Source organism: Nomascus leucogenys, chromosome 4 (genome assembly GCF_006542625.1).
Source record: "Nomascus leucogenys isolate Asia chromosome 4, Asia_NLE_v1, whole genome shotgun sequence".
Lineage (NCBI taxonomy): Eukaryota > Metazoa > Chordata > Mammalia > Primates > Hylobatidae > Nomascus > Nomascus leucogenys.
This window is the reverse complement of record NC_044384.1, coordinates 87,299,583-87,434,196: the sequence shown is the minus strand read 5'-3', so window position 1 is coordinate 87,434,196 and position 134,614 is coordinate 87,299,583. Positions and strand designations below refer to the sequence as shown.

The window sequence follows — 134,614 nt, the reverse complement described above, 5'->3', positions numbered from 1 at the left end:
ACCTCCTGGGTTCATGCCATTCTCCTGCCTCAGCCTCCCGAGTAGCTGGGACTACAGGCACCCTCCACCACGCCTGCCTAATTTTTTGTATTTTTAGTAGAGGTGGGGTTTCACCATGTTAGCCAGAATGGTCTCGATCTCCTGACCTCGTGATCTGCCTGCCTGGGTCTCCCAGAGTGCTGGGATTACAAGCGTGAGCCACCACGCCCAGCTATTCATCTTAAAACCCCTTTTAAGCAACACAGGAGCCAAAATCCAAAAGCCAAAAGGCAAGGTGATGAAACTGACTCATCTATAAATTCTATGCATTTGATCAAATGTAATTTTGTCTTGTAGCAATGAGCTATACAAAACACAAGCATTTTGTTTAGCTGTTGTGGCGTCTGTGTGTCTATCGTTGATTTGGAGGGCCTGAACTAATCTTATTTTTCAAAACTGGCCCTTATAATCTCATGCAATAGCCCCTGAGCCTGGAGAGATTAAATAGTTTCAAATTCTGGAGGTAAAACAAAACATTAAGAATTAACAATGTTTCAAGCAAAAAGGCCAGGAGGAGGAGGAGGGAAAAAAAATGTCATAAGCCCTGTATCATTTTGAGAATGACAGAAAGGAAGCTCATAGGTAGCTAAAGATTCAAATTATTTAGTATTGAGGCATAGAATTAATCATATTAAATGGATACAAGTCTGTCCCTGTGTCTCAGAAAGCAGTTTACAGCCAGGCGCAGTGGCTAATGCCTGTAATCCCAGCACTTTGGGAGGCCAAGGTGGGTGGATCACGAGGTCAGGAGTTCGAGACCAGCCTGGCCAACATGGTGAAACCCCATCTCTATTAAAAATACAAAAAAGTGGTGGGCGCCTATAATCCCAGTTACTTGGGAGGCTGAGGCAGGAGAGTTGCTTGAAATCAGAAGGCAGAGGTTGCAGTGAGCTGAGATTGTGCCACTGTACTCCAGCCTGGGCAACAAGAGTGAAACTCTGCCTCAAAAAAAAAAAAAAAAAAAAAAAAAAACAAAGAAAGCACTTTACTTTTATAGCTGACACTGAAGGCTGTGGCCTGACTGGAAACTGTAAAAAGATTTTACAATCTTGCAGTAATTAATTTTTAAAGCTTTGATAAACCCCAGCAACAGGTCAGAGTCTTATACTAGGATTTGATTCTGTCGGCATTTGTCAAAGATGTTAAAATGACTCAAAACATTTGATCAAAACAGAACCACAGATCATTGTAAAACAATAGTTGTTTGGTGATAATCAAAAGCCTTTAAGGGCAATACAGATGGTTATGTGGATGTAAAAACTTTAACCCTTTTAAATCTTCAAGCATTCAAAAGACCTAATAAAGTCAGGCATGGTGGCTCATGCCTGTAATCCCAGCACTTAAGGAGGCTGAGGTGGGTGGATCACTTGAGGTCAGGAGTTTGAGACTAGCCTGGCCAACATGGTGAAATGCCATCTCTACAAAAAAATTAGCCAGCCATGGTGACGTGCACCTGAAGTCCCAGCTACTCAGGAGGCTAAGGCAGGAGAATTGCTTGAACCTGGGAGGTGGAGGGTGCAGTGAGCTGAGATCACACCAGTGCACTCTAGCCTGGGTGAGAGAGCAGGACTCTGTCTCAAAAAAAAAAAAAAAAAAATCCTAATGAAGACAACACAGGAACTGTCTTGATGAAACATAAAATCTTGTTTCTTAAGCCAGTTACCAAAAAGGCAAAAACAAAAACAAAAAAAACTCATCTGCAATGTAACTGCTTCTCCTTGTGTGAAGCCCATTTATATAAACTGGTAGTCAAACCTGATGAAAAAAGTATTTGAATTTAATTGGACACAGGAAGAGTATGTTCAAGATTTTGAGGATGGCAGGGGAATACATGACTCTTAGTAATTGCATGAAGAATTTCCTGATTATGTTGAAAATTTAAATATATCAAGAAAGACCCAAGAGTCTAAAATCAATTTATACCGAAGGAAAATACTGCTTTTATGGACCTCTAAGATAAGATATTTCAGCATCAGGCTGTAACAGCAGTGAGAACTGAGGGAGAAAAAGTTTCTAGAGCTGGTGAAAAAGCTAAGAAAGTTATCATCTCAGGCCTTCTTAAGGGGAGAAAAAGCTGAAAGTGGCAAGACACAACAACATTTTGACTTCTGAGAAGTTTTCAAAAGAAACAGGTTATAGAATTGAAAAGCAGGCCAGGTGCAGTGGCTCACGCCTGTAATCCCAGCACTTTGGGAGGCCAAGGCAGGCAGATCACGAGGTCGGGAGATTGAGACCATCCTGGCTAACATGGTGAAACCCCGTCTCTACTAAAAAATACAAAAAATTCGCTGGGCGTGGTGGCAGGTGCCTGTATTGCCAGCTACTTGGGAGGCTGAGGCAGGAGAATGGCATGAACCTGGGAGGCGGAGCTTGCGGTGAGCTGAGATCACGCCACTGCACTCCAGCCTGGGCAATAGAGCGAGACTGTCTCAAACAAAAAATTGAAAAGCAAAATTTCTTATAATTTCATTAAGAGCAAATCAATACCTTAAGCAAACCTTCTTTTAACATAGGGGATCATTCCTCAGAAAGGAGAAATAATCTCCTTTTAATCACAGCTAACTTAATCACAAACAAAATTCCTATTTTTATAAATTCCCCTTTACAAATCTTATCACAGCTTACACAAACCATCTATATCCTGCTTGGACTTTCTGACTTGTCCTAGACTATTTCTCTCTCTCTTTTGTTTTCTCTTTCTTTTTTTTTTTTTCTTTTTTCTTTTTCTTTCTTTTTTTTTTTTTTTGAGATGGAGTTTTGCTCTTGTTGCCCAGGCTGGAGTGCAATGGTGTGATCTCGGCTCACCACAACCTCTGCCTCCCAGATTCAAGCAATTCTCCTGCTTCAGCCTCCCTAGTAGCTGGGATTACAGGCATGTGCCACCATGCCCAGCTAATTTTGTATTTTTAGTAGAGACGGGATTTCTCCATGTTGGTCAGGCTAGTCTCAAACTCCCTACCTCAGGTGATCCACCCACCTCAGCCTCCCAAAGTGCTGGGATTACAGGCATGAGCCACCGCACCCGGTCTCTCTCTCTCTCTCTCTCTTTCTTTCTTCCTTCCTTTCGTTCCTTCCTTCTCTCTCTCTCTCTCTCCCTCCCTCCCTCCGTCCTTCCCTCCTTCCTTCCTCTCTCTCTCCCTGTCTCTCCTTCCTTCCTTCCTTCTTTTCTTCCTTCTTTCTTTCCTTTTTTAAAGACAGGGTCTTGTTCTGTTGCTCAGGATGAAATGCAGTGACACAGTCTTGGCTCACTGCAGCCTGAATCTCCTGGGCTTAAGCAATCCTCCCACCTTAGCCTCCCAAGTACCTGGGACTACAGGTACATGCTGCCATGCCCAGCTAAGTTTTATATTTTTGGGGAGACAGTGTTTCACCATGTTCCCCAGGCTGGTCTCAAACTACTGAGCTCAAATGATCCCCCTGCCTCAGCCTCCCAGTGTTTTGGGATTACAGGCATGAGCCACCACATCTGGCCTTACTCTTTCTTAAATAACCAGTCATTCTACTCTAGGACAATACTTTTCCATACAAGATCCTTTCTCATATAAAGGTATTCTCTTTTCTTTATAAGCTTCTTTGCCAAAAATACATCTTTGTATCCATAATTTTTTTCACATCTCTCTCTCCCCTACTTACTGGTTTCTTTCAACCTTGTTTAAGGACCACTTTTTTTTTTTTTTGAGATGGAGTTTCACTCTTGTCGCCCAGGCTGGAGTGCAATGGCATGATCTCAGCTCACTGCAACCTCTGCCTCCCCAGTTCAAGAGATTCTTCTGCCTCAGACTCCTGAGTAGCTGGAATTACAGGCGCCCACCACCACACCCAGCTAATTTTTGTATTTTTAGTAGAGATGGGGTTTCACCATGTTGCTCAGGCTGGTCTCAAATTCCTGACCTCAGGTGATCCACCTGCCTTGGCCTCGCAAAGTGCTGGGGTTACAGGTATGAGCCACTGCGTCTGGCCAAGAACCACTTTTAACTCCATAATTTGAATTGACTTTTAGATAACTTTTTTTTTTTTGCATTTCTAGTAGAGATGTGTTTCACCATGTTGGCCAGGCTGGTCTTGAACTCTTGACCTGAAGTGATCCACCCACCTCGGCCTCCCAAAGTGCTGGGTTTACAGGCATGAGCCACTGCGTCCAGGCAGATAACTTCTGAATTAGACGAAATTCTTCTTTTTCTCAATAAGAACACATCTTTGGCACATTTTATGTAAATCTAGAAAGCAAGAAATCCTGAAATGCCCATTAAATATTAGCATTTTATGGATAAGCAGCGTTCCACAGTTCTTATTTTTTTTTTTTTGAGACGGAGTCTCGTGCTGTTATCCAGGCTGGAGTGCAGTGGCATGATCTCGGCTCACTGCAAGCTCTGCCTCCTGGGTTCACGCCATTCTCCTGCCTCAGCCTCCTGAGTTGCTGGGACTACAGGCGCCCACCATCACGCCTGGCTAATTTTTTTGTATTTTTAGTAGAGACGGGGTTTCACCGTGGTCTCAATCTCCTGACCTCGTGATCTGCCTGCCTCGGCCTCCCAAAGTGCTGGGATTACAGGCGTGAGTCACCATGCCCAGCAGGATTCCACAATTCTTTTTTTTTTTTTTTTTTTGAGATGGAGTCTCACTTTGTCACCCAGGCTGGAGTGCAGTGGCAAGATCTCGGCTCAATGTAACCTCCACCTCTGAGGTTCAAGTGATTCTGCTGCCTCGGCCTCCCGAGTAGCTGGGACTACAGGCACGTGCCACCACGCCCAGCTAATTTTTTGTATTTTTTAGTAGAGATGGGGTTTCACCATGTTGGCCAGGATGGTCTCCATCTCCTGACCTCATGAGCCACCCGCCTTGGCCTTCCAAAGTTCTGGGATTACAGGCATGAGCCATCATGCCTGGCCCAGGATTACTTATAAAAACTATGATACTAGGCTGGTCAAAGTTATATCCTGGTTAATCATTTTTAAAGTCTGAACATTAAGTGAACACCTATCTAAGAATCTTAAACACATGAGCATTTTGCCGACAACTCAGAAGATTCAGTTATTTTCATTGAACCAAGGATCTTAAATTAGTTTTACTTGCACAGTGTCATTTTATCAATAATTTCAGACATTTCTATATTTATCAATATTTTTACAACCAGTTTTATTTACCAAAGATTTATGTGAATTTGAAAAGCATTTGTACTTAATTTATAAGTACTAATTTACTTAAAATTCAATTTGGTAGCATGTTAGACACATGGTGGGGAAAGGAACGATGTGATGTGTCAGTCAGGATAGGTCAACTGCTGTAACAAACAGCCCTCAAATCTCAGTGGCTGAACACCACACAGCTCTGCTTCTGGTTCACACAAAATCCTTGCAGATGGTCTTGGTTAGGCATCTCTCCTCCTTGTGGTAACACAGGGAACCTGGCTTCCTCCTTGTGATGCTGTTATCTTCATCCTGCAGCTTCCTAGGTCACCATGAAAGCAGAGGAGAGTGTGAGGAAGGCATACCAGCTGTTTCGCCTCCTTGGCCCTAAAGGGGTGTGTATTACTTCTGTTCTTGCCTTAGTCCATTCAGGTGGTGGGCACGTAGACTTCCATGCGGTGATTCAGGGACCCAGCCTTCTTGGGACTAGTAACTCTGCCAGGTTTCTTCCCTGAGATCCTTTGCCACTAGTTAGACCTAGAGAGGGCAGAGAGGGCCTCCCAGGAGAGAGAAGTGACCTAATTAAGGAGTCACATGGTCCCAGCCACTGCAAGGGGGTGGGGGGCTAGGAAATGTGGTCTTCTGGTGTGCCTAGGAAGAAGACATGCATTCAGAGAGTGGAGGTACTGAGTCTCTGCCAGGACGGGTGGCAGCGTTCACGAGGGGATGGAATCCACACTAGGGATGGGGAGAGGTGCAGGCTGGAGGCAAGAAAGTGGCAAGGCCAGTGAATGGAAGGTTGAGAGGGGTTGGGAAATCGTAGCCAGGGAGGGTCCTGGAGGAGAGGCCTAAGCTCAAAGGCTAGGAACTGGTGGACCCAAAGTGGGATGATTAAAACACTTTTCAGAGCCAGGGCTATTTCTAGCGGTGAGAAAGTACAGGGCATGGTTGAAGGCCTATGCAGAGAAGATGTCAGTGAGGGTGGCAAGGTGACAGAGGCCAGGTGCTGCATAGGTCATGCAGGTAGAATGTCGAAGTCACAGAGAGTGATGGCAGAAGCCTGGAGAGAAATGGGTTTTTAATTTTTTTAACACTGTGGCCGTGTGTTTCTTTGAACACTCTGTTCCAGGCTCTTTGTAACTATTCACTCATTTAATCCTTTAACAACCTTATGCAGTACGTACTGGTATTGTCCTCATTTTACGGGCAAGGTACAGAGGCACAGAGAGAATAATCACCTGCCCAGGGTCAAATAGCCAACAACTGGTGGGGCTGGGATTAGAACTCAAGCAGCAGGGCCCCATTAGGCTACCTCTGGAATCTTCAGGCCATTTCTTCACAATTCATTTATTCATTCCTCCAAACAGTCATTGAGAATTTGCAACGTGCATGCTCTGAAGGAGGAGGGGGCCTGAGGGGTCCGTAGGTGCAGGAGGCAAGGACAGGAGAGGACAGCGTGAGCCCAAGGACATAGACTTTGGGAGAGGACTGGGAAGGGGTTCTTGGCCTGGCCTGGAGGCCTCGCTTGGTGGGATTAGTCAATCCTGCCTCCCGGGCGGGGGTAGGGACCACAGGCATCCTAGGCAGCAATCCAGCCAGGGAACCTTGGCCTTATCACAGGCTGCTGGTGGCCAAGGGTTTCCCTTTCCACCCACCACCCCCGTCCACGTGGCGCCGTAGCCTGGGTAGTTTATTGTTATCAGCATTGTAAATATAAATTCTAATCGCAAAAGCAGCTTCAGCACACTACGTCCTAGGAAAATTGTAATCCCCTTAATCCCGCACCAGCCCCAACTTTGCGGGGCAACTCCTCGCCAGGTCCCAAGGGGGGGGCGGGGTGGGGGCTTGCAGGGCAGGGAGGCCCGCAGTCGGTGGCGGTCAAGCTGCGCCGCTCCCCAGAGGCCCCGGAGCGGAGGGTGGAATGGGAGTCCTGGGACGCCTCGCCGCCAACCCCGCCCCTCGCGCGAGGCCCCGCCCGCTGTTCTCCTGGGAGCTCCGCCCACCCCGCGGCAACCCCCCCGCCCCCCAACCGCCCGCCCCTTCCGAGGCCCCCTCCTCCCGGCGCCGCTCTCGCCAGGAGGAGCCAGAGGGAAGCCGGAATCCTGTTGGTCCGGATTCCTTCTCAGCGGGCAGCCGTTGGCCTTGGAATTCGGCCCGGGCAGTAGCGCTGCGGGAGGAGGGTCCGGCCTTCGCCTCCCTGGACACAGCGGATCTTCCCAAGGCCGCCCCTCCTCCCTGCCGCCGCTCATCCTCCTCTGCCTCCTTAGATGGCATTCTAAGAAGCTTGGGGGCCCGGCCAAGGCCACACGGACAGGCTGCCAGTGGGGCCCCACGGATCGCTGGTAGCTTCCACAAGCTGGTGTGGGGATGGGGGCTGCCAACTCCCCTGCCTCCCTGTCAGTCACTCAAAGGGGGTGCCGACAGGACTGGTGGCCCCTTAGGGGCCTCTTGCCATTCGGGCCTGGATGGCACGTGCCCTTGGGAGGGGAGGATCGAGGATGGAGTAGGCCCACGACCGGCCATGGCATCCTACGTGAGCAGAGCCGCTGTCCTGCCTGTGCCCCTGTGCCTCTGCTGACCCATCTGTACAAGGGGTCCCCTGCAGAAGGCAGGGTCAGCCCAAAGCTACCAGGCAAAAGTCCAGCCTGCAGGGCCCAGGGCTGACTGAGGGGAGAGGGGCCCTGTGCAGCCGGCAGAGGGGGTGTAGTGCCTGAACCCAGGTTGCCCAACTCCTAGCCCAGAAGTGTTATCCCCACAGTGTAACCTGCATGATGAGTGGGGTCTTTTTACAAATTGTATTTATTTTCTATTTTGTTTGTTTGTTTTTTGAGACAGAGTTTGGCTCTTTTGCCCAGGCTGGAGTAAAGTGGCGCAATCTTGGCTCACTGCAACCTCTGCCCTCCAGGTTCAAGTGATTCTCCTGCCTCAGCCTGTTAAATAGCTGGGATTATAGACACCCACCACTATGCCCAGCTAATTTTTGTATTTTTAGTAGAGACGGGGTTTCGCCCTGTTGGCCAGGCTGGTCTCGAACTCCTGACCTCAGGTGATCCACCTGCCTCGGCCTCCCAAAGTGCTAGGATTACAGGTGTGAGTCACTGTGCCATTTTGCATTTATTGTGCCAAAAATTGCATTTATTGTGTTACAAATGTAATGCAAGCTTAAAGCACAAAACCTCAAAGCAGGTTTTCAACAGACTTGGAAAGGGAGCTTAGATTGCCTGACTTAAAACTGGGCATGGTGGGCCAGGCGCGGTGGCTCACGCTTGTAATCCCAGCACTTTGGGAGGCCGAGGTGGGCGGATCACGAGGTCGGGAGATCGAGACCACGGTGAAACCCCGTCTCTACTAAAAATACAAAAAAAAAAATTAGCCGGGCGTGGTGGCGGGCGCCTGTAGTCCCAGCTACTCGGAGATGCTGAGGCAGGAGAATGGCGTGAACCCAGGAGGCGGAGCTTGCAGTGAGCCGAGATCGCGCCACGGCACTCCAGCCTGGGCCGACAGAGCGAGACTCCGTCTCAAAACAAAAAACAAAAAACAAAAACAAACAAACAAACAAAAAAACTGGGCATGGTGGCTCATGCCTGTAATCCCAGCACTTTGGGAAACTGAGGTGGGCAGATATCGAGACTAGCCTGGCCAACATGGCAAAACCCCATCTCTACTAAAAATACAAAAATTAGCCAGGCGTTGTGGTGCACGCCTATAATCTCAGTTACTTGAGAGGCTGAGGCAGGCCAGTCGCTTGAACCCATGAGGCAGAAGTTTCAGTGAGCCGAGATTGCACCACTGCACTCCAGCCTGGGCAATGAGAGAGGCCTTGTCTTGAAAAAAAAAAAGATCACCTGACTTAAAACATAGGCTATGTGGACACAGGAAATGCATTCTGAGGGGCCCAGGGGGTCATCTCCAGTAGAGGGATAGTCACCAGGTCATTGCCAGGGTCTACTATGGCAGCCCCAGGAGGCATTCATGTGCCCCAAGGGCCTCAGATTTAGATGTATCTGAATAAGGATAATCAGATTAGTACAGAGATCTGTCATCAGGCCTGAAAGATGTTTGTCACACCATGCCACTTAAGGTGCTCTACAAACCATTATTATTATTATTATTATTATTATTGACAGTATCTCACTCTGTCACCCAGGCTGGAGTCAGTGGCTCAATCATGTCTCTACAGCCTCAATCCCCTGGGCTCAAGTGATCCTCCTGCCTCAGCTTCCCCGGTAGCTTGGACCACAGGCAGGTGTCACTATGCTTGGTTGGCTCCATTATTATTTTAAAGTAATCCCTCTATTACCTTGAGAATTGCAAAATTATCCTGAATGGGACTTTTGCATGTGTGTTAAAAGCATTGATTTGTTCAATTTAAGTATTTCAAACATGCCCCAGTTTTGGTAACCCTGTTGAGATTTTCTTTTTTTTTTTTTAGAGACGGAGTCTTGCTGCTGACCTCAGGTGATCTGCCCGCCTCAGCCTCCCAAAGTGCTGGGATTATTGGTGTGAGCTGCCTTGCCCCGCCTAGATGTTTCTTAATTTTTGAATGTGCCAGGAGTTTCAAAGAATGGAAAACTCTCCAGGCCCTGTTAGACCTGCCAGAGCTCCTGCAGGCTTTGCGCTTCCACTGGCACTTAGGATGAATGGGTGTTTGCTGCTCTCTGCCAGGCTCTGGGAATCCAGCTAACAATAAGCAGAAAAGCATAGATACCCTTTGTGGGGCTTTGGCTCTACACCCAGCTCTTTCCTTGCTGGTTTCGGTGAGTCTCCCCAACAGCCCTGTGGAGTAGGACTCCGTTTGGGGATGAGGAAAGTGGCTTAGAAAGGTAGATGTTCTGTCCAAGGTCACACAGTGGGTGGCAGCATGACCTCTAAAGAGTGTGTGTGTGTGTGTGTGTGTGTGTGTGTGTGTGTGTGTGTGTGTGTGTTACGGAGTCTTGCTTTTATTGCCCAGGCTGGAGTGCAGTGGCATGATCTCGGCTCACTGCAACCTCCACTTCCTAGGTTCAAGTGATTCTCCTTCCTTAGCCTCCCGAGTAGCTGGAACTATAGACATGTGCCACCATGCCTGGCTAATTTTTGTATTTTTAGTAGAGATGGGGTTTCACCATGTTGGCCAGGCTGGTCTCGAACTCCTGACTCAGGTGATCCACCCACCTTGGCCTCTCAAAGTGTTGGGATTATAGGTGTGAGCCACTGCACCTGGCCAGAATTTTTACCCATAATATTATACTCAAAATCCCTGCAAATGAGGACAGGAGGAATGCCTGCCCCACCCACCAGACAGATGAGTATTCTAGTCACCTGCTTTCTCTGAGCCCTCTGGGCCCTAGATTCTGGCTGCCGGTGCTGAGGCCAAATGTGTGGTAGAAGGGTCAGTCCAAGTCAGACCACACTTGTGCTCACAGACCTCCAGAAAGCTGCTGGACCTACACAGCCTTTCGTTGACAGAGCTGGGCTGGGGCCACGCTCAACACTCAGGGAAAGCCCAGCTCCATGTCACTCTGCTAGCTGGCACTGCAACCCAATCTTCAACATGGAGGATTGCAGCCGGGTGGCCTCTGTGCTCTCATCAATATTTTAAGGCTCAGAACTGGAGCAGGGGTGCTCGGTCCTGGGTGTGACCTGGGAGGAGATATGTGTGAGCACAGCCTTGCCAGGGCTCTGCTTCTCCAGTCCGTGGGGAACCCCCACTGTGCCAAATGTCTAGTGCTTCCTGGGCCAAAGGTGCTTGTGGTGCAGGACAGAAGGACAAGGCTTCCCTGGATGGGGTCCTGGGTGGAGTCTCAGGTCCTGCTGGCCTTTAACGAATGGTTTTATCCCCTGTGAAGCTCCCTTGCCACCTGAGAGATGAAGTGCTAATTACACTCACCTCACTGCTGCTTAGGGAACTAGCTGTATGCAGCATCTTTGAAAGGGCTCAAAGCCAGCTCCTACCAGGTGCTTGACAGTGGGTTCCTCCATCTTGGGGGGAGTCAGACTCACAAAGCCCTCTCTCAGAACAGGCCTTGGAGTTAGTGGCAGGGCTGAGGCCCGTGGGTGGACCCCGAGGAACCCGTCAGCAGGAAATTCAGAGAGTGGATGGGAACTTCCCAATCTTTCCTCTATCCCTCCTAAGGCCCATCACCCACCCTCTGAGTCTGCTCTCAGAATTCAGCATCAATCACAGAGCTTTTGGATAATTTTTTTATGTTACCCTAGAGGAAAAGGTTTGGTAATTGGAACAACCTCTCCTTAGGACCAGTGCCTGCCACAGCAAGTTTCTCTCAAACTCTTGTCTACTTGTGCACAGACATTGACATTTTGGTTATCAGAGTGTTTGAATTATTTTTGTTTAAAAAGGATTTTTATGTTTTTAGACAGCCTCTGTTGCCCAGGCTGGAGAGCAGGCGTGATCATGGCTCACTGCAGCCTTGAACTCCTGGGCTCAAGGGATCCTCCCACCTCAGGCTTCTAAGTAGCTGAGACTACAGGCACATGTCACTGTGCCTGGCCAATTATTTTACTTTTTGTAGAGACAGGGTCTCACTTGTTGCCCAGGCTCATCTTGAACTCCTGGCCTCAAGCAAACCTCCCACCTTGGCCTCCCAAAGTGCTGGGATTACAGCCATAAGCCACCGTGCCTGGCCTTGAGGCAACCTCTTCCTCCCACAGGGAACTGTGATCCCATAAAAATGTCTCAGGCTTTTCCTAACAAAAGCCAGCAGATGCCAGAAAGTTATTTCAAATTATAGAGGGCCACTCGTTACTTTAGTGTCCCTTCCCCCGGCCAGATTTCTGGCATTCCTTTGAGATTACCAGACTGGTGCCAGGGGACAGTGGGACAAAGGGCTTGTCACCTGGGCAGGCCATTGGCATGGCCCCACCTCCCTGTGAGCTGGTATTTTTAGAGAAAGTCCTTGGCTCCTTTATCCAAACGGCCTCCCCAGATTGAAGCCCTTGGCTTCTCAGCCTTTCAACCATCCAGTGGCCGGCCTCCGACCCAGGGGCCTTGGTCTCTCCTACCTCCCTGCAGGTCAACTTCCAGGCCTGTCGCCACAGCAGCCTTACAAAAGTCCCCTTTCATTTTTATCCTTAAATAAGACCATTTTGCGTGGAGCAAGTTCAGCCAAGTACACACTCTAAAAGAGTTTTGCGGCCAGGCGCGGTGGCTCACGCCTGTAATCCCAGCACTTCGGGAGGCCGAGGCGGGTGGATCACGAGGTCAGGAGATCGAGACCATCCTGGCTAACATGATGAAACCCCATCTCTACTAAAAATACACACACAGAAAAAATTAGCTGGGTGTCGTGGCGGGCGTCTGTAGTCCTAGCTACTCGGGAGGCTGAGGCAGGAGAATGGTGTGAACCCGGGAGGCGGAGGTTGCAGTGAGCCGAGATCGTGCCACTGCGCTCCAGCCTGGGCGACTGAGCAAGACGCCGTCTCAAAAAAAAACAACAACAACAATTTTTGCTTCTGGAAGACTGTGAACTCCCTACATAGAAGCATTTCCTGTGCATCAGGCACTGGATTTCCTAAGCCCCTGGCAGCCCAGGAAACCTCCTGTTTCAGCTCATGTCCCGTAAAATGGGTCCGTAATTTTTATATATATCAGCACCTCACTTCCAGGAAGGACGGGAGCAGTGAGGGGCATGGGGAAGTGTGTGGCAAACGGTAGCAGGGGCCCTTGCCCCCCTACCCCGGCAAAGGTGCGTTAGCCACGGTCACAAGGCTGCTTCCTGCGGGGGATGGGGAGGCAGGGGACAGCATCCACAACGCCAGTAGCCCAGTGGCACGCACCTTTGGCCTGTGCTCTGGGCAGTTGCGGCGGCCCCATGGCGGGGATGATGCCCCTCCCTCGCCGGTCCCTGGGCCTCCAGCCCTGAACTTCTAGGCCTGAGCATCCTCAGTACCACGGACAGGGAAACTGAGGCTGCCGGAGGCGTGCAGAGGGCTGAGCCCCGGTACCCGGCGTGCAGCCCGGCCCAGCCTGGCCCACCGTGTGGCCTCGAGCCCGTCACCTCTTCCCTCCTTCGGGCCTCGGTTTCTTAGTAATTCTTCGGGCTCCGCGTTGGACAGGGCGAGGACGCGCCTCTGCAGCGCTGGAAAATGTTACAAAATCACAACCACTGAGCCCCAGGAGGAGGCTGCTCGCCCAAGGTCACGCGGAGAGGGCAGTAGCCTCCAGACACGTTTCCTGCCTGCCCCTGCCAGGCCCGGCCTCTGATATCATGGGGCTTTCGAGGGGTCCAAGGAAACTTTCAGCTCCCAAAGCCAACCCCGGGGTCCTCCGAGGCTCAGGAGCCTCCCTCGCTCGGCTCAGTCTGGCTCCGTCCCACCCCGGAGCCGCTCTCCCGGCGCCCCCCGCGCCTCGCTCCCCTCTCCCCCTTTCCTGCGCCCGGGGGCGCCCCCTCGACGCCCCGCCCCCTCCGCCTGGGCCCCGCTCCCGGAGGCCGCAGCGCTCTAGGTTGGGGGCGGCGCCGCAGCCAATGGGGAGGCGGCGTGGCGAGGGCGGCGGCGGTTATGATGCGCCGGGCCGGCGGACGGCGGCCAATCAGTGGCGAGCGCGAGGGCGGGCTGTGACGCGGCCGGCGCTCCTCGTGCGGCGGCGGCAGAGGAGCCAGTGCAGCTGCCAGCAGCACATCTCCGCGCCACAGTCGCCGCAGTCGCCACAGCCACCAAAGCCGCCGCAGCCGCCGCCGCCGCCCCGCGCGCCCAACCGCCGCGGCCCCTCGCCCCGCCGGCCTGCCAGTGAGCGAGCGGCGAGCGGCCTCCCGCTCGGCCCCCTGAGGCGGGCGCCCGGCCGGACCCTGAGCCTCGTCCTCTCGCGCTGCGGCCGCCCGCGCCTCCTCGGCCGCCTGTCGGGCATGAAAACCAAGTTCTGCACCGGGGGCGAGGCGCAGCCCTCGCCGCTCGGGCTGCTGCTGAGCTGCGGTAGCGGCAGCGCGGCCCCGGCGCCCGGCGTGGGGCAGCAGCGCGACGCCGCCAGCGACCTCGAGTCCAAGCAGCTGGGCGGCCAACAGCCGCCGCTCGCGCTGCCCCCCCCGCCGCCGCTGCCGCTGCCCCAGCCCCCGCCGCCGCAGCCGCCGGCAGACGAGCAGCCCGAGCCCCGGACGCGGCGCAGGGCCTATCTGTGGTGCAAGGAGTTCCTGCCCGGCGCCTGGCGGGGCCTCCGCGAGGACGAGTTCCACATCAGTGTCATCAGGTCGGTGGCACCGGGTCTGGGGGCCGCGGGCCAGTCAGGTGACGCGGGGCGGGGCCAGGGCGGGGTCCGGGCAGGGGGCGTGGGCCGGGGCCGGGGCCGGGGACCGCAGCCGGCGAAAGCCCTCATTCTCCCAGCCCTCGGGAAATCCAAGGGAAGCGGGTTCGCGGCCGCCGCAGGCCGTCCACAGGCAGGCTTTTGTAAAAACGTCGGTTTCATGAGAAAACGGGTGTATTCTAGGAGAACAATACCGTTCCATCACTAAGTGCGTGTGGTACCGACGCTTAAGATAGGTCTAGAAAGTCTCTGCGGTTTAGGGCCTTGAATGAAGGTGTTGTGGCTGGCTTTAAAAACACAAACCACTTTTTAACTTTTTTCTGCTAGTTTCTCGAGTTCGCGATTTGATGTATGTCTCTTCCCCTCTCCAAGAGTCATTGTTAGTTGAGGAGTAGCATTTTCTCATCCCCTAAGAGACCGTTGAGACATCACTATAGCAGTGTTACTAGACAAAGGTGGGAGGCGTGGCTCCTAAAATAAGAGTAAGATAGAAATATTTTTTCCTTTTTTTTTGAGACGGAGTTTCGCTCTTGGTGCCCAGGCTGGAGTGCAGTGGCGCGATCTCAGCTCACTGCAACCACGGCCTCCCCGGTTCAAGCGATTCTCCTTGCCTCAGCCTCCCGAGTAGCTGGGATTACAGACACACGCCACCACGCCCGGCTAATTTTGTATTTTTGGTAGAGACAAGGTTTCTCCATGTTGGTTAGGCTGGTCTTGAACTCCCGACCTCAGGTGATCCACCCGCTTCGACCTCCCAAAATGTTGGGATTACAGGCGTGAGCCACCGCGCTCGGCCATTTTTTCCTTTTTTTGAACTTGAAAATACTTAATCTTAAGTTTGAATTACAGAAGTACGCGTGTAGGTATTCAGACTTAACAGAAGGCTGACCTTCTTTCACCACTCTGCTCCCAAGACATAACCATTCAACGTAGTATGTGCATCCTTCTATTTGGACCTTTAAGAATGTGTTCCCGGGCTGGGCGCAGTGGCTCACGCCTGTAATCCCAGCACTTTGGGAGGCTGAGGTGGGCGGATCACAAGGTCAGGAGATCGAGACCATCCTGGCTAACACGGTGAAACCCCGTCTCTACTAAAAATACAAAAAATTAGCCCAGCGTGGTGGCAAGGCGCCTGTAGTCCCAGCTACTCGGGAGGCTGAGGCAGGAGAATGGCGTGAACCCGGGAGGCGGAGCTTGCAGTTAGCCGAGATCCCGCCACTGCACTCCAGCCTGGGCCACAGAATGAGACTCCATCTCAAAAAAATTAAAAAAAATAATAAATAAAATGTGCTCCCGGCCAGGCGCGGTGGGTCACGCCTGTAATCCCAGCACTTTGGGAGACCGAGGCAGGAGGAACACTTGAGGCCAGGAGGTCGAGACCAGCCTGGCCAACATGGTGAAACCCCATATCTACTAAAAATACAAAAATTAGCTGGGCATCGGCCTCCCCGTCTGGGAAGTGAGGAGCGCCTCTGCCCGGCCGCCCCGTCTGGGAAGTGAGGAGCGCCTCTGCCCGGCCGCCCCGTCTGGGAGATCTACCACGGAGGCCAGACGCAGTGTGGGGGCTGGACGTGGTGGCTCACGCCTGTAGTCCCAGCACTCAGGGAGGCCGAGGCGGGTTGATCACTTGAGGCTAGGAGTTCGAGACCAGCTTGGCCAACATGGCGAAACATATGAAAAATACAACAAACAAACCAACCAACCAACCCATCAACAGCAAAACAGGTCTACCCTGGAGTCATACTCTTAATTTTTTCTATTTTCCTCCCTTTCTGATCCTTTATCCCACTTTCTTTTTCTTCCTCTTCCGTCTCCTCCTTCTTTGTCAAAGACATAGAGGATTGAGTTATTATCATTGATCCATACAACGTCCCTCTCTCATTTGTTTTCTTTCATTCCCACCCCCCATTTCTATTCCCGGTCTTCCCATGTGCAGCCTTCCTAATATGTTTGATATGCATCTTTTTGTTTGTATGTATTTTTAGAAAATGTTTATTGTTTTGTGTGCAAAAAAAGAAAAAAATTAATAAAAAAAAATTAGCTGGGCATGGTGGTGCACACCTGTAGTCCCAGCTACTTGGGAGGCTGAGGCAGGAGAATCGCTTGAACCCGGGAGGCGGAGGTTGCAGTGAGCCGAGATCACGCCACTGCACTCCAGCCTGGGTGACAGAGCGAGACTGTCTCAAAAAAACAAAAACAAAGAATGTGTTCCGTCATTTTCTGCCAATTTTCTTTTAATTGGCTGACCAGGTTGTGTGCAGTATCTACAAATTTGCTGGCTGGCTGCCCCCAGTAATCCCCAAGTCCAGTTTTGGTCATTTGATTCCTTTTCCATGCCCACTGTCTTTCACTAGAGCCACTAATGCAGCAAAATTAACTCTTTGAGCTTCACTTCCTCTTTGTGCTTCAGCCCCTCTGACTGCTTATGAGCTAAGAGTGAGAGTTAAAAGGCAGTTGGTAAGGAAGCAGAGAAAAGAAAACCGAGGCTGTTTAGATAATCCCTGAATTGCTTAATGGCACTTAAAAAAAATTCAGCTCTCTCCAAGGTTTACTTTAATCTACTTTTAGTTAGGCCTGAAAATTCTCAACTAGAAGGGCGATCATTCTAGGCCATGTACTCATCAGTCTGTGAAGTGAAAAACCTAAAGGAGAAGTGACTTGCCTGAGGTCAGTGGCTGTTTACTGCCTTCAAAGCCTGAACTGCCAGGTCTCTGGTGTCCCCCTCTCCTGCACCAGTGCTCTAGCCTGCAGCCTGTGAAAATGTTTGGACACCCTAGATCCAGCCTTAAGACATTTTCATGGCCTTCTCCAGGGAGCGTCACTCAGCAGTTAAACTTTTGCATTTTGCTCAAACCAGTTATTAGGAAAGCATTGAGGATGTCTTGTTTCTTTTCTCCAGGAGTTAGCAGTCTTGGAAAACACAGCTTTCCTTTTGGATTGGATGACCTTTTTACATAATGTTGCAAGAGTACACTCTCTCAGTCCTGTGTTCTGAAAGAGAATGTAGTTATGGAATAAGTTTAATAAGGAGAAAAAAAGGTGATTTAGGACATGGGAAAGTGGGTGATGTCTAGCTTTTAAAAAAGACCAAGGGCATTTGGAGGTGGGGAGAAGGAGAGGAATTCGCCTGGTTGAAATTCAGTGATTCTCCATAGGCAGTTGCAGTTATTATGGCTCCAGCTATCAAATTTTACTGACATTTCCCAATCTGATTCTGGTTTTTGGTTTTTTTTTTGGAGACAGGGTTTCACTCTGTTGCACAGGCTGGAGTGCAGTGGTGTGATCACAGCTCACTGCAGCCTCGACTTCCCAGGCTCTGGTGATCCTCCCACCTCAGCCTCTGAAGTAGCTGGGACTACAGGCACGCACCACCATTACTGGCTAATTTTTGTATTTTTGTAGAGATGGGGTTTCGCCATGTTGCCCAGGCTGGTCTTGAACTCCTGAGCTCAAGCAGTCCTTCCGCTTCAGCCTCTCAAAGTGCCAGGATTATAGACGTGAGCCACCACACCTGGCCCCAATCTGTTTCTGGAGCTCCATGTTTCACTGAGTGCCAGTGCATCTATCTGCGGTAGTTGATCAGACTTCACCACCTCAACTCAGTGCATTCCTATTCCAAATTTAACCCTTTGGCTCCTCCCCACCCGGGAATGTGCTTCTGCTTTCTCTCTGCGTTTGTAGCAGCAGCCTGGCCAGAGCCCCAGGATCATTTCCAACTCTGCATTCCCCCAGAAATCCCTCCTCTGCACACAGTTGTAACTCAAACCTGATGAGCTACTTTTGTATCCCCACCTTCTGTCTGGTCCCTTTGCTGTCCTTGCTTAGACACTATAACAGAAGGTGCCTTAGGATCTTCTTGCATTTTGTGTGTTCCTTCTAATCCATTCTATATCTTGTTGCTATGAATTTCTCAAATATTGGAAAATAAAATCCAAACTTGTTTACATGGTCTAAACTTGAGCCCTGGCCTACCTTTTTATTTTTTATTTTTAAATTTATTTTTTGAAACGGAGTGTTGCTCTGTCACCCAGGCTGGTGCAATCTCGGCTCATTGCAACCTCTGCCTCCTGGGTTCAAGCGATTCTTGTGCCTCAGCCTCCCAAATAGCTGGGATTACAGACGTGCCACCACATCTGGCTAATTTTTGTATTTTTGATAGAGATGGGGTTTCACCATATTGGCCAGGCTGGTCTCGAACTCCTGACCTCAGGTGTTCCACCCTCCTTGGCCTCCCAAAGTGCTAGGATTACAGGCGTTAGCCACCGCACCCTGCCTGGCCTAACTTTTTAGACTGGTTCTTTTTGTTATTACTGTTTTAAAATCACTCCTTCTCCAGAACCACAGCAACTAACATTGAGCTAGTTACACTGGAGCCTGCATTTTCTGAATGAGCTTTGTGTTTTCAGATACCAGGCCTTTCTTTGCCCCTACCCTCTGCTTGGCAGCCTTTCCCTTGGTGTGTCTGCTTTTAAAATTCCTCTTTCAAGGCTTAACTCAGAGAGAACCAGACGTACTGAATTTCTTTCCCCTCTGTGTCTCCTCCTTAGCACTTTGTACATGCAGGCACTGTTATCACAACCCTTAACACGTTTGTGTGTGTGTTTATTCATTCCATTCTCTTGTTAGATTGAATTCCTGGAGGGCATTTCATGTTCATCTTTGTATCTCCAGCACTAGGATAGTGCCTGGCACACCGGAACTGGATAAGTATAGAAATTGTCATTTTTAGCTTAAATTGGCCTCTTTGCTGTGTGATGAATGGAGGTCCTTGTCTGAGTCTCTCCAACTATGAGTGGTATAGGGAAAAATAAAAATTGTCCTAACATGAGAGTTGTTGTTAATGAGCTGACCACTTAGAAAATTTGTTCATTTCCAGACATCACAGCTTAATACTAACTTCTGTCCCTGCCTGTCAAATCAATAGTATGTTATTATCATTTTCTTTTAATTTTTTTTTTTTTTTTTTTTAAGACAGTCTTGCTCTGTAGCCTAGGCTGGAGTGCAGTGGTGTGATCTCGGCTCACTGCAACTTCTGCCTCCCAGGTTCAAGTGATTCTCATGCCTCAGCCTCCTGAGTCTCGCCCTGTTGCCCAGGCTGGAGCATAATGGCGCGATCTCGGCTCGCTGCAACCTCCGCCTCCCAGGTTCAAGCGATTCTCCTGCCTCAGCCTCCCGAGTAGCTGGGATTACAGTCGCATGCCATGTCCAGCTAATTTTTTTTTTGTATCTTTAGTAGATACAAGGTTTCACCACGTTGGCCAGGCTGGTCTTGAACTCCTGACCTCATGATCCGCCTGCTTCGGCCTCCCATAGTGCTGGGATTACAGGCATGAGCCACCACGCCTGGCTACCTGGCTACCTGGCTAATTTTTCTATTTTTTGGTAGCCACGGGGTTTTACCATGGTGCCCAGGCTGGTGTAGAACTCCTGGGCTCAGGTGATCCGCCTGCCTCCTCCCAAAGCACTGGGATTACAGGCGTAAGCCACCGTGCCCAGCTTAGAGTTTGTTATTTTTATTGCTGATTGATAAGGACACAGCAGTTGTGAAATGAAGTTTAAAATCTTGTGAAGGATACAAGATTTCATGAAGTTCAATGAATGAAATGTTGGAGACTAAGTTTCACACACATCTTTTGACATTACGTTCCACAGACCCACTAACAGTGAAAAGAAAACCATTGAGGAGGATGATACCTTGGGCCCTGCCAAATAGAATCGTATCGAAAGATGGAGAGAGTCCCATGAAAAGACTGGCCAAGTCCTCAGATACTGTAAAATTATGCAGTAAAACTCACATAGGAAGTTAATTGTGTCTTATGGTGCCATCGTAATTTTTTTGGAAAAATTGTGCCCAAACTCCCTACTTTTCATTTTAAACGTTTGCTTTTCAATTTAAACATAAATATGTAGTTGTATTATAACCTAAATTATGTTGTATATAAGAACAGAAACAATTTTCAGTTTCATTTTTCAAGATACAATTTTATTTACACTTTGTTTTTACTGGAAAGTTTTGTTCCTTGGGTGGCTGGCTTGCTGGCTTTCTTTTTCTTTCTTCCGTTTTAAACTAATACACTTTATTTTTTAGAGCAGTTTGTATTTGTTTGTTTAGAAATGGGGGATTTCACTGTGTTACCCAGGCTGGTCTTGAACTCCTGGGCTCAAGTGGTCCCTCCTGCCTCAGCCACCTGAGTAGGTGGGATTACAAGTGTGTGCCACTGTGCCCAGTTTTAGAGCAGTTATAGGTTCACAGCAAAATTGAGCAGATAGTACAGAGAGTTCCCATATAACCCCCTGCCTGCACACAGGCACTGCCTTCCCCTTTCTCAACTTCCCCCACCAGAATGGTACATTTGTTACAACTGAGGAACCTACATTGACATATTATCACTCAGAGTCCATAACACACTACATCCTATTCTTGCTGTTGTACATTCTGTGGTTTTTGGCCACCGTATAATGACATGTATCCACCATTGTATTGGTGCTGCTTTACATGATGAGGTTACTTCAACAGGGTTATGCCCTGATAAACCATCATAAATTGAAATGCATTTAATACATCGAATCTACCGAATAGCATATCTTAGCCTAGCCTACCTTTAATTTGCCCGAACACTCACACATTAGCTTACAGTTGGGCAAAATAATCTAACAGAAAGTCTGTTTTTATAATAAAGTGTTAAATATTTCATGTAATTTATTGATTACTGTACTGAAAATGAAAAATAAAATGGTTGTATGTTTACTCGAAGTATGGTTTCTTCCGAATACATATCACCTTTGTACCATTGTATAGTCGAAAACTCATAAGTTGAACCATGATAAGTTGGAGACCATCTGTAGTATCATACAGAATAGTTTCACTGCCCTAGAAATCCTCTACTTAATGTCTATTTATCCCTCTTTCCCTCCTAAGCCCAGCCAATCACTGATCTTTTTAGTCTCCGTAGGTTTGCCTTTTCCAGAATGTCATAGAATTGGAATCATACAGTATGTAGTCTTTTCAGTTTGGCTTTTTTCACTTGATAATATGCATTGAGTTTCCCTGTGTCTTGTCTTTTCTTCTTCTTTTTTTTTTTTTTCTGAGACAGAGTCTCGCTCTGTCGCCGAGGCCGGAGTGCAGTGGTGCGATCTTGGCTCACTGCAACCTCTGCCTCCCAGGTTCAAGCAATTCTCCTTCCTCAGCCTCCCAGGTAGCTGGAATTACAGGCATGTGCCACCCCGCCTGGCTAATTTTTTGTATTTTTAGTAGAGACAGGGTTTCACCATATTGGCCAGGCTGGTCTCGAACTCCTGACCTTGTCATCTGCCTGCTTTGGCCTGCCAAGATGTTGGAATTACAGGCATGAGCCACTGCGCCAGCCTCCCTGTGTCTTTTCATGGCTTGATAACTCACTTCTTTTTAATACTGAGTAGTTTTCTGTCATCTGGATATACCATAGTTTATCCATTCACCTACTGAAGGACGTCTAGGGTACTTCACGGTTTTGGCAATTATGAATAAAGCTGCTCTAAACATTCATGTGTAGGTTTTCAATTCATTTGGGTAAATACTTAGGAGCATGATTGCTGGTCATATGGTGAGAGTTACATTTAGTTTTGTAAGGAACTGCCAAACTGTCTTCCAGAGTAGCTGTAACATTTTGCGTTCCTACCAGCAGTGAATGAGATTTCCTGTTATTCCATGTCCTCACTAGCATTTGGTGGTGTCAGCATTCTGGTGTTTGGTCATTCTGGTAGGCGTATAATGGTCTCTCATTTTCTTTTTCTTTCCTTTTTTTTTTTTTTGAGACGGAGTTTCGCTCTTGTTGCCCAGGCTGGAGTGCAATGGCGCGATCTCGGCTTGCTGCAACCTCCGCTTCCTGGGTTCAAGCGATTCTCCTGTCTCTGCCTCCTGAATAATTGAGATTACAGGCACCTGCCACTACGCCTGGCTAATTTTTGGTATTTTTAAGTAGAGATGGGGTTTCACCATGTTGGCCAGGCTGGTCTTGAACTCCTGACCTCAGGTGATCCACCCTCGGCCTCCCAAAGTGCTGGGATTACAGGCATGAGCCACCGCACCTGGCTGTTTTTGTTTTTGTTTTGAGACCGTCTTGCTCTATTGCCCAGGCTGGAGTGCGGTGGTGTGATCTTGGCTCACTGCAACCTCCGCCTCCCGGGTTCAAGCAATTCTCTGCCTCAGCCTCCTGAGTAGCTGGGATTACAGGCGCCTGCCACCATGCCCGGCTAATCTTGTGTATTTTTAGTAGAGGTGGGGTTTCACTGTGTTGGCCAGGCTGGTCTCGAACTCCTGACCCAGGTGATCCGCCCACCTCGGCCTCCCAAAGTGCTGGGATTACAGGCGTGAACCACCGCACCCGGTCAGGTATCTTATTTTAATTTGCAACTTTCTAATGACATATGATGAAAATCTTTTCAGATGCTTATTTGCTATCTGTATATCTTCTTTGATGAGATGTCAGTTTCTGTCTTTTTCTTTTTCCTTTTTATTTTTTTAAGAAACTGGGTCTTGCTACATTGCTCAGGCTTGAGTGTAGTGGATATTCACAGATGCGATCCTCCTGCCTCAGCCTCCCAAGTATCTGGGACTATAGGGGCATGCCACAGAGCCTCTTGCCCATTTTTAAATTTTAATTTGTTTTTTTTTTCCTGCCACAGCTTCTTTTTTTTTTTTTTGAGACAGAGTCTCTCTGTGTTGCCCAGGCTAGAGTGCAGTGGCGCAATCTCGGGTCACTGCAAGCTCCGTCTCCCGGTTTCACACCATTCTCCTGCCTCAGCCTCTCTGAGTAGCTGGGACTACAGGCGGCCACCACCACGCCCGACTAATTTTTTGTATTTTTAGTAGAGACGGGGTTTCACCGCATTAGCCAGGATGGTCTTGATCTCCTGACATCGTGATCCGCCCGCCTCGGCCTCCCAAAGTGCTGGGATTACAGGCATGAACCAGCGTGCCAGGCACCTGCCACTCCTTCTTGAATGGGAAAGTGTTTTCCTATTCTTGAGTTTTAAGAGTTCTTTATATATTTTTGTTAACAGTCCTTTATCAAATGTGTCTTTTGCAAATATTTTTTCCTTGTTTGTGACTTTTCATTCTCTTGATAGTATCTTTTGCAAAGCAGTTTTTAATTTTAATGAAGTCTGGCCTATCAATTATTTCTTTCATGGATCATGCTTTTGATGCTGTGTCTAAAAGTAATCTGGCTGGGCGCAGTGGCTTGTGCCTGTAATTCCAGCACTTGGGAAGACAAGATGGGTGGATCACGTGAGGTCAGGAGTTCAAGACCAGCCTAGTCAACATGGTGAAACTCTGTCTCTTCTAGAAATACAAAAAAATTAGTCCAGTGTAGTCGTGGGCACCTGTAATGCCAGCTACTCGGGAGGCTGAGGCAGGAAGAATCGCTTGAACCCGGGAGGCGGAGGTTGCAGTGAGCCGGGATTGCGGCACTGTACTCCAGCCTGTGCGACAAGAGTGAGACTCCATCTCAAAAAAAGTAAATAAATAAATAAAAGCAATCACCATACCTAAGGTCATCTAGATTTTCTTCTATGTTACCATCTAGAAATTATCTAGTTTTGCTTTTTATATTTAGGTTTATGATCCATTTTTATTTAATTTTTGGGAAGTGTAATGTCGGTCTAGATTTTTTTTGCACGCGGACGTCCAGTTGTTCCAGGACTTTTTTTTTTTTTGAGATGGAGTTTTGCTGTTGTTGCCCAGGCTGGAGTGCAATGGCGCGATCTCGGCTCACCGAAACCTCCACCTCCAAGGTTCAAGCGATTCTCCTGCCTCAGCCTCCTGAGTAGCTGGGATTATAGGCATGCGTCACCACGGCTGGCTAATTTTGTATTTTTGGTAGAGACGGGGTTTCTCCATGTTGGTCAGGCTAGTCTCGAACTCCTGACCTCAGGTGATCCACCCGCCTCAGCCTCCCAAAGTGCTGGGATTACAGACGTGAGCCACCGCGCCCGGCATGTTCCAGGACCATTTGTTGAAACAACAAATGGTTTGTTGTAAAAGACATTTGTTACATTGTATTGCCTTTGCTCCTTTGTCAAAGATCTGTTGACTATGAGTGTATTTCTGTACTCTCTAGTCTGTTCCATTGATCCATTTGTCCTTTTGCCAATACCACACTGTTTTAATTAATGTAGCTTTTTTATTTTTATTTTTTATTTTTTTTATTTTTATTTTTTATTTTTTTTATTTTTTTATTTTTTTATTATACTTTAGGGTTTTAGGGTACATGTGCACAATGTGCAGGTTTGTTACATATGTATCCATGTGCCATGTTGATTTCCTGCACCCATTAACTCGTCATTTAGCATTAGGTGTATCTCCTAATGCTGTCCCTCCCCCCTCCCCCCACCCCACAACAGTCCCCGGAGTGTGATGTCCCCTTGTCCATGAGTTCTCATTGTTCAATTCCCACCTATGAGTGAGAACATGCGGTGTTTGGTTTTTTGTCCTTGCGATAGTTTACTGAGAATGATGTTTTCCAGTTTCATCCATGTCCCTACAAAGGACACGAACTCATCATTTTTTATGGCTGCATAGTATTCCATGGTGTATATGTGCCACATTTTCTTAATCCAGTCTATCGTTGTTGGACATTTGGGTTGGTTCCAAGTCTTTGCTATTGTGAATAGTGCCGCAATAAACATACGTGTGCATGTGTCTTTATAGCAGCATGATTTATAGTCCTTTGGGTATATACCCAGTAATGGGATGGCTGGGTCAAATGGTATTTCTAGTTCGAGATCCCTGAGGAATCGCCACACTGACTTCCACAATGGTTGAACTAGTTTACAGTCCCACCAACAGTGTAAAAGTGTTCCTATTTCTCCACATCCTCTCCAGCACCTGTTGTTTCCTGATTTTTTAATGATGGCCATTCTAACTGGTGTGAGATGGTATCTCACTGTGGTTTTGATTTGCATTTCTCTGATGGCCAGTGATGATGAGCATTTCTTCATGTGTTTTCTGGCTGCATAAATGTCTTCTTTTGAGAAGTGTCTGTTCATGTCCTCTGCCCACTTTTTGATGGGGTTGTTTGTTTTTTTCTTGTAAATTTGTTTGAGTTCATTATAGATTCTGGATATTAGCCCTTTGTCAGATGAGTAGGTTGCAAAAATTTTCTCCCATTCTGTAGGTTGCCTGTTCATTCTGATGATAGTTTCTTTTGCTGTGCAGAAGCTCTTTAGTTTAATGAGATCCCATTTGTCGATTTTGGCTTTTGTTGCCATTGCTTTTGGTGTTTTAGACATGAAGTCCTTGCCCACGCCTATGTCCTGAATGGTATTGCCTAGGTTTTCTTGTAGGATTTTAATGGTTTTAGGTCTAACATATAAGTCTTTAATCCATCTTGAATTAATTTTTGTATAAGGTGTAAGGAAGGGATCCAGTTGCAGCTTTCTACATATGGCTAGCCAGTTTTCCCAGCACCATTTATTAAATAGGGAATCCTTTCCCCATTTCTTGTTTTTGTCAGGTTTGTCAAAGATCAGATAGTTGTAGCTATGCGGCATCATTTCTGAGGGCTCTGTTCTGTTCCATTGATCTATGTCTCTGTTGTGGTACCAGTACCATGCTGTTTTGGTTACTGTAGCCTTGTAGTATAGTTTAAAGTCAGGTAGCGTGATGCCTCCAGCTTTGTTCTTTTGGCTTAGGATTGACTTGGCGATGCGGGCTCTTTTTTGGTTCCATATGAACTTTAGAGTAGTTTTTTCCAATTCTGTGAAGAAAGTCATTGGTAGCTTGATGGGGATGGCATTGAATCTATAAATTACCTTGGGCAGTATGGCCATTTTCACGATATTGATTCTTCCAACCCATGAGCATGGAATGTTCTTCCATTTGTTTGTATCCTCTTTTATTTCATTGAGCAGTGGTTTGTAGTTCTCCTTGAAGTATTTTTATTTTTTGAGATAGTGTCTTGGCTGGAGTACAATGGCTCACTGCAGCCTGTCTCCCGGGTTCAAGTGATTCTCATGCCTCAGCCTCCTGAGTAGCTGGGATTACAGGTGTGTACCACCACAGCTGGCTCATTTTGTATTATTATTTTTTTTTCTTGAGATGGAGTTTCACTTTTGTTGCTCAGGCTGGAGTGCAATGGCACGATCTCAGCTCACTGCAACCTCTGCCTCCCAGGTTCAAGCAATTCTCCTGCCTCAACTTCCCTAGTAGCTGGGGTTACAGGCGCCCACCACCATGCCCAGCTAATTTTTGTATTTTTAGTAGAGACAGGGTTTCACCATGTTGGCCAGGCTGGTCTCGAACTCCTGACCTCAGGTAATCTGCCCACCTCGGCCTCCCAAAGTGCTGGGATTACAGGCATGAGCCACCGCGCCTGGCCTAATTAATGTAGCTTTATAATGATTCTTGAAATTGAGTAGTCTCAGTCCTCTGACTTTATTCTTCATTGGGTATTCTAGGTCTTTTGCCTATCCTTGTAAACTTTATTATTATTATCATTTTTTTTTTTTTTTTTTTTGAGATGGAGTCTCATTCTGTTGCCCAGGCTGGAGTGCAGTGGCGCGATCCCAGCTCACTGCAACCTCCGCCTCCTGGATTCAAGCGATTCTCCTGCCTCAGCCTCCTGAGTAGCTGGGATTATAGGTGCATGCCACCAAGCCCAGCTAATTTTGTATTTTTAGTAGAGACAGGGTTTCACCGTGTTTGCCAGGCTGGTCTCGGAACTCCTGACTAAGTGATCCGCCCACCTTGGCCTCCCAAATTGCTGGGATTACAGGCGTGAGCCACTGTGCCTGGCCTCCCTGTAAATTTTAGAATCAGTTCATTGGTATTCACAAAATAACTTGCTGGGGTTTTCATTGGGATTGCATTAAATCTACAGATCAAGTTGAAAAAACAACCGACATCTTGATAATACTGAGTCTTCCTACCCAGGAACGTGGAATATCTCTCCATTTGTTTAGTTCTTCTTTGATATCTTTCATCAGAGTTTTATAGTTTTCCTCAACTAGAGCTTATACACGTTTTGTTAGATTTATATGTAAGTATTTCATTTTTGGGGGTGCTCATATAAATGGTAATGTGCTTTTAATTTCAAATTCCACTTACTTGTCACTGGTATGTAGGAAACCGGTTGACTTTTGTGTATTAACCGTGTATCTTACAGTCCTGTAATATAAGCTCTTATTCCAGGAATTTTTTTTGTCACTTCTTTCTGATTTTCTACATAGATAATCATATCATCTACAAAGTTTTATTTCTCTCTTCCTAATCTGTATACTTTTAATTTCCTTTTCTTATTAGTTAGGACTTCCTATGATGTTGAAAAAAAGTGGTGAGAGGGAACATTGTTACCTTGTTCCCGTTCTTCGTAGAAAAGCTGTGACTTTCTCATCAAGTATAATGTTAGCTGTAGGTTTTTTATAGATGTTCTTTATCAAGTTGAGGAAGTTCCTCTCCGTTCCTCATTTTCTGAGAGTTTATTATTTACCATGAGTGGGTGTTGGATTTTGTCAGATAGTTTTTCTCCATCTATCGATATGATCATGTGATTTTTCTTCTTTAGCCTGTTGATGTGGCAGATTATATTAATTGATTTTATCTTTTATTTTTTATTTTGAGACAGAGTCTCACTTTGTCACCCACGCTGGAGTGCAGTGGTGTGACCTCGGCTCACTGCAACCTCTACTCCCTAGATTCAAGCAATTCTCGTGCCTCAGCCACCCGAGTAGCTGGGATTACAGGTGTGCACCACCACATTCAGCTAATTTTTGTATTTTTAGTTGAGACAGGGTTTCACCATGTTGGCCAGGCTGGTCTCGAACTCCTGACCTCAAGTGGTCCACCTGCCTTGGCCTCCCCAGGTGCTGGGTTACAGGCACGAGCCACCACATCCAGCCTATTGTTGATTTTTGAATGTTTAACCTATAGTCCTATGGTGAGGTCTCAGTCTTTTGGTGAGCCCGTGTACCTAGACTGTGAATTTTACCCATTTTTCTTAGTTCTCCTACCCGCTTAGGTGGGACAGAATGGCCAGAGGGGGCTGGAATTGTGTATTTGCCCTCTCCCAGGAAGTTAAGCTCTGAGAAAATCCCAACAGGTTAGGTGCTGGCAAAATAATTTCTCCTGAGGGCAGACCTTGTTAAGAACAGAATGTTCTGGTGTATTTGAAAAAAAAAAAGAAAAGAGGCCGGGCGTGGTGGCTCACGCCTGTAATCCCAGCACTTTGGGAGGCCGAGGTGGGAGGATCACGAGGTCAGGAGATCGAGACCACCCTGGCTAACACGGTGAAACCCCGTCTCTACTAAAAATACAAAAATTAGCCCAGCGTGGTGGCAGGCGCCTGTAGTCCCAGCTACTCAGGAGGCTGAGGCAAGAGAATGGCGTGACCCCGGGAGGTGGAGCTTGCCGTGAGCCGAGATTGCACCACTGCACTCCAGCCTGGGGGACAGAGCAAGACTCTGTCTCAAAAAAAAAAAAAAGAAAAAGAAAAGAAAAAAAAAGGTTTCTTTGTCCCTCCCTCTGCTGGAAGCATGAAGGGATTCTTTTCCCCCCTCAGTTTTCACTGTAAGGAACTGGTAGAGTTCCTGGAGGTAAAACTTGTCAAAGAATGGGGCTCCCCAGTAATTAGGTCTTCTGGAGTTTTAAACCCTCACAGTTGTCCACACTGATCCTCCAGCAATTTGTTAGTTATAGTTAAGGTTTTCTTACCCTAGTGCTGATTTGGTGGAGGATTTTGCTCCAATAAACTGTGATTCTCTGTATCTGCCTGTCTGTCTGTCCAATTTAGGAGGCAGCAGTTTCCCTCTTAACCTCATTTCTTTTTTTTTTGAGACAGAGTCTTGCGGTCGCCCCAGCTGGAGTGCAGTGGCATGATCTTGGCTCACTGCAAGCTCCGCCTCCCAGGTTCACGCCATTCTCCTGCCTCAGCCTCCCAAGTAGCTGGGACTACAGGTGCCCGCCACCACGCCAGGCTAATTTTTTGTATTTTTAGTAGAGACGGGGTTTCACCGTGTTAGCCAGGATGGTCTCGATCTCCTCACCTCGTGATCCTCCCGCCTTGGCCTCCCAAAGTGCTGGGATTATAGGCGTGAGCCACTGTGCCCAGCCACCTTATTTCTTTAAGAGTTGATTTTTCAGTTCATTCAGCTTTTTACATGTTGTTAGGATCAGGTGGCAACTTCTAAGCTGCTTACATGCTGGACTAGAAACCAGAAGATTGAGTGGTATTTCTTTTCTTTCTTTCTTTTTTTTTTTTTTCTTTTTGAGACAGGGTCTTGCTCTGTTGCCCAGGCTGGAGTGCATTTGTGGGATCATAGCTCACTGCAGCCTGGAATTCCTGGGCTCAAGCGATCATTTCACCTCACTCTCCTCATTAGCTGGGACTACAGGCATGTGCCACTGCACCCAGCTAGGAGTAGAATTTAAATAATAATAAGAAAAGCACTTCTTCTGTTATCTATCATATATTGCTTTCAGTGACGTCCACATTCTCCTTCCTGTTTTCCCCTCCAGTGGAGCCCCGTCAGCCTGTCTAGCGTCCTTCCAGGATCTCTCCATTCTCTGTCAGTGGCAGGGAATCCCCTTGTTCTGCTGCGTGGTGGGGCACACCCCTTATCTTTAGTTTTCCACAATGAGATTGTAATTTCCATGTCTTTCATAATGTATTTACACATCTTAATGTGCCTAGTACTCTTTTTGTCGAGTATTGACTGGGAGTCAGCGTGGGCTAGAAGGGATGCAAGCACTTTATGAGAAAGTGGGAGGGGGTACTTCTTTTTTTTTTTTTTTGAGACGGAGTCTCGCTCTGTCGCCCAGGCTGGAGTGCAGTGGCGCAATCTCAGCTCACTGCAAGCTCCGCCTCCCGGGTTCACGCCATTCTCCTGCCTCAGCCTCTCCGAGTAGCTGGGACTACGGGTGCCCGCCACCACGCCCGGCTAATTTTTTGTATTTTTAGTAGAGACGGTGTTTCACCGTGGTCTCGATCTCCTGACCTCATGATCCTCCCGCCTTGGCCTCCCAAAGTGCTGGGATTACAAGCGTGAGCCACCGCGCCCGGCCGGGAGGGGGTACTTCTGACCATGCCTGGTGGAAGGACCTCCTAGGTGGGAACAGTACGCAGAGGCATGCTATGTTCCAAGGACTGTGCTAAGGACAGTGGCGGCTTGAAATTTGTATTTTAGAAACACTTTCTAAGGTGGCCTAGGGGATAGCATAGAGGAGAGAGGGATCAAGAAGCTGGGAGACCAGAGAGGAGGCTGCTGTAGTGTGGGGTTTGGGGGAGGATGTACGTTTGGGCAGGAGCGATGAGAGTGGAAAGGAGGAGAGAATTTGGGAGATAGGGAGAGGACCACCAGGCCATTGGAAACGAGGAAGATTTTGAGCCTGGGTGAGTGGGAAAAAGGCACTACTGTTAACTGAAATAGGCAAATCAGGAGGAAGAAATTATTTTGAATAGAGGAAAGAAAAGATTGTAAGTTGGGAATCAAGCTAGAGAACAAATTGGTGTTCAAATTTTGGGGAAGGAAAAATAGGTAAAAACTGCGGAAAGAATGATAAAGTAGAGGAATAGTGGGGTGATTTTGTACCCCAACCTCGCCATTTGGTAACGTTTGAACATTTTTTTTTTTTTGAGACAGAGTCTCACTCTGTTGCCCAGGCTGAAGTGCAGTGGCTCAATCTTGGCTCACTGAAACCACTGCTGCTCAGGTTCAAGTGATTCTCCTGCCTTAGCCTCCCAGGTAGCTGGGATTACAGGTGTCTGTCACTGCGCCCGGCTATTTTTTGTATTTTTAGTAGAGACGGGGTTTCACCATGTTGGCCAGGCTGGTCTTGAACTCCTGATCTCGTGATCCACCCGCCTCGGCCTCCCAAAGTGCTGGGATTACAGGTATGTCCACCGTGCCCGGCCGAACATGTTTTTTATTGTTACCATGTTTGGTGGTAGTACAGCTGGCATTTAGTGAATAGAGGGCAATGTTGCTGCTAAACATTCCTGCAGTACACAGGGCAGCTTTGCCCCTCAGCAAAGAATGACCTGGCCCCAGATATGAAGCGTCAAGGCTCAGCCATGCTGGAGTAGAATTCTTAAGACTGAGCTTTATCCTTCCTTCTGGCATCCTCTTAAATATTAACTTTTGCTTTGCAATTGGTGCCGATAAGTGAACAGCTCATGTGATCTCATGTAATTTTTGCAGAAACTTCTGTTAGATACTGCTACATTGTTTTATGGTGTGAAAACAGGCTTGGAGGCCTGCCCAAGGTCACACAGCTATTTTGTGCAGAGCCAGCACACTCCACCTGGGCTGGACTGTTCTTTTTTTTTTTTTTTTTTTTTTTTGGAGACAGGGTTTTTGTGTTGCCCAGGCTGGAGTGCAGTCCAGTGATGTGATGTGATCACAGCTCTCTGCAGCCCCAACCTTCCAGGCTCAAGCAGTCATCCCACCTCAACCTCCCAAGTACCTGGAACCACAGGCTCATGCCACCATGCCTGGCCAATTAAAAAAAAAAATTTGTAGTGATTGAGTCTTATTATGTTGCCTATGCTGGTCTCCAGCTCTTGGGCTGAAGCAGTCCTTTCACCTTGACCTCCTGAAGTGTTGAGATTGATTATAGGTGTTAGCCACTGTGCCTGGCCTAGCCTGTTCTTTTAATGGTACCTCCTGGCTTTTCTTGTGTTCAGAGAGCTGGGGGTTAAGACCGTCCTGACTACTCCGTAGAGATGCTGATGTTTTACTGCAGCACTTTTTTTTTTCACCTGAGCCATAGCTGCAATTTGAATTTTAGATGGTTAGAAGAAATTTTTCAAAAATCTGCTTTTTTTCTTATTTTCCTTGTGCTCTAAATTCAGTAGCTGTTTTGATATTATGCTATATTCTCTTTTCCATGTAGCCAGCCCTATGGCTTAAAGATCATTTTTCTGTTGAGACACTGGTTATGTCGTGATTTTTTTTTCTTTCTAGTCATTTTGACTTTTAGATGATAGTCATGGAACTGCCTGCTCTATTTTTCTCCTAGGTCCAGGCCCTCAGCCTTGGGGACTAAGCCCTGTATGTGCTGGACTGGGTGCCCTGTGACTCGTAGACAGTTTGCAGAGCTTTCAGTGGCTTTTTTGCTTTTCAGCAAAATACAGTTGGTTAGGTAACTTCTTATCTTAATTTATCAGCTGGAAATCTTTGCGTTACAGGTTGGAGCAGACAGTTCCTCAGATTTGTCATCTGCCTAAGCATTCATTCAGCTGATTCACATACGTGAATCCCAAAATATCCCCGTTGCTGAAAATGACAGGGGAAAAAACCCAAATAATTAAAAATAGATAGATGTTTGACATTAGAGATGGCATATTTCTTTCTTTTTCTTTTCTTTTTTTTTTTTTTTTTTTTTTTTGAGATGGAGTCTCACTCTGCTGCCCAGGCTGGAGTGCAGTGGCCCAATTTTGGCTCACTGCAACCTCCTCCTCCCATGTTCAAGCGATTCTCTTGCCTCAGCCTCCTGAGTAGCTGGGACTACAGGTGTCCACCACCATGCCCAGCTAATTTTTGTATTTTTAGTAGAGATAGGGTTTCACCATGTTGGCCAGGCTGGTCTTGAACTCCTGACCTCGTGATCCACCCACCTCAGCCTCCCAAAGTGCTGGGATTACAGGCGTGAGCCACCATGCCCGGCCTAGAGATGACATATTTCAAGACCTTGGGCAGCCTACTAAGTTGTTATATCACTGTAGCATGTAGCTTGGGTTTTTCTTGTTTTACATTGCTGTAGAATGTAACAGGCATTAAATAATCTCTTTTTTTTTTTTTTTTTGAGATGGAGTTTCACTCTGTCTCCCAGGCTGGAGTGCAATGGCATGATCTCAACTCACTGCAGCCTCCGTCTCCTGGGTTCAAGTGATTCTCCTGCCTCGGCCTCCTGAGTAGCTGAGATTACAGGCTTGTATCACTACGCCTGGCTAATTTTGTATTTTTAATAGAGACAGGGTTTCACCATGTTGATCAGGCTGGTCTTGAACTCCTGACCTCAGATGATCTGCCTGCCTCGGCCTGCCAAAGTGCTGGGATTCCAGGCGTGAGCCACTGTCCCTGGCCAGAATTTTATAATTTTATAACCTGTGTATTTGATGTAAGTGCTGAAGCATTGGAGCATTATTCATAATGTTTATAATTGACATGTAATAATTGTACATATTGATCGGGCGCGGTGGCTCACGCCTGTAATCCCAGCACTTTGGGAGGCCGAGGCGGTTGGATCACTTGAGGTGAGGAGTTCGAGACCAGCTGACCGACATGGTGCAACCCTGTCTCTACTAAAAATACAAAAATTATTAGCTGGGCGTGGTAGCGGGAGCCTGTAATCGTAGCTACACAGGAGACTAAGGCACGAGAACCGCTTAAACCTGGGAGGTGGAGGTTGCCGTGAGCCGAGATTGCACCACTGCACTCCAGCCTGGATGATAGTGCAAAACTCAGTTTCAAAAAATATTAATAATAGGCTGGGCGCGGTGGCTCACGCTTGTAATCCCAGCACTTTGGGAGGCCGAGGTGGGCGGATCACGAGGTCAGGAGATCGAGACCACGGTGAAACCCCGTCTCTACTAAAAACACACAAAAAATTAGCCAGGCGTGGTGGCAGGCGCCCGTAGTCCCAGCTACTCGGAGAGGCTGAGGCAGGAGAATGGCGTGAACCCGGGAGGCGGAGCTTGCAGTGAGCTGAGATCGCGCCACTGCACTCCAGCCTGGTGACAGAGCGAGACTCCGTCTCAAAAATAATAATAATAATAATAATAATAATAATAATAATTGTCCTATTTATGGGGTATAAGGTGAATTTATTCCTTCCATCTGACTATAATATCATACCAGTTGACCAACCTCTCCGTCTCCCCTCCCCTCCCCTTGCCTCTGGTAAGCACGTCTCAACTTCTATGAGATCAATTTTTTTAGATGCTACACAAGTGAGATCACGTTGTTACTGTCTTTCTGTGCCTGACTTATTTCGCTTAATATAAGTACTGTCCTCCAGGTTCATCCATATTGTCACAAATGACAGAATTTCATGCTTTTATAAGGCTTAATAGGATTCTACTGTGTATATATACCACATTTTCCTTATTCATCTGTTGATGGACACTTAACATTTATTCTATAATCAATTGATGGCTTTTGTGACTAGTGCTGCAGTATACATGAGAGTGTAGATGTCTGATGTACTGATTTCATTTCCTTTGGATGTATTACCAGTAATGGGATTGCTGGATTTTTAATTTTTTATTTTATTTAATTAGTTTATTTTTTATTTTTTTGAGACTGAGCCTTGCTCTGTCTCCCAGGCTGGAGTGCAGTTGGTGCAATCTTGGGTCACTGCAACTCTGCCTCCCGGGTTCAAGTGATTCTCATGCTTCCGCCTCACAAATAGCTGGGATTACAGATATGCACCACCATGCCTGGCTAATTTTTTTGTATTTTTAATAGAGACAGAGTTTCACCATGTTGGCCAGGCTGATCTCAAATTCCCGACCTCAGGTGATCTGCCCGCCTCAGCCTCCCAAAGTGCAGGGATTACACACATGAGCCACTGCGCCAAGCCTGGATTTTTTTTTTTTAAAACTTGCTTTGATGAGCAGGAGGTGGATCTTAATGGTAATTCTATTTTTAATTTTCTGAGGACCCTGCATACTGTTTTTCGTTTCTGTACTAACTTACATTGCCATCAACAATGTGTAAGGGTTCCCTTTTCTCCACATCCTTGTCAACGTTTGTTATCTTTTCTTATTGATAATAGACAGTCTAATAATGACTAGTGGTGTTCAGCATTTTTTCATATACCTGTTGGCCATTTATTTATTTTTTTTAATTTACTGAGACAGGGTCTTGCTCTGTCACCCAGGCTAAAGTACAGTGCAGCCTTGACTTCCTGGGCTCTAGTGATCCTCTTGCCTCAGCCTCTTGAGTAGCTGGTGTCCATTTTTTAATTGGTTTTCTTTCCTTTCTTTGTTGTGAGTTCCTTGTATATTTTCTATATTATCCCCTTAACTGATGTATAGTTTGCAAATAGATTCTTCTATTCTGAAGGTTGTTTCTTCACTCTTGTTTCCTTTGCCGTGCAGAAGCTTTTTAGTCTGATATAATCCTATTTGTTTATTTTTGTTTCTGTTGCCTGTGCTTTTGAGGTCTTTTAAAAAAAATTCCTGGCTCAGACCAAGGTCCTGAAGGTTTTCCCTGTGTTTTCTTATGGCAGTTTCATAGTTTCAGGTCTTACTTTAAGTTTTCGATCCATTTTGAGTTTATTTTTGTATATGGTGTGAGATAAGGATCTAATTTCATTCTTCTGCGTGTGATATCCAGTTTTCCCAACACTGTTTATTGAAGAGACTGTCTTTTTCCCTATTGTGTTCTTGACACTTGTTGAAAATCAGGTGGCTGTAAGTGTGGATTAATTTGTGGGCTTTTATTCTGTTATATTGGTCTCTGTCTGTTTTTATGCCAACACCATGCTGTTTTGGTTACTATGACTTTGTAGTATATGTTGAAGTTAGGTAGTGTGATTCCTCTAGCTTTGTTCTTTTTGCTCCAGATTGCTTTGGCTACTGGGGTCTTTTGTGATTTCATATAAATTTTAGGATTGTTTTCCCTATTTCTATGAAGAACGTCATTGGTATTTTGATAGGGATTGCATTGATGTATAGATTGCTTTGGGTAGTATGGACTTTTTTTTTTCTTTTTTTTTTTTTTGAGACAGAGTCTTGCTCTGTCGCCCAGGCTGGAGTGCAGTGGTGTGATCTTGGCTCACTGCCACCTCTGCCTCCTGAGTTCAAGTGATTCTCCTGCCTCAGCCTCCCGAGTAGCTGGGATTACAGGCGCCCACCACCATGCCCAGCTAATTTTTGTATCTTTAGTAGAGGCAGGGTTTCATCATGTTGGCCAGGCTGGTCTTGAACTCCTGACCTCAGGTGATCCGCCCACCTCAGCCTCCCAAAGTGTTGGGATTACAGGCGTGAGCCATGCGCTTGGCCAGTATGGACATTTTAACAATATTAATTCTTCTAATACATGAACATGGGATATTGTTCCATTTATTTGTGTCTTCAGTTTCTCTGATCAATATTTTAAAGTTTTCATTGCAGAGATCTTTCACCTCCTTGATTAAATTTCTTTCTTTTTCTTTTCTTTTTTTTTTTTTTTTTTTGGTAGCTGTTGTAAACAGGATTGTTTTCTTGATTTCCATTCCAGATAATTTGCTATTAGCTGGCATGCAGTGGCGTGATCACAAATCACTCACTTCAGCCTTGACCTCCTGGGCTCAAGTGATCTTCCCACCTGAGCCTCCCATATAGAAATAATACTGCTACTGATTTTTGTATGTTGATTTTGTATCCTGCAATCTTACTGAACTTATTAATTCTTCTCATAGTTTTTTGGTGGGGTCTTTAGGGTTTTCTATATGTAAGATCATGTTGTCTGCAAACAGGGATAATTTAACTTCATTTCCGATTTGGATGCCTTGTGTTTCTTTCTCTTGCCTAGTTCTTCTGGCTATCAAGAAAAGCTGAAATGATTCATTTCATTTTTGCTCAACAATTTATGTAAAAGAACCTCTTTGGACCAGCGCGGTGGCTCACACCTGTAATCCCAGCACTTTGGGAGGCTGAGACAGGTGGATCATGAGGTCAGGAGATGAGACCATCCTGGCTAACACAGTGAAACCCCATCTCTACTAAAAATACAAAAAAATTAGCCCGGTGTGGTGGTGGGCGCCTGTAGTCCCAACTACTTGGGAGGCTGAGGCAGGAGAATGGTATGAACCTGGGAGGTGGAGCTTGCAGTGAGCCGAGATCGCACCACTGCACTCCAGCCTGGGTGACAGAGTGAGACTCCGTCTCAAAAAAAAAAAAAAAGAACCTCTTTATACTGCTTGTTATTCCCTTAGTATTCTGTTTTAAGGAATCGTGGGTTGGCAGTTAGTGATGCGTGCACCACTGGGTCTGGAGGGCAGGGGTGAGAATTCCTGCCAGCAGGTACTTCCTGCTCTTTTCTGTTTCCTTCCTGTCATTGTGTTGAGTGTGGAATAAGTGTGTTATTGTCACTGTATTTGAGATTTTGCTTATCTTGTGCCTCTCATATATATATGTGTGTGTGCGCATATATATATATATATTTAAATTTATTTATTTATTTATTTATTTATTGGAGATGGTGTTTTGCTCTTGTCCCCCAGGCTGGAGTGCAATGGCACGATCTCAGCTCACTGCAATCTCCGCCTCTCGGGTTCAAGTAGTTCTCCTGCCTCAGCCTCCCAAGTAGCTGGGATTACAGGCACGTGCCACCATGCCCAGCTAATTTTTGTATTTTTAGTAGAGACAGGGTTTCACCATGTTGGCCAGGCTGGTCTTGAACTCCTGACCTCAAGTGATCTGCCCGCCTCAGCCTCCCAAAGTGCTAGGATTACAGGTGTGAGCCACCACATCCAGCCCATGCCTCTCATATTTAATTATGACTTATAAAGCTATTATGCCAGGTAATAAAGTTTGTGGTTTCAAAACTTCTTGCAAATCCTTGAGAGCTCCTGGGGTTTTACTTGGGAGGATATTTTTGACAAATTATATGATAAATTGGACTGTTACATTTTTGCTACCATTTCTGGCATTTCTTCCCATCACATTTTATTGTTCCTGGTCAGATTATTATTTGACTCATTGGTAGCTGGCTTTTTTTCTACGCAAATTTCTCACAGTTTGGGTTATTGGTGCCAGTCACGTTGCTTCATTTGACTGTCACTAAAAAATAATTGACAATTTATTCACTAAAGCCTATTGAACAATAGAGGCTACAGGTAATACAAAGCAGTTGAAGGGTTTCCAGGTTGTGAGCTTGTTTCTGGCCAAGCTAGTCTGCCTTCCTTCTTTAGCAGTACGGGGGTAAACTTTGAATCAGGTTACACAATTTAGAACAGTACTTCATCTGTTTGCTTTTGCATTTGACTGAGATTTCCAGAGTATGTGACCGGAAGAAAAACTAGGGCTTTTAACTCTGTTTTAATGCCCGTTCTGTTGCTTGGTAGCCAGAAACCCATGTTGGCTGTGACCAGACGTGGCAGGGGGATTCTGATAAGCCACACAGTTGAGGCGCCACCCCAAGTTTAGCAGAAAGGTTAAGGCTGCTTTTGGTTCCTTTGATCTACACACTGTCGGCCCACTTCATAGCTTGCTTTGGGAAAACAAGAACTTTGGGTTCCCTTTTATTTTTGTTCTTTTTAACTAAGGTAGACAACCTTCTGGGAAAATAGATCCTGACTCTTGCTGTCTTGTTCCTAGAGACTCATGATGGTTTTTCATTTTAAGTAACCTTTGAAAAAACCTCTTAAATATGTCTTACTTAAATCTGGGAAAAAATTGTGCTAGAAGCACATTCAAATTTTTTATTTGGTAAAAAAAAATGAAATACAGTTCACATACCATACAATTCACCCATTTAAATTGTACAGTCCAGTGGCTTTTAATGTAGTCATAGATACTTGCAGCTGTTACCACAGTCAGTTTTAGAACATTTTCATCTTTCAAGAAGAAACTTTTAGCTATCATCCCCTACCCCTAAGTACCCCTTCCCACCCCAGGTCCTGGCAACCACTAATGGACTTTATATAGAGTTCCTTGTTCTGGACAGTTTATATGAATGGAATCATATAACATGTGGTCTTCTGTGACTGTCTTCTTTCACTTAGCATAATGTTTTTAAGTTTCATATTGTAGTATATATCAGTACTTCGTCCTTTTTTATTAAAACTGTGGTAAAATAAGGTCAGGCATGGTGAGCCTGTAATTCTAGCACTTCGGGAGGCTGAGATGGGTGGATCACTGGAGGTCAGGAGTTCCAGACCAGCCTGGCCAACGTGGCAAAACTCCGTTTCTACCAAAAATACAAAAATTAGCTGAGCATGCTGGCATGCACCTGTAATCCCAGCTACTTGGGAGGCTGAGGCAGGAGAATTGCTTGAACCTGGGTGGTGGAGGTTGCAGTGAGCCGAGATTGTGCCACTGTACTCTAGCCTGGACGACAGAGCAAAACCTCTCTGAAAAAAAAAAAAAATTAAGTAAAATTGTGGTAAAATAAGCAGCATTAAAAATACCATTTTAACAATTTTAGAATTTATAGTTCAGTGGCATTAAGTACATTCACATTGTTGTGCTACCATCACCACCATCTGTCTCCAGAATGTTGTCATCTTCCCAAACTGAAACTCTGTACCCATTAAACTTAAACTAACTCCCCATTTCCACCTAGTTACCCTTATTTTTAAAAATTAATGAGCTCAATCAGAATCTGTTTTCAGTTTTAAGCCACTAAATTTGTAGTAATTTGTCATAGCAGTAATAGGACACGGAGACGTTTGTGTCGTAGAGGTTTATAGAGAGTAGTCCTGATGGAAGGTGATTTTGCAGCTTACGCAGCTCCTATGACATTTTTCTTTTATCTTTTCTTTTTTCTTTTTTGAGATGGGGTCTTACTCTGTTGCCCAGGCTGGAGAACAGTGGCGCGATAATGGCTCACTGCAAGCTCTGCCTCCCGGGTTCAAGTGATTCTCCTGCCTCAGCCTCCTGAGTAGCTGGTATTACAAGATGTGCGCCACCACACCCAGCTAATTTGTATTTTTAGTAGAGATGGGGTTTCACCATGTTGGCCAGGCTGGTGTTGAACTCTCGACCTCAGGTGATCCACCCACCTTGGCCTCCCCAAAGTGCTGGGATTACAGGCGTGAGCCACCTCGCCCGACCTCGTATGACATCTTTAATGTGGCACGTGGGTGCTCTCCAGCTTTGCCTCCTATCTCTTTGACAACTCTTCATGGTTAGTTACAAGCAGGGACTCTGGAGCCATATGCCTGGATTTGATTCCTTGCTTAGCTACTTACTTGGTGTGTGATTAGAGTATTGAGGTCTCCTGTTTCATCTGAAGGCCCTGGTAACCAGTTAATGTTGGAAGTTTTTTGAACAACCTCCTAGTCAAAATCAGTTGACAGATTTTTAGTAACACTAGCATAGAAGATCTTGGAACTATTAATACATATCAAATGGAAAGCCCTAGAGAAGAAGGTTTAAATATCGCCTCAAGATTTTTTTTTTTTTTTTTTTGAGACGGAGTCTTGCTCTGTCGCCCAGGCTGGAGTGCAGTGTCGCAGTCTCGGCTCACTGCAAGCTTCGCCTCCCAAGTTCATGCCATTCTCCTGCCTCAGCCTCCTGAGTAGCTGGGACTACAGGCGCCTGCCACCACGCTGGGCTAATTTTTTGTTCTTTTTTAGTAGAGACGGGGTTTCACCGTGTTAGCCAGGATGGTCTAGATTTCTTGACCTCGTGATCCACCCGCCTCAGCCTCCCAAAGTGCTGGGATTACAGGCGTGAGCCACCGCGCCCAGCTCACACAGGCAATTTCAAAAACGCCTCCCCACCTCTACTGCAGAAAAACAGAAAGGGAATTTGTCTGTTTTTAATGTGACTCATGGAGTTAAATTGAGAGAATAAATCGAGATGAGAACAGTTCTGTGTAACCCTGACTTTTCATCCATATTTATCCAAGAAGAGTGATTTAGTTCACCTGCAATAAAGATACTGTCCTCTTATTTCTGACAGAGGCGGCCTTAGCAACATGCTGTTCCAGTGCTCCCTACCTGACACCACAGCCACCCTTGGCGATGAGCCTCGGAAAGTGCTCCTGCGGCTGTATGGAGCGATTTTGCAGATGGTGAGTTGGTAGGCTACTTTGGGAGGGGGGGATCCTGTTAACATTTTAAATCATCTTTCCTGAGATACCTTGGAAAGAGATTTTAAATACTTTAATGGTGTTACTCAAGATATTTGAGTATATTGCTTTTACTTTTACTTTAATTGGGCTGCACAACTTGGTTTGCATTCTAAGTTAATTCGTGTTTTTTTTAGTTAGTATTTATTAGTAAACTAGTGCAAGTATTCCCAGTTTTACATCCAGAGAAGGTAGAATGTTGGTTAAATCTTTAATAGTGCTTGATGATTCTTGGTTCTACATATTGATTAAAATTTTCAGCTCAGATTTAGATTTAAAGTTCTAATGTGGAGAAGGTATTGTTTTTATAACATAATCCAAAAGATTTTAGAGGTTAGTCCCAGTTAACAAAGTATGATCTCAACGAAGCTGAATTTAATAACTGTTTCTCTGAGATTTCTTTAAAACTTTGAGTTGTTTGTTACAGTCGTAATCTTTCTAAAGTTTTATATTACTTAAATAATCTAATTCTTAATTAAAGTACCTATTGAGTTATCCAGTTATAGGATATCCCAACTTGTCTGGGTTTATTATTATTATTATTAATGTCATGAATTTACTATTTCATTGAGCACAGTAGAAATATTAGGTTGATGTATTTTTTTTTTTTTTTTGGGATGGAGTTTCACTCTTGTTGCCCAGGCTGGAGTGCAATGGCGCGGTCTCAGCTCACTGCAACCTCTGCCTCCCGGGTTCAAGTGATTCTCCTGCCTAAGCCTCCCAAGTAGCTGACGTTATGTATGCCACCATGCCTGGCTAATTTTGTATTTTTTTAGTAGAGATTGGGTTTCACCATGTTGGTCAGGCTGGTCTTGAACTCCTGACCTCAAGTGATCCACCCACCATGGCCTCCCAAAGTGCTGGGATTACAGGCATGAGCCACCGCGCCTGGCCAAGTTGATGTATTTCTGTGGTAGGATTTTTTTTTTTTTCCTGAGATGGAGTCTGGCTATGTAGCTTAGGCTGGAATGCAGTGGCACAATCTCGACTCACTGCAGCCTCCGCCTCCCGGGTTCAAGCTTTCCTTGAACCTCGGGGTTCAATTCTCCTGCCTCAGCTTCCTGAGTAGCTGGGATTATAGGTGCACCACTACGCCTGGCTAATTTTTATATTTTTAGTAGAGACAGGGTTTCACCATATTGGCCAGGCTGGTCTCAAACTCGTGACCTCAGGTAATCTGCCCGCCTCAGCCTCTCACAGTGCTGGGATTACAGGTGTGAGCCACCACGCCTGGCCTGTGGTAGGATTTTGATACCCTTTTTTTTTTTTTTTTTTTGCGACAGAGTCTTGCTCTGTCGCCCAGAGGCTTACTACAAACTCTGCCTCCTGGGTTCACGCCATTCTCCTGCCTCAGCCTCCCGAGTAGCTGGGACTACAGGCGCCTGCCACCACGCCCGGCTCACTTTTTGTATTTTTAGTAGAGATGGGGTTTCACCATGTTAGCCAGGATGGTCTCGATCTCCTGACCTCGTGATCCATCCACCTCGGCCTCCCAAAGTGTTGGGATTACAGGTGTGTGAGCCACCGTGCCCGGCTGTTTTGGCTGTTTTTTTTTTTTTTTTTTTTTTTTTTTTTTATGGAGTCTTGCTCTGTTGCCCAGGCTGGAGTGCAGTGGTGCAATCTTGGCTCACTGCAAGCTCCGCCTCCTGGGTTCACGCCATTCTGTCTCAGCCTTGCAAGTAGCTGGGACTACAGGCATGTGCCACCACGCCTGGCTAATTTTTGTATTTTTAGTAGAGATGAGGTTTCACCATGTTAGCCAGGGTGGTCGCAATCTCCTGACTTTGTGACCCGCCTGCCTTGGCCTCACAAAGTGCTGGGATTACAGGCATGAGCCACCGCGCCTGGCCCTGATAGCCATTTTAATCTTCTTTGGAAGGGCCCATTTTTATCTTAATGAAATGGAGCAGAGTAGTTTTCAAACTAAATTTTTTAAAAGACCAGCCTATTTCAGCTCAATCTAAAAAGCAGATCATATCCATATGATATTTGATTATATGTTTAGAAATATTAAAGTTCAAATTGGCAGTCTAGATGTTAATTCATTAAAAACTTGTCATAATGTGAAGAAACCTTTTATTGGATAGCTTTTCCTTGACTCTGTCAAGCTGTGGAAATGGTTAAGATCTAAAAATGCTGGGAACAAGTTAGTATGTTTGAAGGTACATAGCTCTTCCACACACGTGTGCGCTTGCTGAGGATATCTGAGGTCATTTTGTCATTAGGTGCAGATAGCTGGCATTCAGCTAGGACAACAGTTGATGCTAACTGAAAACACAGACCCCTTGCTGTTAATACACAACAGAAAAGATTCTGTGTTCACCATGCAGCTTGGGTTTTAAGTTTAATCAAGTTGCAGTTTCAAAGTATAGTTTTTGAAATCTTTCATTGTTATTTTGGCACTTTTACTGATGTGCCTTTATTTTTTGAGACAGGGTCTCACTTTGCCACCCAGGCTGTAGTGTAGTGGCACAACCATGGCTCACTGCAGCCTCGACCTCCTGGGCTCAGGTGATCCTTCCACCTCAGCCTCCTGAGTAGCTGGGACTACAGGAGTGAGCCACCACGCCCAGCTAATTTTTGTATTTTTTTGTAGAGGCAGGGTTTCACCATGTTTCCCAGGATGGTCTCAAACTCCTGGCCTTAAGTGATGCGCCCGTCTAGTCCTCTCAAAATGCTGGGATTACAGGCATGAGCCACTGCGCTTAGCCTGGTAGGTCTTGATAGTCATTTTTTCTTTGAGGACTGTTTACGTTCTGCAACAATTAAGTCCCATTTCTGCTGTTTTGTGTATTTTGCATTTATACAACACTTTTAGAATAATAAGTAGATGCTGAAATTACATGTGATTTAAAACTATTGTTTAAATCTGATTTGTGAGGCTTTCATTTCTAACTTACATAAGAAGCATTTTAAATGTGTTACAAGGTGCTCCTCTGTGGGCTAGACTAATCTGGGAGTTTAATCCTGTGCTCTAGAACAGTGCTATAGTGATGGGAGTAATGGAGGGTTCTGCATCTGTGCTGTCTGATACACTTGTCATCAGCCACATGTCACTAACGAATATGTGGAATGTGGCAAGTGTGGCTGTTGAATTGAGTTTTAAATTGTTTTTAATTTTAATTAATTTAAATTAAAATAGTCACATGTAGCTCGTGGCTACTGTATTGGACAGCCCAGCTCTAGAATGTTCTGGTTTATTATATGAGTCACTTAGTAAAAGCCAGCTGCAGCATAGCCTACTACTTGGCAATTAGCCTGCCTCTAATAAAGATTCATTGTCAATTGTTAGTCTTTTCTCCATTTTGAAATTTTAGCAGTCTGGAAGTAGTACCTGACAGTAGTTGAATACAGTAGAAATGTCTGGAAATAAAATTTGTTTGAACAGAATTCTATGTCCCAATTTGTTTCTAAGAAAAAAGACTTAAAGCCGGGCGAGGTGGCGGGCGCCTGTAGTCCCAGCTACGCGGGAGGCTGAGGCAGGAGAATGGCGTGAACCCCGGGGAGTGGAGCCTGCAGTTAGCCGAGATCGTGCCACTGCACTCCAGCCTGGGTGAAAGGGCGAGACTCCGTCTCAAAAAAAAAAAAAAAAAAGAAAAAAGACTTAAGTAACTAAGAAAAATAAAAAGAATAATTTAAGCCAGTTAAAATGTAATTAACTCTTACCAAACTAATAGAATGGAGTATGTTTTACATATAATTCCAATTTGGGGGGAGGTACCCTACATTTAGCTTCTCAGTTATATTTTTATTAGGCAAATGTTAAATGAGTTTCCATTCCTGAAGCTATATCTACTGATGTAAGGTGGAAACCATACTTGAAAGCACCTTGAATAGAAAGGGAAATTAGGGCTGGGCATGGTGGCTCACTCCTGTAATCCCAACACTTTGGGAGGCCAAGGCAGGTGGATTGCTTGAGTCCAGGAGTTTGAAACCAGCCCGGGCAACATGGCAAAACCCTGTCTCTATAAAAAAATAGCTGGGCATGGTGGCATGTGCCTGTGGTCCCAGCAACTTTGGAGGCTGAGGTGGGAAGATCTCTTAAGCCCAGGAGGTGGAGATTGCAGTGAGCCAAGATCATGCCACTGCACTGTAGCCTGGGGGACAGAGAGAGACCCCGTCTCAAAAAAAAAAAAAAAAAAAACTGGATGGGAAATTAGTAGTTTTCTACATGGATAATAAGCATACCTCTGACAATCTGACAGTTGACATAGACAACAAACTGATTTTTGTTAGAAAAAAACTATTTCTTTGCTTCTTAGGTGGGAATCTATATTTTCAATATAATTATTCAGTTGGTCAAGTCTTTAGTTCAAGCACACTTTTTTGGTTGTAGTTTAAACTTAGTAAACCATGAAGCCTAGGGTCTCAGAGTTCTAAGTATATTTGGTTTCCTAGCTCTGCGGAGTTTAGCAGTCATACTTGTTGCCAGTTAAGAGTTTCAGATATTAATGGCCATTGAGACTGTTGGTCATTGGGAGTACTGTGACAACATGAGGAGGGGAACCAAAATCAAGAACTCCAAAAGATGGCTATGGTACAAAAGAAGCGAAGTAGAGAGCAGGCTTAGAAGCTTCTAAGATGCGAGCCAGGCAACAGCTGCTGTGTGCTTTAGAAGCTGAGCTGCCACACACTGTGCCGGGGATTTTAAATTCCTTTCCAAATATTTTCAAATCAGCTTTAAAGTGTCTATTATTTATTTTTGCTGTGATCTAGGTGTGATGAAATTGCTGATGTATAGCCAACTCTTTAGAATGAATCTGGCCTATAATGGAAGGAGATATTTATGGTCTACAATGAGGGTTTTGTTCCTATCACAACGAAAAAAGCCAGAATTTATGATAAATTGTCAGGATTGATAATAAACTGTCAAGATTTGCATTAATTGAGAGATGTGGCTGAGCAAATACAGAGCCCCAAATAATAAATCACATTACTTTCATAAAATTATGGGTTAAAGAGAGAAATATAATATGACTCAAATCTTCTGCTTTCCTTCTTTTTGCTCTACCTTATAGGAAAGCATACACATAGCCTATACATGTATGTGTACTTATACAAATATAACTGGTATGTCCCAAGCCAGCTTTATAAATGCAGCTATAGCATCCTTTAAGGTGGGCTAGAATTCACTCCTTCTTTGAAAAATGTTAATTGAAGACTACTGCACAAATAATAGGCCTATGTATTTTCTCAGAGTATTTTGCATTTTTGCTTAATTATATGACAGATTTAGTTTAGTATGTCCCTTCTTTCCATTTCCCTTCCTTGTTTTTAGCTTTTGAACATTTTACCTCTGTGAGAATCAGAGGTGGTAACATTTTACACGTTCTTTGATCAGCAAATGATTTACAGGTGACTTGGTTTAAAATAACTAGATGATTCTCAACTTTCTCATTTTTCTTCATCTTGGCATTATAAGATGTCTGATTTCCTTTATTTCCATAGTGACACTGAAATGACTGCTCTTTGGTACAGTTCTCTAAGGGTTAAGTGCCAGAAAGCCAAGGTAAAACTTTCTGATTGGGTTCAGCCCCACAGCTTCTGTCCCACAAACATCTGTCTCTTCTAGCCCCTATTTCTATCTAAATTGAGACAGAAACAAACTTCCTGACTGTATCCTGGAGTTTTTGTTTAGGATTTGTGTTAGTTTTAGGGTGCTTATGAAAATTCCTGTGTTTGGCAAGGTCAAGAATGGGTCCTTTTGAAAATATGAACAAGATAGGACACACACACCTATACAATATTTGCAGGAAATTATTAAACATAAAAATATTGGTCTGATCTTAAAATAATGTGTGTGAGTATAATTTAGTGTCTGTTTTACATGGACTAATTTTAATGGAAGTGAGGTTATTTTCATTAGCTACATAGATTATGAAGACCAAACTCAACTGTAAAACCACCCTGAACTACAGGAGGATAATTTAATAGAAGTTTTGAGAAGTAATAGTTCAGCCTTTGCATTGTGGAAAGAGATAGAATTGCTAGAAGAGAGCGTAAATGTATAAAATTAGCTATAAATGTAACTTGATTTTTTTCCTTTCTGATACTGGGAAGGAACATGAGCTCTGCAACGTCCAGTAGCAGCCTTTTCAGAGAAGCAAGTTTGGCTGATTACAAATAACCAGTTTGCTTATTTATCATGAATTGTGGAAGACACAAATGTCAGTACGTATTGTTCATTCAATGTAACCTGTGCCAGTTGGCGGAAGTCTCAGAGGATTGCTTTGTCCCTTCCTCTGTCAGAACAGTGACTCTGTGTTAAGCCACTTCCTTCTGTGCATGAATGGAGAGATTTGGCCTCACCGTTATGAGCGGTCTCACAGGCATGAATGTTTATAATACACATCAAAGATCTCTCTTGAATGTTGTCTGGAAAATTGTTTTTGTTTGTTTTTTGAGTAATAGAAGGCTAATATTAGTGCTTGTTTGAGTACTAACCATAATAAAGGCATCAAGGCACAACGCAGATATGTATTAGCAACTCAAAAGAGTCAAATTTGAGACACTGTCCTTTTTGAATCTAGAAAACAAATGTCTTCCTCCCTATTTTCTCTTCGCCCCAGTTTAATTAAAAATTAAGCCACAATAAAATACGGAATAACTCATAAATAGTTAATATTAAACTACCAGCTACTGCAAAATCAGCTGCTAAAAACTATTTCTTTATGTTACTAAGGTCACACCATGCAAAGACCAGCATTGCTGGTACTCCTTGAAGGAGTCATGTCCCTGGTAACTGAATTCTGTGAATTGTCACTGTTTTCCTCATTGTGTTAGGATAATTAGGAATTTAAGTTGTTCTGTTCACTCTGCTTTAAAAAAATTCCCTTATACTTTTGAGTATGGTTTAATTCTCTGTTCCTAAGGCAGTCAAAACTTCCTTCTCAGAAGTGAAACATTTTTCTAGTGTTGTGCATTCCCATTTGGTCTAACGTAATATTTCTTTAGCTGATACTCTCCCAAGATAGTTGCCAAATTACTACCAATGGTCCTTCCATACCTGCTTTGGTGCCTTCTTTTGATAACCAAATAAACCACAGACTACTATGTCTAATTTTTACATATTCAAAGTGTCTTTGTCTTGCTGGTATTAAATGTTTGGGATTTATAGCATGAAGCCAATGCAGATTTCTGGTCCATGGAACGATGGTTTGACCGCAGCCCACCCCTCTTTGGGAAGGAATGTCTTTATGTTGGGTGGAGTGAAGGGCGTTGGGGGTAATGTACCACTTTAGCTGTATGTGCATGTGTTCTCTGCTGCAGGCTTGTCCATGCGATCGTGCCTGGAGCACTCTGGTTTCCAGGTGACAGACACGATTCACGGTATAGTATGAGACCTCTGAAGTTGGAGCATTCTCTACAGCTTTAATTTCTTTCTTTTAGTTCTTGGATTCAAGAATTGCTTTTAAAAAAGAAAGTTGTAATGCTTGTTAAGTAGCACCAGCTACAGTTTGTGCTGTGCTTAAAGAGGCACAGTGATTAAGATTTCAGAATGTTGTGTAATAAATATATCACTTTTTTTTTTTGTCCAAAGCAAATCAGATTCCTTTCTTCTGTTTCCTCAGTAGAAAATGACAAACATTTAGGAATTTTAGAAATTTATGGGCCTCAACTTGATAACTTAATTGAAGTAATCAAGTTCTTCCTTCATATCACTTCCAGCATTAAGGAAACACCATATATATTTTGATATTTTGGTCAGAATTAGAAACAAACCTTCTTCTTTGTCCTTACCAGTCAGTATACTTTCATATGTCTTAGCTGGGTACCTGAGACCTTAGGGAGCTCTGCAGTGCTGATTTGATGTAGTGAAGGCACACTTCCTGTAAAAGTGTTGCTTGCAAGTCAACCCTTGGGATACTTAGAGGGAAGGTATTTTATTTAGTCTTGGAAGTCTGAGGAGTGTTGGGTCAGCAGGTTGCCCTAGATCAGACGTAGATTTTAAGAAGGTCCTGAAATGGGCCTTTTTAAAACCTGGGCTCCCACTCACCTGTCTTTCTACTGGCTTACGTTGCCTAAAGTGTTGTAGAAGTTGTAGTTTCCTAGGGATATTCATCAAGTCATCCAATTTTGAAATTATTAATGTCCAAGAAGATCAAGTTGTTTTAGGCTGATCCTTGGGATAATTGAAGACACTCTAAAGACTACCATACAATGTTAGAAATCACTTATCTGTTTAAATTCTCTACTTCATATGTGCTCATTAAATAATCACATAAGCTATACTTTAAATCATTGCATTGAGATCTCACATTTTTAATGTGTTCTGTAAAATGTTTTCAGAAAGTGCTATTAGTGGCCGGGTGTAGTGGCTCATACCTGTAATCCCAGCACTTTGGGAGGCTGAGGCGAGTGGATCACCTGAGGTCGGGAGTTCGAGAAAGTGCTGTAAGAAACCATAAAAGAAATAAATACAGGATGATTTCATTTTTTTTTCATAGAAATCAGGAAGAAGTAAGGTTAGGGTCCATGATAACTCTGAGAAGAAAACATATTGCCAAGAAAATATACTGCAAAATGTTCATTGAAAGAGTCGCATAACTCTTTCAATTCTATAGAATTGAACACATTCTATAGAGTCGTGGTTCTCATGCTTTTTCCTGCCCCACCTCTCCTGGGATGGAACATAGCTGCATCATCAACAGGGACTCGGCAGGCCAGGGATTATAACAGATGCCACCCCCGTATTAAAAATGATTTCTCTCCTAGAAGGTTGAGTGTGGTGAGATAACCAGGGTGGGTATTAAGGGTCTCCGAAGCCACAGGCTACACAGTAAAGAATTTCATGCCACTCCAAGACCAAATGGGCATCACAGCTACTGAATTGAATCCGAATGATGCACCATATCCTCCTGTTCTCAGGGTGAATACAATGGCCTGGGAGTTGTTTCAGTACTCAGCTCAGGAAGATAATACCAGATTAGTAGAAAGATGGATTATTTTCTGAGACCAAGATTTAGATATCCTAGAAACTGAGGAAACTGAGTCTAGCTAACAGTAGGAATTTTTTTTTTTTTTTTGAGACAGCCTCCCACTGTTGCCCAAGCTGGAGTGCAATGGCGTGATCTTAGCTCGCTGCAACCTCTGCCTCTCAGGTTCAAGCGATTTTTGTGCCTCAGTCCCCTGAGTAGCTGGGATTACAGGCATGCGCCACTACACCCAAGTAATTTTTGTGTTTTAAGTAGAGACAGTGTTTCACCATGTTGGTCAGGCTGGTCTCAAATTCCCAACCTCAGGTGATCCGCCCACCTTGGCCTCCCAACATGCCAGGATTACAGGCGTGAGCCACTGCACCCAGACAGGATTATTCTTATTTATTTATAGGTCTCAAAGCATTTTTAAAAGGTCACAATCAATTTACTGTTTTATGTAAAGCCTTTTTTTTTTTTTTTTTTTTGAGACGGAGTCTCGCTCTGTCACCCAGGCTGGAGTGCAGTGGCGCAATCTCGGCTCACTGCAAGCTCCGCCTCCCGGGTTCACGCCATTCTCCTGCCTCAGCCTCTCCGAGTAGCTGGGACTACAGGCGCCTGCCATCATGCCCGGCTAATTTTTTGTATTTTTAGTAGAGATGGGGTTTCACCATGGTCTCGATCTCCTGACCTCGTGATCCGCCCACCTCGGCCTCCCAAAGTGCTGGGATTACAAGCGTGAGCCACCGCGCCCGGCCTATGTAAAGCCTTTAAAAGAGACAGTAAGCTGAACGATCCATTTAGTTATTTTTTGGTGAGAAAGGGGTGGTAGGAAGAAGAGAATGTCATCCATGTTTCTTAATTTTCTTTTTTTGTATGTATTTTTCTTTTTTTCTATTAAAAAATGGATGGCACAATTTTTTCTATAAAAAACCTGTACTCTTATTTATATATCATTTTAGTTCAGCAGCCACCATTATATTTAACATAGTACCTATTTCTATTCTATATTATGATTTTTGTGTGTGTGTGTGAGATGAAGTCTCACTCTGTTGCCCAGGCTGGAGTGCAGTGGTGCGATCTTGGCTCACTACAATCTCCGCCTCCCAGGTTCAAGCCATTCTCCCACGTCAGCCTTCCAAGTAGCTGAGATTACAGGCACCTGCCACCAGGCCCAGCTAATTTTTTTTGTATTTTTAGTAGAGACTGGGTTTCACCATGTTGGCCAGGATGGTTTTGAACTCCTGACCTCAAATGATCTGCCCCCCTCGGCCTCCCAAAGTGCTAAGGTTACAGACGTGAGCCACTGTGCCTGGTTCATATTATATTATCCATAATTGATAATGATTTGGTTTCTTAAATAGCATTTCCAATTTATTTTGCTATTGATGACATGCTATTCTTTGTAGCTGATTCATCACTTTTTAAAATCTGTCTCACAGTAGCTCATGTAGTAGTGGACCTTTAAAGATACTTTGAAGATAAGTGTTTCAGATGTTAAAGATGTTTTAAATGACTTTTCTTTTCTTTTTTTTTTTTTTTTTTTTTTGAGACGGAGTCTCGCTCTGTCGCCCAGGCTGGAGTGCAGTGGCGGGATCTCAGCTCACGGCAAGCTCTGCCTCCTGGGTTCACGCCATTCTCCTGCCTCAGCCTCCCGAGTAGCTGGGACTACAGGCGCCCGCCACCACGCCCGGCTAATTTTTTTACTTTTAGTAGAGACGGGGTTTCACTGTGTTAGCCAGGATGGGCTTGATCCCCTGACCTTGTGATCCGCCCGTCTCGGCCTCCCAAAGTGCTGGGATTACAGGCGTGAGCCACTGCGCCCAGCCAAATGACATTTAAATGATAACTATATGTGACTTAACAACACTTTCTTTATGCCGCTTTCACCCATTCTTACTATACACAGACTCTAGGGAAAACTGAGGTGCTGCTTTGTTTCATCTCCCAAATGGGGCTTTATTCGTTTAGTCTTAAACCTACTTCCCTCAGTATTAGAGAAGTCTTCCATTAAGTACTGGCCAAATAAGTTTATTCTGTCTGATGGCTTAAATAGGTTAAAAGAAATACACCTGCTATATTGTGGAACATTAGGTAACTTAAAGTAGGTTTTTGAATCCTAAAATCATACAACACAAAATACAATAAAGGGATGTCTCTTCCCCTTGGTCCTGGAGTTGTCTTACTACTTATTGATTTTTTTTTATTGTATTTTTATTTTATCTTATGAGACAGAGTCTTGCTGTCGCCAGGCTGGAGTGCAGTGGCGCGATCTTGGCTCACTGCATCCTCGGCCTCCTGGGTTCGAGTGATTCTCCTGCCTCAGCTTCCCGAGTAGCTGAGACTACAGGCGTGCATCACCACACCCAGCTAATTTTTGTATTTTTAGTAGAGAGGGGGTTTCACCATGTTGACAAGGATGGTCTCGATCTCTTGATCTCGTGATCCGCCCACCTCGGCCTCCCAGTGTGTTGGGATTACAGGCGTGAGCCACTGTGCCTGGCCCATTTTATTTTTAAAGCATGAAGTAGAACATTTTGAAAACCTGTGCTCTGTAATATGAACATTTACTGCTTTTCATAGTCTCATTTAAAATACAAAGCCTAGATAGCCGGGCGTGGTGGCACACACCTGTAATCCCAACTACTCCGGAGGCTGAGGTGGGAGAATCGCTTGAACCCACGAGGTGGAGGTTGCAGTGAGCTGAGACTGCACCACTGCACTCTAGCCTGGGTGACAGAGTGAGACGCTGTCTCAAAAACAAAACACAAAAAAACACACAAAACCCCCAAAGCCTTAAAATGCAATTTTGTTAGAAAAGTAACATTTGAAACCTTGCATCAAATGTATTTATTATAAAAATAATACATGCTTTTAAGCACTTTTTAAAGGATAGAAATAAAGTAAAAATAAAAGTACTCTATTTTCTCATTTTACTCCCTAGCTAATTCAGACTTTCAGGAATTTAGTTTTTAAATTTATAAGTTCTTGGCCAATCAAAAAATCTTTTCAGGCTGGTCATGGTGGCTCATGCCTGTAATCTCAGCCCTTTGGGAGACTGCAGCAGGAGGGTCACTTGAGCTCAGGAATTCAAGAGCAGCCTGGGTAACATAGTGAGATCTCGTCTCTACAAGAAAAAAAAAAAGGCCGGGTATGATGGCACATGCCTATGGTCCTGCTACTTGGGAGGCTAATACAGGAGGATTACTTGACCTGGGGAGGTTGAGGCTGCAGTGAGCCCTATTCCTGCCACTGCACTCCAACCTGACAGAGCGAGACCCAGTCTCCAAATTTTTTTTAAAGTTTCACCTCTTAAAAGCTAACTTTAAAATAGTAATTACGCCTCCTTTATTAATGCTGTCACTGTAGCCTCATTTATTTCCTACATCACAGGCTAATGAATATATGACTCTAACTTAAGATTCTTTTGAAAACTAAGCCCAAAATAAGAAGGAAAGAAAGAAGGTGGGAGGAAGCCAGTGGCAATATATTTTTCATTATTGTGTGCCTTTTAAGTGTAGAATTCAGTGGTTTTCAGTGTATTTATGGAGTTGGGTGTCTTAGGCATAATTGAGACATTCTGATTTCTTAGGTCTTGAAATTTCAATGTTTGTTTTTTAAAAGTTTTTATTATGGGGAATTTCAGATATACCCTAAAGTAGAAGAGTATAATGAACCCCAGTGTCCATTCATCATCTTCCCCTCACAGCCAGTCTTCTTCCATCTTTTCCCTCATTTACTCCGCCAGGGTTATTTTGAAGCAAATTCCAGATGTTATATTATTCTGTAAATATTTCAGTCTGTATCTATATAAGATGATTTTTTAAAAATGACCACAGTAATGTTCACATTAAAAAAATTAATAATTACTTAATATTAAATAACCAGTGTTCAAATTTCTAATAAATGTAAAAAGCTTAGTTTTGTTTTATAACTTATAGAGGATAATTTTTGTTAACTTGTTAAAGTTTGATGTCATACTAAATATTTATACAATGTATTTTAATATCTACTTCAAATGAATTTATGTCACTGAGGTAAAATCCCACGGATTCCTATATATATATATTTTTTTTTTTTTTTTTTTTTTTTTTTTTGAGTCAGAGTTTTGCTCTTGTCACCCAGGCTGGAGTGCGGTGGCGTGATCTTGGCTCACTACAACCTCTTCCTCCTGGGTTCAAGCGATTCTCCTGCCTCAGCCTCCTGAGTAGCTGGGATTACAGGCACGCGCCACTATGCCCGGCTAATTTTTTTGTATTTTTAGTAGAGTTGGGGTTTCACCATGTTGGCCAGACTGATCTCAAGCTCCTGACCTGAGATGATCCACCTGCCTCAGCCTCTCAAAGTGCTGGGATTACAGACGTGGGCCACCGCGCCCGGCCGCAAAATGTATTTAACTTCCTGTCTTCTGGACGAAAAAGTTATTGTCTTACCTTTCCATGAATATCCACTTGGTTTGAGATTTCCTGGTCTTACACTTCTTATTTACAGGACTTAGGGAACCTGAACATTCTGTACTGAGGAAACAGAACAGAGGGCTGGATATTGCAGAAGTCCATCTTGCCTTCATAATGGTGCTCTTATGGTATAAGTGATGAATTCGTCTGGGGGTGGAGTGAGGGAGTGGGCAGGGGAGATTATCATGGAATTTACTACCACTTATAGTGCCAATATGTTTAAAAAAAGGAAAGACTTTGGGGCCTCAGCCAATTTTTAACTTTGGATGAAGTAACTTGCTTTTGAGAGCGCCATTAGATAAGGGAAAGGGACTTCTGATGGCTAAATAACCCATTAACTGTATCTCCCTAAGAAGATACAGTTAGAGTAACAACAGCATAGGAATAACCATAGTCATTTAGAATTGTGTACAGGTCAAATCCCGTTACAACAATTTCAGAAGAGAATCTAACTTTCTTATTTGTCTTAAAGCTTATACTGCAAAGTATTAATATGTAATATATCAGATTATAGAACTTTTTTATTCTTAAGTCTCTTTGGAGAAAAAAGCACAACGACTTTTGAAGGGGCATTTCTAATTAACCCCACAGCCAGCTTCCTTGTTACCAAGACCCCGGATGGGAATTTGCTATCACTGGTTGGCTGCGTGGCACCAGGCAGCTCCTTAGGCTCACTTGCCTTGTGCTATACCACTCCGGAGTGTTCATTTATTCATGCAGCCTAAAAAGTGTAGTGGGCATCAAGATTTGCTTGGTGCTCTGGGAGAAGACTAACATCAATAAAAGACGCAGTCCCTATTCATTAGGAATTTACAGACTGCTTGGAAGAGGCGACCCGCAAAGCAGAGTCTAAAGAACGATGCAGCCATGAGAGTGTTTGGAATTAGGATGAAGGGAAGCTTTCCAGCGCCTACCACATCGCACATCAAACCATCTGCAAAGATCTGAAAGCATTTTTGTAGTATTTTGACTTTTATAGCTTTCATTGTAACGGGATTTAACCTGTAACATCTTTTCATCAGAGAACTGCAGATTACACAAATGAAAATATCGTAAATCCCCATTTGTACTTTCTGTACTTTGTACCAAATGTACTTAACCGTATGCTAAATATAGTATTGAATATGTATCAGTGCAAACGTTAAGAGCCTTTTGCAAATAGATTTATGAACATGGATACTTATTTTGTTTACTTTTATATTAAGATAGAACATGTACTGTTTATACAAAACATGCATTAAAACGTCTGGAATGTTATTTCAGTGTGTGATGGATGAGTGGTTGCTTTAAATCACTAGGTTTTTGATTGGTGCTAGAGTAGCTGGTGTTGCTTAACGTGGCATTTTTTTTCCTGTCCACACTTTCCACCCTTGGTACAGGTATTTTTGATAAAGCTGTGGAATGGAAAGGTATGTTTTTCATGGGGTGTTCAAGAATCTGTTACCTTAAATTTTTTTAAAGAGGTTTCCTTTATGGGATTCGTTTTGTGTCTGGCTTAAGCAGACTTAGTTTAATTTAACAAGTAACATTTTTAGAGGCAGTATTTGAGTATAAAAGTTTGACATGACACAAGTTTCTGACTTTACTTTTCCCCATTCCCTTATTAAAGATAGTACGAAGGATTTTAAAGCATTTGGGGTGGGGGGGTTGCTCTTAAAATATATGATCTGTACCATGAAGAAAGAATGTAGCCCAAGGGTTGTTTATGGTAGTTAGTGATCTAGTGTGTTGTTATTGCCAGAATCCTGGTTACCATAAATTTGCAATTTCATTGAGGAAAGTGATATAAGTATTTCTTAATATATTAATATATGAAATAATTTTAGAGACTTTATTAAATACACATAGTCCTCTTTATGGTGGAGGAACAGTTCAGCTTGAGCTGGTGACCGGCTGAACTAGAGGGGTTACTCTGGGAAAGTGGCGAGTCGGCAGGGCATGTCTGCACAGATTTTGTGCCAGGTTTCCTGCCTGCACAGCGCTTTCTTCTCTGTCCGAGTTCTGTGCTGACCACAGCTGTCCACAGGCATGTTTACACTCCCTGTTCTTGCAGGTTGACTTGAGAGAACCACGTAGCTAAATTGGTGAGAGACTCAGCCTGACCGCTTGTCTTTAGAAGTCCTGATTGGAAGAGTGCACTCTATTGACTTTCCTCTAACAATGAAATTGTGAAAGGTACATGGGGCGGCTGTGAGACGTGCAGCTATCGGGTCTCACCGGCACATCCCTTTTCTCGTAAAGAATGAAGCACTTTCTAAGGTGTTGGTACTAGTGCTGGAGGCTGCTGGTGCATTAGATGCTGCCCGTCACATCGGTGGGCTGAGAAACCTTCCTTAAAGACCTGTGATGTTTTGTAAACCCTGACTGTTCTGGTGGTTGCAAAGTTAGTGTCTGTTTAGTGTTCCCCATCTCACCGGAAGTGTTTCCTTTTTCTCATTCATAGAGGTCCTGTAATAAAGAGGGATCCGAACAAGCTCAGAAAGAAAATGAATTTCAAGTAAGTAATTCAGTCTTTCTGCATCTGTATGAGATGTGAACTAGTGTTAGCCACCCTTCGCTACTCCAGGGCTTGGCAGTGTCTCTTATCTACTCTTGGAAAATCCTGATCTATCTTTCTACGAGGAGGGGCTCTTGATATATCTATCAGAAGCCACCTTGCAGAAACTGAGTGAGCAGTGGGTCTTCCTCATTCCTCCTGAGAGTGTAGACTGTGGAAGTTTGGTGTCCTTATGGCAATTGAAACAGCATTGGGATGCTGGCAGATGGCAGCCAGGGGAGCATTCATGTGTGGTACCTGATGTGGAGGCCCTGGCTGCCGCTGCTGTGATGCCTCTCTCACCCCCTTTTTGGTCGTTCCCACACTTCCCATCAGGAAGCGGGTCACTGCCCAGTGGTTTTGGTGGCCACCCATTTTCCCTGTGCTAGCAGCAATGTTTTTTCCTATGCATGATACCCAAGTTGGAAAAGCTTCTTCCTAGACTTAGAGAATGTGACCCCACTCTCTGAAACACACATGTGCAGATGGCTTGAGGCCAAGAGCACTGACAGATGGAGCCTCAGAAGCAGGGGTCTGGGGTGTTGGTCTACATGCCCCAGCGTAAGCACCTTTTGAGCATCTCTGCCATTATGTGCAGGGTCACAGAGAAGGGTGCATGTGCACACATGCCCAGCATACGGGGGTCTAAGATGTAGATACACACACACATTGCCACTTCATTTTTACCAATTGTATATTGATTATTAAAATGGTCAAGAAATAGGCTGAATGTGGTGGCTCACACTTGTAATCCCAGCATTTTGGGAGGCTGAGGCAGGTGGATCGTGAGGTCAGGAGTTCGAGACCAGCTTGGCCAACAAGGTGAAACCCCATCTCTACTGAAAATAGAAAAATTAGCCGGGCATGGTGGTGGGCACCTGTAATTCCAGCTACTTGGGAGGCTGAGGCAGGAGAATTGCTTGAACCTGGGAGGCAGAGGTTGCAGTAAACCGAGATTGTGCCACTGCACTCCAGCCTGGGCGACAGAGCGAGACTCTGCCCACCATCCCCCCTCAATGCAAAAAAAAAAAAAAAAAAAAAATCAAGAAATAGACATTAAAACAGTTGAGATAAAAAAGGAATGAAAGTGATGATATTTTTTCCACATGTTTAAGCGGCTTGTTTTACATGTGTCCTGCTCTGGGGGCCCTGCTAGAGGATCTAGAACTTGTGCTCTCTGTATTGACAGTGACTGGGAAGTCCTTGGGTGGGAAGTGATTGACAATCTGTTGTTAACCATTCCAAGCCGTTTGTGCAGAGACCTTTGGACATCCTGGTAGCTGAAAATGTTGGATCACCAGGACTTCCATAATGCTAAATCCAAAGTACTTTTCAGTTCTCATTTTATTTTGACTTCTCAGTAGCATTTGACATGACCCCCACCCTTTTGAAATGTTTCCTCTCCTGAAGGCAGCCATGACACAGAGACACAAAGTACAGATCTGGCTGTCTACATGCTAGGGTGCCCCATGATTTGACCATAGGCCCTCTTCTCATGTTGTCCTCTCTCCCTCGGTCACCTGATCTGTAGGCCAAAGGGCCACTACATTCTTCCTCCAGCCCTGACCTCGACTTGGAACTAATGCCATTGGCTAGCAGTCTCTCCTCAGATGTCTCACATGCCCCTCAAACTCATCATGAAATCGCCCGGCCGATTTCAGTCTTTTTTATATGAATTTTATATGAATTTATTTTTAACTTCTTATTTCATACCAATTTTAGACTTACAGAAAAAATTTCAAGAATAGTACAGAGAGGCTGGGCGTGGTGGCTCACGCCGTAATCCTAGCACTTTGGGAGGCCAAGGTGGGTGGATCACGAGGTCAGGAGATCGAGACCATCCTGGCTAACATGGTGAAACCCCGTCTCTACTAAAAATACAAAAAAAATTAGCCGGGCGTGGTGGCGGGCGCCTGTAGTCCTAGCTACTCGGGAGGCTGAGGCAGGAGAATGGCATGAACCCAGGAGGCAGAGCTTGCAGTGAGCCGAGATCGTGCCACTGCACTCCAGCCTGGGCGACAGTGTGAGACTCCGACTCAAAAGAAAAAAAAATAGTACAGAGATTTCCCATGCACCCCTCACCCAGCTTCCCTAATGTGAACATCTTACATAACCACAGTGCAATGGTCAAAACCAGGACATTAACGTTGATGCAATAATAATAACTAAACGTGTGTAATCCCAGCACTTTGGGAGGCTGAGGTGGGCTGATCACTTGAGGTCACGAGTTTGAGACCAGCTTGGCCAACAGGGTGAAACCCTGTTTTTACTAAAAATACAAAAATAAGCTGGGCTTGGTAGCGAACGCCTATAGTCCCAGCTACTTGGGAGGCTGAGGCAGGAGAATTGCGTGAACCTGGGAGGTGGAGGCTGCAGTGAGCCGAGATTTCGCCACTGTACTCCAGCCTGGGCTATCCATCTCTAAACAAAAAAAATAATATCTCCAAAAAAAAACCAATAATAACTAAACTATGACCAGAATTGAATTTCAGAAGTTTTCCTATGCATATTTTCCTTTGTTCTGTCTCGAGATTTAGCTAGATCTCCACATTTCTTTGGCTATTTCTCTTTAGTTTTTTTCAGCCTGTAACAATTCTTTTGTCATTTGTAATCTTTATATTTGTGAAGAGTACTGATCCGTTATTTTGGAAATGTCTCCTCAATTTCAGCTTGTCTAGTGTTTTCTCACAATTGAGGTTATGCATTTTTGGCTGAAATACCACAGAAATGCTGTTATGTCTTCTCAAGAAGTTCATAACATCAATACTCTTCTTCCTGGGTTTTAAATAAATGAAACTTCATAGATAAAGTGAAAAGTCAGTTTAGACCCCTTGTTCCATTCTCAACCACTTCTTTCTCCCGTTTCTGTTCACTCTTCACATGCTCCAATATGACATCTGTCCGCCCATCACTCTGAAGCTGTTCTTGTTTTTGTCACCAACAGGTTCCATATTGCCAAATCTAATGGCCACTTAGCAGCACCGTTAGGGAATACCACTCTCCTTCCTGGCAGTGGCACCTGTCTCACCTCGCCTTCCTGCCCGGCCCCTCTTTTTGCTGCCTGAACTTAAATCCGTTTTTCAAGTTGTGGCTTGTGAACCTCTAGTGGGGCATGAAATGTTAGCGTGTTGATTGCTTTTTAAAATGAAATAGAGTGGAAAATATTAATAAGTGTTGCCCAGTTGTAAGAGTGAGTATTGCAGTGGATAGTGTTTGTTTTGGGGGTGTATGCGAGGGTGCCCTGTAGAAAGCTTTCTTACTGTGGCGACAGTCACAGTAAGAAAGGGCATTTTAAGGCCTGTGCTGGTTCCTCCTCTTCTGTCACCAGGGGATCGAACCCAGTTTGTGAGCTGTAAACATCATCAACATGTTGAGGACTTGTGAATGGGTATCTTTGGCCCAGTCGTTTCTGTGAGCCCCAGTCCACCCGGCAATCTCATGCTCTTCTCTTCCTTTTCCTTGATTGTCCTGTTCCAGTGAGACAGGCCTCTCAGTTCCTTGAAGGCATCACACTTGTTCCTCCCTCATGGCCCTGTGCTCCGGTGGGGCTGCTGTGGCTTTTCACACCTCAGATCTCAGGTCAGTTCAGTGTGGCCTCCTTAGAAATACCCACGCGACCACACCAGTCACCCTTGTTTCCCTCATGTCAGTGAGCCCAGTCCATAGCTGCGTGTACTTGCTTACTGTCCATTTCTCTCTCTCTCCCCATCCCTCCCTCTCTCTCATGTAAGCCCCGTTGTGGGCAGGGGCCTTATGTGTCTTGTTCTTTGTTGGTTCCCTGGCGCTTAGCACAGTGCCAGGACATAGTAGACACTGAGTAAGTGTGTTTTGGGCAAACGTATTAATGAGTCTTTATTTCTGAAGCCCAAGTAAATTGTTCCAAGTTGAGATATGTGAAAAAGTAGGACCAGTTTTCCCTCCACTGTCACCAGCTGTGGCTAAACCAGTGCGTGGTGCAGGAGAGAACCCAGCCATGTCTGTCCAACCTCCCTTTTTACCATGCTCACTTTCAGAAGCAATCAGGAAGGTGCCTGGAGACTTAGTGATGACAAGAAGACCACCAGTAGTTGATACACTTGTTCTAGGATTCTCTGCTGTCCTTAGCCTGTCACTTTTCTTGCTTGTGCCTAGGTGTTCTCTTTCTTTTCTTTTGAGACAGAGTCTTGCTCTGTCACCCAGGCTGGAGTGCAGTGGTGTGATCTCGGCTCACTGCAACCTCTGCCTCCCATGTTCAAGCGATTCTCCTGAGTAGCTGGGATTACAGACGCCCACCACCATGCCCAGCTAGTTTTTGTACTTTTTTGGTAAAGACAGGGTTTCACCCTGTTAGCCAGGCTGGTCTCAAACTCCTGACCTCAGGTGATCTGCCCTCCTTGGCCTCCCGAAATGCTGGGATTACAGGCGTGAGCCACCGCACCCGGCCTCATTTTCTTCCTCCAAATCCTTCTCTCCATACACCATCTCCCCCTTTCTTCCTACTGTGAATAAATATTGAACTACAGTATTACATAAGAATAAGGGTGTTTTTGTTTACAATGTTTAGGGCAGTGCTAAAGAGAAGTGGAAAGTTCTTACATCTCTTTCCCTCTTCTCTATGTCCTTTCTGGGTTGACTCAGCTCTGGAGAGGATTCTGGCTAGTGCTGGTGACATGTGTTGACGATGCCACATGTAAATAAAGTCACCTCCGAGAATCCTTCCCAGTGGACGTGATGTGCAAAATGCTGAACTTCCAAGTCCAGCACCCCCTTGTCCTGCCATGCCCAGCCCCTGTTTACTTTTGTGTTTTACACAGCATGAGAGTGGTGGTGGGGACCACAGTCTCCAGAGCACCAGGACTGTGCTGCCCCCGGGGAGCAGGGGCACATAATGTCTAAGCAGAGACTTGGAGGAGGCTTTGCAGACCTTTGCTTAAATGCCAAGGATAGTTTCTGTGACGTTGGGCTTGGAGTAAGATGGGGACTGCACCTCTGGACAACACTACCATAGGACTAAAAAGTGCTTGGAAACCTTTTGACAACTAAGTAGAGATATTAGATCTTTGTTGTCATTCTTTAAGGTTTTAAGAAATAAAGCCTGTCTGATATCAAATCCCACCCTAAAATTCATTAGCTTGATAGATAGATGTTATCAGTCTATTGTCATATACACAAAACCACAAATTAGGAAAGATTGAGCCTCACAAGATGACAAGCCATAATTGTGAGGATTATGCAAATGATGGTTGTAGATGATAATTGTGGGGGGATTACCGACAAATCCATTTACCCCCACAAAATGTAGAAGTGACCAAAATACTTTTTGCCTTAATGTGGTCTGATACCTTTGGAAGTAGCTTTTCTTTTTTTTCTTCTTACTATAGTACTGCATCATTTCCTAATAAGTTTGTCCTCTTGGTTTCTCAGTTTTTGGTAATGTGAATGTGTTTTAGAGAAGGTTTCTCTGGGATCATGTTCCTGCACAGCACATTTCTTCACAGGGGGTGAATTATAATCATATGAAAGTTTTTCAGAACAGCCCTGCTGGTGCCTCTCTTTTAATACTTGGGGTAAGACCTAGGAATCTCTTTGCAAAAGCTCTTTTTTTTTTTAAAGAGACTTTGGTGGTGGTGGGGCGTCTCACTATGTTGCCCAGGCTGGTCTCTAACTCCTGGCCTCAAGTGATCCTCCCACCTCAGCCTCCCAAAGTGTTGGGATTATAGGCGTGAGCCACCGCCGGGCCTGTAAAAGCTCTTTAAGAGATTCAGGTGGACCTCTGGGTAAGAATGACTCCTTCACTCCAACAGATGGAAACCCTTATGCTGTAATGTGCTGTTTAAGGGGGAAAAACCAAGGACTGAATTTGCTTTGAGATCAAAGCATGGATTTTGAAGGCAAAATGATGATAGATCCCACATTAATTATTAGGACGAAAATAGAACAGACAGCATCATAGAGATTTCAGCAAGACAACAAACATTCAATAACAGGAAAAGGCCGGGTGTGGCAACTGAAAATAGAAATCTAGGATGCTGCATGCTAGGCTGCTCTTTGGACTAGAAAGTCATAGACCTTGGACCTAAATCAGTAATTTTCAAGCTCGTTGGACCCATGAGCCCAATTTAGTAGGCAGAAGGTCCTTTGGATCCTTTGCTTTAACTAGACACACTCAACCAAAAGCAAATCAACCCTTACCAGAATGGATGGTGTTGTGGCCTTTGGTGAGATGCCAAGAGTGAGACGCCTATGTAGGTTGTGAAATAAATAGAAGCAATAAAAGCACTGATGGATATTTTTCTATTTTTGGATCTAGTGACCTAAATTAAACTCATATTTTAAATCTTATCAATATAGCATAGTGCTTGCAAGCATGAATCCTGCAAATGACACGATGTGTGACTTTGGAACCTCTATTTCTTCATATTTAAAATGGGGATGATGATAACAGTAGTGCCCACGTGAAAGAATACTCGGAGGATCAGATGAAACACTCCTGTGAGAGTACTTCTGATGCCTGGCACGTAGCAAACAGTAAACACCTGATTTGTTGCCATCTGTTTTAGGGGGCCGAGGCCATGGTTCTGGAGAGCGTTATGTTTGCCATTCTCGCAGAGAGGTCACTTGGGCCAAAACTCTATGGCATCTTTCCCCAAGGCCGACTGGAGCAGTTCATCCCGGTAAGATTTGTTCATAAACGCTCAGTTGACATATGCCACAGACAGAAGATGGCTTCTTTGTCTCATTGCTGCAAGAACCTGCAATGCTATGTTTTCACTGTTAACCTCACCTATGTCATTGAACTGTATCAGAAATCATGAAAAGCAACATTTATTTTGTACTTATATCAGAACCTCTTTCTTTCCTGTAAAGGTATATTCGTCCAAATTTGAAATATATATGAAACTTACCATTTCATTGTCCCCTGATGCTGTGTACCCTGAGACTTTGCCCTTTTCACCTTGTTCCTCTCAACTTCTAGGGCCCTGCTTTATAGAACTTGCTGCTAGAACACCTTGGCCTTGACTGTACCCTGCTCAGTCTCTGACTGTAGCCCTGTCGGGGCCATGCCTGTTCTTTCCCATCACCCTTACTTGGTTTGTTTTGTGCATTCCTACTGAGTCTCCCTACCTCCCATCTTCCTGTCCCCATATGCTGGTCAAATTCTTAGATTTCAAGGCCTTGCTCCAAGACCTTGCAGTCTTATTTCTAAGCAGTCAGGATTATTTTCCCTTTCTTATTGTCCCAAGGCAGTTTTAATGTTGCTATAACATTTGCCAGTATACCATGTCTTAGAGTTACACGTACATATCTAAAGCATAGTTCCTGTTCCTCTACCCACCCACCCCCGACTCCATGCCCTGCACAATGCTTCATGCCCAAGGGTTTTCATGAACCCTGTGTTGAAGTGTGGCTCTGAGCCCTGGCAATACTTCTTTGGTTGGCAATGCTGGTCTTTGTCAGCCTGTACTCTCTTCCTAGATAGAACAGATATTCCCATTTTAATTGAGCATAAGCTCCTTGGGGACTAGAGTCAAAAGCCGCTAGCTTTTCCTGCCCTGCTGCATGTCTTATCCATGAGAGGCCTGGGCATGTCCAGGGCTGCCCTGTACATCTGTGCAGATGGAGCCCAGCACTAGGATGCCTGACAGAGGGGTGCTCTGCTGCGTCTGGCTGGGGATCAGGGGCAGGGATTTCTTTGTCTAATCCCACAGCCCAGAAACAGGGAGGCTAGTTGTGCTCTGTCTCCCCAGAAGAGGTATCCTCTTCTAGTTGACAGTGGTGCTGTCCGTCTGTGCTAGCGTCGTGCTAGCTGCCAGTGCTGAGGATGTGTTTAGATGAGTGGATGGTGCCTTCACTGCGCCGGCTTTTACCTTAGTTTGCTCCCTGGCACCTGGCTATGTTTTAGTAGAGACAGGGTTTCTCCATGTTGGCCAGGCTAGTCTCGAACTCCCGACCTCAGGTGATCCACCTGCCTTGGCCTCCCAAAGTGCTGTGATTACAGGCGTGAACCACCACGCCCAGCCGAGATAATAAGTTTTTGAAAGAATTTTACAAATAATAGAACCTCATATGGTTATAAGTGGAAATATAGGTGAATCTTACAAACATAATGTTGAATGATAAAATCAAACTGCAGGAGACTATAAGTAGTATCATACCATTCTTTTTTTTTTTTTTTTTTTGAGACGGAGTCTCGCTCTGTCGCCCAGGCTGGAGTGCAGTGGCTCAATCTCGGCTCACTGCAAGCTCCACCTCCCGGGTTCACGCCATTCTCCTGCCTCAGCCTCTCCCAGTAGCTGGGACTACAGGCGCCCGCCACCACGCCCGGCTAATTTTTTGTATTTTTTAGTAGAGACGGGGTTTCACCGTGGTCTCGATCTCCTGACCTCGTGATCCGCCCGCCTCGGCCTCCCAAAGTGCTGGGATTACAAGCGTGAGCCACCGTGCCCGGCCAGTATCATACCATTCTGTGAAGCCTGATAAATTTTAAAAATTGTTTAAGAATATATGCACATGTAGTAAAAGTTCTATTTTTGGAAAAGGTAAGGGAATTGTGTTAACACAATTCAGAATAATAAAAATATCTTGGGGACAAAAAGGGCAGGCATCAGGACACATAGATTATAGTACCTGTGGAATTGATTTTGTTCTAGTTCTTAAGTTCTATCTATGCTCTTGTATATATTGTTCATTATATATTAAATTTTTTTTGAGATGGGAGTCTCACTCTCTTGCCTAGGCTGGAGTGCAGTAGCATGATCATAGCTCACTGCAGCCTCGAACTCCTGGACTCAAGTGATCTTTATGCCTTAGCCTTTCAGGTAGCTGGGAGTACAGGTGAACACCAGCACACTCAGCTTATTAAAAAAATTTTTTTGTAGAGATGGGTCTTGCTGTGTTACCCTGGCTGGTCTTGAACTCTCCTGGCTTCAAGCTCTTCTCCTGCCTTAGCCTCCTAAGTCACCAGGATTACAGTGTGAACCACTGCATCCAGCCATAGTGAAGATTTTTAAAAAATTCTACTAGGTTTGAACCATATGACGCTGCCGGTGTTTGACTGTTTTTGACCAACAAGAATGGCAGTTTCATTTGATTCAACCTAATACCATATGTTATTTCTAGATTTGCTTTTTTTTTTTTTTTAAGATAGGGTCTCTCTGTGTTGCCCAGTATAGTGAAGTATAAGTGGCCTGATCTCAGCTCACTGCAGCCTCAACCTCCCAGGCCCAAGTGATCCTCTCACCTCAGCCTCCCGAGTAGCTGGGACTACAGGCACGTGCTACCATGTTTGACTAATTTTGTTTATTTTTTTGTAGAGATGGGGTCTCCCTGTGTTGCCCAGGCTGGTCTCAAACTCCTGGGCTCAAGCAATCCTCCCGCCTTGGCCTCCCAAAGTGCTGGGATTACAGGCATGAGCCACCACACCTGGCTTAGGTTTACTCTTCACTGCTTGGGATCAGGTGATTTAGTTTCATGATTCCTGTAGCCATCTTTCAAAGGGCATGTGAGAATAGCGGGGCCACTAGGGATGGTAGGTAGTCTGTTTCTCTTTCTCTGTACTCGGGAAGGAATTTGCAATACTGAGATTTGTTCATATCTGAGCATGTTAGCTTCAGATTTTCCTTGTTGCCAAATTAATGGCAGTTTTGAAAGCTGAGTGAGCTACCTTAATAAGTCCTGTGTGTCCTACTGCTGGAAGTGGAGTCCCTGTTCTTATTGCAGCATGGTAATCTGTTGACAGTGCTGTGGTAACAGTGCTTTCTGGAGGGAGTTGAATAGAAGGTTGAGTCCAATGCTTACAGTGAGCTCTTAGCTCTCAGTAGCAGACATCTGCCACTTGCTGAGCTTGCACCCTAGGCTGGGTGCTGTCCCGGAGACCTCACCTGCATTCTGTCCTCTGGCTCTCCTGGCAACTGTGTGAGAGATTTCATGTCCTCATTCCCATTTGATAGAAATGGGAACACAGATGTATGAGGTAACTTTGATGGCCATGTAGCTTTGAAATGAGAATTAAAGCCACAATTTCAACTGAGGTTTCTCTAAGTTGGGAGCATTCATTCTTACCCCTGTGCTGTACTTCTTTGCATTTTCACAGAAACCTCTCTTTAGATTTCTGCAGGGTGGCAGGTCGCATGAGGAAGCTCTAGAGGTCTCAGTTGATTGTGAGCTCCCATGGGCCTCCTGTAAAAGGGCAGCCAAACAAGCATGGCCTCGGGCTGATTTAGGGGAAGTGCAGGATGCAGAGGCCAGGAGGAAGTCCTCTAGACACTGTCTTTGCCCAACTTTGCCCTGGACACCTGTTCTGTGCCAGGCCAGGTGCTGACACCACCACTGGGAGCAGCTGGAGATGGCCCCCCGTCTCTGTGACGCATCTCCTGGTTAGGACCTGTTCTGGACCCCACATCTCACCTGCAGCACATCAGAGTAGAATGTCCCAGCTGATGGAGGAGCTGGAAGCGGGGCCATGTGATAAACTGCTGAAGACATGGACTTCAGCATTGGGTAGTGAATAGACATTCAGTATGGTTTTAGAGGCCAGAATAATAGATGATAGCGTAGTAGTTCAATAAAATTTAAGGAAAGAGTTCTCATAGTTAAAAGGGGTTCAGAATGAAATAGATCTTTGGAGTGGCCAGCTCCTCACTGTAGAAGTGCCATAGCAATTGCTGGCTCACTGTCTGTAGGGACACAGTGTCCATTCTTAAGGGAATTTGGGGCATTGGGTGAGACTTAAATGCACTACAAAAACACTTCTCATTCCTAAGACTGTGTGATCTCGCTCTTTTTAGTTTACTTGGTAAATGTCAGTTTTTAACTCCCTTTTCTATTTCAGAGCCGGCGATTAGATACTGAAGAATTAAGTTTGCCAGATATTTCTGCAGAAATCGCTGAGAAAATGGCTACGTTTCATGGTATGAAAATGCCATTCAATAAGGAACCAAAATGGCTTTTTGGCACAATGGAAAAGTAAGTGGTCAAATCACTTGGTCCTAACGTAGTTTTACAGTGGTGGCTCCCAGAAGTACCAGAAGTGAGCATTTGTTTGCTACAGTAGTCAGAGGTCTTCCTAGTTCACTCAAGTGCAGGGTGTCAGCTGGTGATACTTGTCTCATAAGTAAGTCTTTCTTCCGTGTAAAAGTCAATTCCTAAACCAAGAAAGAAGGCTTAAGCAAAAATGCTATTGAACGGGTGAAGGGGCAGAAAGTCACCTTCCTAGAATGCCACGAACCCCCAAGGCCACTCCTCTTCCCCTCAGTCATGGCAGTCAGAGGGGTCCCACTGGCATTGTGAGTGCGCTGGGATTGAATGTTTAACCAAAGCCCCAAGAACAGCAAGCCTTGGTGAATTGATCAGTGATTCTTTGTTCTGTTCTTTTTTTAAATTTTTTTTTAATAGGTATCTAAAGGAAGTGCTGAGAATTAAATTTACTGAGGAATCCAGAATTAAAAAGCTCCACAAATTGCTCAGTTACAATCTGCCCTTGGAACTGGAAAACCTGAGGTGAGTTTTCTTTCTATTTCCTGACTTTAAATATTCTTAGTCACTAAAACTGTTGTCAGTAAACACTGATTGAGCTTGCCTTATGTCTGGCATTTTACATTGGTTTTACAGGATGAATTTAAACCGATAAGTTTTGTCATCTGGAATTATGGTTCTCTAGAGGACTAGAGATTATGGACTCTATGGACTAGAGGCCCACACGTGGCCTCTAGTCAGTTTGTGAAGGTTCCATAGAGAAGGAAAATGTCAAAGGAGTGGCTTGGTGGCCAGGGCAGTAGAGTGTCTAACGGGGTGGATTTTCTCTGGTGGGGAGAAGGGAGTAAGGGCAGGCTGGGTGGGGAGTGTGAGGAAGATCCTTCTTCCTTACAGTTCAACCTTGGCTTTTGCGAGAAACAGAATCTTCCTACTGATCTCTGAAGCAAGGCCGTCATTGTCCTCAGAGTGATGCTGGGTGCAGGCCACTCACATCTGTACACTAACAAGTATTTACACCTTTTTTTTTTTTTTTTTTTTTTTTTTTTTAATAAGACGGAGTCTCGCTTTGCTGCCAGGCTGGAGTGCAGTGGCGCGATCTTGACTCACTGCAACCTCCCCCTCCTGGGTTCAAGTGATTCTCCTGCCTCAGCCTCTCGAGTAGCTGGAACTACAGGCACACGCCCCCACACCCAGCTAATTTTTGTATTTTTGTAGAGATGGGGTTACACCATGTTGGCCAGAGTGGTCTTGATCTCTTGACCTCGTGATCTGCCCACCTTGGCCTCCCAAAGTGCTGGGATTACAGGTGTGAGCCACCACACCCAGCCACAAGTATTTACACCTTTAAGTACTCAGGTATGTGCCTCCTCTGCTAGGCTTGATTATCGCTGCTGAGGGAAAACAAGTAAACAAATAAAATAATGTCAAATTGTGATAAGTGCTGTGACAGAAACAGATCAAAGTAGGCCCTTAGTCTGCATAGGAGGACCTGCTTGGGCCACTGGTAAGAGAAGGGCTGTCTAAGGGGGTGCTATACAAGCCGAGACCAGCAGAGAAAGGGGCTCCAGGAGGGAGCGGCACATGCAGAGGTCCTCCGGGGGAAGAGCTGAGTGCAGAGGGCCTGTGGAGTTGTTGCCACATAATGACACAGTTGTCAGAATTCACATCACAGATACTACTCTGAAACTGTGTGTTGCTTTGGAGTACGAATTTGGTGCTGCCCATGTGGAGAAAGCAAGACTGTGTGCAGCTGACTGAGAAGCTTGATGGGTAACAGTGAAACCTTTCTTTTCAGATCATTGCTTGAATCTACTCCGTCTCCAGTTGTATTTTGTCATAATGACTGTCAAGAAGGTAAGAATTGCTATGTTCTTTTACAGATGAGGTTTGTGTGTATACTTACAAAATTACTGGCAGTGTGTCTGAAAAATGCAAGGTAGCATCAGGAGTATTAGGTACATTAAATTATGATACAACCAGACAATGAGGTTTTGTATTTTTTTTTAGAGTATGAGGCCAGGCACAGTGTCTCATGTCTGTAATCCCAGCACTTTGGGAGGCCAAGGTGGGAGGATTGCTTGAGCCCAAGAGTTCTAGACCAGCCTGGGCAACACAGCAAGATCCCATCTCTACAAAAAATAAAAACATTAGCCAGGCTTAGTGGTGTGCACCTGTAGTCCCAGCTACTTGGTAAGCTGAGGCAGGAGGATGGCTTGAGCCTAGGAGTTCAAGGCGATAGTATGCTATGATCGCACCACTGCACTGTAGCCTGGATGACAGAGCAAGATCCTGTAAAAAAAAAAAAAAAAAAAAAGATTACATGGAAGAAATCTGAAAGAAGACAGAGCAAGATCCTGTATTAAAAAAAAAAAAAAAAAAAAAAAATTACATGGAAGAAATCCGAAAGAATATTCACTAAACTTGGGAATTGGGATAAAGAACTTAAACTTTGTAAGTCACGTATTACTTTTTCAGTGTTTAACTCCTTACAGTAAACATGTATGATTTTTTTTTAACCTGAAAAAGCAATAAAAGAACAAGATCCACTGCCTATCCCATTCAGTCCCGGGCCCTTCCCCCTTCTGCACCACACAGCATAGTGTTGCTTATCGCAACACATGTAATCCTAACACCTTCTCTCCTAGTATCAGTGCACTGTGCTGTTAATTACTTCGGGCTTCTCTGCTTTGAAAACACGACAGTGATATGTTCCTTACTGTAACAAAACTTCATCCCACGCAATTGCACATTGAACAGTCTCATCAGAGGCCCCCCACTATGCAGCTCCCACTGGTGCTGCTGACATGGCCTCGCTCTGCCTTGACCTTGCCTCCTCTAGTCACAGTAGTTCAGGTCCCACCTTGAGCCCTTCTTTGCCAGGCTCAGCAGTTTGCTTTTAATCCTGAGAACAGTTTCTCATGAAGACCCGTCATCCATAAGCCATTCATTTGAGCCAAATTACCTTTTACTACTTAGCTGCTCATCACTGGCTAACTCAAGTCAAGGAGGGTGTAGACATTACAGCTACAGCTTTGTGTATTATCCTTGCCCTTCTGGTGGTGAGGGGGTGATAAATGGCACAGACATCACTAGAGAGAGGGGACTGGAGGAGATAGCTGTGTTGATGATGGCAAAGTGTAGGAGGGATCGAAGAGGTAACAGTTGTACATTAATTTTGTTCTGCTACTTTGTGTGTCTGCCTCCAATTTGCCTTTTTTTGAGACTGTTACTGTGTCACCCAGGCTGGTGTGCGGTAGCGCAATTTAGGCTCCACGTAACCTTAGCCTCTTGGGCTTAAGTGATCCTCCTGCCTTAGCCTCCCGAGTAGTTGGGATCGGGGCGCACACCACTACACCTGGCTAATTATTTGTGGAGATGGAGTTTCTCTGTGTTGCCCAGGCTGGTCTTAAACTCCTGGACTCAAGTGATCCTCCCACCTCCGCCTCCTAAAGTGCTGTGATTACAAGTGTGAGCCAATACACGTTTTCTGGTTTCCAGTTTACGTTGTAATTGCTACTCTAAATGGAAAAAGTATGCTGAAGAGCCTAGACAGTATACCTCCACTAGAAATCCTAAGGAGAGAGAGCGGCTGAAAACCTAGCAAAGGTTGGCTCACTGGTGCCAGCCCCAGGATGTCGGAGATGCTGAACATCATGTCGAGTGTGGGGATCTCAGGAACGCAGGCCTGCAGAGCCAGGCTGATGGCTGACCAACTCCTGACCCAGAATCCAATACTAAAGCAAATAGTGTTGTAGGAATGCTGCCTGTGGTCTCCTTGGGAAGGAAAAGCAGGCAAAAACAAAGCAGGGGATCCCCTGTGGCAGCTGAGCTCTCCCTTGCCTTTCTTACTGAGAGGGCATTCCCACAGCTCCCCAGCTGGAGTGCTGCAGCCAGCCGGCCTGCAGACAGCAAACCAAGTCCCAGGGCTGCCGAGGGTGGTGTTTGGCTAGCACGAGCTCCTGCATGCCACCATGCAGAACATTTGGGAAGTACTGTCCTGAGAGCAGAGCAAGAGGCCAGGCTTTGTTCCACAGTGAGCCTGGGGGTCTGGCGAGAACTAGGGCTGTGAGCAGAGGTTCTCATGGCCAGGTGGGTCAGGAGCCACCCTGCATAGGGGTATGCCTCCCGTGAGCACTTCTACGCTCTGTCTAGGCCCTGGTGATGTCCGCAGACAAAAAGCCACATTCAGTTAGGATTCCCTAAAGGATCAAATCCGTTCTCTCAGCTCTGCTGTTCAAGGACTTGATCCTTCTATTGTAAAACATAAACCATGTTATCCAAACCTTTTGCAGGTAATATCTTGTTGCTGGAAGGCCGAGAGAATTCTGAAAAACAGAAACTGATGCTCATTGATTTTGAATACAGCAGTTACAATTACAGGTAATATGTTACAGTCCAGTGTTTCCATCTCAATATTGTTTTATCATTATGATATGCTTAATTAACAGTTATTAGAGAAAATAAGTCAAAACGCCACTCTGAGTTGCAAGCTGCTTCACCAGGAATCAGTGGCTTCTCGTCCAGTGGCCTGTGATGGTTGTGGTGAAGCAGCACGGCCCTCTTTGTTCCTAGCAGATGGCGCTAGTTGGGGACAGCCATGCCATTCAGTCCAGACTTTGGCATTTTCTTTTGACTTCAGAGATCATTTTCTTCTCATAAATCCTGGTCTAGGAGACACAATTTTCTGGAGTCGTGGTTCAGGTGCACCTGTATAGCTTTAGTCAGCTGTGATGCTGACAACCACCTGTTGTCTCTCTCTGTCATTAAAGCAGTTACAGTCCTGCTCCCTCAGCAAGTCCGGATGGCAACAGGAGTGGCGTGCTTGGAACTCAGCCTTTCTTTCTTCTGCAGTCAAGGAGCCTCCAGGCATACGGTTTGCCTCATTCTGTGTACTGTCTTATGTCTTATTTCAGGGGATTCGACATTGGAAATCACTTCTGTGAGTGGATATATGATTATAGCTATGAAAAATACCCTTTTTTCAGAGCAAACATCCGGAAGTATCCCACCAAGAAACAACAGGTAGGAGATGAGTTTTTGTATATTTGATAGGAAAATTACATGTCAATTTCATGCAGTTAGAATTACATCTTCTTTTTTATTTTTTGAGGCAGGGTCTCACTCTGAGTGTTTCCCAGGCTGGAGTGCAGTAGTGCGATCATGGCTCACTGTACACTTGACCTTTTGTGCTCAGGTGATCCTCTCACCTCAGCCTCCCAAGTAGCTGGGACCACAGACGCATGCCACCACGCCCAGCTAATTGTTTGTATTTTTTGTAGAGATGGGATTTCACCAAGTTGCCCAGGCTAGTCTCAAAGTGATCCTGGGCTCAAGTGATCCTCCTGGGCTCAAGTGATCCTGGGCTCAAGTGATCTTCCTGCCTCAGCCTCCCAAACTGCTGGGATTGTAGTCATGAGCCACCACGCCTGGCCTATATCTTCATTTTTAAAGATAACCTTTTAAAATTTGGTTTATGTTAAAAAATGTTATTTTGTTTCTATTAAATGTAGACACAAACTTGACCTTTTAGTCCAGCTTATTAAAAATCTCTGTGCCAGAGATACTTGTATTCAGAGAAGAGCTTTGTCATCCTTTGTAATTCCTTCTAGTGTTTTCCGAAAAGCCCAGCCTTGATTCTGCTTTCTGGCCATCTTTTTGGTGATCACTGACCTTTTTCTATTCATTTCACACTATGGAGAGAGAAGTAATCTTTCGGGCACCAGGGTTTAGTAGTGGGAGGAAATGTCTTTGGTGTTAACAGTTCCCTTTCCTGTCCTGAATGATGGGAGGAGGCTGGTGATTGTGTGGAGAATCAGTTCTCATGGGAATTTCCTCCTGGGATCTTTCTCTCCCATTCCTCAGCCCAGCACTGAAGCCTTGGTAGCAGTGCTGAAGCTGAGTAGGACTGGGAGGGTGCACCAAGCCTGCCTCCAAAATAATGGTCTCCAGTTTACGTTTTAAGTGCTACTCTAAATGGAAAAAGTCTGCTGAAGAGCCTAGACACTGTATCTCCACTAGAAATCCTGGGGAGAGAGAGCAGCTGAAAACCTAGCAAAGGTTGGCTCACTGGTGCCAGCCCCAGGGTGTCGGAGATGCTGAACATCATGTCGAGTGTGTGTCTCCCAGTGTGTCACAGTAGATGCATATGCTTAGTGACAGCTATTGACATTGTCTATTTTAACCATCATTGATCCTAACACAATTACTTTTTTTTAAGCTCCATTTTATTTCCAGTTACTTGCCTGCATTCCAAAATGACTTTGAAAACCTCAGTACTGAAGAAAAATCCATTATAGAAGAAGAAATGTTGCTTGAAGTCAATAGGTAACATTTTTCCTTTTTTGATTTGTAAAGATAGCTTTCCTCTTTATAGCCTATATTTGGGATGCTGACTTGCAATTTTGAGTATTTTAGAGCTTCTTTTTTTTTTTTTTTTGAGACAGAGTCTTGCTTTGTCACCCAGGCTGGAGTGCAGTGGCGCAATCTTGGCTCACTGCAACCTCCGCCTCCCGGGTTCAGGCAATTCTCCTGTCTCAGCTTCCCAAGCAGCTGGGATTACAGGTGCCTGCCACCATGTCCAGCTAATTTTTGTATTTTTTAGTAGAGATGGGTTTTTGCCATGTTGGCCAGGCTGGTCTTGAACTCTTGATCTCCGGTGATCTACCCGCCTCGGCCTCCCCATGCTGGGATTACAGATGTGAGCCACCGTGCCTGGCCTAGGAGCTTCTTTTTAATCGTACATCTTTAGGACTTGCACTTTGTCAAAAATGGAATCTGCTACTTCTCCATTGTGGCTGAGACTATGCAGAGCTTTCATATCTGAGCATACAGCAAGCAAAGTATATTAGTCTGTTCTCACATGGCTACAAAGATATTACCTGAGACCAGGTAATTTATAAAGAAAGGAGGTTTAATTGACTCACAGTTCTGCATGGCCAGGGAGGCCTCAGGAAACTTAACAATCATAGCAGAAGGCAAAGGGGAAGCAAGGCACGTCTTACATGGCACCAGGAGAGGGAGGGGCAGAGAGACAGGGAAGAAGGTAGGACTACCAAACACTTTTAAAACCATCAGATCTTGTGAGAACTCCCTCACTATTGTGAGGACAGCATGGGGGAAACCACCCCCATGATCTAATCACCTCCTGCCAGGTCCCTCCCTCCACACATGGAGATTACAATTAAAGATGAGATTTGGGTGGGGAGACAGAGCCAAACCATATCACAAGAAGAGGTCCCATGTCCAAGAAGGGTCAGGACACTTTGTGGCATTCTGAACTGTCATCCAGACACAACAACCCAGCCATACAGGGCTGCTGCCACCCAGAGCCTATAGAATTTTTTTTTTTTGAGATGGAGTCTTGCTCTGTCACCCAGGCTGGAGTGCAGCGATGCGATCATGGCTCACTGCAGCCTCTAACTCTTAGCAAGCCTCTTGCCTCAGCCTCCCAAGTAACTGGGACTACAGGCACGTACCACCATGCCTGGCTAATTTTTGTATTTTTTTGTAGACATGGGGTCTTGCTCTGTTGCCCAGGCTGGTCATGAACTCCTGGGCTTAAGTGGTTCTCCTGCCTCAGCCTCCCAAAGTGCTAGGATTACAGATGTGGGCTACTGCACCTGGCCCTGCAAACTTGTCACTGATGGTTGTAGAGTGGTGGGCACCATATGCTGTGTTTTAACTCTTAAGTTTCTCCTAGAAAATGATTAAACTTATGTTTATCAGTTTTAAGTCTTGCTTTTAACTGTTTTCTCAACAGTTTTCAAAGCAGGGCCCTGAAACTTCCAGATTCTGCAAAGGTCTAGACCACTATTTGTCCATCTCTTTAGTCAAGAGGCCTGTGGGTTGTTCCTGTTATTTGGGGTCTCCTGTGACATTTTTTGGTAAAATGGCTGTTTAAGTCACTGTGGCCCACCTCATCTTTCCACTGCACTTAGCACAGTCATCTCGTGGCCTCCAGAGTGCTCACCCCCTACACTAAGTGTGATGTCACATCTGCCTACCTGCTGGGCTCCACCGCAGCATACATCATCTCTTTCTGTTTCTTGAACTGGTGGACATAGAAAAAAACAGATGGAGGAGAACCCAGACAGAAAGGGTCGCACACGGGACTCTTGTGGGCCGGGGACCACAGGATGAATAGAGAGTAGGGTTGGAGGATACTAGAGCAGGCACTCCTAAATTTGAGCTTTATCTTCATGTGGATGAACCCTCAGGGTATTGTTTGAGGAGGAACTTGGATTCACAGTGATTTGGGGGCTTGGTACAGCCTAGAGATGGTGACGTGGCTCACGCTCTCTCATCTGCTCTTTTCACTTCTGTGTGACAGGAGGGGATGGGACAAGGATGGGATTTGAGAAGTCTCTTGCTCAAGGAGTGAGAGCTTCATCCTGCCTCCAGCAAAAGTCTGCCTCTTGGTTGCTGATGCTGTGCACCCTCCCTTGTAGCAAGCTTGCTTTCTTTTCTGCCAGCATGGCCACCCAGGCCTTCACCTGCACCCTGTGAATGTGAATATATTCACCTTGTGAATATACTATGGCCAAGTGGCATTTACGTGTGCCATGGCCCGGCCAGCTGTGTGTGTTCACACTCACCAGTGCACCTGTCACTAGCAGATGAGGGAAGGGTGTGGGAGTGGTATTCCCATTGTTCTTAGTCCCATGGAATATAGACCCATGATTTGCCAACACTAACTAGGTTTGCATCCACACAAGTTAAAATGTCCATCTGGCATGAAATCATTTCATCAGTCCTGTAACTGATACCGTATGTCTCAGATGTGTTTCTTGCTTTTGTCATTCCAGGTTTGCCCTTGCATCTCATTTCCTCTGGGGACTTTGGTCCATTGTACAAGCCAAGATTTCATCTATTGAATTTGGGTACATGGTATGTTTTAGCAGCGTTTTTTTTTTTTCCTTCCTACTCCCAGGTAAAAATGCTATAGTATTTGTGAATGTTGGCAGCAAATGACCATTCCTTACAGAGGGTTCTCTGTCTCCCCAAGTACCCGAATGTGGTGACCTGGTGGCATCAGGACAGTGTGGCTCAGCCCAGGAAGCCGGGGGAGAAGCCGCTGTCACTGATGCTGTGGTTGCCTTTGGAGGTTGCCCTCACTTCCAGGCCAGCTGACCTTGCCTCCCCTGCTTCAGAGAAGTGCCTGCAATCCTGATGGGGAATGTAGGCATCTGCACCCTGGAAGTCCAGCTCTGACCTCAGTCCCTTCTGACACAGGGGACAGTAAGTGAAGAAGAGTCGGTGGCTCCTGCCTGTGCTGTGGAAGGTTTTATTTCTCGGTTACCACTTCATTCTCCAGCCTGTAGTGCCTGACTTTGGGTTGGAAGCTGGTAATTATTGAATTAGATCTCCTGTTTTTCACAGGCATGTTTGTAACCAAGCTAGGCTGTCATTTAATTTTAACCTTAAGAGTTGTCAGCCAGGTGTGGTGGCTCACGCCTATAATCCCAGCACTTCGGGAGGCTGAGGTGGGCAGATCACCTGAGGTCAGGAGTTCGAGACCATCCTGGCCAACGTGGAGAAACCCCATCTCTACTAAAAATACAAAAATTAGCACGCGTGGTGGCAGGTGCCTGTAATCCCAGCTACTCAGGAGGCTGAGGCAGGAGAATCGCTTGAACCCAGGAGGTGGAGGTTGCAGTGAACTGAAATCATGCCACTGCACTCCAGCCTGGGTGACAGAGCAAGATTCTGTCTCAAAAAAAAAAAAAAAAAAAAAAAAGAATGTCATTGACATAGAAATAGAAAGTATTTTTAACCTTCAGACAAACCTTTCTGTTGTTCCATAGTGAATGAATGTTGGTGAGTTGTCTTGGGGTGGGGGATAACACAAACGTCTACAGTTTAGTGAGCTGCCTTCCTTTGGGACAGGGATGGGACTAGTTTATTTTGACCTCCTCAGTCTTATACTAGAATGATTTCTACTTCTAGGCAGAAGGTTTGGTAATGCAAAGATGATATTAGGTAAAAGAAGGGGACATTGGATTTTTAAAGCAGATTTGAGTCACGGTCAAATGATACTGTAAGACAAAGGATACTTCGTAACAAGGAATATTACTAGAGATAAAGAAGGGCATTTTGTGATAATAAAGGCATCAGTACATCCAGAGGACATTAAAAACCCTTGTCTTGCTTCAAAAGACATGATATTAAAACTGACAAAAGTGAAAGAAGAGAATGGCAGATTCATGATTAAAGTTGGAGATCTCGGCCAGTTGCAGTGGCTCACGCCTGTAATCCCAGCACTTTGGGAGGCCGAGGTGGTTGAATCACTTGAAGTCAGGAGTTCGAGACCAGCCTGACCAATATGGTGAAACCCTATCTCTACTAAAAATACAAAAATTAGCCGGGCATGGTGGCATATGCCTGTAATCCCAGGTACTTAGGGAGGCTGAGGCAGGAGAATCGCTTGAACCTGGGAGGTAGAGTTTGCAGTGAGCCGAGATGGCACCATTGCACTCCAGCCTGGGCAATAAGAGCGAAACTCTGGCAGGGTGCGGTGACTCATGCCTGTAATTCCAGCACTTTGGGAGGCCGAGGCGGGCGGATCACAAGGTCAGGAGATCGAGACCATCCTGGCAAACACGGTGAAACCCCGTCTCTACTAAAAATACACAAAAAAATTAGCCGGGCCTGGTGGTGGGTGCCTGTAGTCCCAGCTAACTCGGGAGGCTGAGGCAGGAGAATGGCATGAACCCAGGAGGCGGAGCTTGCAGTGAGCCGAGATCGCGCCACTGCACTCCAGCCTGGGTGACAGAGCGAGACTCCGGGTCTCAAAAAAAAAAAAAAAAAAAAAAAAAAAGCGAAACTCTATCTCAGAAACAAAAAACAAAAAACATAGGAGATCTCACCACTCCTCTTCTGTGGTTAGAACAAGGAAGAACATGCAGAAGGAGGGAGAGGGCCTTACAACTCTCCCTGCCAGCCTGGCCTCATGCACGTTCATTAAACCCCCCCAGCAACTGCAGGGTGCACATTCTTTTCAAATGAATATGGAATATTCGTCAAGATAGACCATATGCTGGGCCATCAGACAGGTCTTGATAAATTCAAAGGGATTGAAATAATACCGGATATGTTCTCAGTGAAATTTAAGTGGAAATCAACAACAAAAGATATCTAGAAAATTCTCAATTATTTGGAAATTAAACAGTACACTTCTAAATAAACCCTGGGTCAAAGAAATTAAAAAGAAAATGAGAAAATATTTTAAACTGAATTATAATGAAAACATAGCATGTCAGTATTTGTGGGATATACATAAAGCAGTATCTAGAAACTTACAGCTTTGTAGCTTAAATGTTTATATTCCATAAGAAGAAACATTACACAAAATCCCTATCAAAACCTTGGCAAAAATTAAATCCACTAACATATGTAAAAGGATAATATATTATGGCCAAGTGGCATTTATCCTTGGAATGCACGGCTGGTTTATATTTGAAAAAATCAGTTCATATAATTCTTCATATTAACAGAATGAAGGTGAAAAACCGTATGATTATCTCAGGGACCACAGGAAAAAGCATTTGACAAGATCCAATGTGATAAAAAAAAATCTCAGCAAACTAGGACTAGAGGGGATCTTCCTCAGCCAGATAAAGGCATGTATGAAAAAACCTCAGCCAGCCAGGCGCGGTGGCTCATGCCTGTAATTCCAGCACTTTGGGAGGCTAAGGCAGGTGGATCACCTAAGGTCAGGAGTTCAAGACCAGCCTGACCAACATGGAGAAACCCCGTCTCTACTAAAAATACAGAATTAGCCAGGGGTGGTGGCACATGCCTGTAATCCCAGCTACTCGGGAAACTGAGGCAGGAGAATCGCCTGAACCCAGGAGGTGGAGGTTGCAGTAAGTCGAGATCACGCCACTGCACTCCAGCCTGGGCAACGAGTGAAACTCTGTCTCAATAAAAAAAGAAGAAGAAAAACCCACAGCCAACATTATCACTAGCGGTAACAGGGAAATGTCCCCTTTGACCCCCACCCCAAGTACAGAACACGCAAGGATGCCTGTTCTCACTGCATGTCTTCTGTGTTATACTGGAGCTCCTAGCTGGTGCAGTGAGGCAAGAAAAAGAAAGGAAATGTAGGTGCACTGGGAAGGAAGAGGAAACACTGTCTTTATTCTTTAGGTGACATGATTGTGTGCATTTAAAATAATAAAGGAATCGACAGAAAAGTTACTTAACCTAATGAATGAGTTTATCAAAGTCACAAGATACAAGGTCAGTATACAAAAATCAGTTGGATTTCTACATGGTAGAAACAATTGTACATGGAAAAATGTTTAATAGTGTAAGATATGTACATTGGAAACTATGAAAGAGTGTAAAAAATAAGTGAAATGAGAAGATACCACCTTGATGGTAAAGATGCACATTCTCCCCACACTGACCTGTACATTCCCCACAGGCCTAATCAAAACCCCCACAGGCTTCTGTGTAGAAATTGACATGCTGATCCTAAAATTTATATGAAAATGCGGAGTCTGCAATAACCAAAATAATTTTGTAAAAGAACAAAGAAGACTTCTACTACCTGGTTATAAGACTTCTCTGAAGCACAGAAGTCAAGGCAGTGTGGTGCTGGCATAAGATAACATAAATCATCCAGGTGTGGTGGCTCAAGCCAGTCATCCAGCACTTTGGGAGGCTGAGGCAGGAGAATCACTAGAGCCCAGGAGTTGGAAACCAGCCTGGGCAGCATAGCAAGACCCATCTCTACAAAAAATACAAAACAATTAGCTGGGTATCTGTAGCACATGCCTGTAGTCCCAGCTGCTCGGGAGGCTGAGCTGGGAAGATCACTTTAGCCTGGGAAGTCAGGGGAGCTGTGATCACACCACTGCATTCCAGCTTGGGCAACAGAGCAAGACCCCATCTCAAAAACAAAAAACAAATCAGATGGAACAGAATACAGTGCCCAGAAATAGATCCATGTGTATGTAATCAACTGGTACTCAACAGAAAGGCCAAGGTAATTTAAGAGGGAAAGGATTGTATTTTCAAAAAATGATGCAAGAACATTTGAAGAGTCATGAAGAAAAAACAACCTGATTCTGTGCCATAAACAAGTCAACTTGAAACATAATAGACCTAAATGTGAAGGCTAAAACTATTAAGTTTCTGTGAGAAAGCACAAGAGAAAAGCTTAGTGACCTAGGCCGGGCGCAGTGGCTCACGCCTGTAATCCCAGCACTTTGGAAGGCCGAGGCGGGCGGATCACGAGGTCAGGAGATTGAGACCATCCTGGCTAACACGGTAAAACCCCGTCTCTACTAAAAATACAAAAAATTAGCCAGGCCTGGTGGCAGGTGCCTGTCGTCCCAGCTACTCGAGAGGCTGAGGCAGGAGAATGGTGTGAACTCGGGAGGTGGAGCTTGCAGTGAGCGGAGTGTGCACTCTGGCTGGGGCGACAGAACGATACTTTGTCTCAAAAAAGAAAAAAAGAAAAGCTTACTGACCTAAGCACAGATTTCTTGGGTTACATAAAGCACTAGCCATAAAAGAGGAAAAAACAGAGTAAGTTGCTGTGAGCAGGAAACATATAAAAACCAAAGTGCTTTTTCCCATTCCTTTCATCAGCAACAATCATCACCACAGAAGACTAAAGTGACCACATCGGGGGCAGTTCTCCCCACCAACAAACAAGTAATCAGTTCTGGAGTGGACACCAGATGGGTGTCCTCCAATTCCATTACGACACTGTCTACCTGGGGACAGAGACCCCACAGATTGAGGGTTGAGACCTTAAGACTGCCCCCTACTTCCGACACCAGTTGCAAGTCCAGGCCTCTGGAATTTCTGACCAACCAGCCATATATTGGGGTTCCCACGTTCCCCTTGGGTTCAATTAATTTGCTAGAGCGGCTCACAGAACTCAGGGGAACACGTAAGTTTACCAGTGTATTACTTTTTTTTTTTTTAAGACAGGGTCTCACTGTGTTGCCCAGGCTGGTCTCCAGCTTCTGGGCTCAAGCGATCCTCTTGTCTCAACCTTCCAAGTAGCTGGAACTACAGACATTCCGCCACCATGCCTAGCTAACAAAGGGTATCTTAAGGGTGAAGAGATACATAGGTGGGGTGAGGTCTGAAAGGATTCCGAGCACAGGAGCTTCTGTCCCTGTGGGTGGGTTGGGGAACTCATTCTTGTTCACCTTCCTGTCAGCCTCCACATTCAGTTCTCTAGAAACTCCCCAAACCCTGTCCTCTTGGGCATTTTATGGAGATGTCATTGGATAGGCATGATTGAAACGTGGACAACCATGTTGAAGTGTGATTGGACAAAAAAGGTGTGATCTAAACCCAGCAAGGCCTGACCAGGTTCTTTGGGCTTCTCTGTACAGCATTCCTCATCCCAGGGTATGGGGCAGGACCCTCTCTGGAATAAGAGTCTTAGGACCCACAGTCAGATTAGAGTCTAGCTTTGGGCAGGTGAAAGGACGGCAGAAGGTCAGAGAGAGAGAGATTCTGTTTACTGTAGTAAGTGCTATGGGAGTTATGAGCCAGGGACCATGGACAAAAACACACATGTCATCACAGTTGGACTTCATCAAAATGAAAAACAACGATAGCATGGAGAAAATGAAAAGGCAAGCCACAGACTGGGAGGAAATACTACAAATGTATATTTAATGAAGGACTCATATTGAGGACATATAAAGAACTCATAACTCAGCCAGAAACCAAACAGCCTGCCTTATTATTATTATTATTATTATTATTTGGAGATGGAGTTTCGCTCTCGTTGCGCAGGCTGGAGTTCAATGGTGCGATCTTGGCTCACCACAGCCTCTGCCTCTTGGGTTCAAATGATTCTCCTGCCTCAGCCTCTTGAGTAGCTGGGATTACAGGCGCGTGCCACCGCACCCGGCTAATTTTTGTATTTTTAGTAGAGGGGGTTTTGCCATGTTGACCAGTCTGGTCTCGAACTCCTGACCTCAAGTGATCCGCCTGCCTTGGCCTTCCAAAGTGTTGGGATTACAGGTGTGAGCCACCTCGCCTGGTCTGCAGCTTCATTTGTAATTGTCCTAAACTGGAAGCTGCCTAAATGCCAGTCAGCAGGTGCGTGGATACTACAGTGCCAGATCCGTGTACTGAGAACACTCGGCAGTGCAAAGGAAGGTGGCACCAATGCATGACAGCACAGGCCACTCAGAGACATCACGCTGAGAAGCCAGACACGAGGGTGCATATTGTATAGTGGCATTTATGTGCTACTTTAGGAAAGAAAAGTCCAATCCATAGTGACAGAAATTGAGTCGGTGGCTGCCTGTGGCCAACTGCAAGAGGCCCATGGGAGCTTGTAGGGATGCTGGAAACACAGGTTTCCTTCTGACTGCGGTGGTGGGGAACTGGCTGGATGCATCTGTGAAAGCCCTCCAACTGGACACTTAAAATGGGCTTATGCTTGTAGAGTAGAAATTACACCTCAAAGTTAATTTTTCAAAAAAGTGTTATTGTAATCTTCCTGGCTTCTAGAATTGCAGACTTTCAGATTAGGAGTGGGTCTTTGAGATTGTGTTGTCCTCACTGATGGGCAGATGAGGGAAGAGACCCAGAAAAATACAGTGGCAGAAACAGAACACCAAGCCGGGTTTTCTCCCTTGCCTCTCAGTGTCCTTCTTAAAAGTCATGCTGCAGGAGATCCCGGGAAATAGGTGATGGGCATCCTCTTTTTTCTCTCCTTCTGTTCTAGACTTGCCTATGTCCCAGGGGTCTTTTGCTCTAAAAGGTGTGTTATGTCGGTTAGTCAGTGCCCACAGCACCCAAGGTTAGCAAGGTGATGAATGGTAGCAGTGCCAAGCATGTGGATGAGACATCCATCCTGAGAGGCAGGGCTGGGCTGGCCCATGCCTATAAACCAGGCCTCCTGAGAATGAAGGTGTGTGGGGTGGGCTGGGAGCTTGAGCCTGCACCTTCGGAGCAGTGAGGCCCCGAGCAGCCCTGCTGCACAGGCCAGTCCTGTGCTTTTGGTCTCATGGGTCCGTGCCCTCAGCTCTTGCCCAGGGTGGGGATTGGGAGACACATGGGCAGGGTTCAGGCCAGCAGGATTCCTTGCTGAGGCCTTCTCTTTGATGTCTCCTAGGATTACGCCCAGGCAAGGTTTGATGCCTATTTCCACCAGAAGAGGAAGCTTGGGGTGTGACTGTGGGGAGGACTCCATCCACCTCATCACTGGACTGCATGGGGAGGCAGCAGAGCGGGGTCCCCTCTGTGCTTCGACTACTGCTCCTGTGGCAGGAGGCTTTGGGTGGCTCACTACTGAACACAGATGTGTATGATACTAAAGACTGTATTAAAATGGAGTGACGTTTATTTCATATCTTGTTTACGATTTCACTAGGACTCAGAAACGAGATTGGGAAGCAGAAATATAGTGCAATAGTGCAACATCTCTGAATCCTTTTAATCTAGAGAAGGCGTTTCATATTTGGGGGCTAAGGTTTCCAGTCAGATAGGGCAAACAGCAAGAGTAAGCAGTGTTACTTGCAGGTACTTTGGTTAATGTTGATTTAAAACTTTTTTTTCATGAATGTGCTGGTGAACACTGTGACCAGGCTTTTGTAGATGGCGATGTGTTATAGACGGTGCTCACTCCCAGGGGACAGCAAGTGAGCAGAGATGTACTGCGAAGTCGCCAGTCACGGCCTCTGCCTGGGGCCCCCGGAAGCTGCTCCTCTACCCCTTGGTCCCATGGCTGAAGCTGGAGCAGCGGATTGCTCTGGAGCGGCCAAGGCCGTCTGCATGTGGAGCAGAGCTCTCCCCTCCTGCTGGGCGTGTGTGACACTGATGAGTTTCACTGTACTGCATGTGACTTCTCCCCTGCCCTTCCTCCTGATGGAGTGTGCAGACAGCCATGCGTGGCCACAGGGGCAGTGTGAGGACCTCCCTGTCTCCCGGCTCCTCTCCCAGGGGAGCCAGCTGTTTGACCTAGCTCTTTGGGCCTCTCCTGCCCTCTGCTCTGCCTGGAGTGTGGGATCCTGTGAGTGGGCTGGGCCGCCCCTGGGCAAGGTGAGGGAAACCCTGGCCTGGGCTCTCCAAGGGCCCGGTTTCCCGGCCCTTACCTTTCCCGATGTCCCTGACATCATCATTTTGTGGGAGACGGCAGCCTGTATGTTGTACAGGGTGTGGATCGAGTGTAGCTGTGAAATCCATATATATGAAATGTCCCGCGGGATACAGTCTTCGCTGACTTTTTTTTACTCTGAATCTTATTTGAATTGTTTTTTGTGCATATATTTCTGCTACCACAGAGATTGTACTATACAAATAAAAAAATAAAAACCCAACCTCAAGCTGTCACCCTTGGATGTGTCCTAAATCTCAGGGAGGGCTCCTGGTACCTGAAGGAGCCCACGGAGGCTGCACCCGTGGGCACCCCATCTGCACCCACGCAGCCCCTCAGCTTAGCAGTGCCCCGCTGCTCTCAGCTGGCATCCCAGCAGCGTGTGGCCCCATCGGCCCTCCTCCACCTCCTCCTCTTCTTCCCCACCACACTCTGGTTTCCCTGCTTCTAGCCCAGAAGTGAAGAGCCCTGGAGGACGTTGGAGACTGGGAGCAGTGCTGGTGCCTGGGGACACTGAGCGGCTGGGCAGGGGCAGGAGGGAGGCTTTTGCTGTTCACCCTTTTAGAGAGTTACAGTTTTAAGCAGGTGAAGCCAAACTGAATTAAACAGTAATGGTGTTGCACTCCTGCATAGGAGCTCCAGTGGCTTCTCACCGTCTTCCTGTGCCCAGGCCACTGCTGGCCTCACTCAGCCCTTGCCTCTGCCTGGTCCTTCACACATGAGCTCGCTTCCAGTCTCCTCGCAGAGATACATTTGGAGCCGATCTTCCAATACTGGGCTCCTTCACTTTGCCCCACTGTCAGCTCAGTCACAACCTCGGGCCTTCCTATTCTACCCAGGACACTGCCATTCCCTAAACCACCCTGGGCCCGGCCCTGGCCCATTGTTTCTCTCCATGCAGCTTAACTTTCCTGGAGCCCCTGGTGGTCTGTGCATCAGGCCAGAAGCTCGTGGACAAGGATGGGCTCAGGCCTGTGCTGTTCACTGCCCAGTCCTCCACGCAGGTGACCCACGCCATCCCTATGTCTCCCAGTGACCTCCATGCCCCAGAGGTGCCCACCCCAGTGCCTTTTTATGTGCCATTCTCTTGGCAAACTGGACTTCTGTAGCCACCACTGCCAGGTACCCCCATGTCAAAGCCAGGGCGGGGCTGACTGGTCATCTCCCTGGGATCCCACACCGCACCCTTCCTAAATCACACTGGGGCCACTCACCACGAGTGCTGCTCACATATCCCCACCTGACTGCCTGCCCCAAGTCTCTGCCCAGCTCTCTCCCCAGGAGGGAGTAAGGCGTTGGGTTCTGGATTTGGTCCAGATCCACCTGCAGCTCTCCGGAGTCCTTCATTTTGCCTCCTCTGCTCCTACCCCAGCACTGTGAGCACCGTTTCTCTAAGCTGAGTCTGCTGGGCATGTGGAATTACCTTAGAGCCCCTCATACCACCCCTGGCATCCGGAGGTCCTGAGCAGGGTAGTCCAGGAGCCAAGAGACAGGCTCCTCCCAGCAGCTGGCCACAGCACAGCTGTGCAAAGAACCACTTTGCAGCTTGTTGGCTTCTAGGAAGCACTTCCTCTGCCTCCCAGCAGGGGTGGGACCCAGGCCAGAGGGAGCTGCAGAAAGCCACCCCCATTCTGCCAGCAATGCAGGAAGGACCACCTGGGAGGGGTCAGGAAGACTGTAGCCTCAGGTGAGGGGAGGCTGGGCCTGGAGTCAGGCTCAGCCCCTGTTCTGACCCCCAGGGCCCTGGGTAATGTCTGCTGCTAGGGACAGCCTCTGCCCTTCCTGGCAGGTGTGTGGCCTTGGGCGTGTGACACACCATGGCCCTGCATGGAGCACTGGCCGGGGCTCAGGTGCCCCAGACTGCTCTGTACTTCCAGCCCCCTGAGGCCCGGCACCAGGGCATGGATATTGGCACCGCTCCCAACAGAGAGTAACCCAGACACTTGCTCACAGCCAGTTGCACACCTCCAAGGATGGGGAGCTCACTCCTCTGACCCGGCCTGGGAAGACATTTGCTCATTCCAAGTTAGAATGTGCTGGAAACATCTCTCCTTGGCCCTTTTCTGCCCCTTTCACCCCAAGAGTCTGACATTATTTCAGATCTGCTGCAGGTCCGGGCCTCGGCTTTTTGAGGTCCCAGATCCTATACCATACCTTCTACCCTGCCACCTGCCTCAGCTAAAAAGGAGGGAAGAGAGATGAGACATCACTGCCAGGGCGGACCGTCTTTATTCCTCTCCTGCCTCAGAGGTCAGGACGGGAGTCTGGCAGGACCTGCAGTGGGCCCTAGTCATCTGTGGCAGCGAAGGTGAAGGGACTCAGCTTGTAGCCTGTGCCCGAGTAGAACTTGTTCTGGAATTCCACCCTGGGGGTGAGAAGCGGAGGGGTTGGTGAGGGGAACTCCCGCCTTGAGCAGCCCAGGCCAGGGGGTGGTTGCTCACCAGTGCAGCCGCAGGGCGTGCAGGAAGGCCGAGAGCCCCTCCATCACCAGCAGGATGGCCACGGTCATCACGGCAAAGGTGGCAAAGATGGGGACCAGCACCACGGCCGCCACGCCCACCTCCCGGCCTAGGCCCAGGCCTGTGCGCATCACCATGGCCCACAGAACCTCGGACAGCTCTGCGAGCAAAGAAGGAGACAGTGGGGGCCCACGGCAAGTGGGTGCCTGCCAGCCCCTACCTACCTGCTGCAGCCTGAAGCCCTCCCTGCACAGGGGGCCGGCGAGGGACCTCCTTGGACAGTCCCACTTTACAGAGGGGAAACTGAGGCCCAGAGAGAAGCAACCCGCCCAGCCAGCAGCGGTATGTGAGAGCCGGGAGCTGGGGCCGGCCGTCGGTGGCTGGGTCACTCACGGGCGTGGGCCAGGCTGAGGGCCCACAGGCGCAGGTAGGAGGCGGTGTTGGAAACGCAGCCCAGGCAGAACTCGATGGTGTGGATGGCCTGGTGCATGAGCACCTCAGAGGGGATGAGCTGCGGGGCGCGTACAGTGAGGGCCAGCGGGGCCTCAGCCGTCCCACCCCTAGGAAGGCACCGCACCTACCTGGGCCTCCTCTTCATCATCCAGGCCCCCTGCCTTTTCCTCATCGGAGCTCCAGCCATTCACAGATGCGTCAGGCAGGTCCAGCAACCTGGCCTTGTCTTCCTCCTGGGGCATGAGCAGGCAGTGTTGGCAGCACTCCAGCCCCAGGAGGTCCCCCGCCACCCGCCAGGCCTGCTCCTGGCCACTCAGGAGTCCGTGAGGAAGCGAGGAGTCAGGGACACACCGGACAGTGGCCTCTCCTCCCAAGCAGCCCCCCACACCTTAGGCCCCGGTCCCACCTGTCGGCCAGCGGGCCTCCTCCGCAGGCGGTGGCGGTGGCGGTGGCGGCGCAGCAGGTGCAGGGGTGTGCCAAGCAGCAGGACGGGCACCATGGCCAAGGCCAGGACCACCAGCATGGCCTGGACCACCTCCTGCCAGGGAGAGGGCGAGAGTCAGGGCGCCCCTGCTGTGCACACCTGCACAGGATCTTGAGTCACAGCAGTCACAGGGCCCAGAGAGCCTGCGGTCGCTCCTCCCTCCAGGGCCCCCGGGGGCTCCGTGCCCTCACTGAGTGAGGATTTGGCTCCATAAGGACTCCTGGGGGAAGGGACCCCAGGTTCCCAGCACCACTTGTGCCACCTGCTAAAGATGCACACCATCACCTCTGACAGCCCTGTCTGCATGGCCCGGGGCCTGCATCCCCGTTTCTTGGATGAGGATCTTGCAGCTCCCAGTGGCCCAGTGGCCGCGGGGTCCCCATCAGGCCATGTGAGCCCGGCCCCCACCAGCCGCAGCCCACCTGCCGGGGGTAGAGCCGCCGGTTGGTGGGGCTGTGGGAGAAGAGGAACATGTTGATGAAGTGGATGAGGATGCTGGGGGCCGAGGCGGCGCTGGCAGCTGAGACACACAGCCACTTGTAGATGACTAGGAAGACGAGGTAACCGAAGAGTCCCAGCAGGAAGGTGAGCTCCGGCAGCGTCTCCAGCAGCAGCCGGTGCCTCTGGCCAAAGTGCCTGGTGAGCAGAAGGGAGGTGTGCTTACTGGGGCCCACTCTGGCCTGCCAGCCTCCCGTCCCCTAGGCAGCCTTGGCCCTCACATGTGGTTGAAGACTCCGAGGACCACCCCAAAGGCCATGTGCACGACACCCAGGATGACGGACATCTTCATCTTGAAGGAGTTGAGGAAGCTCAAGTGGTTGGCAGCCAGGCTCCAGACCTAGGGTGGCAGCAGGGGCTGGCTGGACTCAGGGGCTCCCTGGCCATCACTGCCAGGAAGTCCCTGGCCCGAGTCACTCTCTCACCACCCTGTTTTCCCCCTCGGAGCCTGCAGCCTCATCCATCACCCACCCACCGGGGGGCAACAGAGCGCAGATGGGCCAGCTGCCACGGTGCCAGCGTGGGTGACCTTGGGCATGGCCTCTGTGCCTCAGTCTCTTCTTTAGGTGAGGATACTGCTAACGTGAGGCCCACGGGGTCGTTACGAGGTTCAAATAGAAAATCAGGCCAGGCGTGGTGGCTCACGCCTGTAGTCCCAGCACTTCGAGAGGCTGAAGCAGGTGGATCACATGAGGTCAGGAGTTGAGACCAGCCTAGACAACATGGTGAAACCCTGTCTCTACTAAAAATACAGAAATTAGCCAGGCATGGTGGGGGGCGCCTGTAATCCCAGCTACTCAGGAGGCTGAGGCAGGGGAATCGCTTGAACCCGGGAGATGGAGGTTGCAGTGAGCCAAGATCACACCACTGCACTCCAGCCTGGGCAACAGAATGAGACTCCATATCCAAAACAAAAAAAAAGATAAGAAAGAAAATCACTTCCACAGAGCCACAGAGGGTTGGGAACAGCGCTTGGCACAGTGCAAGCTGCAGACTGGTTCCTGTCCGGTCTCGCTTTGCCTCTGCACACTCAGGAGACTGGTTCCTGGCTGGTCTCGCTTTGCCTCCGCACACTCAGGGGACTGTGATGCAGGCTCCGCAGGGCAGGAGGCTTGTCTGCCTCTTGTGCTGAGGAAAGGGCCTGGCACACAGGAGTGCTCAGCGACAGTGCTGCAGGACGGCTGAACCGAGGGGACCCCCAGCCCCCACTCCCAGCTGCCTTCACCACCCACTGACACTCCATCCAGGACTCACAGGGTCGATGCCAAAGGGGTAGGGTCCCAGGAAGACACCAGTGACGTTGGGATCCAGGGTAAGCATCGTATGCTGGGCCAGGAATGCATCACTGCAGCAACGGAGGGCAGGGTGGTAAGGGCTGCGGGTGCTGCGGGGCCCCCGGCCGGGCTGGGGCTCGGGCCTCACCTCCAGCCAGACTGGTTGGCCATGGCGGCCACACTCCAGCCCGAGGGGAAGATGCTGGTGGCGCGACTGAAGCACTCGTTGTAGATGAAGCCGGTGTAGACGGAGAACAGGCCCATGAGCAGGAGCAGGTAGCGGCCCCTGAAGAAAGTCTGCCAGATCTGGGGGGCAGAGGTGTGGTGAGGGGCTGCCTGGCCCTGCTACCCTCATCAGGACCCCAGCCCGGCCCCTCACCTCGTTCTGCGCGGCCTTCACAGCTGGCCGGTTCTCCGCAAGCACCATGGCCAGGGCGAAGAGGAACATGAGCAGCCCGTGGCCCACATCCCCAAACATCACAGCAAACAGGAAGGGGAAGGTGATGATGGTGTAGGGAGCTGTGGGCAGAGGTGGGTGAGCTGGGAACCCCCGAACACACCAGCATCTGCCTCCAGGCCCAAGATGCCACGGAGGCCCTGCTGGCCTGCAGTCAAGAACCCACCACTTAGCAGCCAGGCACGGTGGCTCATGCCTGTAATCCCAGCACTCTGGGAGGCCGAGACGGGGGGAACACCTGAGGTCAGGAGTTGGAGACCAGCCTGGCCAACACAGTGAAACCCTGTCTCTACTAAAAACATTAAAATTAGCTGGGCATGGTGGCAGGTGCCTGTAATCCCAGCTACTCAGGAGGCTGAGGCAGGAGAATCATTTGAACCTGGGAGGCGGAGGTTGCAGTGAGCCGAGCTCGAGCCACTGAACTCCAGCCTGGGCGACAGAGTGAAGATTCTGTCTCCAAAAAAAAAAAAAGAAAAGAACCCACCACTTAGGAGCTGTGTGACCTTGGCCCAGCCACTTAACCTCTCTGAGCCTCCATTTCCCCATCTGTAAAATGGAGGTAACACCAGGCCACTTCATAAGGTCTCTGCGGGCAGCACCGGCCAGCTGCTGGAGCCACAGGAAGTTAGCAGCTTCAGCTGTTGCTGTTCCCAGAGCCCTACACAGAAGCCAGAGAGGACAGGGAGCCACAGGTGGCCCCAGCTGGCACATGGCAAGTTCCAGGAGGCCGAGCTGGTCGCTTCAGCTCTGAAGTCTCGACTTCCCATCAGTAAAATGGGAACAAGTCCTCATGGGAGGCAGGAGGACCCCAACATACACACTCTGTCAGGGGCTGTATTGTGACCCCCAAAAAGATACACTGGAGTCCCAACCCCCAGGAACTCCAGATGTGACCTTCTTTGCAGACAGGGTCCTTACAGAGGTCACTGGGTTAAGATAAGGCCATTACAGTGGGCCCTAATCCAGTGTGCCCGGTGTCCTTATGAAAAGGAACATTTGGACCCACATAGAAGGAGAACAGCATGTGAAGATGAGGACGGCCGCTCCAAGCCCAGGAGAGAGGCCAGGAACAGATCTTCCTGGACAGCCTCAGAAGGAACCACTCTTGCCAACAACACCTCATCATCTTTTATTTTTTTAAGATACAGGGCTTGCTATGTTGCCCAGGCTGGTCTCGAACTCCTGGACTCCAGAGATCCTCCTCCCACCACAGCCTCCCAAAGTGCTGAGATTACAGGCATGAGCCAGTGCGCCCGGCCCCTGCTGACACCTTGGTCTTGGACTTCCAGCCTCCAGGACTGTGGGACCATGTCTGCCCCTTAAGCCACCAGCCTGTGGCGCTTTGTTACAGCTTCCCTGGCAAACACATTGCCCCGAAGGTTGGTGCTTTGAGCTGGCAGTATTCTATCTGCCGCGGGCCTCCAGGCAATGCTCTAGCTGCACCAGCCTCTGCCCACATGCAGGGGAATCCCCAGATCCAGCCCCGGGACACTGGCCCTGCAGGAGCAGCAAACCCCCCAGTGCCACCAGTGACACTGAGTGGGGGCCCAGCCCATAGCATGAGTATGACGTGGTGGAGCCCCTGTCGGGAGGGGACTTGGTCACAGGTCAAGGAGGGGCCCTGCCTCACCCAGTGGGCAAGAGTCAGGGTGCTTGGGCCCCCAAGGGGCTGTGTGGGTGGATCGTGGGTGGATCATGTGTGGTCGGGGGTTCAAGACCAGCCTGACCAACATGGTGAAACCCCATCTCTACTAAAAATATGAAATTAGCCAGGTGTGGTGGCGCATGCCTGTAATCCCAGCTACTTGGGAGGCTGAGGCAGGATAATCGCTTGAACCTGGGAGGTGGAGGTTTCAGTGAGCCGAGATCATGCCACTGCACTCCAGCCTGGGTGACAGAGCGAGACTCCATCTCAAAAAAAAAAATAAACTGTGCGACCAAACCAACCACACCACAGGCTGCCCCTGGCTCCAGCTTGCAGTCTCCAACAGTCACTAAGCTTCCCGACATTCCTCTGAGGTTTGCGCTATTATTTCCATTTTGCAGGTGAGGCAGCTGAGGCCAGAGAAGCTAACAAATGTATCAAAGTAGGCGAGATGGGTTTCCAACCTGGGCCATGCCCACCGCACAGCCTCTGTTCTTTGCACAAGCCCATGCCAGCTCCCTTGTAAACTCAACAAGGGGGAGTTGGCTGGGGGCCGACATAAAGCCTCACACTGGCTGCAGAGCCCAACAGCCCCTCGGGAGTGATGGGATGTGCGCCTCTCATCCCAGGAGGGCAGGCCAGGCCCAGGATGGAGATACCTCCCCCTCAGGCTCACACCCACCCAGTGGGGCAGCTGAGCCTCCCAGAACACGGGTAAGGGCGCCGTGGCTCTCACCGGGGTTGACCTCCTGGTAGCGGCCCACGCCGTAGGCGTCCACAATGCCCTGGAAGCTGGCCGTGAAGCGGTTGGTGCGGATGAGGGTGGGGGGCATGTCCCGGCAGGGGATGCGGTGAGCCACGGCGCTCACTCCCTCCTCCATCTGGGCACCAGGGCAGAGACAGACCAGACTGGTGGCGGGGGCCTTCAGGAACCCTGGGATCCCCAGCCAGGCCCAGCTGGAGATGCAGAGCCCTGTGGGGGCTCACTGGGCAGCCCCTTCCCCTCTTTCTGACATGAGATGATCAGCCCTGCTCTGCCCTGGTGGGGGCCCAAAGACACCACATGGATTGGCAATTGCTTGGGAAAGGCAAGCGTGCTGCCTCCTAGGGACGGCCCAGGAGAAGGAGCCCAGCCTCACCCGCAAGCACCTGCTGTGTGCAGAGGGTGACCCCGGAGGCAGGGGCATCACACCGGTTCCACAGACCATGAGCAAGCCTAAGGTCACAGGGGGGCCTGGATTGGAATGAGGCTTCTGACTTTAAAACTGTCCCATGCAGCCTCCAGGGACTCAGGAAAGTCAGGGTAGGGCTTGCTGGGCCAGGGCCATCAGGGCAGACTCCCTGGAAGAGGTGGGCCATGGAGGAGGCTGGGAGAAGAAGGAGCCCCTGGGCAAAGCCCAGGTGCAGGGAGCCAGAGGCTGGAAGTGAGGCAGAAACACCCTGGCCTGGTAGGAGGGGCGGGTGGGGAGCTGGCGAGGGCTTGGGTAGGAGGGGTGGGCGGAGAGGGGGTTAGGCCTCAGGCTGTGTGCTCACCGAGCTGTCCCGCAGGGCCTCCTGCAGGGCGGGCAGGTCTCGCACGGAGCACCAGGCCTCGGCAATGAGGCACTTGTGCGTGGTGCTCACGCTGCATTGGTTCAGGGCCAGGTACACAGCCTTCATCTTGTGGACCTGCACCTGCCCCGGCGGCAGCAGCTGCAGCACCCGGCCCAGCACCTGGCTCAGGAACCGCTCCGTCTCCCCGAGGACCTGCGCCAGAGCGGGCAGTCAGCGGGGGCTGGGCGGGCAGGTGGGGCAGCTGGGCTGGGGGCACCCACCTCCGGGAGGCCAGGCCAGGGCACCCACCTCCTGCACCCACCTCCAGGAGGCCGGGGGCACTCACCTCCTGCAGCTCCTGGCTCTGCTGCTGCAGCTGCTGCAGGGCCCCAAGGCGGGCTTCCTCCTGCTCCAGAAACGGGAAGACGTGGCAGTGGAAGCTGGAGAGAGGATGCGCTGCGTGAGGGGCCCAAAGGACACAGCTACGAGACTCTGAGTCTGAAGGGAGCTCATGGGGAGGAGTCACGATAGGGCGGGCTAGGAGGTGACAGCAGGGGCCTGGGGGGCAGGGCGGTGGGGCGGGTGTTCCCGGTGACTCACCAGTCCGTGATCTTGCGGATCTTCTGTCCGATCTGCTCGCCCCAGTAGGAGATGAGGAAGGCCATCCACGTGGCTGGCTCGCCCTGCAGAGCAGGCTCAGTTGACTCTGGGGTCCCGCTCTGCCCAGGACCCCCCAGCCCAGCGCCAGCTGCTCACCGTCACGGGGTGCTCCAGCGGCTGCTCCAGCTCCCTGAAGCTGGCGATGAGGAAGCCGCGGCAGGCCCTCCAGAGCAGGCGCTCTAGGGCAGGGGCCTTGTGGGGCTCCACGGCACCTGCCACAAAGCTGGCGGCCACAGGGCTGGGCAGGGCTGCTCCAACCTCCCGCCCTGCCTCCCCCACCAGGCCCCCCAGGCAGGACCCTGCCCAGCACGGGCAATCAGGCAATTGGGCACACTGGCCCTGCCCACAGGGGAAGGCAGGAGGCCTCCCGGGCAGGGCCAGAAGAGGAAAACCCCCCAAGGCCAGGGCTTGGGACTGTGGGAAGTTCCGGGCCTGAAGGAGGAGACAGGGGCAGCCTGGGAGAGCACTGGACAAGGAGTCGGAGCTCAGCCTGGCCCAGCCCAGCGACTGGCCAGGGGTTCTGGGCTGGCCAGAAAGGGCATGAGGTCATCCCTCACTCACTTGACCCTCAGGTCCTGGTGCGGCCCCCCGGGGGCCTGGAGCAGGGGCGTCCTCTCTGAGGCCCTATCGGTGTGGGCGGCTGCCAGCTAGGAACCCAGGAGCACCATGAGCCCTGGGCAGGACAGCCCCTCCCCAGCCCCCCAGTCTCCTGCCTGGGCTGGAGCTGACCTGAGGTTCATGGCCCTGGCCCAGCACAGCGGCGTGGAGCTGCAGCTGGTGCAGCTGGGCCCGCAGGGCCTGCTGGTTGCCCCGCACATCCCGCAGCTCCTGGGCCAGGCGCTCCGTCTCCTCCTGGATGCGCAGCAGGTCCCGGGGTGGGGGTGCTGGCAGCCTCCCCTCAGGCGGGGGCAGAACCAGCCCAGCCCGCCGCACCTCCTCCTGCAGGAAGGCTGGGCGCAGAGGAACGGGAGTGGGGTGTAGTCGAGGTTGTCTCAACAGCTGAGGACCCCACCTGCTGCCCTAAACTCCATCGGCCACCAGCTGCTGGATTCACCAGGCGGAGGCGGCTGGAAAATCCTGGCCAAACTTCCATCCAGAAGCTGTGCTCCCCTCCCTCTGAGCTCAGGTCTGGGCTGGCTCTCCCTCCCCAGTCCCTTGGCCACCACTCAGAAGAGGGCCTGAGGTCTCCCCACAGGCTGGCCCTCGCGCTGCAGGGCTTGGGACCGGAGCTGGCGTGAGTCCTGTGTCTGCCTGATCGTTGAAAAGCTGTAAACTGCACCAGCAAACACAAAACCCAGCCTGCCCCATGCCCCTGCCTTGGTGCCCCACAGGCTCCTCCTGAGAGGAGTTGCCCAGGGCAGGGGTCCCTTTTGCCTGCTCCGTGGGGCTACCCAACCCTAGACCCTGGGCCCCACCTACCCCAGCCCAGCTGTAGAGGAGAAAGCTCGGTCTGTGCCTCTTCCCTGCTTAGAAACCCCTGTGGCTTCCTGGCGCCCACAGGATGAAGTCCTGGGCTCTTATGCTGTATTCGAGGCCTCCCCAGCCAGCTCTGCCCTAGGCCCTCTGCTCAGCCCACACAAGGCAGCCACCTTCGCAAGCACACTTCACAGATCCCAGCTGCTCTGTCTTGGCCCTGCAGGGCCCTGCATGTACCTCCCTTCTCTGCCTTCCACCTGGCAAACCCAGACTCTTCCTTTGAGATCAGAGTTGGCCTATGCCTCTTCCAGGAAGCCTGTCTGGAATGTAGGCCTGGGATCAACTCACTGAAGGTCTTCTCCAGCTCCTCGCAGCGCCGAACATCAACCACAAAGCGTCTCTGGAAGGCGCTCACCGAGGCGTTGAGCTGTGGGTGTCACACGGAGGGGTCAGTGTCCCAGGAAGGGGGTCGAGGAGCTCTTCACCCTACAGCCCAGGCCTGACTCTCCCCAGGCCTTAGCTGCCTCCTCCGGAAAGGTGCTGAGTGCCCTGGGAGCCGCAAGACGCAGATCAGAGCACAGACCAGACCCCACGCCCCGGGAGGGCATGGGGAGGAGCCAGCTCAGGGGCCTCAGCCGTGGGCTTCCCATGAGCAGTGCCCATGGCAGGGGCCACTGGGGTTCAAATGGGGCCAGGGCCCTATGCGGGGGACGGTCCCCATCCTGGACTGGCCTCCGGGCTAACCTCGGCAGTAGCCCCCTTCCCACGCCTGCCCACCCGACTCACGTCTCTGAACTCCACGAGGCCCAGCTCGCCCAGCCGACTCACGCAGGTGTAAGCGGCAGCTGTGGGCAGAAAGAGCTGGACCAGGGCCACCTCCTCACTCCGGAACATGGAGCCCATGGTCCTGTGGGTGGACACGGATGGGGGCCAGTCAGGGGCGGACCACAGACAGTTCCCAACCACGGGCACCTGTGCACCTTCACTCACTGAATCCTGGAAGCTGCTGCTACCACCCCCATCTGACAGAGGTGGAAACTGAAGCCTGGGCAGGCTTGATGGGGTGCTGAGGTCACGCAGGAAGTAAGCAGTGGGACTGGGAGACCCCAAAGCCCACCCTCAGGCCGACCTCAAGCTCTCTCCTGGCTTGCTCTGCCTACGGGGACCCCCGCCCCTACCTGCAGCGTCTCCCAATGGCACCGGCTCCACCCCCACCTTCACTCCGGCCTCCCTTCTCTCGGGCTGCCCTCATGCTAGAAAGGACCCCACTGGCCCAAGCACTTAGGCCCAGGGCTGCCCCGGGGGTGGCTGGAGCCCTCCCTGCTCCCTGTGGGGCTGCATGTGCTGAGTGGTAGGCGCGGGCATCTCCACCGGGTACCCTGGGGCTGGCCAGGGAGCACTGCTGTGGGGGGGCCGTCCCCTGAGGCCCGGGCCGCCTGGCAGCAGCCGCAGCCTTCCAGGTGTTGAAACCGACAAAAGTGAAACTGCAGAATGGCAGGGAAGAGCCCGGGGCCTTGCTCAAGGCCGATGCGGGATGGGGGCGGGTGCCAGGCCACCTCCAACAGCCCTGGATGCTGGGGCCCCTCCAGCTCCAAAGCCACTGCTCTCGGGGCCCAGGGCCCCTCTGTGGAACTCAGTTGTTTAGCTCGAAAATTAGGGGGAGGGGACAGGCCTGGTCAGGGCCCCGCCTGCCCAGCCAGTCACTTCCTCCCCTGGGTCTGGTTTACTTAACTCTAAATAGGGAAACGCAGCCCCAGCCCCAGCCTGGGAAAGGAGAGAAGGAGGGAACGAGGGAACACTGAGCAGATGGTCCAAGGCTGCAGGTGGGCAGGGCAGGGGGCTGTGGGGCTGGGTTCCATCCCTAAGGACCAGGCCCAGCCACAGGGCAGAGGGACTTGGAGCCCAGGCTGAGATTGGCTGTGTGACCTTGGGCAAGTCTCTCACCCTCTCTGGGCCTCTACTTCCTCTTTGAGTGAATGCGACGTGGCATCCCTGACAGAGACAGGATCTAGGGAGGTGACAAAAATAACCAGAGCCCCCACTGAATCCCTTCATCCACACGACCTCACACTAATCCCTGGGGGGAGAAATCCTTGGGGAGGGGGCGCTGCGCCTTTTACACAGGACTCCACTGACACTTGGAGAGGTAAAGTCCAGTGTTACGTGCCCAGCACAAAGGGTGAGCTCGGAGGAGGGTTGCGGTCTGACCTGGCTCCCTTTGGGGCTGTGCTGGCTAAATAAGAGGGTGCGGGGAATCAGCTCTGGGGATCTGGGGAGGGGTCACCCCTGGCTCAGGGCCATCAGGGCTCCCACAGCCACTATGCCGAGGGCTCGAGGGCTGGGCTCCTTCCAGCACTTCCCAGGGGGTGGGGGAACAACCTGTAATGGGCGGGGGGAAGGGTGTGGGGACGTGATCAGCCCCCGCGCCTGGCATGTGAGGCTCCACTGGCTCACCCCCTACCCCTGTCCCTGTTGGTCCCCGCTCTAGCCAGAAGTCACCCAGCCACTTTTATGGTGCAAATGAATACGCCTCCATCCTGCAGCCCTGGAGTCCAGGCTCCAGCCCACTCCTCACCCTGTGCCCCTTTCCTGGCCCCTCATAAGGCTCCTCCAGGAACCCACCAGGTCTCTCCGCACCTCTGCCCTCCCCTCCAGATGATGAGAAGGCAGTAGGAGAGGGTCTGGCGCCCCCTCCATTCCAAATGGGGTGGGCTCTGGAGTCAAATGACCCAGCTGGTCTCCAGCTCTGACACTTCCTAGTTCGGTAGCCTCAGCTTCCCCATCTGTAGAATGGGTCCCTCCCTCCAAGGAAGAAGCAGTGGGGAAAGCTCCGCGCACACCAGGCCCGGGAACGCTGGGCTCCGTTGGCCAACACCCCATCCTTCTCCTCCTCCCTTGGGGATCCTCCGTGGCCCCCGGAAGGCCTGACACCCGGCGGGGTAGCGGGCTGAGCTGCATTCACGGAGCCAACTGGGTGGGGCGCCAGGATCCCCTCCCCGGGGCAGGAGGAAGAGGGTGGGCAGGAAGAGCTGGGGCTCCGCAGACCCCAGCGGGGGCACTCACCCTGGGTGGGCTGCGCGCCGGGCCTCCGCTGCTGGCTGTCCCGCTGGCTGTCCCGCTCCCGCGCCGCGCACTCCCGCCCGTCCGGGACTCAGCGCCGCTCACTCCTTTCCGGGCAGGCGGGACGACGGGGAGGGGCCAGGGACGCCCCGCCCCCGGCCCAAGCCTCCACTGGAGTCCAGGAAGTCTGGGGGAGGCTGAGCCCAGGCTGTGGCCTCGCGGACGGGTCTTGAGGCTCTTAATCCCGGAGAGGAGGCCGGGAGAACGGAGCGGATAACAGACCAGTGCCAACCGCGCGCGTCTATGCTGGCCCTGATGCGGGGGCAGCTCCGCTCAGGCCCAGTTCAGGATAGGAGATGAGACCCTGCTCTCCTCTCACTTTGAGGCTTGTGCGCCTCTGGCTGATGGGACCCCAACATTCGCAGGCTCATGGGCCTGGGGTCCCCAGGATGCTCTCCCACCTCCGGGACCCCTCCCTTGGGTGGGCGGCAGTGAAACCCGCCGGAGCTTACACCTTCCTTCTCTTGACCATCCTGGAGAGGCCCCGCGCTGGCCCTTGGGTGGGTGGCTGCCCCACTCTGGGCCTGCTTCACTGGCAGCAGGACACAGGGCCAGGCCATGCTGCCTTGTTCTGCCCAGGGCCCCTCACCCAGCAGGCCCTGGGAGATACCCTGGGGCCAGAGGCCAGCTGTCAGCTCTACCTGCAGCTGCAGCCGGCGGTGTCACTGTGACCTTGCTCCAGGTCAGCACCATGGGCGTCATCAGGTCCTAGTGCCTGGCAGCTGGGACTCACGACCGTCCAGCTGCCTGCACTTTGGACAGGCCTGGGGCATTCCCACTGGAGGCCAGGGGCCCTTCAGCTCTGGTGATCCCTAAGCGCCACACAGCGAACATAGGCCTGAGGGGCTGTGGCAGGGGTGGACAAATGGAGCCCCAGAGCCGGGCCTGGAAACTGAGTCACAGCCAAGCTCAGCTGTGGTTCCTCAGAAAATTGGGGAACTTGTGGTTGGGCGCCATAGGCCTGTTCTGACAGGGGCGGGGCCTGATAAAACCAGACAGCCCGAGTGGGGTCTCAGCAGAGAAGTGCCTGGGAGACCACGTTAAGGGAAAGAACCCAGCGGTGAGCTGGAAAGACTGACCCGCTTGGAATAGAAGTATTTCGTGCGCAGCTACAGGCTCCATGCCACGCTCTAACGGCGGTTACGTCTGGGAAAAGCCAAACCTGCGGTGATTCGGGAGTCCTACGGCTGCCTTGTTTTTGGAAAGAGCGCCTGTTTTCATCAGTGGCCAAGAGGAGCTGTGGGCCAGACCTGTGGACACTTCCCGGGCTCCAGGCTTCCCCTCGCCTCCTGCAGTTACTTCTCACCCCAGTGCTGCAGGCTGTGGGGCCCAAGCAGGAGCCCGGCCACTTTGGCATTAGATGGCAATGCCTGGCCTAGGAAGGCGGCCCAGGTGTTAAGACCTGAGAAAAGCTCCCTGGGAATGGGCTGGGAGAGGCTGGTTTTTTTGCTGCAGGCCTTCTCAGAGCCTTGAATGTCTACCATGCAGTACCTGCCAGCAGGCAGACAGCAGCTGGAGCATTTCCCACACTCACTGGGCCAGGAAACTTGTTCTTTCGAAGTAGCTTTTTACAAAGCACTACTTTGTAAAAAGCACTTTTGGAAATGACGGGGCACGGGGGGGTCAAGGTCTCTGAACTGAGTTTTATTATGGGATGTGCACTGCATGGCCCTGAGCAAGCCCCTTCACCTCTTGGAGCTGGTTTCCTCACTGCAAATGAAGTGAAATCCTTCCACAGTACTTAGCACAAGTTCAAGGGGGCTGCTTTTGGCCATTATATGGGCAAGGGGCTTGTGTGTGGCCCTAGGGAAACCCCACGTCGCTGGGCCTGCCAAGCAGGAAGTGGTGAGCAGTGGCCGGGCCAGCAGCCTGGCGCGGGGAACATGGGGAGAAAAGAGGATGTGGCTGGAGGCAGGGCCAGCAGGGCCTGTGTCACCCTCGTGTGACTGTCACCCCAAGCAGGCTTCCTCCTACCCCCGGCAAGGACGCCCCGGCCTGAGTTTCTGCCACTTGCTGTTCTTCAGCCTGAGGTCTTGGGAGGCTCCAAGTCCTAAGGGTCTTAGAAGTGGATGGCTCTTGGGAGAGAGGAGGCCCAGGCCCCAGCCAGGACACCTGGGAGAGTGGGAACGGCAGGTCTGTGGTGACCTCTGGCATCGCTGGGCCTTGGGGAAGACGCCGGTGACAGGGATGCTGCATCCTGCAGCCCGGCCATGAGGGCCTGGTGGGGCCCTGGAGTCCACAGGAAGGCAGGGCTGGGGCAGCAGGACTCCAGAGCGCATAAAGACTAGGTGGCGACCTAGTCCAGTTGGAGGCACCACAGGCCTCAGGCAGGCCGGGGACGGCCCCACCCTGGACCACCACAGTCAAGACAAGAGGCCATGGGGTCGGAGCGGTTTTATTGGGCAGCAGGGGCTGCGGGCCGGTGGGGCATCACCGATACAGGTAGTCAGCCTGGATGTTGGCAGCGATCTCGGCCTCCCACTTGTCCCCATTGTTGAGCAGCTTCTCCTTGTTGTACAGCAGCTCCTCATGGGTCTCCGTGGAGAACTCAAAGTTGGGGCCCTGCAGGTTGAGGTGCAGGGATGGCGGTTAGGCCCTGCTGAGGAGCCTCAGCCCCCCTCCCACCCGGGGGCCTCACGTGCCTCGACGATGGCATCCACGGGGCAGGCCTCCTGGCAGAAGCCGCAGTAGATGCACTTGGTCATGTCGATGTCATAGCGGGTGGTCCGGCGGCTGCCATCAGCTCTTGGCTCAGCCTCGATGGTGATGGCCTGCGGGAGGGGCCACCAGACACTGCCACACTGCCCTGTCACATCCCAGCCCCCAGGGCCCCCGTCACTGCTCATCCCCACCCCTGGTGTTTTCCAGGAGCCCTCTCCCCTCAGAGGCCTCCTGGACTCCGTCTAAGAAGCCGCCCTGCACCTCTGGTGCTCGCGCCTGTCTCCTCAGCACGTGCCCTGCTGGCGTCCCTGCCTTGCTGGGTTTTTTTTTTTTTTTTTGAGATAGAGTCTCGCTCTGTCACCAGGCTGGAGTGCAGCAGCACAATCTCGGCTCACTGCAACATCGGCCTTCCCAGTTCAAGTGATTCTCCTGCCTCAGCCTCCTGAGTAGCTGGGACTACAGGTGTGCATCACCACGCCCAGCTAATTTTTGTCTTTTTAGTAGAGATGGGGTTCCACCATGTAGACCAGGACGGTCTCCATCTCTTGACCTCGTGATCCGCTTACCTTGGACTCCCAAAGTGCTGGGATTACAAGCGTGAGCCACCGCGCCCGGCCTGCCTTGCCTGTTTGTCAGCTGCTGGCGTCATCTGCCAAGAACCCCCTCTCACGAGGGGGCTGTTCACTGCTTTGTTCAGTGTAGCACCCGCTGCCCTAAGGGTCTCACCCTGCAGTGAGTGCTGGGTTACAGTCCCGCCTCGCCTCACCAAGCTTTCCAGATATTTTGAGTTTTACAAATTGAAGGTTTGGGGCAGCCCTGCAGAAAGCAAGCTCACTGACGTCATTTTACCAACCATGTGCTTGCTTCTTATCTCTGGGTTAGCACTTTTTAGGAATAAAGTTTTTGTTGTTGTTGCTGTTTTTTGAGACAGAGTCTCACCCTGTCACCCAGGCTGGAGTACAGTGGTGCAGCTCATAGCTCACTGCAGCCTCAACCTCCCAGGCTCAAGCGATCCTCCCATCTCAACCTCCCAAGAAACTGGGACTACAGGGGCTAATTTTTTGTATTTTTTGTTGTTGTTGTAGAGTCGGGGTTTTGCCATGTTGCCCAGGCTGGTCTCAAACTCCTGGGCTCAAGTAATCCACTCACCTCAACCTCCCAAAGCGCTCGGACTACAGGTGTGAGCCACTGTGCCTGGCCCCTAAAGTATTTTTAATTAAGGTATATACGTTGTGTTTTAGACACTTTGCAGCCTACAGTGTAAATCCTTTTTTTTTTTTTTTTTTTTTTTGAGACGAAGTCTCACTCTGTGGCCCAGGATGGAGTATGGTGGTGCAATCATAGTTCACTGCAACCTCCGCCTCCCAGGTTCAAGCAATTCTCCTGCCTCAGCCTCTTTAGTAGCTGGGTACAGGGGTGCAACATCACGCCCGGCTAATTTTTGTATTTTTACTAGAGACGGGGCTTCACCATGTTGGCCAGGCTGGTCTTGAATTCCCGACTTTGTGATCTGCCCGCCTTGGCCTCCCAAAGTGCTGGGATTACAGGCGTGAGCCACTGCACCCGGCCCTAATTTTTTTTTTTTTTTTTTTGCGATCCTGGCTCACTGCAACCCCTGCCTCCTGGTTCAAGTGATTATCGTGCCTCAGCCTAGCAAGTAGCTGAGATTACAGACACCTGCCAACACGCCTGGCTAAGTTTTGTTATTTTTAGTAGAGACAGGGTTTCACTATGTTGGCCAGGCTGGTCTCGAACTCTTGACCTCAAGTGATCCACCCACCTCGGCTTCTCAAAGTGCTGGAATTACAGGCATGAGCCACTGTGCCTGGTCTAAATCTAACTTTTAAATGCACTGGAAAACCAAAACATCTGTGTGACTCAGTTTACCCTGATGGTCTGGAACTGAACCTGCAACATCGCCGAGAATGCCTACACTGTTGGTTGCAATCCTGTGCCTTAAATCTACTTCTCTCCATTTGATGGATAAGAAAAACAAGGTTCCGAGAGGTTGAGGGGCTCCCCAAAGCTACACAGCAAGTGGGGGCACAGCCCAAACTCAAGGGCACGTCCTAACTCTCAGTTCCTGGGTAGCCTGCTGGGGGAGGGGCTGGCTGGGAAAACCTTCAAATGTGCTTGGCAAGGACTCTCACATGCCCCCATCCCAGAAATGTAGTGTCCACAACTCACAGTGGGACCTGTGGCTGGCAGGCTCATCCTTTAGTGCTTATAAAGATGGGGACAATAACCTCTACCTCCTCAAGTGGTTGTGGAGATTACAGGAGAGGCTGTGAGTCACACACGTGGCACAGCACTGGGTCTGTCTGTGGACAGCACTCACTATCTGGAAGCCAAGGCTGTGACCATCGTGACTGCTGTTTGGGTACACTCCTATGCACTCTCAGTCCGTGGCTGGAGTAGAGACATCAGGGCCGCTGCTCATGGCCTGGAGGACCTGGGAGTGCTCCAGAGGACAAACTAGGATTTGGACAGGAGCCACCCGAGTCGCAGAACACTGGGAGGGGTTGCTGTGCACACAGAAAGTAGCGACGGCGGCTGCCAGGGCTCCTGCCAGGCACACACAGGGGTTTGACCAGAGCTCTGACCGAGTCATATTGTTCCTGTGCTGACAGGCCTGGCCCCCGCTGGTAAGCATGAGACCCACTAAGAGAACGGAAAGCCGGGCCTCAGGGGAGCAGCCACTGGGGAAGGGAAGCTGCAACAGGCACACAAGCAAGACCCCGGAAACGGTGGCTACATCCAGGGAGGCGTGGATGGCCTCAGGTGCCACCACATGGCTCAGAGGCCCAGGGATCACACCCCGGCCAGACCCCAAGGGGGAACCTCTGTGTGTCAGGCGCCTGCCCAGGGCTGGAAGCTTCACTCTGCCAACTCACTGACTCTGTGCTCTGGTAACAAGGCCTCATCATTCCCATTCACTCTGTGCTCTGGTAACAAGGCCTCATCATTTCCATTCACGAGGGAAGTGGCTCAGAGAGGGAAAGGGACTTCCCTGGGGACACACATCAAGCAGGGACTACGGTTTGGGCCTAGGGCTGCCTGGCCTCCCTCTCCCAGTGGCAGGGGCTGGCATGGTGGCCGGTTGGGGCAGGGGCTCACCTGGGCGGGGCAGATGGCCTCGCAGAGCTTGCAGGCAATGCAACGCTCCTCCCCGGATGGGTACCGGCGCAGCGCATGCTCCCCACGGAAGCGAGGGCTCAGCGGGCCCTTCTCGAATGGGTAGTTGATGGTGGCCGGTTCCCGGAACAGGTAGCTCAGGGTCATGCCCAGGCCTGTGGGCAGCACGGGTGTGGTGGGCAGGGGCACCCTCCTCCCCCATGCATCTGTCCCCACCCAGCACCTGCCCTGTCCCCTCCTGCCCAGGACGCACCTCGGAAGAGCTCAGTCCACAGCAGGGTCCGGGCTGCCCGGTCAGTCACTGACTTCATGTCCATCTCGGGCTCCTGCAGGTTCACATACTCTGCAGAGAGGCGGGCAGGGAGGCCATGGCAAGAGGCCTCGCACACTGTCTCCCTGGAGCCTGGCCCTCACTTCCAGGTGCAACTGCTGGGCTACAAAGGGGCTGTACCCTCACCACACCTCTCCCCAGCCTCAGCAAGGACCCTGGAGGCCGCCTCTGGCCCGAGCCTGTCCTTGCCTACCTCTCCCTGTGCTTGGGCGGCCATTGGAGCCCAGACGCACTCCCCTGCCCAACAGCGCTTGAAAGAGGAATCAAGGGGGGTAGGTGGGGGTCTTGAGCCTTTACCTTCACCAGGGACTGGCAAGAGGCACAAGTACCCATGGCTCGCACCTGGCAACCCCCTCCCCATCACACCCAGGGAGCTCTGAGATCACACGTGCTAACCTTGGCAATGGTGGACCCTGCCCCTGTGAATCAGTCAGTATCCATCATCATAATCATTTTAAGAGTGGAAACAGGCTCAGAGAAGAACGCCCCTGACAAAGCCAGGACTGCAACCCAGGTCTCTTCCCCTACTCCAGCCGGACCAGTCAGGAACACCTGAGGCTAGAGGCCACCCAGGTACTCACTGTAGGTGGCTGCCACTGCACTGCTGTGGAGGCTCCGGCCACCAGGAGGTCCTGCAAAAAGAGGGGCGTGACCTCATGCCAGGAGACTGGGCTCCCCTACACCCAGCAAAGGCTTCCTTGGTCCTACCTGCATGTGCAGCCTGGGTCAGGGCCCGCCGCAGCAGAGGCGTGGTCAGGCAGCGCATCTGGGGGCATAAACAGGGATGGAGGGTGGGGTGTGCCCAAGAACCATCCTCTTCTGAGACTGGCACCGCAAGGATCCCAAGTCTCCACTGGAGACCCGTGTGTCACTTTGCCCTCTACTCACACCCCACTGCTGTCAGAGGCACTGATGGCTTTCCTGTTCCCAGCGCCTCCCAGCTTTCCATCTGATTCAGCTTGGCTGAGCTACAATTCAGTTTCTGTGGACCCCAAGTTCTGCCTCACCTAAGAAACCTTTTAAATCCCTCCTTCCTTTCTCCCTCCCAGAGATCCTGTTTCCCATCTTTCTGCTTTTCCCTTTATCCTCCCCAAATCTGACCAAAAACAACATTACCAGCCCCAGCCAGCATGCACTGAGAGGGAACTTTGTTAGCTCTCCTCCCCCAGGAACCATGCCCAGGGGATGGCAAGCGCTGCCATCCTATTCTTACAAGGACTCCACGAGGGAGGCACAAATAAGGCGCTGGGGCTCAGTTTGTTGAGTGACTCGCTAGGGCTGGGTGTGGTGGCTCACGCCTGTAATCCCAGCACTTTGGGAGACTGAGGAGGGTGGATCACCTGAGGTCAGGAGTTCGAGACCAGCCTGGCCAACATGGTGGAACCCCGTCCCTACCAAAAAATACAAAAATTAGCCAGGTGTGGTGGCGGGCGCTTATAATCCCAGCTACTCAGGAGGTTGAGGTAGGAGAACCGCTTGAACCCGGGAGGCAGAAGTTGCAGTGAGCCCAGACTGCTCCACTGCCCTCCAACCTGGGCGACAGAGTGAGACCTTGTCTCAAAAAAAAAAGAAAAAGAAAAAGAAAAAAAGTGACTCGTCGGAAGTCACACCATAAGGAGGTGGGCCGAGGATCGGAACCCAGCCCTGCCCTGCTGGAAACCCTTCAAGGCCTAACAGTCCTCGGTACCTCATTCCCTTCCCCAGCTTCAAGGCCCCCCTGGAACTGTCCCCCAGCCTGCCGCGTGACCTTGGGCAGATGACGTGACCTGACCTCCGTCTTCTCACCTATGAAGCGGGTTGGGGGCGGGTGGTCTTGGGAATTAGGGGAGCCCGTACATGCCAAGGGCACCCCAGAGCCCAGAGCCCGGCACTTAGCCGGAGCTCATTAAGTGCTCATCCCACGACCTGTGACCCCATAACAGGCCCACTCCTTTGGATCACTGACTGCAGTTCCAGGGACCCAACCCAGCACCTTCCCCACCATCCCAGTGATCTCCGACCCTATCTAGGCCGGTGGCGCAGAGCGGACGGCGCATGCGCCCTGAGAGCCGGCTCCCCGCTGCACCTGAAGGACACGGAGGCCGCGGGTCCTGAGTGAGCCGAGGGGAAGCCCAGGCGCAGAGTTGGCGGCGCCAACGGGGACACCACACTCGACCCCGACGCCACGCTGCCCAAGCCCGGGTTTTGCGGCCAAAACGTGAACACCCACCTTGAAGCGCCGCCGCTACTTGCCTTGCCAAGCAGGCCAGTCAATCGGGAGGCGGAGCCTACACTCTAGGACGCTGCCATTGGGCCAGCGGGCTCCCCCTTTTCCGTATTGATGCTCCATGGTGTGGTCTGATTGGTCAGCAAGGCTGCTGAAAGAGGTGGGATTCAGAAATATCTTTCTTTTGATTGGCTAGGAGAGAGCGGCGCTTGAAGTTTGTAGGGGGCCGCCATGTTGGTTTGGGGAGGCCAATAAGTGAAGACTTCCGAGCCGTTGGAGGCGGGACATCCGGGGCGTGGTTTAGAAAGCGTTTGCGGTCGCCTTGGGTGCAGAGGGTGGGCCCGCCGGGTCTGGGTGGGGGGGCGTGTGATGACGGTAATGACGACGAGATACTCTACTCACGCGGCGTCCTTTAATCCTCACAGCAGCCCTGCGTGGAGAAACTACAGTAACGTGTTATCACGTTAAGGCGGGAAACTGAGGCATGGGAGTATTTAGTAACGTTCCCGGGCCGTAGAGCTGCGGTGTGCAGCCGCCTGATCCACCTGATCCGTATGACTCCCGTACTCAACCAGCCTATGTTTCTTACCAGCGAATTTTTTTTTTTTTTTTTTTTTTTTTTTTTTTTTTTTTTTTTTTTTTTTGAGACAGTCTGGCTCTGTGGCTCAGGCTGGAATGCAGTGGTGCGATCTCGGCTCACTGCAGCCTCGACCTCCCAGGCTTGGGTGGTCCTCCCTTCTCAGCCTCCCGAGCAGCTGGAACCACAGTCGCCTGCCACCACCAGGCTCGGCTAATTTTTGTATTTTTTGTAGAGACGGGGTCTCGCCATGTTGCCCAGGCTAGTCTGGAACTCCTGGACTCAGGCGATCCTCCTGCCTCGGCCTGCCAAAGTGCTGGGATTACAGGCATGAACCACCACGCCGGGCCTCTCCCCGGGAATGCTGTGGTAGAGGGACCCGCGGAGGCCCCGAGGCTGCCTGCTTGTGTGTGTTGGGAGGATCTGCGCTGAGGGTAGGTAGGAGTTGGGCAGGCCAGGAAGGGAAGGAGACAGAGGGCATGTCCCATGCCCGTGCAGAGGGAGGGCACGCATGGTAGACCAGGACGAGGACAAGGGCAGGCTCAGTGTGTGCAAAGGGGACAGTGGTTTGGGATTTGCATGCAGATGCCCGAGCCTCCAAAGGACCTGTGGGCCACAGGGACACCCTGGGGGAGTTGAAGCTGAGGAGTGGAGAGGGCTTTGGGCTGGTCAGCAGGTGCTCAGAGGAGAGGGGCTGGCCCTGGAGAGAAGAGAGGTCTTGGGATGGTGGCCCACACCTGACCCTGGCCCTTCACCAGGCGATTCCTGCATGCATGCCTGCGGAGATTCCTGCGTGGATTGGGGAAGTCCTGCAGCATTATAGAATTGTTACCCAATGCCAGGGGCTTGGTCCAGAGTCCTGTTGCTAGATGCACAGAAAGCAAATCACCGAGATGTAAGTATTGCCAGGGAAGAAGGCTTTATTCAGGTGACATCAGCCAGAGAGACAGAAGACGAAACTCAGGTCCACCCCTTTCCCCCTCCCCGACTAAAGTTGTAGGTTGATATAGTCTGAAAAGAAAGCAGGAGCCAAGGAAGAGGAGGTGGCCCGCAGGCTGCAGGAGCTGCCTGTCATTGTCCAAATGTAGGTTTCTCAAGCATCTGGCTTGTTAGGAAATTGGACCGGTTTCAGAATCATCAACTTGTTCAAAAGTGGGACTTGGGAGGTGAGAAGGGTTGTCAGACAGGAAACCCTGTATTCTGCTTTGGCTGAGTGGATGGGGCCCAGGAGGATGAGCAGGATGGGGAAGAGTATGACTCGTAGTGGGCACCGTGAGGATAAAGAGTTCCAAGCTCCTCTGGCATGGTCTGGAGGGAAGGGAGACCCTATCGCATAACTACAGCCCCACCTGGCTGGAGAGAAGAGGGAGGTGGCCTCGCTCCGTGCCACCCACCGAGAAAAGATAGGACACCTGGAGCTCCAGCTCAGCAATCCCCCAATCCCTCAATCCCTCAATCCCTCAATCCCTCATCTCATCCTTGCAACAGTCCCAGGAGGTTTATTTTTGTTTGTTTTTGTTTTTGTTTTTGTTTAAAGGCAGAGCCTCATTCTGTCACCCAGGCTGGAGTTCAGTGATGTGATCTCAGCTCACGGCAACCTCCACCTCCTGGGTTCAAGCGATTCTCTTGCCTTAGCCTCCTGAGTAGCTGGGATTACAGGCATGCGCCACCACGCTGGGCTAATTTTTGTATTTTTAGTAGAGACGGGGTTTCGTCATGTTGGCCAGGCTGATCTTGAACTCCTGATTTCAGGTGATCTGCCCGCCTCGGCCTCCCAAAGTGCTGGGATTACAGGTGTGAGCCACCGCACCCAGCCAGGGGGTATCAATGGTTAATTCTCTCCACTGAACAAATGGAGAAACTGAGACTCAGAGAGGGCAGGGATGGCCTTGGATGCAGTGATTCCATGGTGTGGTCTGAGTCAGATGCCAGGGCCCTTCGGATGCCTGCCCCACAGGAGAGGGGTGACTCAGAGGCGCCATGTCTGTCCTTTTCTCCTGAACATGGGTGGTTGGTGCAGGGGCAGGGGGTGGGTCACTGCACTGTTTTCCATGCCTCCCACCTCAGCTCTCGTGGTTGGGAGCAGCTGAGGGAGGAGGCTGAGGCAGGGAGAGGGAAGATCCAGGAGGGAGGAGGCAGGTGCTGCTTTGAGGGGTGCCCTGGAGCCTTGGCAATCCTTTTCCTCCTCGGGCCCTGGAGCCCAGGCCCCGTCTCCACCAGCCGCAGGCAACAGCGGTCATGGTGGTCTCTGGCCTGGGCCTGGGGAAGGGCTCAGAGCAGTGTGCAGCTGCAGCCTCGGGTCTCCATGGCCACCAGCAGCACCCTCAGGCGGCGTGGCGATTGCGGCGGGTAGCGGAGGGCATTGAGCTTCTCCATCCCCGGGCTGCGCAGGAGGCAGGCGCGATGGTGGGAGAAGGTGTCAAAGGAGAACTTGCCGTGGTACCGGCCCATCCCGCTGGCACCTGTACAGTGGCAGAGAACACAGGTGGTCAGGCCCTGGGGGTCTCCCAGTCACAGACAGTGGGGCCTAGGTGGGCTACTTCACCCCTCAGCCTCAGTTTCCCCATCTGTCCAGTGGGCTGATCGTGAGGCACTGTGGGTAAAGGGCTTAGCCCTGAGCTTGACACCAGCTCAGTAAGCCTTGGGGACACCAGATGCCAGGGCAAGATAGGCAGATGGTGGTCAAGGGCATGGATTCCAGAGTCAGACTTCCAGGGGTTAAACCCTGGCCCTGCTGAAAACAATCCGTGTCACTTTGGACTGTGCCCCAGTCTCCTCTGCCGTGGGGTGACAAGGGTACCTCCCTCCTAGGGTTGTGGTGAGGATTGAGGGGATGTTGAAACCCCTGGACCCAGTAGGTGCTGTGTGCAATGAACTCTCCTCAGTGTCTAGGTTGGGAGGCAGACGAAGCCCCAGGCCAGGGCATCCAGGGCACAGCCTGGGTGGAGTGGGGTTGGTTGGGGGGCTTCCTGCAGTGAGTGAGCTCCAGGGATATGCAGTTAATGAGAGGAAGAGGGTGGGTGGGGGCAAGAGGGACCCAGGCTTGGGGAGCCTTAGAGGTGGGTGCCATGCGGTGTGTTAGGGACCTGGGCAGAGCTCAGGCTGTGGGAGCAGCAGGCGGGGGAGCCGGGGTGGGGCCACGGCCACCAAGAAGGGTCGGCTCGGGGCCCTGGGAGCCGGGGGAGGCTTTCTTGAGGGAGCAGCAGGGTCAGATGTGCCCACAGACAGCCCTGACTCTCCTCCAGGGCAGGGAGGTGGGTTGAGGAGGCTGGGGCTGGGGCTGGGGCTGGGGAGGCAGCTAGGTGGGGTCGGGGGCAGCCACCCAAACTCGAGCTGAGCCAGGACAGCAGCACAGGCACTGTTGTGGCCCTGGCTGCCCTCTAGGAAGGGCGTGGACCCACCTGAGGCAGCTTGCCTGGCCCTGCCATCGTTCACTCTGGTGCTGAGTGTGGACAGGTGGCAGGGCTGCCTGTCACCTGCCTGGGGCCTACTGTTCAATGAGGAGGAAGTGGGCTCAGAGAGGGGAGGTGTCACCTGCACCACAGGGCCTTCAGTGCATTGCTGGGACCATCTCTGAGGCTTCCTAACTCAGAGGCCAGGACTCTGCAGTGGCATCGGGGCTGCTCTGGGGGGTGGAGGATTGGCACTCATCCAGGCCTCTCAGGGTGGGGAGGTGTGGTACCGAGAGCTGGAGGGGGGATGGGGTTAGAGGAGCAGCTGCCCTGGAGTAAAGGACGCCGGCGGCATTGCTGCTGAGGGGCAGATGCCAGGTCATGCCGTTGGGGAGAAGAGCAAATAGCATCTCAGTGGGCAGTGTGATCATAGTTGTGTGGTATTTTTAAAAGTTCACTAAATTGTGTGTCTGTGCAGAGATGGTCTAGAAGGCTCCACTGCAGACTTTTTTTTTGAGATGGGGTCTCGCTGTGTTGCCCAGGTTGGACTCAGACCCTCTGGGGTGGGGAGCAGGATGCGGGTTCTGGGGTGAGGCCTCCTTGCCTGTCCCTCTACAGTGAGGTGGGGCTGGGGTGCTTTGGCAGGAATGTATGCAGGTAACACTATTGCAGTTTGACCAAATGGTAACAGAAGGGCAGGGTAGCAGGCACCTACCCACTCCTCCAAAAGGCAGGCTGGCCAGGGTCATGTGCATGAAGCCGTCGTTCCCACAGAAGCCCCCGCTGCTGGTCTGGGTCAGCACCCGCTTGACCACCTGGGAGAGAACAGGATGTGCGTGAGGCCGCCTTGAGCCCCATCAGGATCCTCAGGACCCAGAGCCTGTTCCGTGCTGGACTCTGTGACACTGATCTTGCCTCAGAAAGGGTCTGAGGCCACCATGTCAGCTGAAGGGCCTGTGATGGTACAAGTGGGGCAGGGGGTTGTGTAGCAGCTCCTCATGGAGCTTCCAACTTGGGACATGTTTCCTGGACGTCTGCTCATGTGTGGTCCATGCTGGGGGCACAGACTCTTAGGCCTGGGGGTAGGGTCAGGAAACCTAGTGTTGCTTGGGGACATGGAGGGTGTAGTGGCAGCAGGGCAGTGCTGGACAGTAGGGAGGCATCCCAGGGGAGGAGTGTCATGTGCCTGCTGAGTGGAGGGACAGGGAGGGACAGAAGTTGTTCAGGCAAAGAGGGCACCACAGACAGAGTGGAGGCTGAAGGGCTGTGTGGTGTGAGCACAGGGACATGAAAACATAATGATGTGGTCAGATTTGCACTTTAGAAACAGAAGCTTGGCCCTTGCTTGACTTAATAAAGGACCTTCTTCCTCAATCTGTAGGCTTATTTGAAGACTGAAAGGAAAAAAAGATTGGTAGACACTAAATTGTTGCTGCACAAAAACTTTGGTATATTTAGTTGCAATCACTGTGAACCTCTGATCACAGCTGGGTCAGGGCTTGTCTGATGTGGGGAAAGTGGACTCCCCCCAGTGGATTCAGACATCACTTCATGGCATGAGACCAGCATTACCCACAATCGCAGTGGCAGCAGATGGAGGAGATGGAGCAGAAGGCAGCAGAGGGCGTCCCATGTAGTACAGGCAAGCCACCTTGTGCATGACTTGTGTCTTAGGTGTGGCTGTGTGTCCTGGGATCAGTTCTGGGTGGTCAGAAAAGTTTGAAGCCAGATGACTCCACTGTCAAAAAACCTCTGTAGAGTTTTCTAAAGGTGAAAGTATCCAGATGAAGCAGGGCTCCTTGGAGGAATGGCTGCTTCTGGAGTTGGAGCAGGGGAGATACAAGATGAGCCTGGAGCTGCTTGTAGCACCAGAGGGGAAGGAGATGGTCACAACCCAAGAGGCTGGGACATCTTATATGGGCTGCTGAGCCCGAGCCTCAGACAAACGACACGACCTTGGATTATAGCCCCTGGAGTCAAATAAATATACCTGATCCGTAGTGACCTAACTAAACAATTCAAGAGATGAATCTTTCTTACAGAATTCCGGGAAATAGATGTAGATACTGCTGCTAGCCAAGAATACTGTATCCAGCTAAGACTGCTTCGTAGATGAAGAAATAAAGCCTTTCCCAGACAAGCAAAGGCTGGGGGAATTTATCACTGCTAGATCAGTCCTGCAAGAAATGCTCAAAGGAATCTTAACATAAAAACAAGTTGGTATTTGCCATAATACACACAAAAGTACAAAACTCGCAGGCCCTATAAAACAATCATACAAAGGAGGAAGAGAAAGGTATCAAATGGCAATACAACAGAATTCCACCAAACCACAAATGGAATAAGAAAAGACTGTATAAAATAACTAGATAATAACTAACAATATGATAGAGCAGCAGAGAGCTTAATTACCCCCACCTGGTGAGGGTGGGGTAGCCTTAGAGACTTGCTTCCAAATAATAAAGAAACAAACAATAGTAGCTTCCCAGGGAGACCTTGGCAGATACCGTCCTGACCCAGTAGTGAAGGTTCACTAGCCATGTGTGCATCTCAGGTGCCCCTGTTGTGGTGTGAGAGGCAGGCTCACCTCTGTGGGATTCTCTCCTAAAACTGGTAACCCTTCTTTAATCATGAGAAATACACCTGAGGCTGGGAATGTTCTACGGGAGACTTGTCCAGCACTCCTCAAGCTGAGAGGTTTATTAATACAAGGTGGGACCCTGGCTTGGATCCTGGGGCTGAAAGAGGATGTCAGTGGAAAAATTGGCAAAATCCAAATAAAGTCTGGAGTGTAGTTAATAGTAAAGCACTGCTGTCACATATTTTTTTTTTTGGGTCAGGAAATCCTTCCACCTCAGCCTCCTGAGCAGCTGACACTACAGGTGTGCGCCACTATGCACAACTAATCTTAAAAAAAAAATGTTTCATAGAGACGGGGTTTTGCTATATTGCCAGGGCTGGTCTCCAACTCCTGGGCTCAAGCAGTCCTCCCACCTCGGCCTCCCAAAGTGCTGAGATTACAGGTGTGAGCCACTGCACCCAGCCCTCCCATCACTTTTTTAGTTTTGACCCATCTAAGCACCATTAAATGGGGGAAATTAGGTGTGGGGTACATGGGAACTCTCTGTACCATTTTGGCAACTTTTCTGTAAATGTAAAAGTATTTCCCAATACAAAGTTTATTTAAAAAAAGCTCAAGTGGCTGGGCACGGTGGCTCATGCCTGTAATCCCAGCCCTTTGGGAGGTCGAGGCAGGTGGATCACCTGAGGTCAGAGTTCAAGACTAGCCTGACCAACGTGTCAAAACCCCATCTCTACTAACAATACAAAAAATTAGCCGGGCATAGTGGCACACGCCTGTAATCCCAGCTACACAGGAGGCTGAGGCAGGACAATCACTTGAACCCGGGAGGCACAGGTTGCAGTGAGCCGAGGTTGTACTATCGCACTCCAGCCTGGGTGACAGAGTGAGACTCCGTCTCAAAAAAAAAAAAAAAGTTCAAGTGGAGGGAATCGAAGAACTGGCTGAGGGCCGGGGAGGGTGGGTAGGGACTGCTGGTACCTCTTGGTGTTTTTTAATCTGAGGACTCCGCCCTTGGGCCTCCCAGGCTGCCTCTGCAGCTTGAGCAGGGGTGGGGGATCAGGGCTCATTCTCGGACCTACACCTTTGGGTCATCCCCGACATGTTGCCTGTACCTTCAGAGTCAGGCTTGAGGGGTCATGTGGCCACCAGGCCCCGATGTGTAAGAAGAACAAAGGCAGGGGCTGACCTAGAGGAAACACTGGACCCTAGAGAAGACCCCGGGAAGCCACCCACTGAAGGTCTAGGAGAGTGGGGTCCAGACTGGGGACAGGGTTGGGGTGGGTGAGCCTCAGCTGCTTCCAGGAGAGTGGGCAGAGACGGAGCCAAGAGGACCACCATCCCAAAGTCCTGAAGCCACTGGATTTTGGAGGCCCCTCTGCTGCCACCACTTGCACTGCCCACTGCAGGTTCCTGACCCTGTCCAGCCCTCACCCCCACCTGGCTGCTGTTGGAGAAGGCGTATAGGGCCAGGGGCTTCTCCCGCCGGTTGATGAACTCGATGGCCTCGTCCACACTCTGCACGTTCACGATGGGCAGGATGGGCCCGAAGATCTCCTCCTGCATCACAGGCTCCATCTCCTGCACATCCACCAGCACCGTGGGGGCTGTGGGCACCAGAGACGGCTCAGCCCCGGGGCCACAGTCAGGACCTCCCCCAGGGGTGGGGGTAGAGGTGGGGACAGGGCCACGGGCCAGGGCTCCAGGCCAGGATCCCAAGGTCTGACTTCCCAGGGCTTCAGGCTTTGGAGTGTTTAGGGAAGAAAGTCTCCCCACAGCCCCCCAGAAGGGACCCTAGGGCTTCCCCAGCCTACTCAGGGCCTGTGGGGCTCAGAGAATCCCCCGACCTTGGTCTCACAGTCAGGGGTGATGGGATCTTAGAGCCTTGGAGTTCATGAGGCAACAGCGTCCTAGAATGTTGGAGCTGCAGTGTCCTGTGACACGCTGCTGAGCCGTACGGCCCAGGAGACTGGGGGCTCAGGTTGGGGCCGTCGGAGTTTAGAACCTGAGGATCATGGGCTCGGAGAATCGGAGGTTACGGCCTTTCAGGACAGCCGGTGGTGGGATGGGAGTTCATCTTAGCACCCTGGGCCCTGGAGCCCTGGGATCTGAGCTCAGCGAATCCAAGGCTGAGGGACCAGAGTTTGGCCTCATGGGGCCACAGGCTCAGAAGCACAGAGATGGAATCATGGCACTGGAGCCGTGGCTCAAGGCCGGGCTCTGGCAGTGGGGCCAGGTTTCAGGTGCGAGTCCAGACTTGTGGCCCAGCTGTGGGCCCTCCAGTGAGGAGGGGTCTTGGCCCAGGTGGGCTGTGGTAGGGGCCGCAGGACTCACCGATGTAGCGATCGCTCTCGTCGCTCTGGCCCCCAATGGCCACGCGGCCGCAGCCCAGCAACGCCCGCAGCCGCTGGAACTGTTTCTGGTTGATGATGCGGCCCAGGTTTGGGGAGCTCTGGGGGTCGTCGCCATAGAAACGGGTGATGGTGCTCTGCAGGGCGGGCAGCAGCCTCTCCTGCATCTCGGGGCTGCACAGGACGTAGTCGGGGGCCACGCAGGTCTGGCCGGCGTTGAAGTAGCGGAACCAGGCCACGCGGTTGGCCACGGTCTGGGGGTCGCAGTTGTCGTCCACGTAGCAAGGGTTCTTGCCCCCCAGCTCCAGGGTGACAGGTGTCAGGTGCTTGGCGGCAGCGGTCATGACAATCTTGCCCACACGAGGGCTCCCTGGGCGTGGAAGGAAACCAGAGTGGCCGTTCAGTGACCTGGACCAGGCAGGATGGCCCAGCCCAGAGCCCGCTCCTCTCTGGAGAGGTGGTGGAGTCAGCGGGCACCAGCCCTCACCTGGCCTTTCCTTGTTCCTCACTGCCACCCTGCAGCCCAGGGCCCTCCTCATCTTTCACCAGGACCAGCTCCTAAGCACAGAGTCTCAGGAGGGAATGGTACATGGCTGCTATGGGCCCCCAGGGTCCTGAGCCAAGCCCCTTGGCTCCTCCCACCTCTGCTTCTGACCCTGGCTTACCCTGCAGGGGACTCTTTGCAAAATGCTGCATGGAACCCCTCCCATCTCCTTTGGAAACTTCGGGGATCCCTTATCACCCAAGGCTGGAGTCCAGCTCTGTCTGTGGCATTCAGATCTCTCTTCTCTAAACCTAAACCTGGAAGTTCTGCCACCTGCCCAGCCCTTTTTTTCTGACCCTTGAGGTGGACTGGCCCAGGCTGATGCAGGCGTCCCCATGTCCTGCCTGGCTCGGCCTCACCTCTCCTCTGTGCTGGCCTCCAGGGGCCCAGCAGTCTCCCCATGCACACAGCCTTCTCTGCTGTAGCCCTGTCTGGGCCTCAAGGCCTCCTCTCCAGACCTGACTCGGGACCACGCTGCTGCGTCTGTGGGGATGGCCCTGGCATGTCTCCCCCTTGTGGTCAAGGATTAAAGCCGGCAGGAGCCACTGTCCCTTCTCTACTCTCACCCCTGCCCCGTCCTGGCACAGTGCTTCCTGGGCTCTGTAGTTCCTTCTGGGGCTCCTTTTGCCTTTGCTGGGAGGTGGCCTGGTCAATCCTGCCGGGCCTTTCCCCATGACTGCCTCAACCTGTAAGGCACAGACTCGCCTGCCAGCACCACTGTCTTCCTCCCACTCCCTCTGCCCCTCACTAGCTCAAAAACTCGAAGCTGGGTGTGGTGGCTCATGCCTGTGATCCCCGCACTTTAGAAGGCCAAGGCAGGAGGATTGGTTGAGGCCAAGAGTTCGAGACCAGCCTGAGCAACATAGTGAGACCCTGCCTTTACTAAAAATACAAAAAATTAGCCAGGCGTGGTGCTACATGCCTGTCATCCCAGCTACTTGGGAAGCTGAGGCATGAGCATCACTTGAACCCAGGAGGCGCAGAGGTTGCAGTGAGCCAAGATTGTGCCACTGCCTGGGTGACAGAGCAAGACTCTGTCTCAAAAAAAAAAAAGTGACCTCTGGCGTGGATTTCACCAAGGGCTTGTGTGCACATTCCAGCCTGTCCCCATCCTGGCCAGCAGGGTGACCCTGGGCAGGACGCTGAGGCCCAGTCCCTCATCTGCCTGCAGAGAGGGCTGTGGGCACCAGTAGGGTGGTGTCTAAGAGCCTGGGGGCAGTGGGGTCATGTATGAGGGTCTACGGGCAGTGGGGGCAGAGGCTATGGTTCCTGATGCTGTGGTTGGCATGGTGGGCTGGCCCTGGACATGGGACTCCATCCCTTCCTAAGGGGTCCTAGGGGTCCAGGACTGCTTCCAGCCTGGTCCAGAGAGAGAGAGAGAGGAGAATTCAGTGTCCCTTGTGGACTCCCAGAGTTAGGGACAGGACCCCTGAGCAGCTGTCCTCCCCGACCCCAGCCTGCCCCGACCCTTGTCCCGGCCTCACCTGTGAAGAAGATGTAGTCGAACCTGTGTTCCAGCAGCTGCCCCGTCTCCTGGGGCCCACCCAGCACCACGGCAAAGCAGCTCTGCAAGGCGGGATGGGCGAGGCTCCTTCTGGGACCCCAGCTCTGAGAGCCCAGGGAGCAGCCCGCCCTGCCTGGACCCTGCCCTGACTCCGCCCTGCCTGGCCTGACCCAGCCAGGGCTCTAGGAGGGTTGGGTGGAGGCAAAATGGGGAGAAGGGAGCTCCCCAAGTTTCCCTGGCATTGGCAGGCCCAGCTTGGAGTCCGGCTGGCGCTGGAGGGGGTGATGCCAGGGCCAAGTGGAGGCAGACACGGGACCCCTGGGCAACAGGCTGCCCTCACTGCTCCTCAGAGGGAAACTGAGGCTGAGAGGGGCGGTGACTTGGTCAAGTTTACACAACTCAGAAGAGGCAGGATTGAGGTGGGGACTCGGCCTTCCATGCCAGGGGCTGCTCAGCCCTGAGCCCTGCCTATTCCCGCTCTACCTGCCCGGCAGCCCTGCTCACCTGGTCCAGGTATCGGGGCAGCACCTCGGCCAGGACCTTCTCGACGTTCTTGCTAATCTCTGATGGCTTCAGCACCACACAGTTCCCTGCAGGGCAGCGCAGGGAGAGAGCTGGGGGAGGCATAGCCCACTCCTGGTCTCCACACACCTGCAGGGCAGGCATCGGCCTCACCCACTTTCAGACGCAGAACCTGGTTCAGAGAGGTGACCTGACGGGCCCAGGGCCACACAGCCCGGGGACGGTGGACCAGACAGTCCTCTTTGCCACCTGGGCCAGTTCTCCCATGTCCTTCTGGGATCCATGGGTGGCCCTGAGGCCTCGAGCGGGGAAGGGTGGCCGGAAGGGGCAGGCCCAGCTCTCACCTGCAGCGAGGGCACCCACGAGGGGCACCAACGTCAGGTTCAGGGGATAGTTCCAGGGCGCAATGATGAGGACTAGGCCAAAGGGCTCCTTCCGGATGAAGGCGGAGTCCAGCTGCGTGGCCTGGGCCGGGAGCCGGGGAAGAAATTAAGTGCTCAGCACCCCGGCCCCTCAGCAGCCAGCTCCCACCCAGAGGGGCCACCCTGTGGGAGCAAATATCCCCTGAGCCCCCCGCCTGCCTCAGCCCAGCCAGCTCACCAGGTTCTTGGGCACACGCTCGTCCTTCATCCAGGCCCGGAGGTTCCTGAGGGCCAGGGTGACCTCGCCCTGGCTGATGGCAACCTCAGACACCTCCGACTCGAAGGCTGACTGCAGGAAGTGGGTGGGGTCAGGGTGGGCCAGGACTCCCAGAGTGGGCAGGAGGGCACAGCCTCCTCCAGGCAGGGCCTGCTTCCACAACTCATTCATTCATTTTCATTCATTCGTTCACTCACTCCATGTTCAGTGCGTGCTTCCTGTGTGAGGTGCTGTCTCTGTGCCAAACAGAGGGACCTGCCCTGGAGCCGACCTTGCAGGGGGCAGTCGGTCCACATGAAGGTGAGAACCCTGACGGCTCCATTAGGACGCGGCTGTGCTAGGGAAATCACGGAGCAGGGTGGGGGTGGAGACTGCTGGAGCGTGTGGCTGTGGGCGTGCACAGGGGTGCACGTCTATACATCCACATGAGCATGTGTGTGTGTGTGCTGTTTTTACAAAGTGGTCAGTGCAGGTCTCCAGGCGGCGGTCACATTGGAGCAGTGACCTGAAGGCAAGGAACGAGCAAGTCGTGGGTACTGGGAGGTGGCATACTGTGGGCAGAGGCCCTGGCAGCTGCAAAGGCCCCAAGGTGGCTGTGAGCTTGTGCTGCTCCTTTTTAGCAAGAAGCAGAGTGGGCAAGGTGAGGGGGCCAGGCGGCTGGGCAAGGAAGGACTCCTGAGAAGAGCAGGGATGGGATCTGACTTAGGGTTTTTTGTTTTTTGTTTTACTTTAAAAAAGTTTGTTTTTTGATTTTTTGCAGAGTGTCTTGCTATGTTGCCTAGGTGGGTCTTGAACTCCTGGCCTCAAGCAATCCTCCCACCTCGGCCTCCCAAAGAGCAGGGTGGAGATTGGTCTGCAGGAGACACAGGCACAGCCACCCCTAGGTAAATGCGGTCAGTTCCCACAGCCCAGGGGCCAGGGCCACTGTCAGGCTTCTAAGCAGGAGTGAGGAGACCCGAATCAATAGGGACATTGTCCTGCTCTCGGCTAGCCAGTGCTCCCTGCCCTCTGCACCCCAAGGGAGGAGAGACCAGCCAGGCAGCAGGCTGCAGGCTGCTGGAGAACAGGTCAGGGACACGGGCCAGGCTGTCTCCCTGCCTGAGGCAGCGCCTGAGGTTATGGGGTGCAGGCTCTCCCGGTCAGGGCAGAGGGAGACGGGCCAGTGGGGTGCTGGATGGGCCAGAGGACCAGTGAAGCCCAGAGAAGGGGAGGCCCTGCCTGAGGTCACTCAGCGAACCAGGGGCAAGGCCAGGGCTACCGCTCAGCCCCAAGAGGGAGGAAGACGTCACGCCCACCAGCACCTCCCAGCCACCGAGGCTGGGCGAAGGTGCCTTCCACACGGACTTTCCCACAGCCTGTGCTCTGGCCCCATGAGCCTCATGGCCTGCCCACCACGCCTCCTAGGTCACCTGGAACCTGACTTCGGGAGACTGGGCTATTTTGAGCCAGGTTCAAACTCTGGCTCTGCTCTTCCTGGCTGCATGCCCTTGGGCAAGAACACACTCTCTCTGAGCCTCTTCTGGGGGCCACTGGGTATGGTTGCCCAACCAGATTCACCAAGGTGTTAACTGAGAGGGTGCACGTGATGCTGGGCAGATGCTGCCTGCTGAGGGTGGGGACGGGGGCTGACCAGGGCCAGAGGGAGGGACCAGGTTGAATGTTCTGGGCTGCTGCTCCCTTTGTAGGGCCCCACTCCTGCAGCTGGGATGGGAAGGCAGGAGGTGGAATCTGAGCCGAAGGGAGAAAAGGGACCAGACAGACGTCAGGTGAAGTCTCATGAAGGCTGGCAGGCGGCCGGTGGCAGAAGCTCAGCGGTGGTGGGGGAGTCAGTCCCCAGGGAACCCAATGGGCTGGGGGAAGGTCTGAACACTATGGCCTTCAAGGCAAAGGGAGGAGACATTTTGTCCAGAGAATAGTAGCCAGGGGCAGCCCCTGGGACAGATGTCCTGAGGCAGGGGCAGGTGGTGTCCTGAGGCAGGGGCAGGTGGTGTCCTGAGGCAGGGGCAGGTGTCCTGAGGCAGGGGCAGGCAGGTGCATGGGCCCTGATGGGTGAGGGGTTGGTAGAAGTGTGTTTCTTGGGGTTCTGCCTTGGCTTCCCCTGGGATTGGGAGGGGCTGAGGCCCCAGGCCTTCAGGGTCCAGACAGAGGCCATGATGCCTGCTGTACCCAGAGAGAAGGCCAAGGCCTCACAGCCTCCAAGGCCCTACATAGTGTGGCCCATGCCCCAGACCTCATCTTTGCTGTCTCTTCCTCTCCCACCCCCCACAGCCATGCTGACCTCCTTGCTGCTCCTCAAGCAAAAACGCCCAGCACCTCCTGCCTCAGGGCCTTTGCACATGCTGTGCCCACTGCCGTCTCCCCAGCGTCCATGGGGAGCCTCCCCCTCCATCTTCCTGTCTCTGCCGCCTTCTCAGAGAAACCTTCCCTGACCCCCACATATACAACAGCACCCTGATCCTGGCCCCCTCTCTCCCCTTCACCCTGGGTGTGTCTCCAGGGCACATATTTCAACCCAACATGCTGTGTAATTATTATTTTTAATATTATTATTGAGATGGAGTCTCACTGTGTTGCCCAAGCTGGAGTACAGTGGTGTGACTTTGGCTCACTGCAACCTCCACCTCCCAGGTTCAAGCGATTCTCCTGCCTCAGCCTCCCGAGTAGCTGGAATTACAGGTGCCCACCACCACATCCAGCTAATTTTTATATTGTTAGTAGAGACGGGGTTTTGCCATGTTGGCCAGGCTGGTCTTGAACTCCTGGCCTCAAGTGATCCGCCCACCTCGGCCTCCCAAAGTGCTGGGACTACAGGTGTGAGCCACTGTGCCCGGCCTTGCTGTGCAATTATTCATTTGCTGTTTTATTGTCTCTGACAGAAGATCAGCTTCGTAGGTGTGGGAACTTTGTTTTATTCTCTGCTATATCCCCAGAGCCTAGAACAGTACCTGGCACATAGTAGGTGCCCAGCAGATAGTTGCTGCATGAATACAGAAATGAGTGACTGGATGAATGTGCAAGAGCGGCTCTGGCCTAGGGGAGGAGCTGCTTTTAGCCCCACTTCATGGAGGGCGCAGCTGTCTTCATCCCTTGCTGTCCCAGCTGCCCTCCATGCCCCCCTGCCCTGGTGCACCCTCTCACACCCCCAACCCCAGCCCACCTTGTGCAGGTCCTGGGCCAGTGCGTCGTGCAGAAGCTGCTTGTTTTCTTGCAGGAAGCGGCCCAGGCCTCGGAGCTGCGCAGCCCGGAACTCAGCTGGCCGTGTGCACCCCGCGTGGAAGGCCTCCCGCAGTCGCCGCAGCGTGTCCTCAAAGGGGTCCATCCTGCCAGATGGGGCGGCATGAACTGGGTGGCCAGGGCTGCCCCTCCTGCACGGGCACCACCCAGCCGCCCCAGGGTCCGGGCACTCCTGACCTGCCTGCACCCATAGGGGCTAGCAGACACCTCTACCTTATACACACACAGGGACCCACTCAGATGACCCCACAGGGACTGAGGTTGCCAGCAACCCCTTTCACCCAACAGTGAGCACTCCCAGACACACATGAAGACCTTCGCACCACTCCCCTCTGCCATGGACCTGGAGGCGGCTGCAGGACTGGGTGTGGGCTTGGGGACAGCTGCTCCACCACAGCCCCCGAGGGTGAGCAGGCAGGCAGAGCACCACGCTTCTTCCTGCCGCACAGAAATTAACCCCAAGCCATGGCCTCTGCCCTGCCCTGATGTCCCTCCTGGAGGCGGGGCGGCCTCACCCCTGCCAGCCTGAATGGGGTAAGCAGAAGCTTGATGAGTAGAGGGGGTGTCCCACCCCCTGCCACCATGGCCACCACCTTGGAGCACTCCAGACACAGAATTCTCCGTCTTCCTCTGTCCCCAGCCTGGGGGCACTGCCCAGGGAGGCCAGGCCAGTGGGCAGTAGCCTCCTCTCCCTGTGCCTCAGCTTCCGCAGGAAGAGGGAGAGAACACCTCGGGCCTCCTGGAGGCCCTGCTGCCCACCCTGCCGGGGCTGTGGTGCTAGGAGGTGGAAACCGCTGTGGGGGAGAGGATCAGTGCAGGGGAGAGGGCGTTCCTGCCTCCGTGCTGGTGCCACCCAGAGCTGGCAGGCAGGGTAGGGGCCTAGACATTCCCCTGAGCCCTGCCTGTTTACTTGAAGTTCATTGGAGGAGCACTCTGACGCACTCGTTCGTCGGCCTGGTGCCAAGGACCTGTGGGGACCCTTTCCTCCTTCCCTCTCCGAGTCCCTTTCCTCCAGATATCAGCTTGGCTGATGCTTCCTCCAGGCAGCCCACCCAGATTATGCCCTCATCCACTGTCACAGTGGCCCCTTGACTCTGCTCCCCACCGTTCTGAGTTGTGCCATGTGATAAACATCTGGTTACACTCTACCCACCTCCCAACCCTGTCCACATGCCCCTTACTTCCCCCTCATTAGACTGGGAGGCAGGCCCCTCTGTGCCTACTTATTTGAGACCTAGTGCTCGAAGCCTCTCATGTTACCGGTGTAGTGATGGCACCTGCCAGCTAATGATGAGACCACACAGTTGGTTCTGAGCCCAGGGCCAGCATCGGTGAGCGCAAGGCTGTGGGTGATTGTGAAGTGGCCACCTTGAGGGCGGGACCTGCTCCGGTCTGCAGGATGGCCCTGCTGGACCAGTGTGCTGCTGAGAGCCTGGTCGGGAGCCCCAGGCCAGCCCTCAGCTGGAGTGATTGGGGGGGGCCAGGCCGAACCCACCATCTTCCTGCTCTGATTGGGAGAAGCTGGGCAGCTGCCCGCACCCAGGACAGGCACCACGGTCCCCATAGTGGATGGCTCGTCACGGGAGCAGGACTGAGACCCAGGAGCCAAGAAACAGCCTCTCGAGCCATGAGGCCTGTCTCCGGGCTCTGCCTCTTACTGGTTGTGGGACCTTGGGCAAGTCACTCACCTTCTCTGCCTTGGTTTCCTCATCTGTGAAATGGGGATGCTAATGGCACCTGGTGTCATCGTGAGGATTAAATGACATCACGCTGCATAAAACATTTGCTGTTGTGCCCACAGAAAGTACTCGACAAAGGTCAGCTCTGGGTGTTTGGCTACGTAGCCTGCAAATATTTAAATCCCCCAACTCCGCACTCTCCTGGGTCCTTCTCCATTCTACTCTCACCTTCAGACTTCTGCCAATGGTCAAAGGCAAACCACGCCTGCACCTCCCTCGCCTTTTGTAAGAATCTCTGCAGAAACCACAAAAATGCAAGGCACCTAACGTGAATTGTGGACCGTGGGCCGGGAGCTCTGTGGGGGATGGAGTTCTGCATGGAACATTCCAGCAACTCTCCTAGCAACACTGAAACCAACTCACCAGGGCCACAGGACACATCTCTCCCACAGGGCAACCAGCCCTGGCATTGCTCCTATGGGTCACTCACTCTGGACCGAGGCCCCCAGGGAGTGTCCAGTGGGGGACGGGGAGCTGGGCAGGACCCTGGCAAGTGGAGAAGCCAAGGCCGCCTTCTGCCTGAGATCGGGGGGATCCTGGGCCTGTGACCTCCCGAGGGTGCTGGGCAGCCATTGTGGACACACAGAATAGGGAACTCCTTAATCAGGCACTGGGCTGGGGGCCCCCAAGCCCACCCCCGCGGTACCCCTCCCACAGTGTGAGGTCGTAAGGAGTGTGATCCCCATGCCTGCCCTCGCTCATTTCACCACCACGGTCGCCCACTGAGGGACCACTATTCACCCCACTGAAGGAGATGGAGGCCGAGGCTCAGAGAGGGCCAGAGCTTGCCTGATGCCACCCAGCTCCTCACACTGGAAAACCCAAATCCAGAAGAGCAGAAGGCTACCCACCTCAGCTCCCACCTCCCTCACAGTCCCCTGGGGATGGGCAGCCAAGTCCTTGGGGGAAGGGACACTGGGCTGGGGCCTGGACGGCAGACCCAGGGCCGGGTGGACTCCGGTAGGCCGGCTGTGGGAGGGGTGCCTGGCGAGGGGAGGTCTCTTGCTGTTTGGATTCCATTTCCTTGGCCTCCCTCCTCACCATTGCTGCCACTCCCCACACTGCTTAGGTTGGGGGTCTGAGACCGCCTCTTGCCTCCTGGGGCTGAGCCACTGAGGTCCAGGGGCTGATGGGCCCAAGGGTCTCTGGGGCGTGGCCCCCCATCACAGGTTGAGGCGCATCTGGCCCAGACCTGCAGCTTCTGGGGTGGGGGGTAGTTGCCACATCATTTGGTGATGAAGATAGTTGGCTGTTTCCTCTGGCCTGGGGGCCGGGGCAGGACCAGCCACTTCCCCTCAAGGCCACGGGCCTCTAAAAACAATACTCAGGTGCCCATGTGCTGGGCACTATGCCAGCCTGGGTGCTCGCTGCGGGTGCCCACAGGCTCTGGGAACAGAGTAGGGAGGAACGGGGCTGACATATCACAGGGAGTGAATGGCTGGCCAAGCCACTGCCCCCAACCTCACAGCAGGGACCGTCCTGCTGAGGGACTGTCCCTGGGCAGGGACCCCCTTGCTCATTCACACCCTGGCCCATCAAGTGGGTTGGATTCCAAGGAAACGGAGGCTCTGCCCGTTCTCTCATTCTTCCTGCCTCAGTTTCCTCATCTATACCATGAGCCTTCTAAGAGCATCCTCCCAGCATGGCATGGCCTGGGGGCCCAATGACCTGGGTTTAAACTGCAGCAACCACATGTGTGAGTGAGGAGACCTTGGGCAGGTTGCTTGACCTCTTTGTATTCACTTTTCCCATCTGTAAAATTGGGCACTGCCTGTGGCACCGATACCACTGTTGGGGGAATTCAAGCACTGGGACCCTGGGACGTGCTCAGTATCCATGGAGGACGGTTGTACCAGAGGAGGGCTGGGGGAGGAGACCCCTGGGGCAGGGGCCTGAAGGGGCCTTGATCCAGGGTGGGTGTTGGGGAGACAAGGACATCACCCTAGAGACCCAACTGGGGATAGGGATGTGGTGACAGAGGGACTGAACATGGTGGGTAGAGGGCCTGGGGGAGCCCATCAGGGCAGCCAGAAGGCGGGGATCACTAGGCCAACTTCAGGGGACCCACAGGCCCAATACCGCAGGGTCTCCGATTCTGATCTCCTGCAGTTCAGCTTCATTAAACAAACATGATGAGAGGCTGTGGTTTTGAACTGAGCTCTTGTACTAGGCCCCAACAGACCAGACCAAACCAAAATGGAGGCACTCATGCCAAATGCCACATCATCAAACCGAAGCTTTAAGGAAGCAGACAGAGCCCAAAACAACAGACCAGTTTCTCCGGGAAGCAGGAGATTACAGTCCACCTGAGCCGGCATCATCAGGAGTCCCCTCTGCCTTACCCCTTAGAAAAAAAGCAGTCTGCAGCGATCCGGTATTAGGCGGTTTGGTGTTTCCTATTTTTCTGTTTCCTCCTTCCTGTCTTACCAACCCCCTGTTCCGCCACTGCCTGGTGGGAGCTCTCATTCCATTTTGTAGAATGGAGGCTGTCTAGATTCACTAAGCATGAATAGAAGCCAATTTGATCTATAACCAAATGTGTTGTCATTTTGTCTTTTGATGGCCTTAAGCTGGATTTTCATGAGGTCTCCCAAAGCTCAGCAGCCCCTCCCTTGGGGAGCCAGGGACCAGCGTATCCCCTCGTTTGTGGCTTGGACCAACCCAGCTCCCTGATGGGGCACAGTTCCTGGGATGAGAAGTGCCTCCTGCAGGCGGGGCGGGGCTGGCTGGCCACTCCTTTCTTGGATCCTGACAAAGTCCATTGCTAAGAATGATTCTTTCCCAGAGTCATTTATGGCCACATCCCCGCATCAGCACTGGGCATGCACGCTGGTGCCCAGGAAACGGCTGTTGCTGGAAGGGATACTTGACCCCTGTGGGGAAGGGGCGCGCAGTCCTTCCTGGGGCAGCTGGACCCAGAGCTGTTCCCTTGGTTCCCTTGGAGGGTGTCCGGGAATCCCAGGAAGAGGAGGCGGTGGCAACCCAGCTCGGACAACAGAAGGGTGCCTGCTGGCCAGGGGGGTGCCCGGGACCTCGCTGCCACTCCCCAGACCTGCCTCTCCTCCTTCCGCTTTCTCCCCCAGCAGGCAGGCAGATGAGCTCAGCCAGGACACGGTGGCCCCTGAGTGCAGCTGCTGGTGGCTAGGCCCGCCTGGGCTGCCTGTAACCCGGAGTTGCTGAGCTGGACTCCGGCCCGACTGCTGGCCCGCTACAGCCCCAGCCTCCCCGGGATACTGTACCTGAGGCTCTGCCAAGTTGCCCTTCCTCCTGGCTGTCCCGCTCTGCCTGGTGGCCCTGCTGTTAAGAAATGTCCAACACAGGGCCAGCCCCTGGGGGGGCGGAGTTGCCCTAGCCTCGTGCCTGACTCTGGCTCTGGGCGGGCTGGAGGCTGCAAGCCAAGATTTCACCACCGCCTCCCTCAGGGGCCTCAACGTCTCCTCCCAGACCACAGAAAAGGAGTCAACGCCCAGAGGGCGCCAGGCTAGAGCCACACAGCAGGGCCGAGCTCCGAGCTGAGGGGCAGCCTGAGGAGGAGGAGTGGGGCAGTGGGCCCTGGGAATCCCGGTGTGGGGTGGGGAACTATTATTGTATTAATTATATTATATTATAATATTATGTGGAATGTTATGGCCCAGAATAGCAAGGAAGTCTCGACCCCCCACTCCCAGCCTTCCCTCAATGCTTCCCCTAAGGAAGGAGACCACTACTACTCCTGCTGCCCTCCTCCTACCACCTTGCCTGGTTTACAAGACAGGAAGAAAGAGAGAAAGCAAAAAGTTAGAAAAAAAAAACAGAAGTAAGAGAAATAGCCAGAAGACCTTGGCGCAGCCACCTGGCCCTGGTAGTTAAAAAAAAGTGATAATAATAATAATATCAACCCCTGACCTAAACTACTTGTGTTATCTGTAAATTCCAGACATTGTATGAGAAAGCATTGCAAAACTTTCTGTTTTGTTAGCTGATGCATGTAGCCCCTGGTCACGTTCCCCGCACTTGCTCGATTTGTCACGACCCTTTCACGTGGACCCCTTAAAGTTGTAAGCCTTTAAAAAGGCCAAGAATGTCTTTTTCAGGGAGCTTGACTCTTGACGCAAGTCTGCCGATGCTCCCGGCCGAATAACCTCTTCCTTCTTTAATCCAGCGTCTGAGGAGTTTTGTCTGCGGCTTGTCCTGCTACACCCTACCCAAGACTCAGTTTCCCCTTCTGCAAAACAAAGGGGTCAGACCCAAGGTGGCTGGAGTCTAGAAATACCATCTTAGGGACCACACCTCATGCCTGCTCCTCTCCCAGCACCCTGTGCTTCCGTGTTCCTCCACACCACCCCATGGGCCACCCCATTCATAGAGCCTGTCTTTCCCCAGATCTAACATCTTACAAATGAGGAAGTGGGGGCAGAGACGGGGTGGGATGTGAACATGGGGTGTGTGTGTGGCAGAGCTTCTTGCTCCAGAGCTGGGGCTGCACCCGTCCCGGATGTCCCCTCTGCCTCCCAGGAGGAGTGCCTCCCTCTCTGCTTAGGACTGTGGTCATGATGCCACGTGTCACCTTGGTGGTTCCTGTAGTCCCGATCCTCCTCAGGTTCGGCACAGGCAGCTGTGCCCAAGCCTGTCCCTGCCTGCCCCCAGCCCGCCCCGGATACACCTCTCAGAGCCAGCATGCTGCGGGGATGATGTGCAAGCTGCTGTGGGTGTGGACAGGCAGGGGACAGGGTGACAGGTGTGGGGGAAGAGCCTCCTCTATGCCCCTTCCTGGGCCTGCCGCTGCTGCCGTCTCCCTGGTGCCCTGGGTCTCCGTAGCTCCTGGCCCTGGGGCCTCTGGGCCAACGTGGCACCTGGGAGGTGCTCATCACGGCATCCCCCCCGCCAGCTCCCTGCCTACCTGGGAGGGCGGTGAGGTCTTCTGGACCACGCCCACACTGGTGGCCCGTGATTAATTAGGTTGGGGGTGAGGGACTGCAGAGCCCCGTCCTCTGTGTGGGATGGAGCCCCCAGCCGCTGCCAGTCACGTGGCTCAGCATGTGACAGCCCAGCCCTGCCGTTCTCTGGAGCTCAGCCAGATCGAGCGGGTGCCAGGCAGGGCTGGGCAGGGGCTGAGCCTGTACGTCTCAGCTGGGAGTGAGGCCCAGAGAGGGCAGCCACTGGTCTAAGGCCACATAGTAAATCAGGGACCCATCTTGGCGGGTACTGGCAGGTGGGAGGGGTGTTTCAGGATCCCGAGGGTCCCCTCCCTGGCCAGGGAGCTGTTGAAGAATTTCCCCCAACTCACAGGGGCTGAACTTGTCACGAATGCAGGAGCAACCTGGGAGGAGGCCCCTGAAGAGGCCTGTCCTCCTGGGACAGAACTCCTGGCCTGCCCTGGGAGTGAGGCTCCCCGCAAGGGAGGCCACACACCTCCCAGGAGGGCTGGGCCCTCCCCACTCTGGGTTGAGTGCCCCTCACTGCTCCTCAAAGCTCCAGAGGCTCAGTGGGGCCTGGAAGTCTTGTCTTTGTTGAGGGGAGCCCAGGGTAAATGGGGAGCCCTCTGGGTAGGGCACCAGGAGGACTCACTCTTGGAGCCAGCTCTGGGGTGAAGGGGCTCTGCCAAGGCCCAGGCCAGCCAGGGGGTCAGGTGGAGGGGAGCTCAGGGCTCCGGGCCAGACAGCTGCGGCCCCGCCTGCCCTGCCTCCTCCTCGCTGGGCTGACACTTCGCCTCTTTGGGCCTCAGTGTTCCCATGTGAGAATGAGGCTGACTACAGTCCCGGGGGGCGTCTGTGGGTGAATGAGAGGGCTCGGCAGGCACGGAGCTCAGCACCTGGCATGGAGGGCGTTAAGTGTGAGGTCTGGGCTCAAATCCTGGTCCTGTCACTTACCTGTGTGACCTAGGTTAGTGCCTTAACCCCCCGTGCCTCTGCCTTCCCATCTATAAAATGGGACGTAAGTGATTGTGAGGCTGAAACAAGTCATTCCATGCACGTGGGCCCGGAACTGTGACCATTCCAAGTGCCCCTCCCCCTCTGGAGGGGTCTGAGAGCTACCTTCCAGACTGCAGGACAGGAGCGTGGGCAGGGCATGAGCATGGCATCAGGTGGAATCATTCATTCATTCATAATTCATTCATTCACTTCCTCGATTCTCAGAAACACGCCCCTGAGCCTGGCTCACAGGGCCTCAGACCTGCCCGAGAGCATCTCACTGCCTCACCTGCCCACGAGTGACCTTGAACAAGAAACGTCCCCTCACTGGGCCTCAGTTTCCCCGGCTATAAAATGGGGCTGACTCTGCCTGCCTCACATGACTACTGCGAAGGTGAAATGAGAGCCAACCTGAAGGCACCGACAGGGCACCTGGTGCTCAGTAGGCGCTCAGAGCATGTGAACGTCCTCCTGCCCCTCTCTCTGCCCTCCTGAGGAAATGGCTGCCCCAGGCCTTGGCCCTGAGGCCCTGGCCCTGCCTCCCACCCCCTCCCTGGCAGCCTTGAAGGCTGGACCCACCCTGGCTCCTCGAAGAGGCAAAGTTAGAGGCTGCAGGGGCCCAGGGCCCAGGACACAGTCAGAACTCACGGGCAACGGTGAATGCGGGTCACTTGTTCATTTACGCACTCATCAAACCTTTACTGAGCACCTACTGTGTGCAGACACTTCAAACAATTTTCACAATTCCCAGACATTATTGACCACGCTTTCCAGCTGGGTCACACAGTGACAAGGACTCACGGGGATCCACACCCAGCCCAGCCTGGCTCCCCGGCCCACGGTGCTTCCAAGGTGCCAGGAGCCCTCGCACAGGAATGGGCTGGAGTCTTCAGCTCTGGCTGAGCCCCTTGCCACCAACTCTCAGGAGCCTCAAGTCTCAATGGAAAGCAGCAGCCACCTGGGCATTTGCTGTGCCAGGCACTGGGCAGAGCCTTTGGCACACCCCAACCTGGGGACCTCCAAACATCCTGTGAGCCAGACTCAGTGATCATCATCCCCATTGGCTTTAAAGTTTAAAATATTGTGGAATCACATCTATGCCAGGGAAGTGGTGTGAAGGGGAATCACGTGGGCTGCCCAGCACGCTCCTGTGTCAGTGCAATGCGGGGCAACAAAATTCCAAGAGGTTGTTTCAGGGAGTTCCAGTTGAGAGTAATATTTATTCTCTTCTGCTTGCTTTTCTGCAAGGAACATCAATTATTTTCATAATGAGAACTGAAAGTAAAGCCTTATTATAGAGAAAAGCATTGGCAAACACTGAGCGGGGGGGATCTGGCCGCCCCTTCCTGGGGATGTGACTGTGCACTGTTGCAACCTGGATGGGTTGGCGGGGGTGCTGGCCCTGCTCAGATCTTTGTCCCGCAGGTCACCCTGGTGTGTTTATCTGGGCCACCCTATCAACCTCTTAGGTAGTCTCCAGGCTCCCAAAAGCAGCTCCATAAACCACCTAAAAAAAAATCCTTTCTGGAGAGAGATGTATCAGTCAGAGTTTAGTGCCTCCATGGCTGTTTTTGTTTTGTTTTGTTTTGTTTTTGTTTTTTTGAGAGAAGGTCTCACTCTGTTGCCCAGGCTGGAGTGCAGTGGCACAATCTCGGCTCACTGCAGCCTCATCCTCCTGGGCTCAAGCAATTCTCCTACCTCAGCCTCCTGAGTAGCTGGGGCTACAGGTGTGCACCATCACACCATGCTAGTTTTTGTATTTTTTGTAGAGATGGGGGTCTCACTTTGTTGCCCAGGCTAGTCTTGAACTCCTGAGCTCATGTGATCCTCTTTGGCCAGCCAAAATGCTGGGATTGCAGGCATGAGCCACCATGCCCGACCCTCTCCAGGTGTTTTGAGTAGGAGACATTGAATGCAGGGAATTGGTGGTACAGCACAGGTGATGGAAGAGCCCAGGATGGGCAACCACAGCAACTGCCACAACCCCCAGGCCCAGAGGAACAAGGGGAGGAAGAGATGTCACCAGGCCCCAGAGGTTTGGGGTCCCTCAGGGAAATTGAGAGCTCGGGGGGCCCACTCCCAGCACTTTGGGGACTAAAGTGGGTAGATCACCTGAGGTCAGCAGTTCGAGACCAGCCTGGGCCAATATGGTGAAACCCTGTCTCTACTAAAAATACAAAAATCAGCTGGGTGTGGGGGCACACGCCTGTAATTCCAGCTACTCAGGAGAGAGTCAGGAGAATCGCATTTTCTCATCATGCTGTGTAATGATGCTGGTGTCTGCTGTCTGAGAACGGCCCCCACCGTAGCCCTACTTTCCCACCTCCTCCCTGCCCCTGCACCTCGGGCCCTGCACTCTCTCCTGCTCCTTTCCTATCTCCCACTTCCAGCCACCCACCTGCATGAATCCACCTGTCTGTTCCCCACATCTGCACTTGGGCATCGTCACCTGGAGGAAGTTCTACCTCCTGGAAGCCTGAAGCCGCTGCAGATTCACGCCTCCCTCCCCTGGCCCTCCACCTTCCCAGCAATCCCTGCGGGGTGGGAGGTGTTTGTCATCCAGTCACTCATGCATCCATCCAGTCACAAGTATTGATCACTCAGTAGGTGCCCAACGCCATCCTACATCCTGCATTCGGGAGAGGATGTACCTGGAGAGCAGTGGGTGGAGGGGGGTGCACAGGGAGGGCATGGAAAACCAGAAGGGAAGTGCAGGGGCTGCATTCTCTGCAGGAATGGTCTCTTGTTCTGAGAGCTGAGTGGGAAGGAAGCCACCTGGGAGGCGCAGGAGGAAGAGTGTTCAAACCAGAAGGAACCTAGGGCGAGAGAATCTGGATATTTTCAGAAGTGGCCCCGTGGCTCCAGCCAGGTGGGTAGCCAGTGCTTTGGAGTGTCGGCCCACCACGGGCTCCCGCTGCAGCCCTGGATCCAGTGCCCAGCAGGACGGGGGCGGGTGGCTCTGGGCCCCACTACATGGTGGTGGCAGGGTCCCCCTTGTAGTTCAGTAGGGGTCACAATCACCACCGCCCAGGACCCCCCTCAAGCTCCCATTTGCACAGCCCAAACTGGAGCAGGATGGGGACATGGGAGATGGGCTCTAGCTGTAGCGTCCTGTAGTGGGAGGTGGGGTCCAGCTGGTGACGCTACTGTCCCTGCAGGGCTCTTTGATGAGCTGTAACAGCAGGCTTGGAGGTGGGGCTGGGGATGACCCAGGCAACCCTGAGCGGAGCTTAAGGTGGGCCTGGCACTTTTCCAAGGCTTTGTATTACTCAGTAATTCCGCCATGGCCCTGGGGGTGGTGCCAAGTATTTCTGTTTTACCATCGAGGAAACTGAGGAAACCGAGGCACAAAGAAATGGAGTTAATTCCTAAAGTCACAGGGCCAGGAAGTGGCTGAGTGGGGATTCGAACTCACACCCCAGAGGGCACACACAGGCATGCCCCTGCACACACACACACACACACACACACACACACACACACACACACACGTGTCCTGGAGGAGGCGGCCCGCAGGGCGGGACAGGGCGGGGCGGGGGCAGGTCCGGGCAGCCGGGAGGAAGTGGCCGGGCGGTCGCAGGGGCTCTGGGGCCCCCGCCGCGAGTCCGCAGTCGTTCGGGCCATGGAGGCGGAGCCGCCGCTCTACCCGATGGCGGAGGCCGCGGGGCCGCAGGGCGACGAGGACCGGCTCGGGGTCCCGGACGGGCCAGAGGCCCCGGTGAGCGGGGACCCGGAGCGCGAGGCGCGGGGGTCCCCTATGGGCCAGGGTCTCCCGGGCGGGGGCGGGGCGGGCCGGGGGGCGGCGGGCACCGGGGGACACGGGTTCGGGGCTCGATCGCGGGTGCGAGCGGCGTGCGTGGCCCGCAGCTGGACGAGCTGGTGGGCGCGTACCCCAACTACAACGAGGAGGAGGAGGAGCGCCGCTACTACCGCCGCAAGCGCCTGGGCGTGCTCAAGAACGTGCTGGCTGCCAGTGCCGGGGGCATGCTCACCTACGGCGTCTACCTGGGTAGGTGCCGCGAGGGGACCCGGGACGGCCCCGCCCGCTCCCAGCCCGGCCCGGGAAACAGAAACCGCCTGCCGCCGCCTCCCGCCCGCTCTCACTTCCCCTCCGCTGCGCTCGCAGCTGCAGCCACGGCCCCCCGCGGCGGGGGTGGGGTGGGGGGGTCAAGTAGCGCAGCGTCCCCGGGTCCCAGCCAGA

The 134,614-nt window shown here is 50.6% G+C and overlaps 5 protein-coding genes across 11 annotated transcripts in view; 2 read left to right on the top strand and 3 right to left on the bottom strand.

Moving 5' to 3' along the window:
• Positions 1–13,740: 13,740 nt before the first annotated feature.
• Positions 13,741–85,330, top strand: CHKA (choline kinase alpha). 3 transcript variants are annotated; one of them, XR_004029701.1, is made up of 13 exons: positions 13,741–14,346; positions 40,995–41,106; positions 56,979–57,032; positions 63,611–63,724; positions 67,882–68,015; positions 68,445–68,549; positions 69,820–69,878; positions 72,317–72,404; positions 72,938–73,046; positions 74,242–74,348; positions 76,829–76,910; positions 77,029–77,368; positions 84,127–85,330. XR_004029701.1 is itself a non-coding variant. In XM_003274028.4 (12 exons), the coding sequence occupies exons 1-12, from the start codon at positions 14,009–14,011 to the stop codon at positions 84,184–84,186; spliced, it is 1,362 nt and encodes a 453-aa protein (XP_003274076.3). In that variant the 5' UTR covers positions 13,939–14,008; the 3' UTR covers positions 84,187–85,319. The 3 variants fall into 3 exon arrangements, 1 of the variants encoding a protein (XP_003274076.3); XR_004029702.1 differs by lacking the exon at positions 84,127–85,330 and adding an exon at positions 80,172–80,719; XM_003274028.4 differs by lacking the exon at positions 77,029–77,368 and having other exon boundaries at positions 13,939–14,346; positions 84,127–85,319.
• Positions 85,331–87,317: 1,987 nt separating this feature from the next.
• Positions 87,318–99,109, bottom strand: TCIRG1 (T cell immune regulator 1, ATPase H+ transporting V0 subunit a3). 2 transcript variants are annotated; one of them, XM_003273953.4, is made up of 20 exons: positions 99,050–99,109; positions 96,773–96,893; positions 96,335–96,413; positions 95,300–95,520; positions 95,132–95,217; positions 94,667–94,793; positions 94,511–94,593; positions 94,257–94,350; positions 93,911–94,123; positions 93,114–93,258; positions 90,655–90,794; positions 90,424–90,581; positions 90,256–90,346; positions 89,223–89,341; positions 88,926–89,139; positions 88,426–88,557; positions 88,148–88,252; positions 87,960–88,077; positions 87,549–87,726; positions 87,318–87,472 (listed from the first exon to the last, which is right to left on the bottom strand). In XM_003273953.4, exons 2-20 carry the CDS (start codon positions 96,887–96,889, stop codon positions 87,394–87,396), a joined length of 2,499 nt encoding a protein of 832 aa, XP_003274001.1. In that variant the 5' UTR covers positions 96,890–96,893; positions 99,050–99,109; the 3' UTR covers positions 87,318–87,393. The 2 variants fall into 2 exon arrangements, with proteins under 2 accessions (XP_003274001.1, XP_030667219.1); XM_030811359.1 differs by lacking the exon at positions 96,773–96,893 and having other exon boundaries at positions 99,050–99,076.
• Positions 99,110–101,485: 2,376 nt separating this feature from the next.
• Positions 101,486–107,558, bottom strand: NDUFS8 (NADH:ubiquinone oxidoreductase core subunit S8). Of its 3 annotated transcripts, none has more exons than XM_030811361.1 (7): positions 107,443–107,558; positions 105,942–105,999; positions 105,815–105,865; positions 105,156–105,245; positions 104,885–105,057; positions 101,749–101,877; positions 101,486–101,668 (listed from the first exon to the last, which is right to left on the bottom strand). In XM_030811361.1, the coding sequence occupies exons 2-7, from the start codon at positions 105,997–105,999 to the stop codon at positions 101,537–101,539; spliced, it is 633 nt and encodes a 210-aa protein (XP_030667221.1). In that variant the 5' UTR covers positions 107,443–107,558; the 3' UTR covers positions 101,486–101,536. The 3 variants fall into 3 exon arrangements, with proteins under 3 accessions (XP_030667221.1, XP_030667220.1, XP_030667222.1); XM_030811360.1 differs by lacking the exon at positions 107,443–107,558 and adding an exon at positions 107,215–107,428; XM_030811362.1 differs by lacking the exon at positions 107,443–107,558 and adding an exon at positions 107,019–107,226.
• Positions 107,559–108,918: 1,360 nt separating this feature from the next.
• On the bottom strand, positions 108,919–127,842 carry LOC100582987 (aldehyde dehydrogenase family 3 member B1). Of its 2 annotated transcripts, XM_030811357.1 has the most exons (10): positions 127,762–127,842; positions 122,707–122,869; positions 119,511–119,621; positions 119,255–119,375; positions 118,893–118,978; positions 118,369–118,450; positions 116,324–116,710; positions 115,430–115,596; positions 112,124–112,223; positions 108,919–110,478 (listed from the first exon to the last, which is right to left on the bottom strand). In XM_030811357.1, the coding sequence occupies exons 2-10, from the start codon at positions 122,866–122,868 to the stop codon at positions 110,288–110,290; spliced, it is 1,407 nt and encodes a 468-aa protein (XP_030667217.1). In that variant the 5' UTR covers position 122,869; positions 127,762–127,842; the 3' UTR covers positions 108,919–110,287. The 2 variants fall into 2 exon arrangements, with proteins under 2 accessions (XP_030667217.1, XP_030667218.1); XM_030811358.1 differs by lacking the exons at positions 118,369–118,450; positions 118,893–118,978; positions 119,255–119,375; ... (1 more) ...; positions 122,707–122,869; positions 127,762–127,842 and adding an exon at positions 117,244–117,314.
• A 6,089-nt stretch (positions 127,843–133,931) lies between these two features.
• Positions 133,932–134,614, top strand: part of UNC93B1 (unc-93 homolog B1, TLR signaling regulator) — a 12,710-nt gene continuing 12,027 nt past the window's right edge. The window contains 2 exon segments of the mRNA XM_003273950.3: positions 133,932–134,131; positions 134,281–134,422. Of these exon segments, the coding sequence (XP_003273998.2) occupies positions 134,036–134,131; positions 134,281–134,422 (238 nt within the window). The 5' untranslated portion in view covers positions 133,932–134,035.

Coding starts and splice junctions, on each gene's coding strand:
- NDUFS8 (XM_030811360.1), bottom strand. Junction 105,246..105,814: donor TGCAGTGGCAGCCACCTACA/GTGAGTACCTGG, acceptor GCCTCTCTGCAG/AGTATGTGAACCTGCAGGAG. Junction 101,878..104,884: donor AGGCCATCTGCCCCGCCCAG/GTGAGCCCCTGC, acceptor CCCCTCCCGCAG/GCCATCACCATCGAGGCTGA.
- TCIRG1 (XM_003273953.4), bottom strand. CDS start 96,889: ATGGGCTCCATGTTCCGGAGTGAGGAGGTGGCCCTGGTCCAGCTCTTT. Junction 93,259..93,910: donor AGGCCCTGCGGGACAGCTCG/GTGAGCACACAG, acceptor CCTGGTGCCCAG/ATGGAGGAGGGAGTGAGCGC. Junction 90,795..93,113: donor CTACCAGGAGGTCAACCCCG/GTGAGAGCCACG, acceptor CTCTGCCCACAG/CTCCCTACACCATCATCACC.
- CHKA (XM_003274028.4), top strand. CDS start 14,009: ATGAAAACCAAGTTCTGCACCGGGGGCGAGGCGCAGCCCTCGCCGCTC. Junction 57,033..63,610: donor AGAAAGAAAATGAATTTCAA/GTAAGTAATTCA, acceptor CATCTGTTTTAG/GGGGCCGAGGCCATGGTTCT. Junction 69,879..72,316: donor TCATAATGACTGTCAAGAAG/GTAAGAATTGCT, acceptor AACCTTTTGCAG/GTAATATCTTGTTGCTGGAA.
- LOC100582987 (XM_030811357.1), bottom strand. CDS start 122,868: ATGGACCCCTTTGAGGACACGCTGCGGCGACTGCGGGAGGCCTTCCAC. Junction 118,451..118,892: donor TGCCCCGATACCTGGACCAG/GTGAGCAGGGCT, acceptor CCCGCCTTGCAG/AGCTGCTTTGCCGTGGTGCT. Junction 110,479..112,123: donor CCTGCCTTTTGGAGGAGTGG/GTAGGTGCCTGC, acceptor GCCACTGTACAG/GTGCCAGCGGGATGGGCCGG.